Source organism: Cucumis sativus, chromosome 4 (genome assembly GCF_000004075.3).
Source record: "Cucumis sativus cultivar 9930 chromosome 4, Cucumber_9930_V3, whole genome shotgun sequence".
Classification (NCBI taxonomy): domain Eukaryota; kingdom Viridiplantae; phylum Streptophyta; class Magnoliopsida; order Cucurbitales; family Cucurbitaceae; genus Cucumis; species Cucumis sativus.
This window is the reverse complement of record NC_026658.2, coordinates 22,651,239-22,762,981: the sequence shown is the minus strand read 5'-3', so window position 1 is coordinate 22,762,981 and position 111,743 is coordinate 22,651,239. Positions and strand designations below refer to the sequence as shown.

General features: G+C 34.1%; 9 protein-coding genes across 14 annotated transcripts; 3 read left to right on the top strand and 6 right to left on the bottom strand.

The window, feature by feature from the left end:
- Positions 1 to 271: 271 nt before the first annotated feature.
- On the bottom strand, positions 272 to 6,473 carry LOC101209804 (putative leucine-rich repeat receptor-like protein kinase At2g19210). The gene is made up of 13 exons (XM_011656098.2): positions 6,392 to 6,473; positions 5,748 to 6,294; positions 5,183 to 5,658; positions 4,819 to 4,957; positions 4,669 to 4,740; positions 4,478 to 4,549; positions 4,319 to 4,399; positions 3,874 to 4,025; positions 3,573 to 3,784; positions 2,441 to 2,567; positions 2,050 to 2,112; positions 1,768 to 1,957; positions 272 to 1,061 (listed from the first exon to the last, which is right to left on the bottom strand). The coding sequence occupies exons 1-13, from the start codon at positions 6,471 to 6,473 to the stop codon at positions 641 to 643; spliced, it is 2,634 nt and encodes an 877-aa protein (XP_011654400.2). The 3' UTR covers positions 272 to 640.
- A 4,572-nt stretch (positions 6,474 to 11,045) lies between these two features.
- Positions 11,046 to 15,536, bottom strand: LOC101207366 (membrane-associated progesterone-binding protein 4). 3 transcript variants are annotated; one of them, XM_031884374.1, is made up of 9 exons: positions 15,243 to 15,507; positions 13,867 to 13,943; positions 13,368 to 13,439; positions 12,909 to 12,946; positions 12,542 to 12,585; positions 12,401 to 12,446; positions 12,185 to 12,231; positions 11,870 to 12,044; positions 11,046 to 11,654 (listed from the first exon to the last, which is right to left on the bottom strand). In XM_031884374.1, the coding sequence occupies exons 2-9, from the start codon at positions 13,907 to 13,909 to the stop codon at positions 11,487 to 11,489; spliced, it is 633 nt and encodes a 210-aa protein (XP_031740234.1). In that variant the 5' UTR covers positions 13,910 to 13,943; positions 15,243 to 15,507; the 3' UTR covers positions 11,046 to 11,486. The 3 variants fall into 3 exon arrangements, with proteins under 3 accessions (XP_031740234.1, XP_004149524.1, XP_031740233.1); XM_004149476.3 differs by lacking the exon at positions 12,401 to 12,446 and having other exon boundaries at positions 15,243 to 15,536; XM_031884373.1 differs by lacking the exon at positions 13,867 to 13,943 and having other exon boundaries at positions 15,243 to 15,522.
- Positions 15,537 to 18,948: 3,412 nt separating this feature from the next.
- Positions 18,949 to 34,956, bottom strand: LOC101209559. 2 transcript variants are annotated; one of them, XM_031884315.1, is made up of 9 exons: positions 34,663 to 34,956; positions 33,036 to 33,479; positions 32,710 to 32,866; positions 31,197 to 31,494; positions 30,220 to 30,292; positions 23,218 to 23,308; positions 21,896 to 21,975; positions 21,461 to 21,799; positions 18,949 to 19,415 (listed from the first exon to the last, which is right to left on the bottom strand). In XM_031884315.1, exons 1-9 carry the CDS (start codon positions 34,729 to 34,731, stop codon positions 19,404 to 19,406), a joined length of 1,563 nt encoding a protein of 520 aa, XP_031740175.1. In that variant the 5' UTR covers positions 34,732 to 34,956; the 3' UTR covers positions 18,949 to 19,403. The 2 variants fall into 2 exon arrangements, with proteins under 2 accessions (XP_031740175.1, XP_011653991.1); XM_011655689.2 differs by having other exon boundaries at positions 18,949 to 19,421; positions 34,663 to 34,955.
- Positions 34,957 to 36,729: 1,773 nt separating this feature from the next.
- On the top strand, positions 36,730 to 61,387 carry LOC101207124 (vacuolar protein sorting-associated protein 53 A). Of its 2 annotated transcripts, XM_004149475.3 has the most exons (25): positions 36,733 to 37,040; positions 37,122 to 37,239; positions 41,170 to 41,264; positions 42,498 to 42,554; positions 42,910 to 43,060; positions 43,444 to 43,514; positions 43,802 to 43,926; positions 44,786 to 44,946; positions 46,360 to 46,501; positions 47,354 to 47,417; positions 47,649 to 47,834; positions 47,954 to 47,995; positions 48,348 to 48,452; positions 48,563 to 48,622; positions 49,195 to 49,272; positions 49,917 to 50,024; positions 50,126 to 50,191; positions 50,880 to 50,957; positions 51,035 to 51,168; positions 57,882 to 57,975; positions 58,154 to 58,231; positions 59,259 to 59,321; positions 60,083 to 60,151; positions 60,543 to 60,638; positions 60,770 to 61,387. In XM_004149475.3, exons 2-25 carry the CDS (start codon positions 37,191 to 37,193, stop codon positions 61,067 to 61,069), a joined length of 2,472 nt encoding a protein of 823 aa, XP_004149523.1. In that variant the 5' UTR covers positions 36,733 to 37,040; positions 37,122 to 37,190; the 3' UTR covers positions 61,070 to 61,387. The 2 variants fall into 2 exon arrangements, 1 of the variants encoding a protein (XP_004149523.1); XR_004216041.1 differs by lacking the exon at positions 60,770 to 61,387 and having other exon boundaries at positions 36,730 to 37,040; positions 58,154 to 58,254; positions 60,543 to 60,616.
- Positions 61,388 to 62,844: 1,457 nt separating this feature from the next.
- LOC101209313 (DEAD-box ATP-dependent RNA helicase 53, mitochondrial) lies at positions 62,845 to 68,759 on the bottom strand. Its single transcript, XM_004149484.3, has 8 exons — positions 68,182 to 68,759; positions 67,665 to 67,792; positions 67,127 to 67,538; positions 66,638 to 66,736; positions 66,256 to 66,480; positions 65,783 to 65,944; positions 63,546 to 64,049; positions 62,845 to 63,285 (listed from the first exon to the last, which is right to left on the bottom strand). Exons 1-7 carry the CDS (start codon positions 68,581 to 68,583, stop codon positions 63,555 to 63,557), a joined length of 1,923 nt encoding a protein of 640 aa, XP_004149532.2. The 5' UTR covers positions 68,584 to 68,759; the 3' UTR covers positions 62,845 to 63,285; positions 63,546 to 63,554.
- A 7,788-nt stretch (positions 68,760 to 76,547) lies between these two features.
- Positions 76,548 to 81,970, top strand: LOC101206888 (N-acetyl-D-glucosamine kinase). The gene is given in 7 exon segments (XM_031883752.1): positions 76,548 to 76,920; positions 77,369 to 77,516; positions 78,011 to 78,202; positions 78,594 to 78,722; positions 79,459 to 79,628; positions 80,704 to 80,834; positions 81,532 to 81,970. Coding segments are annotated over 7 exon segments (1,053 nt in total). The 5' UTR covers positions 76,548 to 76,712; the 3' UTR covers positions 81,607 to 81,970.
- Positions 81,971 to 82,597: 627 nt separating this feature from the next.
- Positions 82,598 to 87,409, bottom strand: LOC101209066 (pentatricopeptide repeat-containing protein At3g59040). Of its 2 annotated transcripts, XM_004149483.3 has the most exons (7): positions 87,217 to 87,382; positions 86,326 to 86,638; positions 85,247 to 85,537; positions 84,610 to 84,858; positions 83,958 to 84,082; positions 83,511 to 83,609; positions 82,598 to 83,382 (listed from the first exon to the last, which is right to left on the bottom strand). In XM_004149483.3, the coding sequence occupies exons 1-7, from the start codon at positions 87,270 to 87,272 to the stop codon at positions 82,773 to 82,775; spliced, it is 1,743 nt and encodes a 580-aa protein (XP_004149531.1). In that variant the 5' UTR covers positions 87,273 to 87,382; the 3' UTR covers positions 82,598 to 82,772. The 2 variants fall into 2 exon arrangements, with proteins under 2 accessions (XP_004149531.1, XP_031740588.1); XM_031884728.1 differs by lacking the exon at positions 86,326 to 86,638 and having other exon boundaries at positions 87,217 to 87,409.
- Positions 87,410 to 91,587: 4,178 nt separating this feature from the next.
- On the top strand, positions 91,588 to 98,146 carry LOC101206641 (protein NPG1). Its single transcript, XM_004149473.3, has 7 exons — positions 91,588 to 91,854; positions 92,502 to 92,741; positions 93,910 to 94,162; positions 94,261 to 95,471; positions 96,070 to 96,217; positions 97,321 to 97,661; positions 97,787 to 98,146. Exons 2-6 carry the CDS (start codon positions 92,547 to 92,549, stop codon positions 97,638 to 97,640), a joined length of 2,127 nt encoding a protein of 708 aa, XP_004149521.1. The 5' UTR covers positions 91,588 to 91,854; positions 92,502 to 92,546; the 3' UTR covers positions 97,641 to 97,661; positions 97,787 to 98,146.
- A 2,809-nt stretch (positions 98,147 to 100,955) lies between these two features.
- On the bottom strand, positions 100,956 to 106,174 carry LOC101205765 (polyamine oxidase 2). Its single transcript, XM_004149471.3, has 10 exons — positions 105,576 to 106,174; positions 104,805 to 104,920; positions 104,156 to 104,244; positions 103,950 to 104,063; positions 103,702 to 103,789; positions 103,485 to 103,570; positions 103,307 to 103,409; positions 102,198 to 102,295; positions 101,671 to 102,100; positions 100,956 to 101,560 (listed from the first exon to the last, which is right to left on the bottom strand). The coding sequence occupies exons 1-10, from the start codon at positions 105,613 to 105,615 to the stop codon at positions 101,255 to 101,257; spliced, it is 1,470 nt and encodes a 489-aa protein (XP_004149519.1). The 5' UTR covers positions 105,616 to 106,174; the 3' UTR covers positions 100,956 to 101,254.
- Positions 106,175 to 111,743: the final 5,569 nt, after the last annotated feature.

The following is a 111,743-nucleotide window of genomic DNA, read 5'->3' as shown; positions in this document are numbered from 1 at the left end:
AAAAATTATAATGAAGTATATAACAACATTTTAAAAAAATTGCAAATATAACAAAGTCTATCAATAATAAATATCTATCAAATAAAACCAATATATACAACATAGTCGATTTTACTATATTTGCAATTCTTTTTAAAATGTTGTCAAGTGTGCTAATAGTTTGAATCCAATTGCTATATTTGCTATCTCTAAATAATAAATAAAAATGCACCCAGTGGAAGATCTATTGGCAGTGGACGAGAACTAAAATCCAAAATATGAAGAGAAGAAAAATCAAAAGGAAGTTTCTTTGTTGAATGAATGTAAAGATTAGAAAGTCCAAACGTTCATATTTTGAAGATTTTTCCTTTGTTTGAGTACAATAAGAGATGGAAGATTCGAAATACAGACTTGTTGGTCGTTAGCACACAGTTTAGGTAAGTCGAGCCGAGCGCATTCAGCTATTTACAAATGCAGAGGCTCTTAGTTTGATGCAGAAATTACAATCATTGCTTCATTTCTTAAACCACTTAGGCTATTTCTTAGTTCATAATATGAACAAACATTGACAATGCCAAAGACATTAAATTGTTGTTCATACTCTTCTTACATATCGACTTTTTGCAATAGAATTGTTTAGAATCACACACATATAGAACCTCTATCTAGCAAAAGGTGTTACTTCACTCTCTCTGAAATTCCTACTAACTGGATTTGATTTTCTCATGTCAGTGTCAGCGTTTTTTCTTTTCCGAGCTTTCTCTAACGCCAAACACTCGCTCAACTCCGAAACTACCTCTTTCATGTTTGGCCTATCAATGGAATTCAATGACAAACATTTCATTGCAATCTCCACTGCCTTCCAAGCAGAACTCAAGTCAAAGTTTTCCCTCACCTTTTGATCAACAATGCTCCTTATATCACCTATTTTCATCAATTGCATAACCCATTGGCTTATATGATATTTCTGTGAAGAAGCTCTGTCGATCATCAGGACTGGACGAGAAGTAACGATTTCCAATACAAGAACTCCAAAACTATAAACATCACTTTTCTCAGTCAACCAGCCAGTTGCATAATACCTGCACCCAAGATCCATGAATTGGTTTTGAAAAGTATAAGAAGTTTCATATATTGATTTATTGAGCTTATAGGGATATATGCAAGAACAGTGAACTCATTCAACTATTTGTGTGTTTTATTATAATGGTGATTTCACATAAACCTGCTTTTTATGTTAGACTCTCTATTGCTATATTATATATTCCAATTATTTAGTCTATTCAAAGATTATAAATTAATAAAAGATGAAAACCTACTCCAGATCAAGCAGCCCCATTGAGAAAATAAATTCGACGGGGTTGCTTCATTGAGGGTGGTTGGATTCTTGTTTGCGGTTTTTGGAAGTATAAAGTGGTGGTTGTTTAATATCACTTTCGTTGGGCTCTATTTCGTCCTTTTGTTGGAAGGTTTTAGAGCGTTAGGAGAAAGTTTCTTTTCAAGAATCCTTGTGTTGGTTCGTCAATTCGTGCATTGTTGAAAATTTTTCAATTTGTTCTTTGTTGGTTGGTGCTCATTTTTTTGGTTTCTTCGGTAGCTAGTTTTGTAATGCCTTTGTTTTTCCATATTTGAAGTAAACATGCCGATCGAAGTTGTTTGGAAGGAGATCTCTGTTTGATTGTATTATTTGTTCATATATTTTCTCTATTTGAGAGTTCGTATCTCTTAAATTTTTCTTTCCTTTCACTATATCAATATGTAGTTGATCAACAACCAAAACAAACTTACTCGGGATCGAGATAACCATCGGTCCCCGCAACAACGGTTGTCATATGAGTACGGCTTTCGGTTGGAAAACTCTTGGATAGACCAAAATCAGCTATTTTAGCTTGGAATCTTTCATTCAAAAGGATGTTTGCAGATTTCACATCTCTATGAACAATCGGTGGCCTACAACCATGATGCAGATACTCCAACCCTAGATTTCAAAGACCTCATTCAATCCCAAGAGGAATCATCAACAATACCAAAACATTGTTATAAACAAGATTAGCTAGAATTGCATCCAACCTTGAGCTGAATTGACTGCTACTTGCATCCTTTCCTCCCAACTGAGAACACTGCCTTTGCTACCTACATATCATTTTAATCTTCAGTTACTACTCACCAGTCAATATTGATGATAACAAAACAAACCTATAGAAAATGTAAGGATGCCTTGAATTTGTTATCTAGAATTTGTATTCAACACATTTAATATGTATGGTTATTTATGATTATGACTTGTGCAGTATATAAATGCTCTAACTCTTACTAACACACCGTTAGTAAATCATGTAAATTTGTGTGTTGACTCTCTTTTTTTACATTTGTCTGTTTAGGCGAATTCGCAGCAAAAAAAAAAAAGATATTAAAAGGGTGTTTTTCTCTCTAAAATAGAAATTCAAACAGTAACAGAAACCTGATAGATGCTCTTTTAAGTTGCCATTGTTTATGTACTCATAAATTAGAACCAGGTTGGTTTTTTGGCAGCAGTATCCAACAAGGCTGGTCAAGTTTCGATGATGAATTCTCAACAAAAGTTTAACCTGTAATGTAAACAAAGGGATATTTTCATGATACAGAACAGAAATGTAGAAAGAGAAATCAAGATTTGTTCAAGCAATTGAAAACAATAACACAAGCATCCAAGAAAATTAATGAAGAACAATAATCAAGCAAAGGAGAATCAAAGACAACGTGGAGCCTAGAGTGGTATCTATTTTTTACTTCAAAGACAACGTGGTCCTTTATTTTGGAGAAAATCTTTTGTATCTCTTTTGGTTTTGGTTCCGCCCTTCTTTCGAATCCATTTATATTTCTCTTAAAGTAACTTTGGTTTTTTCCTTTTTACTTAGGTCTCTTCCACTTGTTTACTAACGCTAGGCCCTTTTTTTTCCTCGAAAAATGGATGGAAAAATATCTTCTTCAACTTAGTTCTTGCAATTTTATTATATCCTTAAGATCAGGAAACGAGTGCCATCATAGATTCATAGGAATGTTTTGACACTATTTATTGCCAGCACACACTGCCATATACCAAAAAACTGACAGCTTAACAGTAAATTCTTGTTTACTTAGTGACATACATAATCAACGAAACACAAAGTATTGAAATGTCTTGAATCTGTTATCTGATGCAAGAACAATCAAATATGTGGCCTTGCTAGTGGGGTTTGGGAGCAACGCTCCAAAACCTATTTAGAATTAGTATTCAACAGATTTTAATTATTTGTAGTTATTTATGATTATGACCCTAGGGTTCAGAGAAGTGCATTAGATAAATTCTAATGTTACCGGCGCCGTTATTCTATACTCTATAACATTCACCTTGATAATGTTTTCTCTTTACCCTGGAGCTGTAACACATTTACTCATATAAATTTGTGTGTCAATCCTTTCTTCTTTTACATTTTTCAAATTATTTGTTTGGTGATTTCGTAACAACAAGAATGTTCTTCTGTCAACCATCTCGAACAAGATACTCCAGAAGATCTAAGAACTAGACTAGACACTGAAAAATCAATTCAAGGACGCTGATGATGATGACTTACCTCTGCTTCAAATTCTTTATAACCTTGAACCGAAGACTTAAGGACCTTCACGGCGACTTGACTATCATCCAAATTACCAAGGAATACTTTTGCAAAACCTCCTTCTCCAATTTGTCTCTCAAAGTTGTTTGTTATACGTCGTATTTCAGAGTAAGATAGTTGCTGTTTTTTTTCCTCTAGTGTTCCGAGTCTTATGACGGGCTGTTTCCGAGCTGTCAATAGGTGATGGTTTAAAAAGCATGATCATGGAAGTATGTCTTAAAGCTCTCACAAATCCTGCACAATAAAACTGTACTCTAACCTCTTTTTCTCCACAATATTATCAAGACTGATGTTGCAGCTAAGAGGACAAGAAACGATGAAACTATCGCTACAATCATAATAACATAACTCTTTTTCTTCTTTGGACAAGAAGATGAAGCACAAAGATCCGTGTTTCCTCCGGCTCCAACCCTTCCATAAAGCAAATGACAACACAATCAAGATTTTAAATTATAGTAGTAATCACTAACATTAATTTCCTTAAACACCACAGTTCCTGATCTTTGGAGATGTTTATTGATAGGTAAAACATATTGCATTTGTCAAAGAAATCTTTTTGTCTTCGTAAGCACGAACGAATACATACAGAAACATCCATAAAAAATTGACAAAAACAAGAAAAATAGCATGAAGACAAACCAACACTATTGAAACTCTATCGGAACAACTCATTTTTTTAAGAACTTGCAACAAAGATGGCATACCTTATTGAAAGGGATCCGTTCTTCGATCTTTCCACGAGTTCGCTTGGTATAGAACCAAGGAGTGGATTGTCTCTCAAATCTCTGCAAATATATTGCCAGTCAGTAATTAGTTTTCTAACAAAATACATTGATCATTCATTTTTGTGAAAAGTTACTCACAGAACTTTCAAGGACTGCAATTTGGATAGAGAATCGGGCACTGGTCCACTCAAGTTATTGTTTGACAAATCCCTGGCATAAGCAGTTCACTTAGACTACTGATTGTTGGTACAAAGAATGGAAAACCCCTTATAGTTTACATTATCAGAAAACCATCAAACAAGGAGGTTGTATAATTATTCTTGACTTACAAATATTGTAATGTTGTCAATTCAGATACATACGTAGTTATTTCCCCCACCAATCCACTTGAAGATAAGTTCCTGTTGTCGAGTTTATAGAAGTCCATGAAAGAAAATAGATAAGAATATAGCCAAATGATAGTATTTTTGAAAACTCACAAAGTGGTGATTCTATTAGGAATCTGGTCATCGTAGCTACAAATAAGACCATCCCACAAAAAAGATTTTGGCTGGCATGGATCACCCTGCCAGTTCTTTCTCACTCCATAAAATGATTTGATGTTCATCAAAGCAGTAACTGCAATATCCAAATGCAAAACCGAAAGAGCATGAGAGTATGATTACATTATATCTTATATTGAACAATGAAAATTATTTTAAATAGTGAAACTATTAAAAATATTTACAAACACGTCAAAATTTTACTTTTTGCTATATTTGTAAATAAGTTGGTTCATTTTGCTATATTTGAAAACAGCCCAATGACAGAGAAATATACTGCAAATGAAAACTCAGCACGTACTGTCCTGCTCATCGGTGCGTGATTGCAACGTGTCAAGCACCAAGTAGATTTCAAGAGCATTGAGAATGGGAGGAAGATTTGATGCATTAGTTTTTAATAATGAAAATGCAATATTTTCTCCACTCATTGGGGATGTGCTAGACAATGTAGTTGACTGCAAGTAATCAGGAGAGAAAGGTCCATGAAAATAATTTCCATTTTGATAGATGTTAAATTCCCTTAATTGGTTGGCTTGAAGCTTTTCCAAATCAGCAAAGTGCAGGAATATATGATATCTTGCACTGGGATCTTCAGGAACCCAGTGAAATTCCAGAGGATCACTAGCATTATAGGTTGTGATGGCAGTGCTCATTACAATTCCTGGTAAATTATAAGAATTGCTGCCTCCCGAATCAACTGTAGATGAAGTGTTCATAATTTTATAATTAAGAAAGTTATAAGGCACCCAGATCCTATCAGAAATGTCATCATTGTACCTGAAAAGAGACATAAGGACATTCAAGCATCAGCTTCAGTAAAAGTAAAACAAGTTTCGTTAACCATTTTTTCCCCATAAACGTCTTACCTGACGGTTCTGTTGATTGTTGAACCAACGTCCAACCGTCTGTGGAGAGCTAGCAAATCAAAATCAGTGACATAACTTGCATTTTTCAAAAGCCTAAGCTCCAATGCTGATATAAAAGGTGATCCAAAGCCAGTATTGACCAAACAAATGCATATGGAAGATGTAGGAAGTACATGTACAACTTCTTTGATTATGATGTTGGATTCATTCCCCATTACTACTGTACCCCATTTATTAACTCCCATGTATAGATCGAAAACTGGAGCAGTACCTTGACCGTCATAGCTTCCATACATAAAACTTGCCCTGATCAAATACTTGAAACCTTTGCCTTGAGCAAGCTTTATGGTGTAACAGTTTCTTTCTCCTTCGGGAAAGCTTCTAACATACCAAAACTGTTGTGGAAGAGTGGTAGTGTTGAAATCTGATGATATGCTCTTACTTATTCCAGTTTCTGTGAAGTTTACATCAGAAATGTACTTTATGTTTGTTACACTGTCTTTGTAGCTTGAATTCCCTGAAATTCCACAATCAATGCTGATGAATCCTGAACAACAAAATACACAAACAGATAGACAGTTATTTTTCTTATAGAAAGATAAAACCAATTTGAATATGCAACTCATTGAAACACAAGAACAAACCTGATTGATCCTGTGCAGAAACAAGAAATGAAATGGCTAAAACTACAAAGATCTGAAGGAGGAAGTATTTTATCTGCTCCATAATCATCAGTCTTAATTGGAAAGAGAGCAGCTAGAAATCATATGTGGGTGTTTAATTGGCTCTTTTTGTGTGTGTATTTTTACGAAACCATGTAGAAAACAGCATGATAGACCAAATCAAACAGCTTTTAGAAGCAACGTATGACCCACTTACGCTAGCCATTCTTTTTAGTATATCATTATGAAAATCCAGTTAAAGCCAAGTTGAATTATTTTAGGGACATCTTATTAAAAAAGAATGTGGAGGGGAGGAAGACTTTACTCTCCATAGCTGTCATAGTTGACAGAAAAATCTTTAATCTCTCTTTATATGGTAAATGATTCTAAGTCAAATCAAAATCATTGACATTGTTGTTTATTCTATTATACAACATAACATTCAGGTTAAACTACTAAAAATGCTCTGATAGTTTTGTTTGTTTCGATGCCAATAATCCCATAAACCATTCATTCCTTTCTCCTTTCATTACCAAATAATTTTGCGATAGAATCTCATATTACCAACAAAGCTAAAATGGCATAATTCATCTACAACTCCTCCGTCCATGTCAACTTTGATTCCGTGTTTTAACAATAAGATATTGTTTGGAGCATATTGAATTGATTCGCAAAGTCAAAGTATAAGTGAAACTTTTTAAACAAAAGTAAAACTAACTTCAAAGTGCATGTGGATCATAAAATAAGAATATGAAATAAATTTATTTCGATCAAAACATTAAAAAACCGGCGCAAGAAAGAAAGAGATTAGAGTAATATAATAACCTGCATCGACAAAGTCAGCAAGAATCTTGAAGAACCAGAGAGAGAGAGAGAGAGTTGGGGAAAACACGAACTGGGAACGCGGAAAGATATATAATAAAGAAATGCAAAGTCAGAGAGAGCGAAGGAGAGCAGAAATTGATGGGGAAGTGGAGAGGAATAATTGGTAATGAATTCTGAAAGCATATCGCTAAACTCTGAAGCAGTGACACTAACGACTAACGAGGATTGTTGGCGCCAAGTGATGAAAAATGAGAAGACGTTTGTTTGTCGGTTTTTTTTATTTTTTCTTTAGAAAAATTAGTTTGTTTGTCTCCAAACACTCTCCTTTGCGTCACCAAATTAAAAGTTGTATTTGACGTGAGTGGTAAGAAAATTGAATCCTCAAAACTTTATAACAAAAATTTATTCTAAATGATAAATTTATAAAAATATTTACAATTATATTAAAATATCATATATTTTTTTAATGGAAAACTAAATATTTTTATTTTATTTTATTATATTTAAAAATAACACCTTCCATAATTCGTATAATTTTTTACCATTACGTTTGAAGGTGCAATATTTTAATTTTGATAAGTTTAAAGATTTGTTTTTTTATTTTTATTTTCTATAGTTAACATTATAATTGCGTCTGTCATTGTACTTTAGAATGATATGATTAGCTCTTCTTTTTACGAGAATCATGTAACATCTAAAATAGGTAAAAAAGAGAGAAAAAAAATACTATATTTTTAGTTTATCCATGGATAATTGATGTCTTAACCATCCGATTATGCTTTTAGAAAATAAATTGCGACATCTAATTCTCATCACTGCTCAAGTCTACATTGAGAGTCACCATTTTTTCAAATTGTGCAAGTTGTTGTTCACACAAGATTTCAACGGAACTGTATTTCGTGGAATTGAACTTTGTATATTGGTTTGTATAGTGAATACAGTCTCTAATATTTACTCATTTGATGTTTTCTCTTCAATACAAATTAAAACTTTGAAGATCTTGATCTTCGGTCTTCAGGATGTTGTAGTTGCAGTCAATTTGAGCTTCGATCTTCTAAAATTTAAGAAAAGTTAAATTTTCATAATTTTCAATCTTTCAAAAGACATTGATCTCAAAGTTGATAAGAATTTACAGGCCTAAAACCCTAAAATGAAGAAAGATCTAGACAAAAAATCTAAATTGAATATGAATTTTCACAAATATCCCAAACTGTAAATTATTTTCTTTATCAAGAATTCGTATAATTTTTGGACAATATAATGACCTTATAATCATTATTAATTATATATTATATTCGTAATAATATTTCAATTATTTTGTTATTCAAAATACTTTCAATTTATTATAATTTTCATAACATCCTTAAATAAATGTGTATCTCTACTATGGTAATAATTTGAGAATTTTTTATAATAAAGTATAAAACAAAATTTATTCTAATATGGAAAATTATGCAAATTAATTGTAACCGTGAACAATCTTTCATCTCCATCACAAATTTATACTCAGTTTTCATTAGTTGTCGGCAACCATTTATCTCCGTCATGTTAACCTTCTAACCTTTCATTCATAAATTTAACCCTCTAATCTTTCGTTAATAAATTTCTAATTTTCAACACTGTGTACTTCATCTTTCAACATCCTTCACATTAATCTTCCTTTTTTTTTCATAGATTTCACAGCCTTCAATATCATTGTTCATCTTTTCATATTTGGTCGGATATTTATTTTCTCATTTCATTCTCATTAAACTTTCGGTTAGTATTCTTTTTCAATTATTTTCATTATTCTACATTCCATTAATTACAAGAACACATATATAATACACATATTATATAATAAGTCATCCGAAAATTTCACACTAGTAAATTTTCATTATTATACTGTATACCCATATGATATAATCATTTTCTGATTTGATTTATTATATATATACCATATATTATTTACAATTATACTAGTTTTTTAATATTCTCCCAAAATATAATAGGTTGTATATGTAATTTATTAATTATATATCACATCTTATTTACAATTATAATAGTTTTAATTTATCCGTAAGATATAATAGTTTTATTTGATGATTTATTATATATATATCACATCTTATTTACAATTATACTCAACAACAAAGCAACGAAGCTATATGAAGAAAAAAGTAAGGAAGATTTAGAAGGAGCAATGCTCAGGGGGTTTACTAGTGTTAAAGGAAAGTCCTCTCGTGGAATGTTAGAGGGTTAGGTTCTCATGCAAAAAGAACCCTAATAAAAAGTGTCATTTTGTCGTACTCTCCTGATTTTGTCATATCATGTGAATCTAAGCTTAAAAGAGTTAATAAGAAGATTATTAAATCCTTGTGGCCTACTAACAACATCAATTGGGTAGCTAAAAGTTCTAACGACAACTCGAGTGGAATTTTGATTCTTTGAGACGACTTGAGACATGCACTAAGCTCTCACTTGGAAGGAGCTTATTCGATCTCAGCTAACTTTATCTCAAAAGGCATCAGCCCACTTAAAGCCCATGAAAATTGAGACATTCCCATTCATTTTAGGGTATTTAACTCATATAGTCTAAATTGCTATATGATAATACATGAAAGACCTAAATTACTAATAATTGTCACAAAAGTCCTAAATGAGCTATATTACACAAATGTAGGGCCCAAATTACATGTTTGTCCATTTTATATTATTTAATTGATTTATAATTTATAACAAAAAAAATAAAAGGAATAAATCGTGGGTTTTACGGTTTTGGAAAGTAGTTGAAACATTTATTACATTCCATATACGAAAAACCGCTCCATCCTACCTCTATTATACTCGCAAAAGACAACGTTGGTATTGAGAAATTTCAAAGCTTTCGACAGTGAAGAAGAAGACATTCAACGGTCGACAACTTTATTACTTTTTCGACAGAAACTAGGAAGAAATTACGCTCACAAGGGAACTGACCTCAGACAAATCCAACGACTCATATGCAAGATCAAGTTAATGAGCTCAATAAAATCGGATTCCCCCACAAAAACAAGGGAAAAGAGCCCTCCACCAAAAGAAAGCAACAACATTGTTAAGGCCTGTCAACAAAGCCAAACCTTCGAGATACTTGATGCGCTACTTCACCAACACCTTCTCGCAACTGGTGTCATTGACTTTAGTTTATAATTTATTAATTGTGAGGTACAATTGACAAATTATCTTCTAACAGAATAATACTAATCATCATAAGATATTCGATTTTACCAGGGCCAAGACAAAATCCATTCAATTCAGTTCAACCATTTTGGGATCAATACAAACCGGACAAATTAAACGATGGATTTCTTCTAGTCCAACCTTGAGTGGAAAATAATCGATTCAATTAGGCGTAAATAGAATTGAACTATAACCAACCTAACATACCTGTATTTAAAATATTACTTGATGAACCGATCAATAAGTTTATGAAAAATAATAGGGACAGTCGGTTTGAATTAACTTTTTAAGTTTTACTACGTTCTAAAAAAAATGATTTCAAGTGCAGGGAAAATATTTTTTTAGAAAGTTAAGTTTAAACAAGCCTTAGGAATAAAAGCTAAACTAAAGATAGCTATATACCTTTTTCGTGCTATAATCTGCAGAACATTATAAGACCAACATAAGCTTAAGTCTAATTCATATGAATCTTTTTTAAAAGTCTAATTCATATGGTTTAAAGTATTGAACCATGTTTCGTCAAAAAGCAGACAAATCAACCTTGTGTCAATGCTGCGATTGTACCAGTAGTTAGAAGTGTAGCAACATCAGAATTCAACAAGGAGAGACAAGGTGTGTTTAATCATGTCTTGCAAGCTGTGAATATAAAAGAGGGCAATAAATAAAACTAACATCCAAATACATCAGTATATTTCAAGTTCATATCATTGGCTCTGAAAAAGCAAACGAAGATATAGACAGCAGGCAGCCAGACAGGGGACTGAAAATGAAGATGATCAATGAACAGCGTTGTGCTACAAAAATATATCACATACTTGTACAGTGTACACGGTCAATGCCTGGCCCCCACATCTTTCCAACAGGAGAAGAAAAAAAAACAAAAGATTTGGCATGTCGTATTGCCAAATCTATTGGCCGTTTCAGTCAATCTTCATCAGGTTTCATTGCCTCTTTAGTATCAGGATGATAACTAAAAATAAACTTCCTTCCAATGCATGTGAGAGGTTATATGTTGACTGACAACTGACAAGCTAAAGGTCGTTTTAATGGCTCTTTAAACACGACAAGTCTTGGCTTGGTAGTCACAACCATCATAAACTTCTAATCCTGGTTCACCCAGTTGATCTTCCCTAAAGCAAGCACACCGTTTGCTCATTTTCCCGGTCAATGCAATTTCTAAAGGCCTCTGTACCAACCTTGGGAAGCCATTATCACACCAAACCTAAGGGTGAGTTAAAAAGAAAGTCAAATTGTCACAATCTAAAAAACAAGCTTTCGCTGAGAGAAATGAGAGAACACAATGCTTTATATTCATTTCTCAGACTTATCATCAAATATATCTCTTAGGTAGACTGCATAAATTCTAGATAATGTTATAAGAAGTAAACATAGAGAAGCTGATGGGAAAATCCCAAGACTAGATTGAGGAATATATACCTCACCACCTTCTCCCTGACTCCATCTCGAATTACAACTCGGCAGTTTATCTTCCTCTTTTTTTTGTTTCTTCAAAAGCTGTGCACCTCTGGCAGCCTTTGCCTCAGCTCCCTTTAAATGCTTAGTGGGGTTTCCTTGATCATCATAGTAAAGACCCACCAACTTACCTACAAGTCTGTAATGAAGGCCAAGAGCATTATTCTCAATTTATTACCATAATAACATATATTATTCCCAAATCAGTCGTCTTTTAATATATGCATAATTGTCATCCCATGTCATATAAAATAATAGACACTACAACAGCCAGCTTACGTGTAAGTTTTTTGGTAAAAACTCCGCCATTCAACAACACTCTTGATCTACAAGATTAGTTAGTGCAACAGTCAGATGTATAAAGCAAGGATATGAATAATATACACTGCGGTATTTGTCGCTGGACACACTAATGCAATAAGAAAAAATGATCAAGTATTCTCTATGGTAAGAAATGCTTCATTGTAAACTCAATGGAAAACTGTAGCATCATACCAAAGAGTGGAATAATGGGTTTGGATGGGGCAGAAGTTCTACAAAGCTAAAGAATGAGAGCACAAACAATAAGAAACAGTACCACATATTTAAGGGCAATTCCTTGCCCTTATTGAAAATTTATATAAGCAATTAGAGTACCTCAGCATTTGACAAACCCCGCAAAGAATCAGTGAGTCCTTCCCCTATGACAATAACAAGTGATAGAGTTCAAATGACACTTAAATGGTGTTTAGATAATGACACGTTTGAAACACTATTCTTCTATGGATAATTTTTTCTTAGTTTTTATTCCCAACCACTCTCTCCCTCTCCTCACCCTTGCCCCATAGACAACAAGTGATTTAGTACATATTTCTTGTTGACATCCCAAAAAGAATAAAGGTATCACCATATCTCTATGCCACTCAGATGGTCTGTTATATTACGTTAGTAGTATACAAATTTGTAAGTTTATTACTAGGAATTGACAAAACATTTATCCTTAAGGAAAAGAAACCATAAATACCTGCGAAGTTTCCTGATACAAATGCACGAGAAGCGTCTCTGTTCTTAGAAACAACCACAATGAAAAGAAATATCAATGCATTACCATATGTACATTGGAAGACTAAAACAAAGTGGCAATTAATTATCAAGGTCTTGTTAAAAGAAATCAAACATATTTGGATCAGTAAGAAACTAGTAAAATTTACATTGGAAATTTATGCTTTATAAAAGTCTTCCATACTGTCCTTGGTGGAAAATATAGCAGAAGGAAAATGAGTGGCAAGTAGAGCAGAGATAAAATGGCACAGTAAGATATTAATATTGAAATTAATAGCCACAAAAGAAACACAAATGCACAAAGAAAAAAAAACATGACAACTGAACCATTGACAGAACAGATGATTCAAAAGCTTTGTCATGCAGTATAAGACAAAACGGAAGATGCAGGAGATCAATGAGAAAATAAGAGATCACAAACCTTCCAGCAAAATGATTATAGCCTCCTCCCACACCATAGTGAGATTTTCCTTTTGTGACATCAAATACAGATCTGAAAAATCCAATTATTAGAGGTTAAATAGCAAGGGATTGATTCTCATGAAATAACCCTTTTGCTTAACCATGTCGCAATTGGCATGCTTTCCGATACGCTGTCGGGTTAAGGATGTTTTAACCCAAGACCTTTCGTATTTCTTATGTTCAGACTAATGATATAACTTCAAAAGAACCACCACAAAAAAGAATTGAGGCTTAGAGGTTCAACAGCCAACGCTATAAATTATCAGAATTTATTTTCTCTGTTTTCTACAGTCTCATAAATCATAAATTAAGAAACATGAACATTTTGGTTTGATTATTGTGTCTTTGTATGAGACTTGTTGGACATGTATCAGACACTAGAAGAAGAAGAGAGGGGGGAAGGGAAAATAACATAGACAGAGTTTTGGAGGGTGAGTTGGAAGGAAGGTGGAGAGTACCCAAGAATTCCAAGAAGGATAGGCAATCCCTTGTCTGTTCCATTATACAAAGCTAGCTCATCAACTTTGAAGAGTTTCTACAAAACCAAACAAGAACTTAAAATAGAAGTATAAGACTCTACCAACTTAAATTGTTTAGAAATTGAAGCCTTCATCTCTCCATCAACACGTTCAACAGATTTAAATTACAAAATTTAAAGGAAATCTAGTCATGTCTTTATTTCATCTACGCTTTGCATGGCACAAAATGTGCAAAGAAACCTACAGATTTCTTTATTTCATCTATGAATGGGCCTCGCTAATCTTACATGTGAACAAACCACCTTCAAAAGCAACAACAGAAACCATTGATGAAATAAAGAATAGCAAGGAGAAAAGTGGTTGTTCAACATATGTATAGAAGATCCTGTATTCTTGTTCGCTGTTACGAGAAGCTCTGTGCCTAAATGGGCAAGCTGGATGCAAAGGAGTATCCCATACATCAAATTCTTCATATTCTCCAATGGAAGGCTTAGGAAGAGGGTATATTGGGAATTAAGGAATGAGACCCAATTTCTTCTTTCCTCTTTCTGATTTTCAGAGATGTTCTGAGCGCTCAACAATTTATTTGATAACGAACTGCTACACGCTACACGTTTGAGCAAGTAACCAAACAAAAGTTGATCCACGGACCCTTCAAAAGGTCAATTTCTAACTAATGCCCTCTTCATAAGATAGGGGAACCTTCATCAAATACTTTAAAAATCCAGATTATGTTCGACTAGAGCATTTGCATTAACAATAAACCTCCCTCTCTTGCCTAGCTATAATTGACTGCTATAAAGAGCCTTTTTCATGCCACAAGCACAACTGTTTTAAACCCGAAGCTTTGAGTGAAAATTTTAAATTAAATTCAATTTCTCCTATTTATCAAATTCTAATCACCGGGTCCCAATAAAATAATGACAATCAACCATTTATGCTATAGCAGCAAAAAACAACGCCAGGAACCCCATCTCACAGCATTTAACCAAAGGCCATCTTTCCCTCAACTTGAAATGGTAAGCAAACTGTGGGTAAACTTCTCGCCATCAAATTAATAACCTATTTTCCATAGCATTAAGTAGCACACCCAAAAAAGCTCGCCCACATGTAGAACGAACAAAAGATGTTAAACAGTTTAACAATCATAAATAGAGCTCTACCAAATCCCAAACAACGCTTTCTGATAAATATACACGAAAATTCATAAAGTACCAACATACTCTTAATAACAGAAAAAGAGAGACATGCCTTCAAACAAAAGATAGAAATACTAGTTGTCTTTCGAAACCAAATACAAGTACAATTAACAAGCCCGTGATCTGCATCAAACTTCAACAAGAAAAAGCTCGTACCTGTTGAGAGGAGGGAGAGATGGAGGAGATCTGGTATCGGGATTTGAAGGAAAACCCGATGAAGAGCGCAAAGATAGCAACTATAGAAGCTAAAACCCATCCCATGATCTTTCCCCTCATTTCCTTGCCCTTCACCGAGCTCGATTTCTCATGCGCATGCGCATCTTCACTGGCTTTTTGCTGAGAGAGATCACCGGCCATTGCTATGAACCGATTGTCAGAGCTCGGGAGTGTCTTCTTCGCGCGGCTTTATTTTTCGTTTATTTTTGGGCTCACTTACAAAATTGCAAATTACTACAAATTAATTAAACATATATAAAAGAATAGCAAATATGACAAATTTTAATTAAATTCCAAAGTAAAAAAATGAAAATGTCCCTCAAATACACTCTACGTATTCTTTCCATTTTCCACTTTCATCTCTGTTCTTCCTACTCTATTTTTCTTTTGTGATTAAGGTGCTTTCGTATTTGGCTTCGCATCACATTTTTCACTTCATCGTCTTCCACTTTTTTCGCTTCACGCTTTTGGTTTCGCTTCAAGATTTCTGCTTCATTCATGTTCTTCTGGTATTTTTGTTTTCTGTTTGGTCGTAATATATTTGAAATATATTTTCTTCTTTTTCTATTTGTTTGAAATCAAATGATTGATAGCTTTGGTCAGTAGAAGATTAGTGATATGTTAAGTTAGTAGAATATCTAAGTGAAACCGCATTTTTTGTGTGATGTTGCTTAAAGTCTATCAGTGATATGTTTTTATCAATGATTGATAGATTTGGAGGATGTTGAACTTGTTTGTGTTGGGATATTGAACTTTTTTTTTTTTATGTTAATCTATTTGTTTGCAGTAAGGCATATTGGTGGATGTTTTAGTTTAAGTGTTGTTTCTTAATCTATCAATGATACGTTCTATCATTGATAGACCTAGAATATATTTAGTAAATACTTTAGTTTAATGTGCATGCTTTGTATGGGATGCTGCTTATGGTCTATTAGTGATATGTTCATTGATAGATTTGGAGGATGTTGAACTTGTTTCTTTGGCATGCTAAACTATTTTCATTTTATGTTTTGTTGCTTAGAGATATGGTCTATCAGTGATATGTTCGTATGAGTGATAGACTTGAGAGATGTTTAGTTTGTTTTTGTATGAGACATTAGTAGATGCTTTAGTTCAATGTGCATCTTTCTATATGTTGTTACTTATGGTCTATCAGTAATATGTTTCTATTATTGATAGACTTGATAAACCTTGAGGATGTTTGGTTTGTTTGGGGTAAGGTGTATTGGTGGATGTTTTAGTTTAAGTATTGTTTCTTAATCTATCAATGATACATTCTATCATTGATAGACCTATAATATATTTAGTAAATACTTTAGTTTAATGTGCATGTTTTGTGTGGGATGTTGCTTATGGTCTATCAGTGATATGTTCTTGTTAGTAGTGATTGATAGATTTGGAGGATGTTGAACTTGTTTCTTTGGCATGCTAAACTGTTTTCATTTTATGTTTTGTTGCTTAGAGATATGATCTATCAGTGATATGTTCGTATCACTGATAGACTTGAGGGATGTTTAGTTTGTTTTTGCATTGAGACGTTAGTAGATGCTTTAGTTCAATGTGCATCTTTCTATATGTTATTACTTATGGTCTATCAGTAATATGTTTTTATTATTGATAGACTTGATAGAACTTGAGGATATTTTGTTTGTTTGCAGGAAGGTGTATTGGTGAATGTTTTAGTTTGAGTGTTGTTTCTTAATCTATCAATGATAGACCTGTAATATATTTAGTAAATACTCTAGTTTAATGTGAAAGCATATTTTATGTGTTATTGTTTAGGGTCTATTAGTGATATGTTTCTGTCACTAATAGAATTGAAAGATATTTAGATTGTTTTTATTATAATATATATTTATAAACTTCATATTTTAGCCGAGAGACAACTTAACCAATCAAAGAAAATGTTGGAAAATGCAAAAGACTAGAATATTGCAAAAGATTGATTGATAGAAAAGATAATGATAAACTTCATATTTTATTTGATTTTGTTCAATTGATATAGAAAAGTGTTGGACCACAGGTTAAATATTGCAAATTGACTAATCTTCAATGGATGTTGAAGTTTATTAATGATAGACCATAATGATAGAAAAGACTTCACAGTGAAGTTACTTCTTCATATTTAGTTAATTTTATCATATTAATATAGAAAAGTGTTCAATCACAAGTTGAATAATCATTGCAAGTTATATGTTTTTGTGTTCCCATTAAGATATTAGTATTATACATGTTGAATAATTACAAATTAATATTAATTGGTGCATTTTATTGAGAATTTTTTTTGTTAATATACATGTTGAAGTCTATCATTGATAGAAGCTATCAACGATAAACTTCATAGTAAAGTTTATAACTGATAGAAACTATCAATAACTATAAATTAAACTTCATTATGACATTACTTCATATTACTACTTTACAGTAAAGTAACTACTGCTAACAAAAAAAAATGTTTATCTTCAAGAAAGAAAGTTGTTCTCAAATATATAAAAATAAATCAAAATGTTTACTAGATATAACAAAAAAATATCACAACTTATTTGCAATAAATTATTATACGTGTCAAACACCAATAACTATAGCCGTCCTATCATGAATAAACCGTAAAATTTGTCAACAGTTTTGTTATTAAAATAATTTACCTAAAATAATTTATTTAAACCTCTAAATCTTCAGACTAATAATTATATCATTTTAAAACTAAACTTTTGCATGTGTATTAGTTTATGCACTTTTCATTCTTTTTGGTAAACATCAAGCAAAACTTTTAATTTTATCACTTAAACCTTTAAACTTTTATAAGCTAGATACTCAATTAAGTTTTATTTTTAAATTGTTCATGCATCAATTCTAATCATCTATTTTATTAACATGCATCAATTCTAATCATCTATTTTATTAACTCAGGATGTTGGTTGATACATTTATGAAAGTTTAGAATATACGCTGAATCAACTATATACTTTCACACGGTTATTAGTGGAGAGTGAAATGGAGCAAACCTAAACCATGAAAGTGAGAGTCGTAGAAGAGGAATGCAAGTGGAGTACTAAGAGAGGCAAAGTCGTGGAATCTTTCACCCTAGATAGCAAAAGTACAGTGGTCGAAAGCATCACTAGCTTACACTCTAATTTGAGTAAAATGCGACACGTAGAATTCCAATATGAATCAATACGACTACCATGCAAGGCTAACTACTTATGGGTCTGATAGTAAAGAATTGTCATGAAGGAAGGGTGAAAGGAACCTCGTCAAATAGATTTGTTATTTATGAAAAAATGTTAAATATGACCAGAATTTGTCGTGCACATAATTGCTTAATGATTATTACAAAGTTTAAGAACGATAACACTTTTAGACTTAAACTTATAATTAATAATGACATATTGATTAAAAAATGATACCATGTGACATGTAAATTCATGGAAGATGTGATAATAAATCTTTTATCTTTTTAAAGAAGAAAGTGTAATAGTCACTTGCAAATTGTTATAGCTAAATTGATAAAATATCTATTATCTTCATGGACGTTGGACGTTTCAATCATCCATCCATACATTTGTAGAATGAAATTTAAATCTATGATCTTTAAATACAAGTCAAGGTATTTTAACTCAAACTAAAATATGTGTGAATGTGAAGATAAAAATAAAATGTAAATATTTATTTACATAAATATACACAAATTACATATAGTTTCAATAAAAACGCACAAAATTTTGTGATAATTCATAGAAAACCTTCTTAACAAAACTTATATGCCACCACCCAATGCTAGCACAGACATATGATATACATAATACACAACCAAAATTCTTACCTAATCAAACTTTTCGTATGGAAGTTTATAATATAAATTTATGTCAGATGAGCTATGCCATCATTATTGCTAATGACACAACTTTGTTATGTCAAGAGGGAACAACTCACCAAAATAATTGTTTGAACTTCCAAAACTTTGACTCTAGCTTTCTAATGAAAGCATTTAGATTTCGCTGCTATCTTCCATCTGATCGCTCAGGCTTTTGGACAGTAATTATGAGCTCCATCCCACAAATTGTCGAATCAATTGGTCTAGTGGGATAGAACAAAAATGGATCATAGGTTGAGCTGCGGCTGGACAAAGTAATAAAAATGAATAATAAAATAAGGTTAAGATTGTAAGTCTAGAGTCTTATTTCAATGGGCCATTGTCTTTTCATCTGTTCCAACGGGTTCTTAGAATGGAATTCATATAAACCCATGAAGCTAATAAACACAGACAATCATAATTTCATTGATTATGTGAAATTACAAAAGGACACAAAACCAATGAGATTACATGAAGCTATTCATTTGTGCAATAAGAGAAGTAAGGTTGTAATCACAAAATAAACTTCGTGAATTTATACCAAGACAGAGAAGTGTACATAAGATGGTCAAAGAATTGAATGAATTCAGTTTCTTTATCTTCAAAAGTACGAAGATTCAGCTCATTCCAAATAAGCCATAAGAATCCTTCGACGATGAATTCCCATAATATCTCTTGAAAGGATGACCAATGAAAATCATACTCAACAAGGTTAGAGGTTCATTTGGAAAAGCCATATGGTAATCGAAGGATTTTAACATTTGGAAAAGTTTGAGCATATTCCCAAAAGACCAAGATGTAATAATTGTTTCGGAATTAGCATGGCAAAGTACGCACCAATTTGGAGCAGAGACCATCTAAGGAGCATTTTCATGAAATTTCTCAAGAAACTTTATCTTTATTTGAACGGTAAAATGACGGCAATAAGAACGGAGGTGGATACAAATAAAAGTTATAGAACCATCCTTTTTCATGTGACTGTTTTTAATATGAGACAACTTGCATGCACCTCGATCGGTTATTCTCATGAACGATTGTCTGACTCTGCAAAGAAAGCTAGAGGCTTTTGTATGGATGATCTAAAAAACCGTGCTCGATTGAAACTTGAACGAAGAGTTTTTTTAACTTTCTTTTTGTCAGCATCACCAGGTTTTGTTCAATTTTTGTCTCTTTTCCCCCTCTCACCTTCTTGCTCACAATTTTTCCTTATCAGTCCCTCATGCTCTTGTTCTTGCTCAATTTTTTACATACTCTTAATCTACCACGCCATTTCCTTCAAATATGAAATGTCAGATCTAAGAGTACCCTCGTTGGTGGCGGAAGGGTTGCAAATGGTAGGGTGGAGGATGAGAAGAAGAAAAGTGGTGAAGCAAGAGGAAGAGGGAAAATGTAATGTTTGGAGAGAGTAATAGAACAAGATTCGGAAAGAGGAAGAAGAAGAATTGAAATAAAATGAAGTGTTTTTTCTATAAGAAATAAATAGAGAAGGGTGGGAAACCATATTTTGAAAGCCTAGGTCAAATCTCATTTGAGCCCTTTTTTTATGTCATACTATCAATATATATATTAAAAAGAAACAAGGTTTTCCAATGATGAAATGGAAGATTTTTAGGTTGGAAGGATCTTTTGTCTCAAGAGTTACGAATGTTTCAGTCTCTGTTGGTTTTTGAAGTTTTGGTCTTTCTTCAGTACTTTGAATGGTCCTTACTACACATGGTTGTTCAAATAACTTTGGATTCAGTGGTTTTCGTTCAAGTGCCAATTTGTTCCACTATGGGTTGTATTTGATTGTAATTGCTTTATCTTGTTTTTTTTTTTGCTTTGTCTACATAAGGGTTTCTTCTAGTTGTATTTTTGTCCTTTTGTTTATTTCATTTCTTTCTTTTTATGAGTGAATTATGGTAAATGACGAAACTGTCTTAAATATTTACAAAATAGAACAAAATTTCAAATTCTAACAATGACTTTTGTTAGTGTCTATCAGTTATAGATCTGAAATTTTACTATATTTTATAAATATTTTGATTCATTTTTCTATACATGTAAATGCCCATTTTTTCTTTTGGCGGGGGAGCTTCTTTTATTTCTTTATATTATGAACATTAGGTCACACGATCAAATAATTCAAAAAAACTACCACTATAGCTCAAATTCATTCCCTCTAAACTCTTATCATAATCGTGATTTTCAAAGCCAACTCATGTTCTGGACTAAGAGGGCTAAACCCCATCCTTGGGAGATAATTGATCTCACATAAAAAGAGAGAGGAAACCAACTATTTTCTTAGTCCCGAATAGGTACTAACCTTTGGCACCTCAGTGAGCTGTTGTCTCAGAATAGTTGTTCCTTCCTGATCGGCACTCTCTAATGACTCCATATTTTGATTTTCAATAGCTTGCTGCTGAGAATGTGGTTGATGGCGTTCTTGCTCCAACCGCTGCTCATGCTGTTGATGGTAATTACTGTCATATAGCTGCTGTTGTAATTGCGGCCAACTCCTTGTTCCCGTCTGTTGATTGGCAGGTCTCAATTGCCTTCTTCTTCTCCACTTAAGATACTCCATCAGAAGTGAGTTTATGCTGATAACAAGCCCCAATCCGGTGAGTGCAGAAAGGAAAACAGAGAGAACGGCATTCACATTAAGCTGCATGTCGAAATGAGAATAGTAGCCGATGATCAAGAACACTCAAAATAATGAGACAAAATAGGCAGATAGTTATAGGAAACTGCTTGTACTTACTATTGCATAATATACGTGAGCAAACAGGATGATTATAGCAAACTGGAAACAAGCATGAGCCCAAATGTATGCTCTGCTCGCTGCCACCATTTAAATATACAATGGTTATTGGGCAATGAAAGTACATCAAAGGCATACCTTTTATAATCTAAGCAAGAATGAGAGACCATATTAAAAAGCTATCACACATGGCATGCGATGCTAATTAGAGAAAAATTGACACAATAACCTTGGCAGTTACCCTATCGCCCAACTGTTTAACATTGTTTTCCCTTTTTTGTGTCAAGACACAATCGAAAGTATTTTACTATTATTTCTATTATTTTATAACTAGTGCATGTTCCCATCAAGTAGTCATTTGATATGTATCAACACCAGCCTAACATTGTTGAAACTAGTAAGATTGATGAAACTATTATTTTATAACTAGTACATATTCCTATCAAGTAGTCATTTGATATGTATCAACACCAGCCTAACATTATAACTAGTAAGAGGTCAACAATGCAACCATAAACCATAAAATGTGCTAGTTGTTAGTGATTTACTGATGTCTTTCCCCAATAATGCTCATGTTTTGATAGTTGCGGCAGTTGAGTACTCATATTCCTATGTGAGTGTATTTAGTACCTGTTTTGCTACTCTTAAGCTTATTTTCTGCAATAGGAAATTGATGGAGCATTTCGCCAGCAGAGTTTTCGAGGGAGCATTGTTTTAGCATTCAAGAATTTTTTTAAAAAGGGGGGGAAAAAACCCATGTAAAGGTAAGACACGAGAGAGCTCAACTCATTAATTGAGTTGGCATCTGTCAGTAACCCGTAGGTTGAGTGAAGCAATGGGAAGGCTGCAATGGGTCCTGCAATGTCCACTCAGCCTTAAACTTCCTCATTGGAGACCTAATAGGAAGGCATGCCGTTTTTGAGGGAGAAACATATGCAAGGCTACAATATTCCTCCTACTTATGGTGGGGCTGGTGCCTACCCTAATGAACTTTGAGGTCTCATTTTCTTTCTACGCTCTTCTCACAATGCCTCAATTGGAGCCTAATACAATAACCCAAATTTCTATTAATAAAATCTTAAACAAAAGAAAATTACAAGAATCCCAAATTGTTTTTGTACAACTGTTTTCTTTTCAAACAATTAATTTTTCTGGAGCTCACAATGAAGATGTTTACATATTCTCATAAAATAGACCCCATACAGCTCCATAGATTCTTTCACCATTTAATTAATAGAAGAATACAGAGGCAGCGGGACTAAATTATATCCAACAATGAATGTTGATACGATTTAATATATTTATCCATAGCAGTAACTGACCCATTGTGGAAGCAGTCATGGATGAGAGGAGACCCAAAGCACAAGAAAATGGCAAGGAAATGGCAAGTGCACGAGGGCCCATGTCACGTACCTGTTAAACAGAATTCAATTGTGGAAATTAATTTGATTTGAGAAATAAGGGACTGCGAATAAGGATAAAAAGAAAGGAAGCACCAGCACCATGAGGATTTAACCATTAGATGGACAGAAGTGAACCAAAGTTGTGAGAAAAAATTGTAGCAAATCCAAAAGCTAATTGCTAAGAAATAGGGATTCTTTCAATATTTATACAATAGTTATCATTTTCAAAGGAAGGCAATGCATTCAAAAACTGATTCCGCTATTATGTGCAGTGACTTCATAAAGTAGACTTCCAAACACTAAAAATTGTGATCAAGATTCCTTAGTTCTTTTATGTGAGAGGTCTGCCAACTTTAATGGAGATTTGATGGGCTCTACCTTTGGTAGATTTCATTTATCAATAAAATTATTTTCTATAAAAAAAATAGGAGAATATTTATGGAAAAAAGTAGCAGGGAAGTTGGAAAGAAAAAAATTAGAAAATGTTAATACACTAAATCACTTCAAAGATCTACGCATAAATTAACTATAAATTAACTCTGATATCAACCATTAAAATTTGAAGTACAGAGACTAAATAATTATTCATTAGAGTTCAATTTGATAGTATAAGGACTAATGGTTGCCAGCTAAGTTCAAGTACTCCATTGTTACTTCCATAAAAGTTTTGGAAACCAAGCCTATATTTTGGTGTATTAAAAAATAGGTGTAAAATTCATGGTACTCTTATCTTTCAAATTTTCTTACGGGGTTGTAATTTGGGGTGGTCTTAGCAGGAATATCCATCAGCCTTAAGAGAAGTATCTTTTGTGAGGAAGCTAATGCGAATAGTGGCCGCCACTTCTAAAGTGAACTGGAATCTTATGTGTCAAGAATTCAAGCTGGTTTTGGATTTGGCTAGACTAGAGAAAGGTATTCCCCCATTCTAACTTAGTGGCTTTTGAAATGCTAACTGAGGCAATTCCTTTCGAAATGATGCTAAAAAAGAAATATGGTATTTGATGGAATACCAGATATTCCAACACTAGGTAGCAAACTGGAATAGAAATATATTGATAAAAACAGGAAAATTACAATATAAACACAAATCGATTTGGTTTGAACAACCAAATCGATAGAACTCTTCCTCCTCCCTCTGTTACTCTTGCTCTCAAGAATACACAGAAACTGATCACCAAAAAGATACCCTTCCCTCTCATCCCTTCTCTATTTATTCCTCACCTCCCACTCACTGTGGTCCCTCCAACTAAACGTCACACAAAGGGTGGTGGTTCCCCCTTGTGCCGTTTACATTCTCAACTAACTCTTTTCCCTCCCTCTTTCCTGTCCTGTTCTTTCTTTTACTATACTGGTGTAGTATAGGTGGTCTAACATTGCATTCCCGTTCCAGTTTCACCTTGTCCTCAAGGTGGAAATCAGGAAAAGACTGATGGAAATCATCATAGTTTTCCCAAGTTGCTTCATGCCTCGGCAGCCCTTTCCAGCTTATTAATACCTCCCAAGTTCCCTTCCCATTTTTTTGATATCCGTAAACCTCGTCTGGTACAGCAACCCACTAGTGATTCTCGGTCAAAAAAGGCACTAATTCCTCCTTTCTAGCACATTCCCCGAAGGCTCTCTTCAATTGTGAAATGTGTGAAATGTGGAACACAGGGTGAATAGTTGCTGCAGCCAGTAATTCCAACTTGTATGCCACAGGGCTGATTTTCTCTAGTACTTGATAGGGGCCAAAATATTTAGGAGATAGTTTTTCATATCTCCTCTGTCGCATAGAAACCTGCCTGTAGGGTCGGATTTTTAAGAATATCATGTCTCCTTTCTCAAATTCCACGTGTCATCTTTTCATATCCGCATAACTCTTCATCTTGTCTTGTGCTATGCGTAAATGCTCTCTCAAAGCATCCAATACCATATCTCTTTCCTTGAGCTGCTCATCCAGTGTGGAAATGGAAGTCTCCCGGTCTGCAATAAGATATCAAAGCTGGTGGGGTCCGTCCATATACTGCCTGAAAAGGGGATACCCCTAAGGAGCGTTGTTAGGTAGTATTATACCAGTATTCTGTCCAAGGAAGCCATTTTATCCATTCTCTTGGTCTTTCCCCACAGAAGCAACGTAGATAAATCTTGACTGGCCTGTTTACTACCTTTGTCTGCCCATCCGTTTAAGGAGATAAGCAGTGCTTCTGTTCAGTTTTGTCCCTGCCAGACGAAACAACTCCTTCCAAAAATTACTCAAAAAAATCTTATCTCAGTCCGAGACTATTGATTGGGGAAAACCATGCAATCTTACCACTTCCTTCACAAACAAATCCGCCACCATCTTAGTATCAAAGGGGTGCTTAAGGCCTAGGAAGTGGGCATACTTACTGAAACGATCTACCACCACAAAAATTATCTCCTGACCACAGGACTTGGGTAATCCCTCAATGAAGTCCATAGAAATGTCTTCCCAAATTCTGTTTGGTATTTCCAATGGGGTTAACAATCCTGCTGGTGACAATGCTAATGTTTTGTTTCGCTGGCATGTGGCACACTCCTCACAATACTTTTGTACTTCAGACTTCATGCCAACCCAAAATAGTTCGCCTGTCAGCCGCTTATACGTTCTTAAGAACCCCGAATGCCCTCCCATCACAGAATCATGGTACACGTGCATAATAGTAGGGATCAAGGAGGAGCTTTTTGCAATCACGATTCTTCCCTTATATCGAAGCATCTCATGCTGCCAAGTATAATTTCCCACTTCTTCCCCTTTCTGCAACTTGAGAATAATCTCCTTTAGGAACTCATCCTTCATCATTTCCTCCCTTATGACTTTCAGATCAATCAACGTAGGGGCTGTTAATTGGCTGAGATGTACTGCAGGGGGTACTCGGGATAACGCATCAGCTGCCTTGTTTTCCAAGTCGGGCTTATACACCACCTCAAATGAATAGCCAAGTAACTTTGCAATCCATTTTTGGTACTGTGGCTGGATTACCCTTTGTTCTAGAAGGAACTTGAGTGAGCGTTGATCCGTTTTGAGTATGAATGTCTGACCTAACAAATAAGGCTGCCAACGTTGAACTGCTAACACAACCGTCATTAACTCCCTCTCATAGACTGGTTTGGCATGGTCTCTCATAGCTAGTGTGTGACTGTAGAACGCAATAGGTCTCTTATTCTACATTAAGACAGCTCCCACCCCATACCCGGAAGCATCGGTTTCCACTTCAAATGGTACATTGAAGTCTGGAAGTGCCAGGATAGGTAGTGTCATCATTGCCTTTTGCAGCCTCTCAAATGCTCCCTGAGCCTCCTAATTCCATTTAAAAGCTCCCAACTTTAATAATTGAGTCAAAGGAGCTGCAATGGATCCGTAATGCTGTACAAATCGACGGTAGTATCCGGTCAACTCCAGAAATCCCCTCACTTCCCGAACGTTTGTTGGAACCGGCCACTGTTTGATTGATCTGATCTTTTCGGGATCCACCTCCACCCCTTTTCCAGATAAAACATGCCCCAAATACTCTAGTTTAGGGTAGGCGAAGCTGCACTTTTTCTTGTTGACATACAGCCTATTGTTTCTCAGTACTTCCAAAACCAACTCAATGTGTTGGCAGTGCTCTTTCAAGCCTCTACTATAGACTAGGATATCATCGAAAAAGACCAGAACAAACTTTCGCAAGTATGCTCTAAATATGTTATTCATCAGAGATTGAAATGTTGCAGGGGCGTTTGTGAGTCCAAATGGCATTACTAGAAACTCATAGTGTCCTTCATGAGTTCTAAAAGCTGTTTTTTCCATGTCTTGATGGCACATTCGAATTTGGTGATATCCAACCTTTAAATCAATCTTAGAGAATAGGTTTGCCACATTTAATTCATCAAAGAGTTCTTCCACAACCGGAATAGGGAACTTATCTGGGATGGTGACATTGTTCAGGGCTCGGTAGTCCACGCAAAACCGCCAACTCCCATCTTTTCTTTTCACCAAGAGGATTGGACTCAAATACGGGCTGGTGTTGGGCCGGATGATTCCAGATGAGAGCATCTCATCCACTAACTTCTCCATCTCCTCCTTCTGTTGAAAAGCATACCTATAGGGTCTGAGCCTGACGTTGACTGGATCTGTACCCCCTTTGATGTGTATGTGATGTTCGATGGCTCTCTCCGAAGATAGTTCTTCAGGCCATTCGAACACATCCTCATACTGCTCGAATTCTCTCTGGTATGGTAATAATTCCTTCCTCTGTTTGTGGTCCCGGTTCGATGATTCTTGCCTCCAAAGCTCTGCACTCAACTAAATACCCCATGTCTGAGTCAGTCCATGATTTAGTTAAACTTTTCAAGCTGACTTGAGTCTTAGTTAAACTGGGATCCCCTGTTATTATCATCTTTTTTTGTTATGAACAAAAGACATAACCAGATTCTTCCAATCCATCTCAGTTACTCCTAATGAATATAACCACTACATTCCTAGTATTATATCTACTCCACCCAACTTTAAGCTTCACTTGTTCACAAACTCCCTTACCCTTGATTGCCTTTCCAGACCCTAGAATTACCCCATAATTGGAGGTATCCTTGGTGGCTATTTGCAAAGTTAACACTAGTTTATCTGATATGAAATTGTGCGTAGCACCACAGTCGACTAGCACAGTCACCTCCTTCCCTTCAATTATTCCTCTTATCTTCATCGTACCAGGATTTGTTAACCCCACTGAATTAATACATAGTTCTACTACTCCCCCGATCTCACCCTGCAACTCCATGGTCTTCAGCTCACCCTATTCATACTCGTCCTCCTCGAAGATTTCCTCCTCTACGTCACCGGCCCTTACTACAAACATTCGCAATTCATGTAATTCCTTAGCCTTGCACTTATGCCCTGAATAATATTTCTCATCACACTTGAAAAGAGTCTCTTTTCTCTTTTTGCCTGAAACTCCACGTCGGATAACCTTTTTGATGGCCCTTCTTTCTTAATCTCTGCCGCCAGAGCTCCTCTGAGTGTGACCGTCCTCATCGAAAAGACAGTGTTTCCCTTACTCGCTTGGTCGTTGTTAACCGTATTCGTTTTGGCATTAGTGTGGGGGTAGTTTGTGATTTTGGCTATAGAGTACCCCGGAAGGTTTGCCTCTCTCCTCAAGATTTCCCGATTTTCCACCATCAATGCATATTTCATCATTTCGGCCAACCCCACCGAACGACAGAATTCTACTTCTATCTTAATCCACGGTAACAGTCCCCCCATGAATGTTTCTTCCACTATTTTCTCCCGAATATCCGCCAATGGCGCCACCCATTTATCAAAGAGGTTCTGATATTCCTCCACACTCGAATCCTGCTGTATGCGTAAAAATCGGCCATACAGAGAGCCTTCGCGTATTCATCGGAAACGGATCAACAATCGCTCCTTCAAGTTCAACCAATCTGTAAACTTATCCCTCTCCTCTTGAGATCGGTACCAATTGAGAGCAAGGCCTTCAAAACTAATCGTCGCTACCGTGAGTTTTTTCGAGTCAGTTAACTTATGAATTTGAAAATATCTGTCTGCACGGAACAGCCATGAATCGGGGTCGTCTCCGTTAAATACCAGCATTTCGACCTTTTTGAACTTGCTTCGATTGTTGTTCTCCCCTTCATTATCATCTTTCTTTTCTGGCGTGCCGTTTTTTATTTCCTTGCCAGCCGAACTCTCTCCTTCAGCCGATTTCGTCGTTGGTGTGGCTTGCACGATTGACTCCGTCACCTTACCACTTGCTATCGCTCGTTCTCTTGCCATTGTTTCCATAAATATCTTCACCATCTGATGAGTTTTCTCTACTTGAGCCTGCAAGCCTTCCATATTTTGCGATATCGACGTGAGTTTTTCTTCTATCACTAGTATCTTGCGGAGTTCTTGATCATGTGTTTCCAACCTCTCCTCGATTCTTGTCTGAACCATGTTTAATCTTCTCCCAGGATCGTCGTGCTCTGATACCAAAATGATGGAATACCATATATTCCAACACTAGGTAGCAAACTGGAATAGAAATATATTGATAAAAACAGGAAAATTACAATATAAACGCAAATCAATTTGGTTTGAACAACCAAATCGATAGAACTCCCCCTCCTCCCTCTGTTACTCTTGCTCTCAAGAATACACAGAAACTGATCACCAAAAAGATACCCTTCCCTCTCATCCCTTCTCTATTTATTCCTCACCTCCCACTCACTGTGGTCCCTCCAACTAAATGTCCCACTAAGGGTCGTGATCCCCCCTTGTGCCGTTTACATTCTCAACTAACTCTTTTCCCTCCCTCTTTCCTGTCCTATTCTTTCTTCTACTATACTGGTGTAGTATAGGTGGTCTAACAGTATTGCTTGAACATAGTTTACGGTCTCCAAAATGTTCTTAATATGAATCTGGCTCCCTCTACAGTTGCTATCTATCTACTTCAATTATGAAGGGCTCCCTTTCAATGATGACAAAGCACCATCTGGCGCTGGTAAAACGACATCATTGATGGAGATGGTGGTTGGGTTAAGTTGTAGCTGTAGGTGAAGAGGAGACATAAGAGCGCTACTAGTTGATAATGAAGTGTAAGTTAGCAGAATGAAAAGCCCACCCCACACAATTACTAACCGAGAACAAAGGTTGGTTGCAATTTGGGTCTAATTTGAATGTATGTTAGCCAAGAATCCAAGATTAAGAGTGTAGAATTCACGAAATAGAGCCACAGTAGCGTAAAGTGGCACATCCTAACTCCACATACTGGAGATGAGCTATCCCAGATAGCCAGCAAGAAGAGTGAAGGAGTAGATGGCATTCCACATGGCTTAATATAACAAATGTAAAATATAATGTATCTAATTGACATTTGCACAACTAATTTGAATTACAGCCAGTCTGATCATCTATAAGTATCACAAATAAGCAGAATACATCCGTACCAAAAGTTGCTCCAAAAAGCAGAAATATGCAAGCATGCTAACCAACACAAGCACCGATATATGCTGCCAAACCCTATGAGAATGAAAGAAAGTGAGACAACGATTCCATTTAATTTCTTTGTATTGGCGCTAAAAATGCCTTCAAGAAGAATAAATATTGTTAGATGAAAGAAAATTAAACACCACTTATTGAAAAGAAATATAAACGTGGAGAAATTTGGGACTCCAACCAAAATAAAATAAAATAAAACCACATTAACGATTACTCTACACACTACACAGCATGCGTTCAAATTTCCAATGTCCCTGAGTTGATGCATTAGGTGAATAAAATATATTATCGATATTTTCCAAAAAACCAAACCAACTTGATGATTATGGTATCACAATCATCTCTTAGGAGCTTGTTTTCCCCTTCATACAGGGCATGATATTTGTTTGAGGAGTAATCAAACTTTGAGAAACATCCTCCACAACATATTAGACAAGTATCAATGTCAACTTCAACCAAAATGTTGGAGGTTCAAACCTCCACCTCACAAATTATTAAACTCAAAAAGAAACAAAAAACATAAGTGGATTGCTTCACGTTATTGTTCAAATAATCTTCTCTCTTCACTAAAGTTCATATTCTACAAAATATCCACAGTCAATGTTCCCCCATCATCTGTCTCGGTCTTTGTTCCCATTTCCCTCCCAAAACTTCTTTTTACAGCCCTACATACATTTTCTTTTCCCCTCTAAGTTCGTACCAAAAACTGTTTTTTTCTTATATAAATCAAATTCTTATGTAAATTGGGCATAACCACTCTAACACTAACTGTCTTAGTTCTTCCTTTCCTTAACAAACGAGCTAAAACATAAATGAATTTTAAATGATGATTTCTCACCCAAAAGAAAAAACGATGATCAATACATTATCTTCATATCCAAATAAAAGAGGAGAAGGTCCATGACAGTATTAGAAGCCAACTAACCTATAATGATTGACTTCCGTCCGCTGCAATGTTATTGTGGGTCGTCTAATACCAGGGCGTATGCTATGTAATTTTAATAAAGTCACTGGCAAGTTTTCAACATCCTGCTTGCAAATATCACAGATCTTGTTACCTTTAATGCTGAACCACTTAATTGCACACTCTTTGTGAGCGAGAGCTAGGTCTCCTTTGCAACTGCACTCCATTTTAAGAGTATCCCCGCCTTCTACCAACTCTAAAAAACAGATCCTACAAACCGCCTCATCCTCAGGAATATCATCACCGGCAGGTTCACTTTCTAAGGCAAATATCCAACTTCAGTATGTCAGTTTTAAAACTATAATCATCCAACTGCAAACATAGTTGTCAATAGGTGAAAAGGAATCCCACAGAGCATTACGTCAGATGTTTTGCTTATTGTAAACATTTGTAGCGAAGCAAAATAATAATAATAACTTACATGGAGAGAATGATATTGAACATAAGGCATTTAGCAGCAAAAGGGGCATAAATACAGTCAGCAAACTGTTCCAATTTTTAGATTGGTTTCAAGCAATTTTAAGGCAGTATAATTCAGTGTTGACATTGGCATCATTAACGGATGATGAACATTGAGTTGGACACACAAACACACACACATGTGTATGTATATGCGTGTGTGTGTGTGTCCTCTTTCCCCAAACAAAGATAAAAGTTTTCTAAGTGTTGAACTCTTCCAAAGTCATATCAAAAAGGTGTTTTGGCAATTATCGTACTAGTCCCTCTCCAAAAAGACAGTCAAAAGAGGAACCTGACTTCCACAAAATACAAAGTTGACTAGTTGTTCCTGATTAAAGCCCAGAAAACAAAAAATTAGTTTTTAAATATGATGCTTCTAAGAGGAAGAAATAAAAATAGCTCAGCTTTGCTTATGTATAACATATTGTGATTTAATATTATCTAGATTTTAAAAGGCTTGTAGCATAAAAGCAATCACCCTCCTCTAGTTGAGAATTTGAAGATAAAAAATCTCCCATACAAAATGGAGTGGGCTGGTCAAGGGTTTTACCATCTCGTTTTCAGTTTTCATCTCGTAACATTAGTGTCTTATGTAGGAAAACATAGTAATATAACTATATAAGTCAAACCAATACAGTTATAATTAAATATTTATATTGTATATTGAAAATAGTTGAGAAGTATGCTGCTTAAAGAATCAACAAAAATCATAAAAAGAAATTGAGCATCTAGGATATAAAACCTCTATGATATTTCTTGGAACCAGTCAGATGTTTGTATGTTTTCTTTTTTCAATCAGAACGAGAAAAGCTTTTATTTTTATTAAACTTTCTTGGTCTTATTGCTAAGCTCTATACTTCCCAGTGATTTTGAAGTGAAATTGTTCCTTCCCATACATTTAGTGAGGTCATCACCTCAGAGTAGCCATGTAAGTAGAAGACAAAGCTTATCATCTGAGAAGGGGTAGTTCACAAAAAACACCAAGATTTACTATAAATTTAATTATACAACTTACCAATTTCCTTTCTTTGAGAAAGAGAAGCACCTGCATACCGTGGATCTGCAGACACTATCCGAATTAAACCTACTGAATCTAATCGCCTTAAAGCTATAGGCTTAACATTCAGAGGAGCTGATAATGAACGAGCAATTTGTGGCTTGGCTTTAATTTTCTGTAAGAATAACAAAATCCACTTTCAGAAGGAAAAGAATAATGCAATATTCACAAGTCGTAGGTATCAGGAGCACCCATCTGTGTGCATTCTATTAGCAAAAACATATATGGATATTTACAGCTGTTATAAAAAAAAAAATTAGAAATTTGAACACTTAGATACTTACAGAGAAATCCGGATGGCACTCTATATTATTTGCTTTCAATATATCAATATCTGAATTTGAAATTGGTGTGGTTGGTAAAGAATGCGCAGCTTTTGTAGATGAGGCCAGAAGAAGTTTGCTAAGAGAAAAAGATCTTGGGGGAGTTCGGTTGTCTGGACATCTATTAGTTGGTTGGATCTCTGGTAAAATGGGAGTGATGATGTCTCCACCTGGGAAAGATCGTTTTGCTCCAAAGCTTCTCACCGAAGATTTGGTTTTTACTGAATTTGGTCTAGGAGGCAATCCTCCCCTAGAGCTAGAACTTGAGGTTAATGGACTATCTGAACTCAAAAGATATGAAGAACTCTCCAGAGCCCTTGCTGGAATTTGCAGAGAGGATAAGTTTGCCCGTTTAAACTTTGGCAATAAGGATGTTTCTATACCTTTTTCCTCTTCATCGTGTTTCTAAGGAAAAACCAAGACCCTTCTCAGTAAATATAATAATTTAGCAACCTAAGAATAAAAAAGTATGGACATGTTAAAAGCATAAACTAATTGAACTAACTAAGGCACTAAACTATTCAAAAATCAATCAACCATAGACTGTAATAAAAAATAAAGATGAGCCTGGAGCAAGTTAACTATTTCCTACAGTTAGTTTGTTTCTTGTTTGTCTTTTAAAAAAAATTATAGCTTACAGTTACTCAAAAAGAAAAGTTCCAACAAAAGGGAGCAGCTAGTGTGAAGCGCGTTATCAAATATCAACTTATGCTTGAGTAAGCTCGTCAATAACTTTCTCGTTCCTTGATAAACTTGCAATCAGAGCATGAAATCCATCGTTTAGATCAAGTAATAATATCGATAGTATATGTATTAATTAGTTAGTTGTAACAGATTGCTTGTTACTGTAAATCTGCTATTTTCTTTGTCTGTATATATTTAAGAATTTGAGAGGCATGGTTGTAATTACTGAGTTAACAAATAATATACATTAATACTTCATACATTTCCCTGCGTAAACTTAACATTGTATCAAAACACAGGAGGTTCTAAAAGTTTTGCATTCAAACTCCGTTATTTCCTCCCCAATTAATATTGGTTTTCACTAGTTGGGGTCTTCTACAAATTTCCAAGCTCGTGAGTGGGTGAGGGTGTTAATATGTTCAAATAATACTAAATTTTCTTCTGTTTGTTGGCTTGAGTTTTTGGATTAATCAGTGTTCACTGTTATATCAGGTAACTCCGAACCTAGACAACCTCTCTTTGAGTTCCAAGTCAATATCAGGTAAAGTCGTAAAGGAGCCACGCAATATGATTGATGGTAACCATGGAAGGAAACCAACATCCAATCAAATTTACACTACGATGCTAAAACTTCCATTCCTAACTGTCTAAGGAGAGAGAAGCCATTTGGCAGTTCAATCGGAAGAAAATCAAATTGCAGTATTTCCACCCTTTCCACTCGCACTGTACCTAACTACTCTCTTTACCGTACAACCAGATCGAAAAGGACAAGAACGCATAGAAAAGCATTATCATATAAATCAAACTAGTGAGTAAAGAATGTCGATGATAGTTCCCACAAACAGATAGGAGAAATGTAAGAATATAGCTGAAGTAAATCGTTTAAGGAATGAACAAAAAGCACCTCGGGATGATCCGAAGAAACTGAGGTGGATTCTTCGGTTCTTTGAAATCGAGCTACAGCATCCTCCATCAAAAACTGCACGAACTCGATGAAACGGATAGAGAAACCCTTCGAAAACGATTGAATCTCTACGGGAAACAGGGCACGGCAACGCTGAGATTAAACGAAAAATAGATACTCTCCGAAATGCGAAACTGAATGGTGATTATGGGCCCAACCGAAGAGCGTGAGTTTGCAATGGGTTTTTTCTCAAGTGGCCGTAAGAAACAAATTTGCCCGCCAACCGTATTGTTTCCGTCGGAAATGCATTATTACTTCTTTTTTTTATACGTTAAATTATTATACTTTTTTCAATAACAACTTGGGTGGGAATTTCACTCTTTTAATTCTTAACCATTTCGAGTAATATGTTATAAGAAAATTTTAAAAGTTTATCTAAATCTCCATATTACACGTGTCAGTTGCAAATATGACAAATTCATTATAAAAAATTAGGCTCATACCACACAATTTATACATTTGCAAATAGAGCAAAATGGAAGTCAAGCCCACATTTTAAATATATGAAATTACAAAGCTACCATTTCTTCCCTCATGCCCAGCCCACATCTCTTGCATTGTTTCATCTTCCCAAAAATCAGGGCACACCGAAGACCATTTTGGACGAAAAACTTACAGAGATCATTTTCTTAATACACCAAATGGCAAGGTATTCCAAAGACTTCTATACACTTCTATACAACTATTATTTGATTTCTTTTTATAACTCATACACTTCTTTACAGTTTATACACTTCTATATACTTTTATTCACTTAACTCAAAGCATTATTTAATTTATTTTTCTAGTATTTTATATTGTTGTTGAATACAAACAATTTTTTGAAATTGATATTTTATTTTTTATTTTTGAATACAAACAAAAAAGGGGAAAGATTGAAAAAGATAAAACGACGAAAAGAAAAATGAAGTTTGAAAAGGGTGAAAGTTCAAAAAGTAGAAAAAGACAAAAAAAAAAAGAAAAAAAAAAAGAAGAAAGGATCATCGTCCAAGAAAGAGGTAATTGTCGATATATCATTATATACAATTGATACACTCTATTTGTTTCATTGATAAACTGCTCATACACATACTTTTAGTTTGAAACACTTGACATGATGTTGATACACTTGTTAAACTGTTGATACACTTGATGCACTAAGCATAATACACTCTATGTATTGAAACACTCGATATGATATTGATACACTTGTTAAACTGTTGATACACTCAATCAATTAAATACACTTGATGCACTAAGAACATGATACACTTTATGTATTGAAACACTTAGTATGATGTTGATACACTTGTTAAACTGTTGATACATTCAATTAGTTAAATACACTTGATGCACTAAGCATGATACACCTTATGTGCTCTTGACACACTACTTGTTATAGTTTGATGATACACTTAATTGAATGAATCATTTTCAATTTACTTAAATAGGTTAATGTTGAAGAGAACCTTGCAAACAAAGTTCATTACTATTCAAAGTTGACAATAATAGATTCTATTGTCGAAAAGTTGTCTGAAAAGCAAATGAAAATGTTTAGGAAGGGTCCATTTGGACACCTTCTTGATATTCAAATAAAAAAGTGTCACAGACAATTGTTAGTTCATTTGATTAGAAGAATGTCTAAACAATCAACGGATGACACTTTGATTTTCAATCTTTTGAAGGTTGTATTGGGTGGCACAATACAATTAAGATTTAGCAATATTAGCTTTGATCTATTAAAATGTGGGCTGGGTTTCCATTTTGCTATATTTGCAAATGTATAAATTGTGTGCTATGAGCCTAATTTTTTATAATGAATTTACCATATCTGCAACTGCTCCTAAAATATAAAATATATGAAGCCATTTTCGAAATGGTGGACTTAGACTTTGACTTGTGTGGTAAATATTTGAACGGCTTATTATATTTTAAAAAAAGTTTTATATTTACAATTCATATAATATTGAATAATTTTATTTTGTTTTGTTATATTTATAAATAAGAGGGACAAGCCAAGATTTTGATACGGTAAGGGCAGTTCCACGTTAAAACTCTAAAATCAGCCAATACGATTCTCGTCTTCTCTTTAGTGCCTGTCAAGAATCGTCTTCCTTCACAGTTCCAATTCCAACTCCCAGATCCCGTTGATCCCAATCTCCTACTTCTGTTTTCTCACTCCAATCCATCTATTCAGTTCTCTCTCCACTCCATCACTCACAGCTATGGACAAATCAGCTGCGGGAAATAACTGTTGACCCTTCTGCTAACGTTCTGTGATGCGCGCTGCACAAATAAATGTGATCCGACGCAGTCTTTGATCAATTAAGCTCCATCAGGTAGTCATGTTAACACTAGTGTAATTTGTTTGAATTGAATGATATGAAAGCTTACCATATTGTGGTTCTCATTTCTCGTAGATCACCGTCGGCTCTGAAGTTTGTGGAATTTTGGTGTTTGGGCTGAGTATTTCAATTTATTGCCAAACGATGGATAAGTCAAGCGCTTTGGAATACATTAATCAGATGTTCCCCACAGGTTACTTACTCTGTCACTCCCATCTTGGCTCCTCAATTGTAGGAAACAGCACTGTGTGTGTACGCGCACGCGTGGGTGTGGGTGGGGGTTAACTGTTATATAATTCATTGTTAGTGGGATCCCTTATGCCTATGTATTTTATCCGAGAGCTTCCAAAGTATGTGTGTGTATATATACCGAAATGGAAACGTCACTTTTTATTGATGAATTGAAACAGACTAATGCTCGAATTAAAATGATATATAACTATATGGAAATAATAATAAAAAACTATGGGATCAACAAGTGCACTCGGATATCTCGGCTAGGTCAACACACCAATAGCACCTTCATCACATCCCAATACAAAAAAAACTACTAATAAAGTTGGTTCCTCTTATGGATGAAGGAAATTGTTTTTGGGAAAATGTTCCTTGCAGGTAGTGATTTTTTAGGCCTTTTTTGATTGTCAGTCAGGTGTTATTTTTATGAACTGGAATCACCTTTTGTAGGTTGAGGCTCCTCTTATGTTTGCACTATTTGTAATGTTCCAAGAGTTTTACGAAAGGGGGATTTTGAACAGCTCTTTGATGAAAACTTTTGTCTGTTTGATCTCGAAGGAGACTGTTACTAAAGTTAAGGAGTTTTGCCCAATTAGTCTTGTTACAAGTGTGTAAAATTATGGGGAAGGTGTTAACTAATCATTTGAAGAGGGTTCTGCTGTCAACGATCTTGGCTGAGCAAGGGGCCTTTGTGGCTGGGAGGCGAATCCTTGATCAAGCGCTTGTTGTCAATGAGGCGGTTAAGGACTATAGAGTTAAAAAGAAAGAATGGTTGTTGTTAAAGATAAAATTTGAAAAAGCCTACGACCACGTGGACTGGAACTTTTTGTATAAGGTATTAGAAAGGAAAGGTTTCAGCTATAAGTGGCGCATGTGGATGTGGGGTTGCATTAGGATTATTTTTTTCTTATCAATGGGAGCCCTAGAGGTAAGGTGCAAGTGTCGAGAGGTATGAGGCAGAGTGACCTACTTTCTCCTTTCCTTTTTTCTCATAGTTGTTGATGTTCTTAGCAGACTCGTCAGCAAGTGTGTCATTTGTAACTTGATTGAGCCCTTCGAGGTTGGTGAGGACAAAATTCCCCTCTCCCATATTCAATTTGCGGATGCCACTCTTTTCTTACGTTCGAGAAGTGAGAGCTCCTTCTTGATGTTGAACCACATTCTTGTTTTCTTTGAGGAGATGTTGGAGCTTAAGATCAAAAGTGAGGAAGATAAAATTCAAAGATGGGTTGTGGGTTGAGAAGTTTTCCCTTTTCTTATCCTGGCCTCCCTCTTGGGACTAGTCCAAAGTGTATTTCTTTGTCGGACTTGATGATTGACAAAGTTAGGAGTAGGTTGGCTTCTTGGAAAAGTAATTTTTTTTCTAAAGTGGGTAGTCTGGTTCTTATTAAATCGATCCTAAGTGGCATTCCGATCTATTTCTTCTCTATTTCTAGATCCCCGGGGGAGGTGTGCAACTGTTTGGAGAGGTTGATGTGTGATTTCCTCTGGGAAGGTGTTGATGAGGGGAAAGGAAAAGAGGCTCATTTGGTCAGATAGGAGGTTATTGAGAAGCTGGTGACTTTAGGGGGTCTTGACAATCCTAGGGCCTCAAACAAAGCCCTCTTAAGCAAATGGCTCAAGCGTTTCTCCTCGAAGCCCAATTCTTTGTGGCGTAGGATTATAACTAGTAAACACGATCCCTATCCTTTCGAGTGGTTGGGTAAAGGGATTATCGACACTAACCTGAATCTTTAGAAAGATATTTCGAAAGAGCTTCTTGCTTTTATTCCTTGGGTTCATTATGTGGTGGGGGATGGAAGAAAAACATATTTTTGGAAAGACCACTAGGTGGGGGAAAGATCTCTTTGTGGTTCTTTCCTCCGACTGTATCATTATTGTCGCTTAAAAATCACTTTGTGTTTGATGTTCTTATGTGGACAAGGTGCTCTTGTTCTTTTTCCTTTTGGCTTTAGGTTCAGTCGTGCCTTTTCCTAAGGGTAACAGTTGATGTGGTTGCCTTTCTTTCTCTTCTTGAGACCCACCCTTTTCGTCTTGGGAGGAGAAATGTGAGAGTTTGGAGCCCCAATCTCTTTGGATGGCTTTTCATGTAAGTCCTACTTCCAGTGTTTGGTGAACTCTTCTCTTAAGGGTGAGTGTGAGGCCTTGTTTGGAATAGAAGGGTCAAATGGAAATAAGAGTTTAGTTAGAACTTTTGAATTAGGCGTTTTGGGAAGAATATTTTGAAGTAGGCGTTTTGAGTGTTAACTGGCATTGAAGCACGACAACACGAGGTGAAGAAGTTTGCAAACAAGACTAGGAAGGTGGTATGAGGTTCAACGCAAGCTGAAGTCAGGCTTTGAGGGATAGGAATTTTCTGGGAAATTTCCTAACTATACTTAATGGGCCACGTGTAAGAGTTTAAGCTAAGCATGGTTTGAAAGGTTATTAAGCTTACACGTGTAGTACTTTAAGCAGGAGTTGGCGAGTTAATAAGAGCTTAAGGGTGACTAATCTAATTGGGGATTAGTATATATAAGTGAAAAGGTCAGTAGAAAGGAGGATTAAGTTGACAAGCGTGTCTGTGTCCTGTGCTTGTGTCCGTGATTCTTAGCCAACAAGCGGTTCGGTCGATCGGTTCAAGCTTCTAACAGTTAGTGGTCGGTTTCACCCATTTGGTCGGTTTTTCGGTGGCGGTTATTGTACAAAACCGCCCCCACCGACCGATGATCACCCCCTTGTGCACTTTTTTAAACAAAGAGTTCAGTGCATATAAAATTCAAGATTTGTGTTTGCATTGGCCAGCTTTCACCTATTATGTTTTTTTTGCTTTTTATGTATCAATCTCATGTGTTTTCCTGATGTTTTTCTTTGTTTCATGCTTTTTATGAATTTTTATTATATAACAGTTTTCTGTTTGGACATGATGTGGTCGCTAGAGGGATGTCAACCTAGTTGAGATGTACGAGTGCATCCCCTGATCCCTAGGTCTCTCTATTTGTGCTCTTAGTATATATGTCTTGTACTTCGAGTCTTTATTCAATCTTAATAAAGAGACTGTCTCCTTTTCAAAAAAAGAATAAAATCCAAGGAATAACTTGTATGCATATGCTTCATATCCACGTGCAATTTGCTCCAAGAAATATAGTCGTCCCTACCCCCTCACGTCAATCCCACAAGCCTCTATCCATTCTCATTTGATCATGAAGGGGGAGCAAGTAAAGATAGAAAACTTACATTGGGTTTACGGATAATCAAGCTCAAACTTATGGTGTCCACCAGTACTCTTTAAGGCAAAGGGTTGAGAACCCTACACCATTATTCTTGAACAACTTGGAATTGAACCTTTCTTCTTTTTTTCTGTACTATTACGAATATGAAAATGAAGATAATGGGCAAAATTGGATTCATTTGTCAACAACTCCTGTCTCATTCTTTTGGATTGGAGCCCTTTTGTGCAGTTAATTTTGAGACTCTTTCTGCAGGCTTTATTTTTGCAATGTTCTTGTACTTTCTTTCATTCTTCTCAATGAAGACTTGATTTCTTGAAGAGGGAAAAAGAAGAAGAAGAAGAAGAAGATGATGATGAAGAAGGGGAATTTAGAAACTATTCAACCATCGGCACTAATTTTTTTGGAAGATTGTTTTGAGTTTATGATATATTGTCTTAAAAAGTTTCTCGTAACACCATAAGGTGGGATCATATTTTGAATTATAATTAAGAGTAGTTTTGAAAATTAAAATAGGTCAAAATTTCCCCAAACAACCATTTTTCAAGTTTTCCCTCTTTGTTCTAACTTGTTTGGAATTCTTGAAGTTGCTTCTTGTAGGTCCTAGAAGCTCACTGTTTTTCTTTATTCCCTAAATCCTTAGTGATATATTAACTTTGTGAAGTTCGGCTGATATTTAGAGGCATCTTTATCTGGTGTTGAGCCACTTATGCAAAAGATACACAATGAGATACGTCGTGTAGATGCTGGAATTTTAGCAGCTGTTCGCCAACAGGTGATTTTTGTCTTGTTTTTCCCTGATAGAAAATAAAAGCTTTCATTGCTCATTTGTTCTCACTTTTTGTCGTATTTAATTTGGGTACCCTACGTTATGCTCATTCAACAATTAGGTTCACAATTTAGCTTGATGAGTTTTTGATTTATATGTACACTAGATGATGCTGAAGTCATATCTGTTTGCATTATTTGATGGAATATCTTTTATATTTTGATTCATTTTTATTCTATTGATGAGAATTGTTTATTGTTCACAAAAAAGATGCTGGAATTTTAGCAGCCGTTCGCCAACCGGTGATTTTGTCTTGTTTTTCCCTGATAGAAAACAAAAGCTTTCATTGCTCATTTGTTCTCATTTTTTTGTCGTATTTAATTTGGGTACCCTACGTTATGCTCATTCAACAATTAGGTTCACAATTTAGCTTGACGAGTTTTTGATTTATATGTACACTAGATGATGCTGAAGTCATATCTGTTTGCATTATTTGATGGAATATCTTTTATATTTTCATTCATTTTCATTCTATTGATAAGAATTGTTTATTGTTAACAAAAAAGAAAAAAAAAAAGAGTTTGGATATTTTGGTTGGCATGGGAAAATGTATACCTCAGCAGGGATTTTAGATCCTTGGCCAATCTTGAGAATTTTTTGTAGTGATAGTCAAGCTAGTGAAACTTGGTTATTTGTTGGAATACTAAATTCTATCCTTTTCTTTGTATTTTTCTCTATTTTGTCTTATTTCATTATCCTAATGATGGGGCTTGTGTTTCCTTTTTCAAAAAAGAAAGAAAGAAAGAAAAAAGTTAAATTTGATCCTAACTTCGATGAAGCAGAACTTGTAGGTGATATGAGGTTCATTATAATTGAGTGCACGGTTCTATTTTTCATCTGCTCTTTCACAATCACTGTCATTTCATACAAACTTTAAACAAACAGGCCCTTAGGTCGGGAGGATTGCCAGTTCTATTTTTCCTTTTGTTTTTATTATGATCTCTCTTTCGGGCATAAGTTTCTGATGGAACTGAGTTTTCTGTAAACATGATTTACAACTTCCCTTTTTGATCTTATTCGCTTGATTGGGAATGCTGACGTTAACTTTGCCGCTATTATATGTATCTTAAGAGAGTAGTAGTGAAGCATATAATATGTCATATTGTAATGTCCTTGAGAACAATGGTGCTTTTTCAGCAAATCTAATTATTATTTTTAATGCTATTATGACTTTCACAGAGTAATTCAGGGACCAAAGCAAAAGAAGATCTTGCTGCTGCTACATCAGCTGTAGAGGTTTGTCTATCAGCTTGGAATTTTTCAGGTTTTTCTACTTTAGCATTTAGAAATATTTGAGGTTCTATATTCATTGACTTTTACCTACAATACAAATTTTATGTCGTATAAAGAAAAAAGTTTTGTCTTCATGCGAGTATCGGTCTGTTCTAAGAATGGTTCAAATCCAAAACAGTTTGTTGTTATTACTGTTTTGGGATTTATTCACTGAATGACATACCAAAAACTTTATGTTTCTCCTGGTGGTTGTGCCATTTGGCCAGTGCTTTGCCTGTATAAGGTTGAGTCCATGTAAGATACGGAATATTTTATTTAATTGTGCACATATAGATCCTCTGTTCTTTTTCTGAAGCAGGAACTCATGTCCAAAATTCGAGAAATAAAAACTAAAGCTGAACAGAGTGAGACAATGGTACAAGAGATTTGTCGTGATATCAAGAAGCTGGACTTTGCAAAGAAACATATTACTACAACAATAACTGCTCTTCATCGTCTGACCATGTTGGGTAAAGCCACAAACTTTTTATATTTGCCTCGGGGTTGTACAACTACACTTGTTTTTTCTTTTGGGACAAGGGACAATGTCTTTGATGGTAATAAAATACAAAGGAGGGTCCAAAGGTCGAAATTGACTAGGGTCCAGAAGTTGAAAAGTTCTCTCTCAACCCCACTAACGATTCTACTATTTTTCTCCCCCCAAATACCCCATAACAAAGCACACACTCTCTCCCTCCAAGTGACAGATGATGGAGAAACTCCTCAGTCATATCATTGAAAGCTCTTTATGGTGCCCCACACATTCTCCTTATCATTTGTTGTTGTTTTTGTACAAGTTCTCTTGCCTAACTCTCGCTTTCAATAATTTTCTTTTCTTTCTATGTGATTATAGTCTCAGCTGTTGAGCAGCTCCAAGTAATGGCTTCAAAACGACAGTACAAAGAAGCAGCTGCACAATTGGAGGTATTCATTTGTGAATATAAACATTTTCCCTTTTCATCTAAATTGTTTCTTGTGTGGTTGTGCTGTAGCCAAAAGGCTTAGCTTGATACCTAAAAGAAATTTATAGGTTATATGAGGCCATTTTGGCACGATATATTTAATTGTATGTTTAGATGCTATTTTCTTGGTCTATCTCTTTTTTCTAAGTTTTTGCCTTTTCCCTCAACTTAAATATCTTTCTGAAGAAAAAAGAGGGGTTTTATTCTTTCACATTTTTGTTAAGAAACATGTATTCTGATTCATTCCAGGCAGTAAACCAATTATGCAGTCATTTTGAAGCCTATAGGGATAACCCGAAGATCACAGAGCTTAGGGAGAAGTTCAAGAATATTAAACAAATTCTGAAATCGCATGTATTCTCTGACTTCTCAAGGTATGATGTACTTCAAATTACAAGACCATTATATACAGTTTATCTGGCATGGGAAAAGAATTAGATTGGAAGGTTGATGATCCACTATGTTTCACTTCTTCAATGTCAATTGATGATCAATTCAAAAAAATTACTTTCTTTGAATAGTTAAAAAACATGGTTATTTAACCATAAAATACAGCTTTGTATTTCTTAAGCCAAGGACCACAAAGATTATTTTTCAGGCAGTCCTTCAAGATATTGGAAAACAGGACATTAAACAAGCTCTTCGGAAAGACTATACCAATAATCCACTGGATTATGGCTTTAGAAGAGTCTTCACAAGCTCTTCACAAGCTTTATAAAAAGTTGGTTGTGGGAGGGGATGGGTGGGTTGTGTTTGGGGCGTTTAGATTATGCAGACTTCCGTTGGAGAGTAATTGATTGCAGGGAGAAAGGCTTTTCTCACCATATATGCATATATCAGAGCATCGTAGCTCCCATTCATTAATATACTAAAAGAGGATTAGAGATTTCTTATTTGACTGCCTTATCTTCTAAATTTACTTCATTTTTCTTATTTTAAGTTGCTGCTCATGAGTCCTTGGAAGTCGATTTATTTGTAAAAGGTTTAAAGGATGTTCCTCTTTTTCTTTTACCAATAATCTGAACCTTAGGAAAGTAGTTATATGTATTTGATATACTAGAAGTCAGGGATGTATACCTTGAGCTCATTTTTTGTAGCAAGGTTGTACGGTACACAGAAGCCAAAACTAAAATTCAGGCTGTTTTCCTCTGGATGGATTTTCATGGGTTTATCTATTTGTTATTATGAAGTAATAATGAGAACTATGTTGCCACTTCTTTCCCCATGCATCAGCTTAGGTACTGGGAAAGAGAAAGAAGAAACTAATTTACTGCAGCAACTGTCTGATGCTTGCTTTGTTGTTGATGCTCTGGAGCCATCTGTGAGGGAAGAGTTGGTGAATAATTTTTGCAGCCGGGAGCTGACTTCTTATGAACAAATATTTGAAGGAGCAGGTGTGCTTGTCAAGTTATCATTACCATATTTCTCCATCCTGTGGGTAGATTGGGGCAAGGGGTTTGTAATTATGTGGGTAGATTGGGGCAAGGGGTTTGTAATTATCATTTTGTTGTAGAACCTTCGTAGAGGAGAGTCTCTTTCTGTTTTAGCCTTAATCTGAACGTTATAGGGGGAGAAAAGAAAAAAAGATTAATTTTACTAGATAATCTGTGCTCTTAAACCTTCTTTGCCCTTTGTACACACCATTTAAATCTTCTTAAAGTTGATTTAAAAAAGAGCGTCTTAATCCATGGTGGTCACCTATCTAGAAATTAATTTCTTATGGGTTTCCTTGACATCCAAATGTTGTAGGGTTAGACGAGTTGTCTCGTGAGATTAGTCAAGGTACACGTTAGCTGGTCCGGAAACTCACGGATATCAAAAAAGAAACAAAAAGTGCCTTTATGGAAAGTTTTGTTTCCTTTTTAATAAAGAACAAGAGTGCCTCTTTTAACCCCGACCCTTAGATCTTTGAGCGCTGCATTAGCTAATGAACCAAACAGCAACACGGAGGAACCAAAAGAAGTAAGAGAACTGCAGAAAGAGACCCCAGTTTTGGCAATAAAAAAAGAAGTAAAATTTGAATCAAAATACAGCAAAAAACCTACAAGAGACACTGAAGGCGGCATCATATCGAACATTCTCTTGTCTAAAAAAAAAGCTAGAATGAAGCTTTCTGTTTATTGATTGAGCAAAAATGAAACCTTGTGAGATATGCCATTTTTTTATTCCTCTGAAAAATGAAACTTTTTATTGAAGAAATGAAAAGAGAATGTGAGAAATATAAAACAGAACTCCAAATTACGAACTACAAAGTATTCCAATTCATGCATACCATAAAAAAGTTTTGGCACAAGGTGATTCAAAATGATCGAGCCAAGAAAAGTGCTTTCCTTAAAAAAAATCCTATGATTTTTCTTTCTAACTATGGTTGTGAAATTTAGGCTCTGTCAGCATTGATGCATAAAAAAGTGATCTCAACAGGTCAAGTAATAAGAACACTCAGAAAATGAATGGTTAAGCGACACCCACATGCTTGGCAGAGATAACATATTGAAAACACAAAGAATGAAGTTTCCTTTGGAGCAAATAGGTTGTTTTAAAGACTATTGTTACCAAACAAGAATGTTAATCCGTCTTGCACTTCTTGACTTTTACTATGCTGAAAAAATTCTGCCTGTATTTTCTTTTTCTTTTGTTTGTTTTTACTACAAGAAACAAGCAAAAGTTGTGATACTTCTTTTTCTTTTATAGAATATCTTTCCCTTTTGTCCTCTTTCAACTCTCCTTTTTAGATAAGTTTATGCCAAATAATTAATTGCATATTTCTCTAAGGATATCCTGACAATGTATGTTTGTTATATTTCTAGAATTGGCAAAGTTAGATAAAACTGAAAGAAGATATGCATGGATAAAGCGCCGCATAAGAACAAATGAAGAGATATGGAAAATTTTTCCTCCTTCATGGCATGTTCCATATCGTCTTTGTATCCAGTTCTGTAAGAAAACAAGGTATGGAACTTATTTTTGATTTTGAATTCTGCACATGTTCTTGTGATTGATCTATTATCAGACGACTGGTTTGCTTTCATCTTTTGGATGGATGCACGGATGTGGAGAATTCAACTTATCTAGGGAACTATTAATGGGGAAAATTTAATTAAACAAGCTCTCATGAAAAAAGAATCACGGGAACTGAAAAAATGCATAAATCTGTTGATAAAATTGACAAGGATATTACATCAAGCTTTTGAAATGGATAGATTAGGGAAAGTTCATGGAAAAAGGGAAATATAAAGACATAAATTGGATGGATCTTTTTGTATCGAAACCATAGATTCAACTCCATACATTCAAATTAAGGGTTATTCTTCTTCTTCTTTATCCTCAATTTTTTTTCTTTTATCAATTAAAATTTTTAAATAAAAAACAAGACTTTCATTGAATTTTTTAATGAGGAGAAGATGAGATACCCCACACACCAACGGGTTACATTCAAATAAAGGATCAAGGTAAAAAATTCTTCCACTTGAAAAAACCAACATGTACAAATAATCATTAATTTGTGTTTTCATAGGAAACAAGTACCATAGGAGATAAATCATGTACTATGAATTTACTGCAGTGTCGATTAGGAAAAGATTCTCAGTTCTTCCTCCAGTTATAAGTTGAATTACACCAAATTCTTTTGTAATTATGGTCTTTCCATGATTTTTAACAACTGGAATTCACTTCGCCATTAGGTTGTTCTCTCTTTTGTTTTGCTTGAAATATACATATATGTTTCCTATAAAAAAAATCTTTGACCTTTCATCTTTATGTCTGGGAGTGCTGTTTTTTGTTGAATGGTCTTAATGATTGCAGAAAACAACTTGAGGACATCCTGGATAATTTGAAAGAAAAGCCAGATGTTGCAACACTATTGCTGGTATCTCTTTCGTTCTCCCTCAAAACAAAGAAAAGAAAAAGACTAATTGTTCCATGAAGTTATATTGATGGCGATAATTCTACTTTTAGATGAAATCTATGATAGTTGTTGAATAATCACATAACTCTTTTGAGAAGCCTGCATTCTAGATCCTGTCTTCTGACCTCTTCTATTTTTAATAAGTTGTCTTCTCTTTTGGTTTCGACTCATATTTATCAAATTTTTTTTTAGGCACTACAACGAACTCTAGAATTTGAAGATGAACTGGCAGAAAAGTTTGGAGGAGGTGCTCGAGGGAAGGAGAGCGGAAATGGAATTGAGGAATTTGGCAGAGAGGACAGTAATAGTCAAAATGTTTCTGACATAAGAAAAAAGTATGAGAAGAAGCTGGCTGTACATCAAGGACCAGAGAATGATGTATGTAATTTAATTTTTAAATGTGAGAATACCAGATTCATTGACTATATCCTTTCATTTCTTCTCTATTTATAAAAACTATACTGTCTAATTGCTATTTAAATTTTGGTGATTGACAGGAAAAGAATGGAATCAAAGATATGTCTGTTCCTGGAGCTGGGGTAATTTACCACTTAACTGTTATATGAAATTTAATAATGGAACGTTAGTTGTTACACAATGTAGTTGTAAGTGTAAGAAAAAAATTCTGTAAACCAAACTTCGGTCATTAAGATTTCATTGTTGTACTTTGCAAGAAGCTGTTCTGTTAGCCTATATAAGATAGTTCATAGGTGTCTGTTTGTTTATTTAAATACTATAATTTACCCTAGTTGAGATGCTTGGGTGTACCTACTAATTCATGTTATCTTGCTTGAATTGTACTTTGTACCATCTTTTTATTATATCAATGAGAATTTCCTGTACCTGTTTAAAAAAAGTAGCTCTTTGATATTTTCCAATATTTGTTGGCAGTTCAACTTCCGTGGAATTGTCTCTTCTTGCTTTGAACCTCACTTGACAGTGTACATAGAACTAGAAGAGAAGACATTAATGGAGAATCTGGAAAAACTTGTTCAGGTAATATCATTGTTTTGTTCTGTATCTAGCTATCCCTCTGACGGATAAACATCTAACAATTCTTATTTGATTATGCTGATCCTCCACAAATCAAATTTGCTTTATGACAGGAAGAAACATGGGACATTGATGAAGGAAGTCAGAGTAATGTTTTATCAAGTAGCATGCAGGTAATTTGCGAAATATTATAATGCTTTCTATCATTCAGATATTTGATACGAGCTCCTGCTTGTTGGTCCTCCAAGGATCAAATGTAGAAGTAATATCTTTAACATGGTAGGAGATCCGTTTTGGCTCTGTGAGTCTAGTGGTGTGTGATCGACAACTTTAGCATCATTCACTTCAAGGTGAAAAGACTTCTCAGGGGCAGGTCACTGGTTGGTGAGAAATTTTAATGATTTTATTGAGGGGGAGTTTGTTTGATCCCCTTTTGTTGAATGACAAGTTTTCTTAGGCTAATAGTAGAGCGAGAAGCAGGGTTGGTTATGGGGGTTAAAATATGTCTTGGCTGGCTGTATCAAAACAGTGGTAGGAATACCACTGTCATGATTCATTTTAGAAGCTACAAGAATTGAAGTATTATTTCCTTATCTTCTGATCTTCACCAAAAACAGATCATCATCCTGTAACTGGGAAAGAATTTCCCTAAGAGTATCTGTCCTTGAATTTTGGCTGGGAATCCTTGTCCTACTCACTCCTCTCATATTCTAATTACTTCGCCGTTGGCTATTCTTTTTTGCAGTTGTTTCTAATAATCAAAAGGAGCTTAAAGAGGTGTAGTGCCTTGACCAAGAACCAGACATTATTAAATTTGTTCAAGGTGCATTCTATATCCACATTTACAATTGTGATAGATGTTATGTTTCCCAGAAGCATGATTGTTTATAACAGTGCACACTTTGATATATAATACTTGAGTTGCTTTTTTAATCTTGTCCACCTCTTCTATTCAAAGAGACAGGACACTGCGTTTACTTTAGGGATGACTGTAATGTCATTACATATTCAGTATTATGCTTATAGATTCACATTTATTTGTAGATTGGCCACCATAATTTGGATGTTGTATGCCACTCTCTTATTATGAGTGCTTATTAAGCAGCATAAATTTGTATACCAAGATCAAAACGATTTCCTAAAGATAATTTGGAAATTTCCAAAGAGGACGTTTTGTTCATATTGATGTTTTTCACAATAGTAGGGTATCAATTTAAGTTGTTTGAATGTGGGATAAAACTGCACTCTGTTTGGTAGTTATCTATTTCTACCATCACGTTGTCACAAGAAGGAATATGCTCTTTAAATAATGCGTGCAAATGAAATAGTCCTTGTGTGGTTAAGACTTTTGTCTTTCAGTTATGTACTGGAACTGCTAAATAATATGGTCCTGGTCCAAAATATGAAAAGTGGACAACACGGATGGTTCTTCTAGAATAATCTTTGTTGGGCTTTTCACATCGCCAGGTATTCCAGAGAGTGCTAAAAGCTTATGCTACCAAGCTTTTTGCAAGACTTCCCAAGGGTGGCACGGGGTTTGTTGCAGCTGCCACTGGCATGGACGGACAAATAAAGGTGCTCAAAGGGCAATCAAATATAGAGTTTCTTTTTCCTTATTTGAGAATTATGTTTATACTTTTTGTTATATTCTAAATGCGTGTGAAAGTTTTGGACAGACTTCTGACAAGGATGAAAAAGTTATCTGTTACATAGTCAATTCAGCTGAATATTGCCACAAGACAGTAAGTTGCCTTTTGGATAATTTCTTTGGTTGTTAGATTATTCTTTTTAGTATTTACTTGAATGGTGGACACTAACTACAATATCTTTTCCCTTTTCAGAAAAGGATTTTAAGAAAGTAATTTTCAATAATGAAAATATGGTACAGTATAGGTTAAGAATTGATATTGCATCGCTCAAACTTGAAGAGCAACTGTTAAACAAAAATTTCTCCTAATTAGTCTACAAACAAGTTAGGGAAATACCTAGGTAGGGATTTTTTTATTTAAATCATATATCCATACATATATGTATATATATAGAAAGATATTTGAAACTTCATTTCTAAAAGCTGACAATTGGCTAACAAAACAGATATACTACCTACTTGATAGTTGTCAAACCTTTTACGTAGGAAGCATTTACTGGAAAATGAAATTATACCTTTCCTGAATGGGATGGACACAGATATTTTTAACGGTCATGATCATGCTTGTACTTTGTGGTTGTCATTTGAATCAACATATTTATAGTGGTTGAAAAATAAATATTTTTCTGTTTTTATTTTCTTGAGGGATATGTTGCTTGAATAGCTGACTAATTAAAATGAAAAACTGTATATCTGCCTAAGAATTCATTCTAAACTCCGTGTCTTTTTGTAACTTCAGTTATTCATTCATTATTTTTATGTTTTTGTGGAGGGGGTTTCAGTCTGGTGAATTGGCTGAAAGTGTGCAAAAGATAATTGATTCTCAACTCGTGGACGGCGTAGATATGTCAGAGGTGCAGGTATGATATTCATTACTTAACTGCAATGGATGGTAACTTTTTTTCGATTGAGTTCCACAGCATGTCGTGTTGTGCAGGATGAATTCTCGGCAGTAATAACAAAAGCGTTGGTCACCTTGGTGCATGGTCTGGAAACTAAATTTGATTCAGAAATGGCAGCAATGACTCGCGTTCCATGGGGTACTCTTGAAAGTGTGGGTGACCAGTCAGAGTATGTCCCTTCCCCCTTCTTTATCACTCAATTCAAGATTTGCTTAGTTTTAAAAAAAAAAAAAAATTGTAGAACTTTTCAATTGTTGCCAAACAAGATGGGGTCCCTAAAAAATTACACTTAATTTAAGATGAAGCTTCTCTAAGAGACAAATTGTAGAGAATATCTGGAAGTAATTCCTGAATAACTTTCTTCCCTGTTAGGAAGCTTTGCAATGATTATATTATTATTATTATTATTATCATTTATTATTTTCGATAGGAACAATTTTAAAGGTTAAATAGGCAGACCTGAAAACCTCTTTTTCCTGTCAGTGTGAACCTTCGTTATAATTTTCTTAATGCATGCAGAAAACCAATGGGGGAGTCTATTGTCTATAAAAATTGAAGATTTTAACAGCATTGGATATTTTTAGAATAAAAGTAATATGTTTACTTCGAAACAGTGTTGAAATTAAAATACATGAAAGATTACAAAAAGGCATATAAAAATACTGCCCAAACAAGGAGCCAGAGCCACACTAGCTAACTTTAGAAAAATGACTCTAATCTAGAAGAATAAGATCTAGCGAATAGTTATAAGAGCGCATTTGATGTAAATCAAAGTTGATAGTTTTTTTAAAATGAATTCTCTGCCAATAATGGCTAAGAGATGGGGTATTTATTAAGGTTTTTGTGAGCAGTTACATGGAACTGTTTATGAAACAGTTAAGTTTTTAACTGTCTTAACTAACTACAGCTGTCTTCTATTTTAACTAACGATAGCCTTATTCTTATTACATCATTCTACCCCCCTAGGATAGAACTCGTCCCGAGTGACTTTAGGCGGCTAGGTTGAAATCATCTGGAGCATAGGACTGTTTTAGGTCTGCTACATTAAAAACAGGATGAATGTGTAAGTCCGGTGGTAGTTCTATTCTGTAAGCGTTATCTCCAACTTTCTTTAAGATACGAAATGACCCTAATTGTCTGTCCTTCAGTTTGCTGTACGTTTCGGTTGGAAATCAATTTTTTCTGAGATGAATCATCACTAAATCTCCCTCAGTAAAGGTAGCTTATCTTCTCTTTCTGTCTGCTGCCTCTTTGTAGGATTGAGTTGTTTCTTTTAGGTGATTGTGGACCTCTTCATGTAAGCTTTGAATTTTTTCTATAATTTTTTCTGCTTTTGTGTCCACAGTCGTAGGGAGTGATGCTAGGTCAAAGGTTAGCCTTGGTTGTTCCGTATATACAACGTCAAATGGGCATTACCAGTCGATCTGCTCTTCATATTGTTGAAGGCAAATTCTGCCTGAGCAAGAGCTAAGTCCCATTGTTTTGGTTTGTTTCCACTAAGCAACGTATCAAGTTGCCTAGAGTTCTGTTTGTGAGTTCTGTTTGGCCATCTGTCTTGGGATGTGCTGTTGTGCTATACTTCAAGGTTGTATCAAGTTTGTTCCATAGTGTCTTCCAAAAATGGCTTAAAATTTGACATCCCGATCAGAAACAATGGTCTTTCGTACTCTGTGTAGTCGGACAATCTATCGGAAGAAGAGATTAGCTATGTAGGTGACATCATTTGTCTTTTTGCAGGCTACAAAGTGTGTCATTTTGCTAAATCTGTCAATTACAACCATTACTGAGTCATACTGTCTTTGGGTTTTGGGAAGTCCGAGCACGAAATCAATTGACAAATCTTCCCAAATGGAAATTGGGGTAGATAGTGGTGAATATAGGCCTGCATTTGTACTTGAGTCTTTAGCTCTTTGACAAATAGGGCATTTTTTAACAAAGTTGTTGCAGTCTCTTCTTAGTTGAGGCCAATAATATCTCTTAGAAATTATTTCAAAGGTTTTGTCTTGCCCAAAGTGTCCAACCATCCTCCTGAATGGGCTTCTTTTAGTAGGGCTTCTCGAAGTGATGTGTGTGGGATACATAGCTGATCTCCTTTGAATAGATAACCTTCCATTATACGAAAGTCTTTGGCCTGATGTAGTTGTTGCATTTAACCCATATCTCGGAAAAATCAACATCTTCTTTATATAGGTTAGATAGGTGCTTGAATGCCTCGATTTCCATGGATAAGAGAGTGAGTGAGGAACTTTTTCTGGATAGGGCATCTGCCACTTTGTTCTCTTTACCACTTTGGTGCTTGATGACAAAGTCAAATCTTTATAGGAAGGAGACCTATCTTGCATGCATCTAGCTGATGCTCTTTTGTGATTGGAGGTACTTTAGGAAAAAATGATCCGTTAGGAGTACAAATTCCTTACATGAGATAATGTTCCCACTGTTTGAGTGCTCGGACAAGGGCATAAAGCTCTTGTTCGTACGTGCTCCAAGGCTGCCTTGATGCACTCAGTTTCTCACTGAAATACTCAATTGGGTGGCCATGTTGGGATAATACGGCTCCTATTCCAGTTCCACAAGCATCAACAACTACTTCATATAGTGATGCAAAATCTGGTAATTGTAAGACAAGACTAGAAGTCAGTCTTCTTTTAATCTCTTCAAAACTCTGCTGTTGTACCTTTTTCTCACTTGAAGTTTCCTTTCTTTAGACAGTCAATTAAAGGGGCCACTATTGAGCTAAAATTTCCGATGAATCTTTTGTAAAAAGATCTCAAGCCAAGGAAAGCTTGCATTTCTTTGATGGAGGTTGGTGCTGGCCAAGATTGTATGGCTTCTATCTTTTTAGGTTCCATGTCTATCTTCCCTTCTTTGATTAGAAAACCAAGAAAGACAATTTCCCTGGTTAGGAATGTACACTTCTTTGGATTAATTTATAACTCTGTTTCAGTCAAGGCTTGAAACAATTTTCTCAAGTGCTGAATATGGTCTTCACTGCTATTGTTGTATACGAGGATATCATCAAAATAAACCACTATGAACTGGTTTAAGAACGGGTGTAACATCTAATTCATCAATCTCATAAAGGTGTTGGGTGCATTGAATAAGCCAAAAGGCATAACCAACCATTCAAACAACCCTTCATTTGTTTTGAAGGCTGTCTTCCATTTGTGCCCTGGCCTGATTCTTATTTGGTGATAACCGCTTTTCAAGTCAATTTTCGAGAAGATAGTAGCCTTGCCTAGTTGATCCAATAGGTCTCCAATTTGAGGAATAGGAAACCGATATTTCACAGTAATTTGGTTGATAACCTTGCTGTCTACACACATCCTCCAACTTCCATCTTTCTTTGGTGTGAGTAGTGCTGGCATAGCATATGGGCTTAGACTTGGCTTGATATGGCCCTTTCTCAACAAGTCTTCAATATGATCATGTAGGATTTTGTACTCTTCTGGACTCATTCTGTAGTGGGCTAGATTAGGTAGCGATGCTCCTAGGATAAGAGCAATTTGGTGCTGAATGTCACGAATTGGTGACAGTCCCTGCGGCTCTCTCTTTAGGTGAGGGAATTCTGCGAATAAGTTCTTTAAGCTTAGATCAGTGATCTCGCCTCCTTCCTCCTAGGATTTGTTAGCAACTACAAGTCCCAACAGGTCTTGTTCTCTTTCTCTCAATATTTTCTTCCCACTTACTGTAACGAAGAGCTACCCCTTTTTTTTTCTGCCTTATACCTTCTATACTTTTTTTGTTAATGGGAGTAGAACTACTTTCCTTTCCATCCATTGGAACTCATAGGTATTTTCTCTCCCCCTATGTAGGGTTCGAGTGTCATGTTGCCAAGACCTGCCTAATAGTAAGTGGCACACATCCATTTCAATCACATCACCCACAATCTGATCTTGATAGCTATTTCCAATGGAAAAGGGCACTGTGCAGATTTCATTAATTAGAGCTTCTCCTCCCTTTTTCACCCATCCTATCTTATATGGATCAGGATGCGGATCTGTCTTCCAGTTTAGGACATCTATAAGTTTCCTTGGCACCAAGTTTTCACTACTCCCACTATCAATTATAACATCACACACCTTGCCATTGGTAGTGCATCTCGTCTTGAATAAGTAGTGGCATGGGGGATTTGTTTCCTCTTTAGGAGCAATGAGGACTCTTTGAATAACACAAGAGACCCGATCCCCATCATCGGCTTCAATGAACTCTATTTCTTCTTCTTCTTCTTCTTTATCTTCTTCGCTTATATAATAGCTAGAGCTATAATTTTCCTTTTAGGACAGTTGTTGGATAAGTGGTCGGGCTCACCACATCGAAAACACTTTCCCAGAGACGAGCAAGTGTAATTATTTTGGCTCTTCCCCTTATCTACATTTTCTTTTCTCTTGTTTGCCTCTTGGGTATCAATATCCTTACCCTTATCTGCCACCGATGTTGATGGTTGCTCGTCTGTCTTCTTGCCATAAAACTGTTTCTTGGAGGAGTTCGTCTCCCATGTGGTCCTTCTGTTGGAGTTCTTCAAGTGTGTGGTCATCATTTCTTCTACTGTTTCTGCAAGAGAAATGGCTTCAGACAAAAAACGAAAAGGCTGCAACTTCACCTTCTCCTTAATATCGAACCTTAGCCCTCTAATGAACCTTGCAATCTGATGTTGGTCATTCTCACTCAGATTGGTTCTTGCGCTCAATCTATGGACTTCGATGTACTCTGCTACCGTTCGGCTCCCTTGGCGGCAGTTTTGATACTGGTTATATAATGTTTGTTCGCAATTCGGAGGTAGGAAACATGCCTTTAGAAGCTTCTTCATTTTCTCCCATGAGTGGATAAGTGGTTTGCCATACTTCTGCCTATTCATCTCCAGCTGATCCCACCATGCCGAAGCTCCTCCTCTCAGTTTTAGAGCCACCAGATGTACTTTCTTTCTGTCAGGGGTGTCCATATAATTGAAGAAGTTTTCAGTATTTTTTATCCAATCTAAGAAAGACTCAATGTCACGTTTACCGTTATAGGTTGGTAGGTCGATTTTCATCTTGTAGTCGTGATGAGTTTCCCTTCGTGCCTCTTGCCCCCTGTAGCCTTAAGCTATTCAAAATTCTCCGTTGTCATTCCAGATGTTTCCTTGTTCGTCACCACTAGAAAATCACGATCTTGCACATTCGGTCAATTTTCATACCCTTCTTTACTGTCATCGTCAGCGTATCGTAGTGGGATGTCCATCGGTCTCCTCCTTTGTTCGTTTCTTTGGTTAGGCAAGTTTTTAAAGTTCCTTCGAGCTCGCCGGCCTCCTCTGTCTCCATCGTTTCGGTCATATCCTTCAATCCTCGCCGGTACCGGCAGTCCAGCCATCCTTCAAGTCAGGGTGTCCAGCCTGTCCATTACTCTATCGATCTTCTCGTGCAGATCTCCCAAGGAGTCTTCGATGGCCAGCAAGCGTACCGTGGATGTCCTTGGAAAGAGGGCGGCGATCTCCTCCACCCCTTCTTGCTCGCGGTTAACCCTCACAGCAGGGATTCCTCCTCTCCAGCCAGCCATCCGTCCGAGGATCGGTGGCTCTGATACCACTTGATGTAAATCAAAGTTGATAGTTTTTTCAAAATGAATTCTCTGCCAATAATGGATGGGGTATTTATTAAGGGTTTTGTGAGTAGTTACAAGGAACTATTTATGAAACAGTTAAGTTTTTAACTGTCTTAACTAACTACAGCTTAACTGTTTTACTAACTACAGCTGTCTTCTATTTTAACTAACTATAGCCTTATTCTTATTACATCAGCATTGGTAACCAAAGCCTAAAGAAAAACGTTAAACCTAGTTAAAGACCTAACCCAAACTTAACTATCTAACTCATCTTAAAATCAGAATGTTTCAATCTGCCCCATTTTGACACAAATGAAAACTAAATTTCCCTTTAAATGGGGATTTATCCATTAAATTAAAAAATTTCTACAAAAATTTGTTTAATTGAGATTTTTGATGTAATTAAATAACACCAAACAGGAAACAATCCTTCACTCTCTGCCCTGATCCTCACAAACATCCTACTCCAAATGAATTGTCCCATATTCCCAAAATGTGGCTACAAAAAACCTCGTGAATCATAGAATGACAACCTTCATTGTGGGCTTAAAACTCCTGCACAGCTTCGAAAAGCAATGCCAAATCAAAGAAGCAAGCTGACGTCTCCAAAGGACATTGTCAAAATTCCCGGCTCCACATAAGAAACATGTGTCTTATTAACAATTAACAATGTTGTCGACAATTCAACTCTTTTAGGTCTTAAGTTTCCCTGAACATGAACAATGAAAGCAAATTGGAAAAGAATTTAATCATATTTGCAATAAAATATATAAAAACTCCCTTCATGTGGAACCCCCGTATTCCACATTGTTGTGTTTAAAACTTAATTTATTTCTAAAATATTTGTATGATTTTTAGTGAGCCCATATCATACTTTATTTGTCTCATGTGCCTATATTCGTATTCATACTTCTCGTCAGTTCATATTTCTGGAAGAATGTCATATCTTCTTCCTTTCTAATCTTTTTTTAGTGGTCAATACACTTGTTGTCGTCTAAACAAAAAATGTAAATTGCCTTGGAAATTTGTTTTTTTTAAGGAAACAAAATGAAAAGAGTCCACTGCTCAATATACAAGAAACGAACACAATCAAATTACAAAATGATGTAATCAAAATCAAAACTGTAGCCAGCAAACATAAGGCTTAAACATGAAAAATAAAGGCATTCAAATGGTTTAGAAATACAGCACCAGGAAGAAGCCAAAAATCGAAGAGCTGTCACCCATGAAAAATTACGTTACTTTCAAGTGTTTTGGTAGTCCTAAAATTGATTGTTAATCTTATTTGCACCCATCCTATTTCAGGTATGTCAATGGCATCAATATGATTCTCACAACCAGTATTCCCGTACTTGGCAGACTTCTCTCACCTCTTTACTTCCAGTTCTTCTTGGATAAGGTGATCATTGAGAGGATTGTTCCTTTTATTTCGCAGTTTGCTCTCATGCTATAGTCAATCTTAATATGTAGTTTTCAGCCTCATCCTGTTCAATTACCTTTATTATGTCCGTTTTCCATGTGTTTTACTCCTCTCTATATTATTGCCTGATTGCCAATACCTTTGCTCATTCTTCCAGCTTGCATCATCTCTTGGTCCGCGTTTCTATGCCAACATCTTCAAGTGCAAGCAAATATCAGAAACTGGAGCCCAACAAGTATTACAAGCTCAATCCTTTGTGTACTGTTTTTCCCTCTGGGAAATAAGTTTTTATTGTCAACCTAAATCTTATAATGTCGATAACAACCAAGATATGCCTGCGCCTGATGAATAATTTCTTAGTGCACATTTGTCTTTTTTCTCATGCATTCTAAGAATAACTTAGTAAACTTAAAACTTCCGTATGTGTCATAACAACCTTACTTGATATGACTTATGTGTCATAACAACCTTACTCTACGGACAATTGTATTCTTGAGTTCTGGGGACAAGAACCTAGGTCTGGTGGATGAACCACTGCCTTGTGGCTAGAGCCTGATTCCAAGGTCGTCTGACAGACTTATGTCTCATAGAAACATACTTAAAAATTTGATAACTTAGGATTTCTCGTGTCTTGATGATTAAATGTATCGTAAAGTTGTTCATCCTATGAAAATAGTTGAGGTATTTGGAGGTGACCTGGACACTTACGGATATAAAATGAAAATAAATAAATAAAATTTCTTTTCAGTATCGCTTAGGCTCCATTTGATAACCATTTCTCATACGTTCCTATATTCTGTTATTCACTTTCTACTCATATTATCAAAAGCTAAAGAATTAGTTTTTAGAAGTTTGTTTTTCTTTTTTAGAATTTAATTAGGAATTCAAGCTTCTTTAAGATAGGCGAAAACTACAATAGTGAAATTGGGGGAGGAGGCAAAGGTAAATTTTAGAAAACCAGACTAAAAATGAAATCATTATCAAATGAGGTCCTAGTTTCTAGTAAATGAAATATTACTACTGCAGAAAGAATCTTTACAACTGTACATTTTTGTTCATGCCTATGAAGTTATGTGCATTAGAAAAATGGAAACAAACCTGCACTGGCCATAGATGATTAAAGACGGAAAACTAAATGTCATAGACTATTTCATTTGGTCACTTCTCCAAAAATTCACCATTTAGTGATTCATATAGGATTTGGGTTTGATTTTGATTTTGATTTATCATACCTAGTGGTAACATTTGAAATGCTTGTACAGATGCTGTTGGACACTCAAGCTGTGAAAACGATTCTTCTTGACATTCCTTCCCTTGGTCGACAGGTACGTTCACATTCACAATAACTAATCTGGCACTAGTCTCAAGTCATCTTTTATTCTCTAGATTGTTCCCCGGTCTGGATTTTTCTTTTTATCAGAAAGAAACGAAATTTGGACGGCTGTGGACTTTCTTAAGAAACTCCAATTAAGATTGTTTCCAACAAAACAGAAATTTTAACTATGAGTTACAAAGTACAAACGAAACAACAAAAAAGGAAACCTCAAACCCGTTTAAAACATGAATTGTACAAGATCACAGAAGATATAAAAAGAATTTGACTTATCTGAAAAAGTTCTTTTTTTTTTTTTTTTTGTATAGAAAACACATTCAAGAGAACAAAAAAGAACAGCCTAAGGGCAAGGAGCGAGAGGGTCCTCCCCAAGAACTAACATATAAAGGCCTTCCAATTGTTGAAAACCATGAACCTTTTCCAGATTTCTTTCTTTATTTTTATGGTTTCAGATTACTTGGGCATGCAATATTATAAGTAACTTGTTAGTTTCTCAAACTTTCAAGGTTTTGCATTTTATGCGGTTAAAGTAGCAGGCTTTTAAATGTTTTTTATGCCATTGATTCGATTTTGTTGAAATGACTTTCCAACCATGATTAGTGTAGTTTAACTGGACTTACAAGTTGCTGACAAGTATTCTTTTTCACTATTATTATTATTATATTATTAAATACATCTTAAAATAGACTTCTTTCACTTAAAAATTCAATGAATTTTCTTACCGACCACTTCATTCTTTTGGTTATTTTTCAGACTTCAGGTGCCGCTAGCTATTCAAAATTTGTAAGCCGTGAGATGAGCAAAGCTGAAGCTCTTTTGAAGGTTTGTAATCAAGGTCTCAACGTACCTGTTGGTACTTTCTTTCAAATTTTATCCCAAGTTGGGGGCCAGGAAGATTTTGAAAACACTATCCAATTGGGATCAACTTAAAACAGGGGGGAAACTTTAGTAATGGAAGCCGATAGGTGGATCATCAAGAGATAACTCTTGACTTTATCCTTAAAATTCTTCTACTTTCATCAGTCAAAATTTCGTAAATAACTGCTATTATTAAAGCTGTTAAAATGATAGTCCTGGAATCTTCTATGAAATCTGACTGCAAACTAGTTGATACAAATAATTCTCTAATTGCGTTGGCACAGTTAACCAAAGGTCTCAAGTCAACTAAAGTTTCCCCTAAATATCCTGACAGTTATCTTTATTTGCTGCACAGGTCATACTTTCTCCGGTCGATTCTGTGGCAGATACATATCGTGCACTATTGCCGGAAGGAACCCCGATGGAATTTCAGCGAATTTTAGAACTTAAGGTCACATTTTTGCTTGTCTTTTATTCTTATTTCATAAAGTTTTACCTAAGATTCGTACAGTTCACAATTATGTACTTTGTACAACAACACAACTCAGGTCTTGTTTCTTAATCATGTTTTGGCATGTATAGGGATTTAAGAAAGCTGATCAGCAAAGTATACTGGACGATTTCAACAAACACGGACCAGGGATCACGCAGCCTTCGGTTTCATCACCATCAGCTCCACCAGTTGTCTCCAGCACACCTCCAGCTCCTACAATTACCAGTCCTTCCACGGTTGGGCTTATGGCATCCAGGGAGGATGTCCTTACTCGAGCAGCTGCGCTAGGACGAGGAGCTGCCACCACTGGATTCAAAAGATTCTTGGCTCTTACTGAAGCTGCAAAAGACAGGAAAGATGGACCTTTCAGAAAACTTTTCAACCCTTGAAAGGTAAGGAGCGCCCAATACTATGCTACTCCTCATCGTATTGAACTGTACCGATATTTTACATGTATTATTTCTAGTCATCTCTCTATAGTATATAGTCTGCAATTCTACCCCGTTTCTTACATAGAAAATTACTACAGTCCCACTCAATTTTGAAGCTTTTGGGTTTCCTTTTTCAGTCTTCTTTTTTTAATTCTTTTAGTGGCAATTCTTCAAGTGACATGGAGGAGAAATTTTCGTGATTAATATTGATATTTTGAGAATGCAGAAATTGAAGCTGAGATTCCTTCTTAATTCCAATAGATTTGATCCACAAAACTCTCAATCCTACGATTGAAAACTCTGTATATAATCTCTCTTTTTTCCTTTCTTTTGCGCAGCGGATTTCAAGTTCTATAAATTTGAGATCCAAAAATGAATGCCAGAGAATATCTAGTAATATTATCTTCACGTGTCAAGAAGTGGAAGATGAGCAGATTTGAATTAGAACTTCTTCCATATTATCTCTTATTTTTAAGAAGTGTTTTTGGTAAAGTAAATTTTGTACATATTTAAAATTAAAAGACTAGACTTTCCTTTCTTCAAAGAACAATTTAACCTTAAGATAAATTTCAATTAAATACATTCATATATATATATATATTCTTTTCAAAATAATATAATTAATCATTACACAACTTTTTTGCAGAGAACGAAATTTGAAAATAATGTTTTAAAATAATTGAAATAGAATCAGTTTTATTGTTTTTGCAATTAATTCAAGAGTTACCAAAAGAATAAGTTGGTACAAATGGATATATAGGTTGACCTAGAAACCAAATGACCTCAAGTCATGGAAGTGACTTATTTTAAAGTTTTAGCTTACATCCATACGCTATGATTGGAAGAAAATTACTATAAACTTCCAGCCTATAATGATATCAAGTTATGGTAACAATTTTACTTGGTCATTACACATTTGACTCTCTTTCCAACTTCTTGAACTGTTTGGGACTATTATTGCACTGAGATTCTAGTAATCCTTTCAAATATAGTCACAAATTTTATACAAACTTCATACCTTAGTAATCTTTTAAATATTCAAATGAATTTTTTAAATGGATAATAACCAACCTTGAAAATTTTTAATAATACAAGAGGTTTGACATAAGAGCTGAAATTCTTTTTAAAACCTAAATGTTAGAGAATCTGAAACAATCACTAGTTGGAAATTTTTTAATTTTTTAACATTAAGATCAATCTTGCCAAGTCGCAGACAATTTCATAGAGTTGGTGTAGATTTAAATTCAATAATCAAATAATGAAGTTCTTCGTTATTAAACAGTAAACCTGCTAAAAAATATTCATATAAATAGAGCAAATAGAACAAAATGTCATTCTCTCTTATAATTGTTCAAAATAGTAAAACAATTCGAAAATATTTACATGTCATTAACTATCGGTATCCATTAATCATTAATAGTAACTTGTCGGAATCTAAAACATTTAATTCATTAAGCGATATTGACCCAATAATAATATCATTCAAAACATATAAAGTATATTAATAAAATCTCATCGTTTACCGTTTTTATGTTTGGAGTAATAGGGGAGCAAAATCTGAAATTACATTTGTCATTTCAATGCCAATTATTTAAAATATATGAACTATATTTCTAGGTAGACAACTGAAGGGAAGGTTACTCCATTTCTGTATATACAACTCTACATCCGCACATTTAACTCTAAACCTTAATGTTTCTGTCACAATCTTCTTTTTTTCTTGTTCTCCACAATGAAAATAATTCACCTTACAAATTTTACCCATTCATCAAAGGTCCATTCATCTTATTGCTGTCTTTTACAAACCTTACTTTACTACCCCAATACTAAAATAATAATACATATCAGAATCTCAAGTGCATTAAAAATAATAGAAAGTATAACACTATGATAGATATATCTAAAACGATTTATATACGAGACCATATAACAAAGACTAAGATGATCCCTAACATATCAGAGGTTAATTTTCCATCAAAGTGAAATTGGACATTGGTATGAAACAAAAACATTTTAAAAAGCTAAAAAGAAAATATAAGAAATGTGGCATTTGTTGCGCATGTTCATGGCCCTACCTCTCAAAATCCCTGATCTTGCTTAAGGGGTAAAAAAATTTGTCTGTGAATCCAGGGCAATTATTTCCCCGTGGTGCTGTTGCGTGCACAAAAGCAGATCTGCATATCAAAACAGATTCCATTACAATCCTAAGATTCTATTATTGATAGACAATGATAGATTGATAGAATTTGAAGTTTATCCGTATTTATAATATTTAGCCCCTATAAGTTGCCAAGTCTACAAGAAAATCTAAACTCAACTTTTGAAACAGAACCCTTGTCTCCTTAACAACATGCTCATCGCCCTTTTTGAGTTCTATAAAAACTGGAAACTAGCGGCTACAAATTTCAAATTTCTAGTAAAGAATGTTGCTCACCATTTTAGCTTAAAATTTCCTTCTTCCAGTGCCTTGTTTGGCATCCAAATTGTCACCAAAACCCCCAAAACCACCTGATCTATTTGAACTGCCAAAATCACCAAACCCACCAGAACGTCCAGAACCACTCGAACCAAAATCTCCAAACCCACCAGAACGTCCAGAACCACTCGAACCAAAATTCCCAAAACCACCTGATCGATTTGAACTACCAGAATCACCAAACCGACCAGCAGACTGTCCAAAATCAGGACGACCAAAACCTCCCGAACTGTTTGAGTTGCGACTACCAAATGAACCGAAGCTCCCAGAGCTAGGTCCACTATTTCTACCTATTGAACGACCAAAACTGGAACTTTCATAACCTCCTGAACGACCGAAAGATCCTCCTCGGTTGCCAAAACGACCTGAATTATTCATTTGACGATCTCCAAACCCTCCTCCAAAAGAGCCTCCACTGAACATATCCACATGTGCACCAGCTTCAACAGTAATTCTTGGAAGCTGATAATCAACAAAGCGAACAGAGTCAACTTTATATAGTAATAATATATTCAAACATGGAGTAATATTTTGTTCCCAACTCCTGAGATGGGTGGCTACTAGAGTACTCAACTATGCAGATTATAGGACCGATATTCTATCCTACCTCCCCTGTTGTGCATCTTTCATTTTCAGGACAAATGCCTCTAAACCTTCAGAAGTTGTTTAAAAAAAGAAAACAAACTTGTCCATTCTCACTGGATTCATATGCATGAGCTGATGATTTAGATTTTTCAGCAAACCCAAATGCGCATGGAAATCTATCATTCAGTAAAGCATTATAGTTGTGTTACAGTGTTGCTTATTAACATGTAAGATTTCTTTAGTACAATAAATGAGATGAGAATTTGAACTACCGACCTCAAAAAGAGTACATATCAGCTCAACATACACTTATCATGTGAGATCAAATCATCTCAATTCTGTTCGTTCTTTTGTCTTTTTAAACCTGTTCGCTCTTAGTCTCTTGTACTTTGAGAAGTCTTGTTATTAACATTAACAAAGAGGCTTGTTTACTTTTAAAAAAATTAAAACAAATCATCTTAATTTTAATGTTTTTTTACTTGTGAGTGTTCAGACCAGCTTATGTGCAGCTTGGACTAATCTCACCGGACATCTCGAGTGACCCTACAATATTTTAGTGTTGAGAAAACTTCTAGAAGATCTATTCCTAGGTAGATGGCCACCATAGATTGAACCCATGACATCTCACTTTTAGTGTTAAAATTCAGGGATAAGACTTAGCAAATATATGACAGGCTTGGTTCTTTTACATATGAAATAATCTTGAAACATCAATTCTTGACTTCTAAAAAATGCACGAACCAATCTCCAGGGCTCGGAAAGCATGGGCACATAAATTTTGGTGGAGTGTCAGTGTCTAACACGTGTCTCACATGGACACACTAAAAAATCTGTTTCTTTTTTATAATTATTTATTTAATATGGGACACGTGATGACACTCATAAGACACGCCAGGGAAGGGACACCCAGAAAAAATCAAAACCTTTTAAATGAACCAAGGGTGTTGAAGATGGTGGTTGGCAAAAGAATGAAGACAGCGGTGGAGAGAGCGTTGACATCGACGGCAAAGGTAAAGCAGAGGGAGAAGGGCAGAATCGCGGAGGAAGAAGTTGGGTGTGAGTGTACAAGGTGGGTATGCATGAAGAGGGTGGCTGAGAAGAGAATAGTACGTAGGGTTAGGGTTTTTATTTCTAATTGGGCTTTTGGGCCTTATTTCATATGGCCATGAGTTTCATTCCCAATGATTTTTTTTATTTTGATTTCTTTTAAATGCTCTTCACTCTTTATTAAGTTTTTTAAGAAAAACAAACATAATTTTAAACAATTAATTATTAAAACAAACTAGTAATTTAAATATATATAAACGTAATTTTTTTAAAAAAAATAATGAATCCCCAACGTGCCATGTCCTACATTTTTCAGAAATTGGCATATCCTGTCATGTCTCGCTTGCTTCCCAAGTCCTGGGAATCCAGGCATCTATGTGGAGGCTGTAACTGGAGCCAGAAATTTACTGGGAGTAAAAGCAGAATAGATATGTTTTTAACCTTTCTACTTACCCTCAAATCAGATATTAATATTTCTTTTCTCATGAGTAAAAAATAAGTTCCAGTTATGTATTTAGCAGAACCCTAAGTTGCAAAATATTGACGCAAAGAAAGACTCTAACCTCATTGAATCTGCATCCCACTTCACGCTCAATCATTCTTATAGCCCTTGTCTGGTCCTGTGAATAAATAAGAATAACACTACCCTTCTTACCAGCACGACCGGTACGGCCCGATCTATGGACAAATATTTCTGTGTTGTTCGGTAGCTCAAAATGTATTACCTAAAGAAAAAAATTGAAGTCAGAAAGAATCCTTACAACCATAATGCAAACAAAACATGACAGGATATGCAGACAAAACATGCCCTCAACCTAGAAACCACTTCCTCCCAAACTCCTAACAGCAGAAGATGAAGAGATATGACAGGTTATGATCCTACGATTACACTGCTCTAGTCTATTTGCAAAGTTGAAGTAGGGTCCATGAGATTGAGAGGGAAGTATTAAATAATCACCATGCACCGGGAAACTAACTACATAATAGAAAACAAGGTAATGCTAAGGAAGAAATATTGATAAAGATAATCACTTACAAGATCAACATTAGGTATATCAAGACCCCTTGCTGCAACATCCGTTGCAACTAGAACGTTGAAGCGTCCATCTCTAAAACCAGAAAGAGTTCTTTCCCTCTGACTCTGTGAAATATCTCCATGTAAAGCTTCGCATCTAAGGTTCCTTCCCATGGCGTAGGCTAATCTATCAGCATCACGTTTAGTTTGAGTGAAAATAATGCACTTCCCTCCTTTCCCATGTTCCTAAAAAGCAGATAATAAATGGCAACAACATAATGAAAGAAATAGTCAACAACATGAAATAACAGGCCCGGATAATCGAGGAATATATATAAATAAATTTTAAAAAAACGAAGACTAAAAAAAAAGTATCAAACAAATAGAAGTTCTGGGTCCATACTGTTATCAGAGGTCCAATTATTGATGCTTTTCCATATGTTTCTGAAACAACTGAAAATAAGCTAATTCCATCTGCCAATTTCTGATCAGAATCTCCAACCTGAAATATTGTAAGTTTTGTCAAATTACCATCCATCAATTAAACAGTGATGGCCTTTTCCATATTTTTTCTGTTTTTGCATTTCCTTTAGTTAAAGTTATCCGCTCAAAACCATGTGTATAAATGAAACAAATGCCTTCGGAGATAAATCATGACATCCATAATGCAATAAATAAATTATTGGCATTGACATCGACCCATACAACAGGAACAAAGAACATTGTAGTTTTCCTTTTTCTAAAGAGAAGTTTTTCTCTTTTTTTTTTTTTGCTTCCTCAGGTCTTGCTCCTAGCGTGAGAGCAAAGCGAAATTTTTTTGATAAGAAAAGCAAAAAATGAAATAATTAAATTTCAAAAAGCAGAAAATATATTAAATAGCCAACATACTCACAAGATCAATGGTTAATGGATTGTTTAGATAATTTCGGGATAGCTTTAAGATCCAAGACGGCATTGTTGCAGAGAACATCATACTCTGACGTTTCTGAGGCAACCTCTCCAAGATCTTCTCTACATCCTCTTGAAAGCCTACTTGAAGCATCTGGTCGGCTTCATCAAGAACAACAAACTGGACTTCCGATAAATTTAGAGAACCTCTATTGAGAAGATCAATCAAACGACCAGGTGTGCCCACAGCAATATCAACACCATAGTCAAGCTGCCTCATTTGTTGTGAAATCGGTGCACCCCCATAAACACAGATCGTGTCCAGGCTAGGAGCAGCCTCTTGAAATTCCTTTTCAACCTGCCGAGCAAGTTCCCTTGTTGGAGCTAGAACCAGGGCTAGCGGGTTCCTTCCTCTTCTGCATAATTACTAACGAATTACGGTTTTAAAAATTAACAAAAAACAATTCCAGCCCTTTCCAGATGAAAAATTCAGTAGAAACTAGAACGAGCTGGAAGAAAATAAAAAAGATTAAAACACAAACCCATTCTTCGCATTGAACTGAATGAGTTTGTCCAAGATAGGAATTCCAAAAGCAAGAGTTTTTCCTGTTCCAGTTCTAGCACGACCAATCATATCGCGCCCTTGCATTGCTGGTTCTAGCACGGCCCTCTGAAAAAGATTGAGAAAACAGCACAATTTCAGCACAAATGTAAATGAAAAACGAGCTACCAAACGTAATCTAGGTCAAAGTATGTCAAGTGCATTGTTCGACTGAGGAATACGAGCGATATGCATATCCCAATATACAGGTATAACGTACACAGCCAAAATGTGTCGAAGTAAGGAACGTGGCCTCTAGCTATCATAACAAGTGAACTTATCGCAATAACTCAACATCCAATCTAAGGTTAGTAAAAATGGACTAAAAGGAAAAAAGTAGTTGTCCGAAGAAGTGATCAAACTCGTTAAAATTTCTTCTCCACTACACTGTCATTGTGTTTGATCCCACCAGCAGCAGAAACTATAAAAACATATGTAAGAAATGAGAAACACAGTACCTGAATCGGGAAAAGCTTCGTTATACCCTTTCTCGCCAAAGCAGAGACAATCTCTGGCGCAATCCCAAGCTTTCCAATCTCGAGTCCCTCATCACCACTTTTACTACTGCTAGCGCAATCATAATCCTCCACCGCAAACTCCGCTTTAGAAACCAACGACGCCTTGAAATTCAACGGCCCAGAAGCCGCATGAAATCCCTTCGATTGAAAACCAAAACCCAAAGACTTCTCCGTCACCCCAATGGTGGAGAAATGTTGAAAATCAGCAGCAGGTACAACGCCGCCATTAACAACCACAGGAGACGATAAGAAGTTCGCGATTGGGGCAAACAAAGTGGAATTGATTCTACCTCCGGAAGCCGCTAAAGCAGAAGATCTCCGTAGAAGAATTGCACTCATCATCTTCCTTGTGAAGGAATCAAGTAACAGAACTGCTCGAAGAGAATTTGTGAAAGAAATGGAGAAGTTTTTTATGGCCGATGGGCTTTGGCTAGGGTTTAAGAGAATCCGAAGAGCGAAGGGGTTTTGGGACGTTCGGACTCTCAAGGAGGTGGAGGCTTCACGAATTAGGGCAACAACCGACCTCTATATATTTTGCTGTCACAACTCGTTTATAAAATACAAAATCAAAATAAATCAATTTACTAATAACATATATTTAGGGTATTAAATTTCAGACTAAAGGGTCATATTGCAATACTTATATGTTTTTTATGTTTTTATGCTCTTAATATGAATATGAATAGGTTATTATATATATTATTAATAATACATGTTTACCGTTGTGTTTAGTGATCATGATCACATGTCAACTTATTAATCATTCAACACTCATGTCATATGTCATTTAAATATAGACTTTTAGTAGCCATACTTGCCACTTTTTTTATAAATGGAGGGATTTGGTAAATTTGCAAAAACAGGTCAACAATAGATGATTTTTCGTGATTTTCTTAATTCTTTAGTTTATTTATTTATTATATTTTACATTACTTGTGCTCATTTTTGCAACATTGATGAATATTTTCATTGTATCGTAATTAAAAGTTCGTGAATAATAAAATAAATTGTAATGAAATTGTCCATTACAATAAAATCAAAGTTGTAATAAATAAATTTAAAAAAAAAAGACGAAATTGAAAGGAAAAAGTTTGTCACTTTTATATATAAATATAGTATAGATATAAATACTTTAAATATAAATAACTTGAAAAAAATCTAAAAATTATTAGCAAAACTAATTTATTAACTAATTTTATAAGCTAATAATTACGTTACTCGATAAACCTACAAAAAAAATTCAAAAGTAAAAAAAATTTATTGCGTAATGGATTTTGTCTTTTAGTGATTTTGTTATCTGATGTGTAAATAGATTTTTAATTTTTTCTATTTTAGAAAAAACTCGAAAAACACACACATGATTAGCTTATCAAATCTACTCATTTATTATATTGTACTGGTTTTGTCGATATAAAAGCAATTAGCTCGTGGACAAAATTTATTTCCTTATCTATCGTGGAAACTCTTCACTAAATTAGTTTATCCTTTTGTAAAAGCTATCTAGTTAAAAATTAGTTATAACAAGTTATTTTAGCTCCTTCTTGAACTAGAGTTTTAGGAAATATAAAATACCTTGTATCATTTGAAACTAGACACATAATTAAATAATATCTTGCTCCCAAAAGTACAATAAATATAGGTATATTTGCTTAACAACTTAAACATCCCGTGTGTTCTTCTTCTCCTTCTTCCTCTCTTCATCTTCATCATCTCACCATCTTCTACAAATAAAACCATTAAAAGAAACATAGAAAAGAAAGTAAAGAAGAAGATGCTTTGGAGGTTTCTTAATTCTTCTCTAATCAACACAATCACACGTAAAGTGAAAAGAAATGGAAATGAAAAGGTAGTAGAGAGAGAACCTAGCAGTTTCAAAAGTGGGTATGTAACATTAAAAATAAACATTTCAATAACTTGTATGTGTAATATATGATCTTGATTTTTTTTTCTAATATAAATAATGTATGATTATATCACCACCCTTTTAATAAATAATACCAAAAAAAAGGATAATATATGACACGTCACCTAAGTTAAATAATAAATAAGATTACATTTAATTATATAAATTTAGTCCTTTATTTATGGTGACTAAACATATATTTGAATATTATCTCAGGTTCGATTCTCGCTCCCATGTATTGTTTAAAAAAGTTTTAAGTATACAAATGAAGATGCACTGTGATTGAATTTATTTTAATTTTGTAATTTTAAAATTGCATGATTGTAAACTTGTTGAAATTTATGTCCTAATACTTGTAATTTGTAATCATATTCTATTCAATAAAGTCGTTATCGATACTATAATCTTAAAACCAATAAACTAAGGTCTCAAGACTATTTGAGTACACTTGAATTTTATGTAGAGACATAAATGTGGATCAAGTTCAAGTGTATAGCCTAAATAGTCTATAATATACGAATACGGTTGGACACCTTATTCTGGGGACAATATGGATATAGTCCGCTTTATAGTTAGTACAAACAGTGTGGTCCTGAATTGTTCACGTACAGACATGGAAGTGGGGGTGTCATATGTAAAGAGTTTACATAAGACTAGAACGGTGAAATAGTCGCTTTTAGGCTATAACACCGTTGACTTTAATAAAATCGACTATTTCGTTTATAGATATTCAGTGCAACTTAATCTTAATCTTAAGCTAACTATGAACTTTTGTTCACATGGTATTATCCTTAGATTTGCATAGATGAGAGCAGCTCAATGATGCTGGCCCAATAATCATCTCATTTCAGGGGTAAGATCGGGTGGATAGCTAGGGACATAAGGTCCAAGAAGGAATTCATTCCTACTCGTGTAAGGGATAATAGATAAGTTTTTCCTTTAAGGACTGAATCCAAGTCTTGAACAAGGGGTCCCATCATCTCATTGGCTCGAGAAGAATTTAGTTTATAGGTTGGACCTTAAACCAATTGTTCAATAGTGGATCAGGGACTTAAGGAGCAAGATGTAGTCTTGGGGGTAAAACGGTACTTTGATCCAACCGAGGTTACGAACAACCTGTGAAATATTAACTTACTTATCATGGTTATATCACATGGACACAAATATATCTATAATGAGAATAGTGCAACTACAGAACTTTAGTGGAACGACTTGTTAGTTAACGAAGATTGATTAACTTTATCTAAAAGAGTTTAACCAGTTAATCTCGGATCATTGGAGCCCATGATCTATAGGTCCATTAAGTTCCCCCGCTAACTTACAAGGAAACAACTTAGAACATTACGATGGAATAATTCGAATTGTTCGAATTAGGTAAAAAGAGAGAAACTGACAAATATATTTGATATAGTCGTCGATTATAAGCTTAAGATAGAGCTTCATGTTTAAATGTGATTTAAATATTAAAAATATGAATATGGATTCATATTCAGAAGCTAGGAATTGATGGAAATTGTCAAAGTTTTGAAAATTCAAACTTTGACCGATTTTTTATTCAAATGTGATTTGAATTTCGGAGAAATGAATGCGGAGTCATGCTCGAGAGATCAAAATTAGTCAAGATGAATAAAATGGTAAAAAAATCAAAATATTAACTTTGGACTTGAAAAAATTAAACTTTGAATTTGATTTAAATATTAAATTACCATATTATCCTTAGACTAATTTAAATAATAACACTTGTTAAGATTTGACAAGTTTATCGTTTGCATGTGATATATGTAAGTGGCTTATTGCTTGCAAGACACCTACTCCACTAAGAATGTCAAGTGAAGAGATAGGGAAGCTCTTGTTTGTAGTTTTCTTGTAAAGAGTTTTTTGAAAATGTGAAAGGACTCTTGAATTTTAAAAATGAAGAGAATTATTTTTGTAAGCGAGAAATTACAAAATAAACCCATAACTCATTTTTTTTACTCTCAACAAAAAGATCTACAAGTTAGATTCCACCTAAAAAGTACGATATCTCTCTATTTCCTCCACCATTTTGAGTTCCACAACACGGTTCCAAGTCCGGAGAATAGCGAGTTAACACTACTGATAGTCCCGACTTCGAGTTCATGAGGAGATTGCGAAGAGTTCGTGAGAAGATTACAAAAAAAGAAAAGCATCAAATGTGAGTTTTTCTTTTAACCTTATCTTTGTTTCAATTATGGTTATCACTTTAGTTGCAATTAGAGTAAATTATGATTCTTATTAAGTTGTGTATGTCTACTGTTTCCATCAAAACTCACTTTATAGAAAAAGTCAATATAAACATAACTCAGTTGATGTAAATAATGTAGTATTGATTGATTAGGTCATAAGTCCAAATATGTGAATATTGTCGAGCTAAAAAATGATGTTAAAAATAACACAGAGAAACAACGGAGAATATTTGAATTTTGACCTCAACAAATGCATAAACAAAAATCTAAAAATACGACTATTTAAAAACACGTCATTGTTATAATTATATTAGTTTGTAAAACTAACACATTTTATTTAGGTCAATCATTTGATTTTTATAATTTAACCCCACACGTAAGCACAAAGTAAAATATTTGAATTTTGACCTTCTAATTAAAAAAATGGCTTAATCAATTAGAATTGTACTTAACACCCTTTAACCTTTCAATCATTTTTTAAAAACATATAATTAAAAAGAGAAGCTAATAATATACTTGAATATTAGATAAATAATATATTTATATCTCTCTATACGCCGCACACACAACACTTGCAAAACAAATTATTATTCAGACGTGAACATCTTGTTCATATTACTAACAACATGTTTGGTTCACAATTCGAGTTCAGTCAAATTCATTAAATTTAGTGAGTATATGTTTGACAAAAAAATTGAACTAAAGTGTTTAAAAAGTTGTTTTTAGATACTAATTATAGATACAAACATTTTTTATATAGAATTTGACGTTCGAAATTTATATTACAAAATTATATCCAACTAACGATAAAAACATTTAGAACCATGTTATAAAAATATAATTTACTTTTTTTAAAAAATATAAACGTATTAGGTAATCTATTATATGAGTTTATTTCCTATCATTTAAATAAAGTCAAAACTTAAAAGTTAATTTCATTTGTTGTTCTATCACATAAACCATTTTCTATAGAACTTTTATCAAACCATTGGAGTAAATTCCAATTAGAGATTATAAGACTAAGAAATTTAACTTATTCAAAATGATAGGAACCAAAATTCCATTAAATAATATTACAAAACCTAAATTATACAATTTTCTTAACAATAGTTTTGTTATCCCCCGATATTAACTTAAACTAATTTACCACCCTTTATTAGAATTCAATTTAGAGTATTGTGTCACTAAATACATATTTCAAAACATCAAATACAACTTTATTTTTATTTAATCTCTTATTTTATGATCTGTTTTATACCAAACAGATCCTAAAATATGTTTCTATTCTTATATTAGTTTGCTTTTGAAGGAAAATCTTATTTTTGTATGTTTTTTATTTAATTAAATCAATTAGATGAATTTAATCTTACGCATTTAATTCAATAGGATCACACTTTTACTATAAATGTGAATATGTATATTTTTTCAAAAAGATTATTATAAATGATAAAGTTGTTAAAAATATTTATAAAATTTCAGATTCTATCTATAATAGACACTAATAAACACGAATAGACTTCTATTCGTAGAAGTCTACCAATTATAGATTTCTAATTTCGCTATATTTGGTAAATATTTTAGTTTATTTATACGTTCTTCTACAACATTTTGATTTTTAAAAATATAATTTATGTGTGTCATACGATTTAATTTCATTAGTTGAATAGTTTAAATTTTGAACAAAAACTGAATTGTCAACGTTTGAAATTATGATGATGATACATTCTTGGATTGAGTTATATTTGAATTATGTATTATATTGTTGAGTTTGAGTGCCTATCCTACTACTCTATATGTTTTATACTTTATTCTTCAAACGAGAAATTTTAATTTAAGATTATTAAAATTTATCGCTTAATATTTATTTGCGTGAACTCAAACATTCAAATCTCTGACACCATATATAGATATATATAGTTGAACTAAAAAATTGCTTACTTTTAAACAATATTGCAGTGAGTTTGTATAATATACTAAATTGATTAAGTTATCGTCTTTATATGTATTTTCCTGAATGACATATGTTAACATGCGATCAACATAGCTAGTCAAAATTTAAAGAGATGTGTGTAATCTTATTTACAATGCAAAAGTGCGATCGTGTTACCAATTATCAACTAGATAATGATTGCACTAACTATTATTCCAAAATATATTACATGAAAAATCAACCTCTACAAATTACAAATTAATTGTCCCTCTAATTTACATAAATTGTGTATCACATCGATAATCAATTTCTACGACTCAAATAAATGATTGATGATTTAAGGCTATTTGGATTGTATTTTCAAGTGATTAAATTAACAAAATAAGTTGTTTTAGAAAAAAAAGATAATATGTTTGGCAATCGCCTGTAATAAATTTTTTAAAAATGAATTTATAAAATAATGTGGTTTAGGATAAACACCTAAACCAATTTTTAGAAAAATAAATTTTGTGTTTAATGGCTAATCTCTCTAATTTGTATGTGAAACAATAATCATCACCTTCAACTATCTTCACCAACCATCATTTGACAACCATCTCTGTCAATTGTTGTCGGCTAAATTTCTTTCACCGTTTTTTCATGTTTGTTGCCTATCAACTTTTGTTGATCATTTTTATATGACGTTGTTGGCTTACTTTTGTCAATTGATCATTACCGATCAGTCAATTGTCAAAAACTAATTTTTTGTGGATTGTCCTCGTTTGATTTCGAACGATCACAATCACCAACCTTTGATTATTATTTTATAGTGACTGTCCCCAACCACCAACCACCATTTTCATCTCTCTCTCTTTTGCTCAATTACAAATCAAATAAATTTTTACTCAAGAACTTTTTTGAAAAAAAGTTGCCAAACACACGTGTTTTTCTTTCAAAGAGTTTTTAGAAAAAATGTTTAAATGAAAGTGTATTTTTTAGATAAACATTTTTTTTCTAGGTCATTTCAAACATACTCGTGGTAAATGAATGAAACCACAGTTTAATCATCTCTCACATCAATCTCTATCTTAGTTGAATGAAAAATAACCCTCAAATTGCATTTTTTTAAACGTAATGTAAAAACATAGAAAATGTGAAAAAATCAAACATCAAATCTCAATGTCAATTATACAAACGTCAATGATATAAAATATTTAAACATTATGTGAATGAAGCCAATTTTGTTGGGAAAAAGCATAATGAATAACTAATAAAATAAAGAGTTTAAAAAAGAAAAACGGAACAAAAGACGAAAATAATTACATTGTATAGAACAATTAAAAAAAGATACCCACAAGTTCGCAACGTGAAATAAAAAAAATACCCTACAATTAATTGGTTATAAAAGTGTGTGAAAAACTTCTAATTTAAACGATGGTATAATATAGTTTTTTTTAGATGATGTACATGATCGTTCAGATATTGATAAACAATCTTGATACACAGTATTTTGTACCAAGATCGTTTAAATGTTGATACACGATTGTTCAGATCTTGGTAAACGATCGTTTAGATCTATCACTTATCTATTTGAGATAGATAGAGATAGATAGAGATAGATAGAGATAGATCTATCTTTGTTTATCTGGAATAGATGACCGGTCGTTGAAATTTTGGTACATGATGGTGTGGTAAAAAAAAAAAGAGAGACAAGAGATGATGAAAAATGAAAAATTATGGAAGAGAAAATGAAAATGAAGAAATCGCAAACAAAAAAGAGTGAGAATATGAAAAAGTGTATGGGAACGTTAATACTCGTGGCACCCAATTTAAAACCAAGAAAGACAAATATGGAATTGAAAAAAAAAACATTGGTGTTATTTTTTTTTGTTAAATTAAATATTGTGGGTTTTGTTCTCTAGATGTAAATTAATGTAAAATAAATTAAATAACAATGAATATTTTAACTCTTTAAAAAGAAAACATTAAAGATAAAAAAAATTGCAAAAAAGGACCAAGTTTAATGCAAAATTGGGAAAATGCCAACACGAATATTACAAAAATTCCCCTCAAAATCGGTTTATTATTTATTACTACTCGAACCAAATGTCTGTCCTAAAAAAACTTTAGTCGATGGCTCATTTGCCGCCCGAATCACAGTCTAACAAAATTTTGTCTTCAATCATAAACCGATTTCTTTGGCAAACAAATTCAAGAAGAAAATGAATTATGAACAGTTTCAATTCTACTTCGAATTTCTGTCTTCTTCTCTTTGTCGCTTCGTGTTCGTCCCCATCCCTTGCTCTCGCTATCTCTTTACTCTAAATTATTGTAAATTTTCTGTATATATGATCATGAAGTTTTGGTGTTTTGATTGCGAGAGCCAATTTTTCTTGTATTTTTTTAAAATTTTAATTCAATTCGTTACTGTTTTGCTCTTGATCGAGGCGCAGAGATGAAGAGGTGCAGAAATGACGAGCTGTGGGATTTTGAGCATGAGATTCTTGGTGGAGATGATATTATACTTGGAATCGATGGCGGTACTACTTCAACTGTTTGTGTTTGTATCGGTCTCTCTGATCCTAGAGTTGTTTCTCCTTCAATGTCTTGTCCTATGCTCGCTCGTGTTGTTGGTGGCTGCTCAAATCATAATAGTGTTGGCGGTATGTTACTATCTTTGTGATTTCTCTCGGTTCTAGCTATGTTTTCCGCTTTTGTAGCGTCGATTTGGTGCATGATTTGACTTTACTGCTTTAAAACAAGTAAAAGTTTAAGATGTTTGAAGAGTTCATTTGAAATCCCGATCCGGTTTTGTTAGTTAACTGGGCATTTCTTTTTCGCCAATTTTTTGCCCTGAGGGCGTCTGCTAAAATATTGACTGTTTTCTGCAAGATTTTGTAATTTTTTTCCCATCAAATTCCAGATTTTATTACCTTCTTTCGTTGTTTGTTGGCACCTTCATTGTATTGTATTTCCTCGTTCTTTTGTTGCATGGAAGTATCAAATTTAAGTGTTTGGTGTTCGTGTTGGACTCTACTGTAAGCATGCCTGATTGCATCCTTGATCATGAATTTGAATGGTAAAAGTATGATAACTCGCTGTCATCTCTAGAAACTGCTGCGAGGGAAACACTGGAGCAAGTTATGGCGGAGGCACTTTCAAAGTCTGGTTCAATTCGATCTTCAGTTCGAGCTGTCTGCCTAGCTGTTTCTGGGGTCAACCACCCAACGGATCAACAAAGAATTTTGGATTGGCTTAGGTAAAACTTCTAGTAAATCCGTGGAGTTTTAAAATTAATTTTTCGGTTGGTTTGTTTCTTTGTAATTATACTTCAACAATTGAAGAGTGAGTGAGTATTTCTCTAAGTAGCTTCTTCAATGGGATTTAATAACACGTTGGAATGGACTAAAAATGCACATAAGCTCTACAAGACTTATCATGAACCGCAATTGACATCTTGCTTACTAACGAAGCTAATTGACCTCCTGCCATCATAATGCTTCCTTGATGTTGATGATGGTATCATGACTTGGACGCATTCATGCCTGGAAAATGACATTAGATACTTGCTTGAAATTTTCTTGGGCCGCTGAAGATTTTCTTTTACTAATTAGTGAAACCTTTGTTCAGAATAAATAGTCTGCTTGTGACTTGTTTTAGTAAAGAGGGTTTTGAGGTGCACAAGACTATGACTTGCAAATTCCTCTGTTTACCAAGATTGATAATCTGTTTGTTCTGATTTATGATGAACAGGGATATTTTTCCCTGCCACGTAAACCTATATGTTCAAAATGATGCTGTGGCGGCTCTTGCAAGTGGCACTATGGGAAAGCTTCATGGATGCGTTTTAATTGCTGGAACTGGAACAATTGCTTATGGATTCACTGAGGATGGCCGTGAAGCTAGAGCTGCTGGTGCAGGACCAATCTTAGGTGATTGGGGAAGGTGGATTTTTCATTTTGTTCTCTAATATTGTCTTTCACACACACAAATCGTTGGAAGTCTGGGTTAGGTTGATGTAAACAACACTTAGGCATAATTGTTGAGTGTGATATAGGAGACCCTGGTGTATTTTTTAGATTTTCTGATGAGCCTTTGATACTATGAGTATGAGGAGTTTAAACACACCCCATTGCCTCTTACCCCTTACTCTAACATCTTGGCTGAAGGTTGATACTGGGAACAATTTGTTTCTGGCGCTTAATTTTATTATTATTATTTTTTTCTTTTTCATATAAAGAGGGATGAACAGACCCAATATATTTGAACTTTTAATTCTTGAACTTTTGCACCTCTGTTTGATTGTTATTTTAATCTACTGTTTATGTTATTCCAGTGGATATGGGATAGCTGCACAGGCGTTAACTGCAATAATTAGGGCTCATGATGGATGAGGTCCTCATACAAAGCTTACTTATAGCATTTTGAAGACACTCGACCTTTCTTCCCCAGATGAACTAATAGGGTATGTATTTTAAATACTAAGATTGCAGTTTGTAGTATAAGTCTAATGCTTATCTGTTCATTGTTTTGCACGGTCAAAAAATAAATGGACTCTGTTACAATTCCCCTTCATGTGCAAATAAGTACGTTTTGTTTCCATACCCATTAGAGGTGGGGACTTTGAATGAGATTCATTCAATAATGATGTTGTATATGCGATCCCCGGCCCCCGGGAGGATTTTAATTCAGGAGGGAAACAAGTGTACAATTTTAAATGTGTAACCTTTTGCATACGGTTCTTCCCTCATTTGCACCCATTTAGCTAGGCATGCAAATGAAAAGGAAGTCTTGCTTCGAGAAAGTGAATTTTTCCTAATATCACGTTTTTCTTAATAAAATAGAAAACAAATATATTTTAGGCTGTTAGCTGTGATGCTTTCTTCCACTCAACTATAGAGCTTTCTTGTTATAAAATAAGTATTCGAGGATTGGTCAGTTCTTATTTCACGAGTCATATCATTGTAATATGACATTTTACAGAGGCAAGTATTTACGAGATACTAAAAAAATTCATTAATTTCTATTATGAAATGTTCATTTGGTAAGAGTTGATCAACAGAATATTCCACTTTCTTAGTTAGAATCCTGTCTAGGGAAGTAACTGCGTTTTAGATGTATACATAGGTAAAGCCGTGTGCAATGAAAAATGCAAGCACGGTTTGGGGAGGGATTTTTTTTACTAACAATATTAATATCAGGTGGACATATGCGGATCCATCATGGGCGCGAATTGCTGCTCTTGTTCCAGTTGTTGTAGCATGTGCTGAGGCAGGTGATGAGGTTGCTAACAACATCCTCCTCGATTCAGTTGAAGAGCTGGCTTTGAGTGTGAGAGCTGTAATTCAAAGACTCGGCCTAGCTGGTGAAGGTATGGAATCAAACAGTCATTCATTATTTATTAAGATCCATTTCCTTTTCATGCACTGCATTTATATCAGAATTAACCATTTATTACGCTTTACTTTTGTGTCCATTTGATCCACTTATTATAATTGATGTGCATTATAATGTGACTGCATGTATGAGAGGAAGTTACATTTCGATTCACTTATGATGGGGTTGTAGTATTTTGTAATCAACAGACAATAAACCCTGTACTTTTCTACAAGTACTCCAAGCTTCTTCTGGCGAAATGTCATAAAGTCTAAAATGCCCCTAACCTGAATTTTCGTCCCATGACCACTTGCAACTAGCGACTAATATTTTCTCCATTGTGAGATTCAAAATTTGATAAAGCCCAACGTGTGACCTTTGTTGATGAACACGTCTTGCTCTAGATCAATTTTCGTGTTCTACCAAAATTGTGAAATTCATCCCTCTACTTTTGAAAAGTGAGCTCCCAGAAAAGCCCCACTAGGCCTCTCTCTTCTAATGAAGCACCTAGGGCTAGTGGTGTGTCTTGTTTCCTAAGCCACTTGTAATTTAGAACTTTTTTAGTCTATTTAGTTTTGTTATTTTTTTTAGGGAATATCACTATCTTATTATTCTGCACATGCATTTATTTTTCATATGTAAAAAATCTAGTACACCTTACCCAAGAAAAAGAAAAAAAAAAAAAAAGAAGCCGTTGGCCTTTCTTTTCCACTCACACTTAAAAGCTCCAGAAGACTACGCTTTGGTGCATCTTACACGTTTAAAAACACCGTTGATGCTTATTATTTTTGAGCTAGGACAAGCCGTCATAGTATATTGTTGATAGGGCCTTGTTATTTTGGATCATTTGCCCGATGCTTAATAAATCCTCAGTCTTTACTGGTCGAGAGTCAAGTTTGTTTCTCATTCAGCATCTTGAATATGGTGAATCAAAATTCTGTGTTGCAGCCATACTATTCCGTACTAACTTTTCCCCTTAAGATCTCTGCCTATTCTTGCTTTCAATAATAATTTAATTACACTTGATTTGCGATCTTCTTCATCTGTTTGAGTTACAATCCCTTGTACAGATGGACAAGAGGCATTTCCTCTCGTTATGGTTGGTGGTGTCCTCGAAGCAAAAAGGAGGTGGGATATAGCAAAAAAAGTCATAAATTCCATATCCAAAGAATATCCAGGGATTCTTCCTGTTTGGCCTAAGGTAAGCCTATTTTACACTCTTTACTGCATGTTCTTGCAATTATGGTTTCTGTTTTATTTTACTTTTTAAAGTTATGTGAATTCATTTACTAATTAATAGTGGACTACTAATAATAACAAATTAAGAAAATGATAACTCTTTTCTAGATACCCTAGTTTTCTTTAACTCACAATTGAAGAGAAGCAACTGGTGCCTAAGAGCCTGTTTATTTTAACTCTTTTATTAAAAACTGAAAAAAATAAACTTTGAGAGGGTAGTGGGGGCGAGGAGTGGAGTTGCGAACTCCATGGAGTTATGAAGTCTAGAAAATTGTAAACTTCTGAGGTATCATAGTGTATGAAGTTAATAAGATTTAAAATTGATGTTTTTATTAGTGGGACTCACAAACTTCTCGGACCAAACAAGGATTGGAGTTCATTACTCCATTTTCCGCAACCTCCTACTTCCAAAATCCTTGGGTCAAACATCCTCGGAAAGTGTTTCAAAAACTATTTTGAGTAGTTGCAAAACACTTCAATTCTTTTCAAAATTAAACATTCGAAAAGTTAAATTAAACACACCCTAAATTCAAGTTAAATTATGAATTATGGCAACAAATTGTACTCTTATCCCTCATCGGTTGTCTAGCATGAGAATCAGAAAGCGAAAGCAATCCCTGCGTTTCTTACTGTTTCAAAATTTTCATTTTTCTTAACAGGTGGAGCCTGCACTTGGCGCAGCGTTGCTGGCCTGGAACTTTTTAAGCAAGGATTATCAACAGGAAGGAATATAGAAGGTGTTCATTAGCTCGATGAGAAAGAACTGATGAACATGAACTGTACAGTTTCATTGTCAGACCAAACTTAATTAGGAATGTTGGAAAGATAAGGTAGAAACTTGAAGCAGTCTTAGCTATGTATTAATGTCTTGAGGTCTTCATTGTTTTAGTTTAGCGCCTTCATGTTAAGGTAATATATTTTTTTGGTTTAAAGTATGAAGGTAAGCACACATTGTGCATTTATAGTGCCATGTAGTTCTATTTTAGTTATGGCTATCTCTGTGGATCATTGCGATCCAATTACATGCTTGTGTTGTGAACTTTACATGGTGGGAAAATCTAATTGAATGCAAGCATTTTTGTTCCTTGAAAGTCAAAACATTGGGATAAAGTTTGGATGGTTTCTATATAAATTGTACGTAAACTAACCATCATGAATTGATCTAATAGTAAAAAAGTAGAGATAGTTTCAATAAATAACTTATAGACCATGGATTCAATCCATAATGACGATTTACCTGTAAATTAATTTACTACGAGTTGTTTTCTTGAGATTAAAATATTGTAGAGTTAGGTGGTTTGTTTCGTGAGATTAGTTAATATGTGTGTGTGAATTGTACATTGTTAATTGAAAGTATCCATCAAACACGTTAAGTCATGAATTGATGAATGTAAATTTAATATTATATTAACACTATAACAAAACTTTATTTATTTAAAAAAATGAACGGCTAGAAGGATTGAATCAAAGTTGATAGCATATTGATACTTGTTGAATTATATTCATTTTTAGTTTAGAAAATATACCTTCTACGTGCACACATGGATACCATTGAATGTAACAGTTGATCAAAGTAGTATTTTCTATCCTATATTATAGGAAAATTTTCTAGTGCAACCACATTGGAATTTTTTTTTCTTTAATATTATAGAGTCAAATAATAACAGTTCTAATAAAATGAGATTTAGACTAACCAAACAAGAATCTACTAGAGAGACTAAAGAATATGAGAAAAATGAATATATTACAACAAAAATGCCCATCAAAGTTCCACAGTTGTGTACCAAAAAAGAGGGTAAGTGCTTTTCTGCAGCTCAAATTTCTCCACCTAAGTAATTTTTGCATTACAATATACCAAACTAGAGAGTAAACAAACTGAAGACTGAAGTAATATATAACATTAGCAAATCTTAGCGCATAAACCCTCCAAATTTTGCTCCAAGTTTTGTTGATGAATGCCATTTAAAATAATTTTCTCATCTCTTTGGTTAGTGTGAGGAATTACGTCATCTGCATAATCTAATTCATCTTCTTCTTCTTCCTCATCATCAGCAATAGACCTGGAAAACTTACCACCTCTTTGAGGACTGCTACTCTGACTCGAATACCCGACTAGTTGATTCGCTTCATCAAGCTCTTCCGCTGTTTTTGCCAAAGATAACAGGATATTTTTTGCTTTTTGATCAGGCCGAAGGCCACAAGATTCAATTTCATTGAACCAAATAACAGCACTACCAAAATCTTTGTTCTTTCCATATGCATCCATGATTGTCGTCAAAATCGTCTGATTCACACGTATACCATTGACCTTCATTTCTTCATATCTTTTAATCATCTTTTCGAGATTATTTATTTTAGCATATCCTTTGATCAATGTACCATAAGTAACAACATTGGGTCTAAAACCGTCTTGTTTCAGTCGTCTAAAAAAATTTTCAGCTCCCTCCATGTCAGATGCATTAACATAAGCTGATAACATGGTTGTATAAGAGCAAATGTCTGGACTGCATCTGCAACAAACAAACGATGAAGGAAATCCGTTACCGGAAATACAAGCAAAAAGAACGAAATGTGCAGCCAAAAAGGAATGGTAAAATAACATTTTTTGTGCAGGAACCATTAAAGCAGTTTATAATACCTGTCTCTTTTCATACTCTTGAATACGATCTTAGCTTGCTCGACCATTCCAGAGATTGCAAATGCATCGAGCAAAATATTATAAGCTTTGTGTGTTGGTCTGAAAAATAGCAGGCGTAAAAGTTATCAATGCATGAGTATTTTGGCTTACTTTTCATCACTTCGTTCAGCCACGCTCGGTGTTGTGTAAAGTGAATATGGACCAAAATAGCAACATGAAACTAATATATGTACACTCTAACGACAGATACCAACACAAATACTCATAGGTTGGAGTACACTAAACTTGAATAAAACTTTATACTTTGCTAAATATGATAAAACCATCAAGTAGCCACAACATCTACTCGGGAATATCTTTCTCAGCGATTTTTATTTTTATATATTTATATATATTTCCAATCAGATACTGTATGTGCTAAAAGAAAGAAGTGTCGAGGGGAAGTACCTGATACCAGCATCAAGCATTTCCTCAAAAACTGCTAGTGCTTCTTCCTCTCTTCTAGCTTTACCATAAGCACTTATGAGTAAAGCATAGCTGACAACATCTGGCTGAAGTCCAGCTCTTTGCATCTACAGTTTGGGAATTTGAATTAAAAAATCTGAGCGTCTCGTTGACAAGGAATAGGAAACAAACATAAATATTAGTTGGCATTGAAAACATTGCGGAAGCAAAAACAGTCTCACAAAATTCAAACTATAACACAGCTGCTAATATCCTTGTGATGCAACGAAAGCAAGCAAATATTTGATATCAGATCCTTATAATCTGGACTTTACCAATATTTATTACATCATTCGATCAATTATCAATTCAAACAATCCAGAAAATGTCTCAGTTACACACATGCCTACTGAACCACTTGGCTATTGCCTCAAAAGAATAAAATTAAAAAGAAACTACAGGACAACTTTCACAAAATTCTCATAAATTAGCGAAATGCAGCGCATACTCCTAAAATCAGTGGCTCAGAAAGAATACTGCTCAAACCTACAGGACAACTTTCTCATACAATTTATTGCACCAGAAACTCTTCGAACTTACATTCACATAAAAATAATATCGGCAAGTAGCACAACGTCCAACCATACTGGCTTACCTGATCATATATCTTTGAGACCTCTTTGTAGTTAGTTTCAAAAGACATCAAACTATTATAAGTAACTGTAGTCTGGGGAACTCCACGTGCTGCCATTTCCGCAAATACTTTACGAGCCTTTTCATAATTCCCAGCCTTCTTGAACATGTAAATTATCATGTGGAACATCTTTTGGTCTGGTTTCAACACTGGCTTTTCCTTGTTCAAGAGGGAGTCAAAGAGTTCCTCAGCTTCCTTGAATTTAGATCCCTACAGTACTGCCTCATCATTTTGTGAACCACAACAAACAAACCAAGAACAGCATACATTTGAAGATAACGTAGGCTTGGAAGAAGGAAACCAGTTAGAAAACAACATAATAAAATCTCCAGATTGGGATCGGTTTTGTTTTGGGTCAATATCTTTATATGGAGAGTTTCTATTTCAAGTACCATTCCACTATAATTACTCCGCATTGGAACATAAGATCCAAAAGCACATACAGTTACAAAAGCCAAAAATTTGGCATCAAAATTTCACAGTGGTTAAGAACATAATTGATTTTCTAGAGGGTAATCAAACTGAAGGATTGGCCTGATAAAAAAAAAAAGGAATATCTCGGAAAGGCATTAAATAAGTATATGTTTGAGATTAGTACCTCAACAAAAGTTTTTAGCATTATTTGATAGGTCAGTGCAGAGGGTTCAGGACCACCAGATTGCATCCTTCTAAAGATTGCTTCGGCATTATTATACCTGCGACCTCTTCCATATGCTTCCATGAGAGCAGTATGAGAAACAACATTTGGGGCATAACCCTTCTTATTCATCAAGTTTAGAACTTTTTCTGCACGATTGAAGTCCCCTAGCTTGCCATAAGCTGTAATAAGCATCACGAAATCCATTTCACTAAAGTTCCACCAGCTTTGGGTCCGGAGCCATTCAAGAATCTATAAGACAGTTGAAAAACATGAATTTGAATAATCAGCACATCTGCAGATTGGAAATTGCAAGGCAAAGGACTTAAGAATAGGAAGAGAATTAGGTCATTTACTCACAAATAGTAATTCAATTGACCAAATTGAGTGGCTAGATAATTCTTACTAACACACCTAGAGTTCAAATTCATACAGACAACTACAGATTACCAATGCATCGACCTTATGTAGAAGATACTTTTTTGACGTTATGACGGCCATGCAAGAAAGAGAAACACATCCTGTAACTGAAAATATTTGGTATTCATGTCGGAGTTGTTCAAATGCACATTGCGATGAACAATTTTTAGATGAAAGTACGTGAAGAATTCGGCATCATATATCTGATCCAAGATATATATAATATCATGAAAAATGGATACAAATTTTTGGCTGCTACTTAGTATTGGCAATAGGTTTGAAAAAGTATCTAAAAATAGCAAATTTAGATATATGTACCCTGTCGAAGGAAGGAACCATGGCATATATGTTTGGAATACATTCCATTTTCAGAGAGTTAAAAAAGCACTATCTTGTTGAAAGGTTTGGGAATAGCATTTGAATTGTTTCACAAACATTAGTGCAGAAAATAGATTAAATGGTGCCTTGCATTTTTTTAAACTGGACTGCATTTTTGTACCCCTTCAAGTCTACTTTCAGGCAACCGGCCATAATAAATTCTTTTATTTTCTCCCTATAAAGAACAAAAATTGCCAGAACACAAGAAAATATCAAATCATGCAAATGTCTATGCTCTGTACCTCACTGACTAGGTTCCATTTTTTTAGTTGTTTAAACCTAACCAAGGTGCCCAGCACCAAGTCCTTTGGAATAGCCTCATTTTTAATCCTTTCGCTTCGAAGTACAGAAACAGCAGACCCTGTCTCCTCTATTTCATTCATCAATCTCCTCCAATTCTTCTGCTCTGCCTCGTCGGCTTCATCCTTAAATACTTCCAATTTCTTCCTTTTCTGTAAGAACTTTCTTGGTGTCAACATACCCATACAGGTAACCACCAATTTTCGACGTACATTAACGTTGGAACTAATAGAATGTGTTTGTGCTTGCAATTTACTGAAATAAGAACAACAGAGCACACCCAATAATCATTATAGTAGATCAAAATTAGTCTAGACATCTGCCCAAATGCAACAACAGCAAAGAAAAAAAGAACAGTGCATAGTTGTCCTTTTCCCCCTATTTTCGTATTTAGGTGATGAACTAGAACTTTGCACATATACCCAATGGAAATTACTATCTCTAGCCCTGATTGAACCCTAAAGAACCTTGAAAACCAACGTTTCCCCAGAAGTACTAAAACCCCATCAGAAATCATGCAGAACTTGAACATTCCATAAATAAACTACTTTCGACTTCCGTAAGTGAAACAATCTGATAACAACAAAAAGTTCTCCAACGAGATAGTACGAGACAACAAATCATTAAGTACAGCACAGACCATTATGATAGAAACCCATTAAACATAGAGTATAAATGCAGTACAGCACAAAATGAAAATATAAAAAACTCGACATCCAAGCGTTCGAACTCCATGGAATTGCAAGTAATTTCAGACAAAAACAAATGGGAAAAAATGCGAAAAATGAACGGGGATTGAGGGGTTTAAGGGAATAAGAAAAATTAAGCAAAACCTCCAATTGGGTAAAGGAGCTGAAACAACAGGCTTCAGAATTAGAGTTTGAGGCATCTGAGAAAGCTCTAGTTTGAACAAAAATGGCTGTCTTCGTCCTTTCGGCGCTTGATGATATTTTTGAGTTCATGCAGATAATCGGTTTTGAATCTTATCCATTTATATTATTACTGTTTTTCTGTCCTTCATTTCAACGAATGACGAACGGTCGGTTAAATTAGAGGAAAAAAAAACTTCAAACTATGGTGACATTTGAAGTTGGTAGTTTATTTCACAATCCTTAGGTAGGCTTTTTTTAATTACAAATTCACAATTTTTTTTCCAATGTGCACAAATTCTAAACAAGCATATGGATGAAAATAAAGGGAGGTGATCTCTGTGAATCATGCACGTTGGTATCTCTTTATTGATGTGGTGTTGAACCAAGTCTATTATTCGATGTCTATGTTAGTGTAAAAAAAGTGGAGCTATTTATATCGTTTGTTCTCTTACTCTCACTTGGGATATGTATAATATTAATATTAAGCGATGTTAGAGTTAGTGTAACTTTCGAGATGAATTCAATTATTTCTCTTTTAGTGAAATGAGATGAGCATGACTAGAGGCTTATAAGTCATTGGACTTTCCCTTTCATGACATTCGAACTATACACAAGCTTCAAGATGCTTTTGGATGTGAGTTTTACCACATGAAACCCTCAATAATACACATTATCTTTTTTTTTCTTCTTTCAATCTCGCATCACTTGTTATTGGTGATTTTGGGCCTAGGAAGAAAACCAAAAAATAACATAAATGCTTAACACTAAAATCATAATAAATATAATCATAATTTTTCAAAGCTCGAGACACAAGATATGACTCGAAGAGGCTAAAGTAAGGCCAAGGAAGTTTGAGAGGCAATTCAATTGACCTAAATGTCCTCCTTGACCAAGGTGGTCTTATGTGTCCGTCTTCGAGATCGACTTCTTGCATGCCTTTGCTTTTCTCCTCTTATTTAGTTAGACTTTGTCTTTACTAGCCCAATACCAAAATGCATTAGGAAAAGTCATGGGTTCATATCATATGAATGCATCATCATTGCTTAGCACAACTTCCTATCCCAAAAGTTTACTTTGATTCTTTGTCAAAATTTGATTTAAGCATCAAAACTTCCGTGAAATGTATCTACTTCTTACAAATAAATTAGGAATTTAAAAAAAATTAGGAAAATCCCAAATTTCTCCACTTTCTTTGGATTTCTCTCAAATGTATCTACTTTTTACCACTACACCAAATGCCACTATTTATAGGCAACTTGGTGGTAAAGAGGAGGTGACATTACTTACCACTAAGATTAACATAGTATTGGATGTTTAAAGAGATGGCACATATTGGACATTAAGGGTGCGTTTGGGGGAGTAAATGAGTTATGAGAGAAAAGGATTATAATAATATAGTGTTATGATAATATGTGTTTGAGGTTAAGGTTATTATTGGTAGTGTTATGGTAATATGTGTTTGGGGAATGAATATGAATGGTAATGTTATGATAATCCGTGTTTGAGAAAAATATTATGATAATATACGTTTGGGGGAAGGGTTATAATGATGATGTTATTATAACATATGTTTGGGGGAAGAGTTATGAGTATAGTATTAAAATAAGATGAAGTAGGAAAATTTGTAGGGTCATGAAAATATGAAGTAGGATAGTTTATAGGGTTATTTAACCCTAATCCTATAAAAAATGGAAACCCTTTGCCCAAACCCTTTGCCCAAACAAGGTTTAGGCTATAATCCTTTTCCTAATCTCATGAATCCTCACTCCAAACACACGTAAGTGTTTAAATATTAAGACACATAGCATGATCGACGTCTATATATTATCTAATATTTATAATATAGAGATAACGGTGAGAATAACAAAATTTAGTGTAACAAACTTAAAAATAGCAAGAATTTTGGTAAAATTGGTTGTTACATAATTTTTTGGATTTTTTTTACCCGTTTAGGATAATAGGTGTTTTCAGTTACAATGTATTTGTCAAATAACACACTATCACAAACACTGTATTTGCAAACTACAATTAGTTTTGAAAAATATTAACTAATTTAGATTAACAAGATTTATCCTATGTCCCCTAAATATATGTCTATAATTCTAACAATTTTTTGATTTTTTAGTATTTAAATCAAATTAATTAACATTTATTTATTTAATTTATGTTTAATAAAGATTTCCCCTACAAAATTGTTAAAAGAGTTTCAACGGTTCCTCGTTCGTTAGATTTCATAATATTTTGAATTCAATTATTATGAAATCTAATCCCTAAAACACAATAATAAAAAAATGGTTATGAAATTTCAACAATTCACAAATCATTATATTTCATAATATTTTGATTTCAAATATTACATCATATCCTTAGTGAAAAACATAAATTAAGCATTTCGTATTATTTATGTTTCAAGTTATTTAAAGAAAATTATCAGATAATACATAGTATGTATGATTAATAATAATTTAAAAATAAAGTTTTATCATCACTACAATCGTGCTAATTATGATTATACACTTATTTTGTTTGATTTTTATTAAAAAAATAATTTATTGTGTCTCTTGTATCGGATAATTATTTTTCACATCGTGTTTTTTAGTTACGTTAATATTCATCTTTATTTTAATTAGACGTTTTATTTTGTATGTGACGTTTTATTTCCAATCATCATTGTTGTGCATATGTAATCAAGAAGTATAATACGTGTTTTATATCTCTTTATGTAGGATAATACAAGTAAACCAAATATCATACCATATAGTGTATTTGCAAACTTTTGAAAAATATTAACTAATTTAATATATTTTCGAGATTGACAAGATTTTCTCAATATCTTCTAAATATATGCCTATAATTCATAACATTTTTTTGAATTTTTAATATTCAAATAAAATTAATTAACATTTATTTATTTGATTCATAAAACTTATGTTTAATAAATATTTCTCCTAAAAAATTGTTAAAAGATTTTCAACCGTTTATCTTTTCTTAGATTTTATAGTATTTTGAATTCAAATACTGTGAAATTTAGCATTACTGTTCCACTATTTTTCAAAGGATTTATTTTTCAAATTATTTTAAAAAAATTAATTAGATAATTCATAGTTATTTTAATTTATATTTCAAATTGTACACTTATTTTGATTGATTTTTATTAAAAAAATTAATTTATTGTGTCTCTTTTGTTAAACAACATTCAAATTTGCTATTTTGTTGCTAGATTTATGCTAATGGCTATTTTTAAATTTGTTATATTTTAAAAAATTTATTAAAGAACACATAATATATAGCTTTTAATAAAAATTTGAATTTGAATTTTAATATATACTTTTAATAACAATTTAAATTTAAATTTTATGATTTAATGATGCTTCAATTACATTTTTGAAATTATTTGAATCTTCTTCTTTTAGGTTTTATTAGAGAAAATAAAAGAAAAAGATTGAGAGAGGCAGCCGACAAGAGATAAACACAATGTGAAGAAGAATTTTTTTATTGCAAACAAGAAAGAATAAACTCAAATGAATCTCGAATGTATGAAGAACTCACCGATTTGAGTGGATGAACTCACCGATGCATATCTTGCATATAAGTTTTCAATTATATGGTATAATTTCATGATCTCATATTTATTGTAATATCAACAATGCTTCCCTTTTCAACTTGAAGCTTTCGGCTATGACGGTTCGACAGGTGGAGAGTCAAACCCTTTTATTAAATGTGTCTCAATTTTGCAATTACTCATTTCAAATGAATTGCATCTTTTGGACATTGAATTAGATTTTAAATTTTGCACGAATGAGGTGGAGCTTTCTATTAATGAAAAAATTTATAATCTTTATGTTTTTGTGAGAATTTTTTTTTATGTTGCATGTGTTATTTCAATTACAGTATATTTTAGGTTTAGGTAAATAAGTGTACTTTTAATATTGGACAGGGGCATTTGAGGGATTGTTTTATTTATTTATTTTTCTAATTTTTATGTTTTTCTTTTATTACAATTTAAAATTATTTTTGCTATTTTCCGAAACTATGTAACCATATAAGTGTGCTAAAATTCTGCTGGCCCAGTTCCCCAATAGAATTTGGGCCATAATTACATAGGCCCATTAAGTGGCCCAGTTATCGAACTAACTTAACAATTGGCCTAATACGTAGGCCCAGTAGATTCCCCAGTTCTTTAACAAAACTGTTATTTGGAACTTAGTTGGGCCTAATTTCGAAGGCCGATTCACGTACATGGGCCTTGGAATAGGAAGAGACGATACACGTGTTTTCAACGTTAGATTTAAAATTAAATGCTATTTTTTCTTTTTTCCTTTTTCGAAAAAAAAGAAAAGAAAAAATTGTTTCGACGCCAAAAATTAAAATACAAAACAAAATATAGATCTCGTTTGCTCGCTTCGCTCCGTTTCTGAGAGAAATGTTGCGAGCCTCAATTTTTCTCCAAGCTGTTGTAAATTGTAATTGATCTGCCACCCTACTCGTCGGTTTCCGGCCGAATTGTCGGCCTCAAATGCCTAGTTTTCACCTTCTTGTTTGTCGTCAATGATCCCTTTCAAGCAAGCATCCATTGTTGTCACCTCCTCAATTTCTCCGGTAAGATTCGATTATTGTTTGTGTTCGGCTGCTCTTGGAAATTCAATGCAGAAAATGGAAGCTTTGACCTGGAAATTTACCACAAAATAGTAGATGAATGTTTTGTTTTATCCTGCTGCTGTGATCGATCCTGCTGTTGAATTTTTTCCCTTAATTTTCTTGGCATCCAAACGATTGAAGGAACGTGCATTTCCACATATTCTATTTCTTAGTAGTTTTAGATCCGAGTATTTCTATTTCTGTGCCAATGGTATGATGCTAATTTGCATTTGAATGCACTGTTTCATTGCTGAAAATATACCGAAAACGGAAAGAATCAGAAGTCCCGCTATATCCTTTGTTGATTGGTGTTATTAGGGAATGACTACTTTATTTAGAACCGTATTTTTGTTTATTTTTCTAGTACAGAAACTGGGAATCTAAGGTTTAATGGTTTTTATCTCCGGATATGAATTTCTCTTTCCCAGTCAAGCGTGTGCAATAAAGAAAAAAGGTCACGAGTCAACGCTGTTCCAGCGTAAAAGATGATAAATTCAGATTTATTTTTCTTTTAAGATTTTTTTTTTTTATTTTCATCTTTTCAAGATTGATTCCAATGCCAAGGTTTATATGGTTTTTGAGATCTTTATCTCTAATTTTTATGGCAGTTGGAAGAAGTAAATTCATGAGGGGAATTGAAGAAAGTAAAACTTATGGCATCAACTGTTGATGAAGATGATAGGGAGCCAGCCATGGAGTCTGGCGAAGCTGATGATGGAATAGTTGTCCGAGAAGTCTGTGCAAATGGGATCAGCATAAAAACAACAGAAGTAGAAGCAAAGCTCGATGAGGGAAATATTCAAGAGGCCGAATCTTCATTACGGGAAGGGTTATCTCTCAATTTTGAGGTCTGTTTATTTACCAGACATTACTTTGAAATGAACTCGGGATTCTTTTCTCACGCTTCAGGATGTTATAAACATACAATGAAATTGAAGGAAAAATGAAAAAAGAATTGGAGATTTGAATTTTCTTTGAATATCACCACATGTTTGAACATTAACTGAATTGATCTGACTCTGAACAATAATTGAGCACTTATGGCCTCCATTTTAAAATTTTATATAAAAATGTAAGTTCCCAAGTATAGTGTTCAGTCAGAAATGCAATGATCCTCTTTATGCTGCCTTTGATGTAAGGAAGTCTTTGCTGCTCTCTTCTTTTAGTTCTGCCAACGATCAAACTAGTATCCTCTGGTTTGTGTATACTCTCCTTATATTAATATCTTCCACCCACAAATTGTTGGAGCTGTTTTTGTTATGTAATTAAAGACCGAAATCTTACATACAATTCTATGATTGTAAAATTCCATTCTATATGACCCAATTAGAATAAGATTAATAAAAATACAAAGAAGGCCACACAGTAAAAAAAAGGGGGCCTACTAACATCCAAAAGGAAACAATGAAGAGAAGAAAAGCTTTCAAAGAGGGACACAGATGAAGTAGAAGTTCTTGTGATATACAATCTTTTATTTCTTAGATGGTAACTGTAGGAATCTCAAATTTCATTTAAGCTAATCAATGTGAATTATTTTACTAGAAGTCTGCATGCATTTTATTTATGTCTATAATTATAGAGGCAAAGTGTAAAGCAACTATCATGATGCCACCCAGTATTATTGTCCACTGTGTCTGTTGCTATTGTATTGTTAATTTTCCAACAGTATACTATTCACTTGAATAAGTAGTTGGTAGAAACAGTGTCTTCAATTCCTAAGATGGCCTTTCTGTTTTCCTCAGAATCTTGAGGCAAATACTTCAGAATGTTTGAATAAAAGTCCAAAACTACAACTTAAAATACCTTGATTATATGATTGATTACACTAGAGTGTTCTAATTTTTAACCCCTTTGAATATGGAAAGTCCACCAATTAATTGACAAAGAAGAGACTGAAGTAGTCGTTGTAATGCATCCTACTTCTGTCATATTATTTTTTGGGGGAGTCATTCTATTCAAGATTGCAGCTTATAAACAGTGAATTTGATGTTTTCCTCCTATTAAAAATGATTGCAGGAAGCCAGAGCCCTTCTTGGGAAGTTGGAATATCAGAGAGGTAATGTCGAAGGTGCTCTACGTGTGTTTGATGGTATTGATCTCCAAGCAGCTATTCAACGATTACAGCCTTGCATTGCTGATAAGACACCTCCAAAAAAAGGACGTTCGCGCTCTGAATCTCAACATGCAGTTTCACAGCATGCTGCAAACCTGGTTCTTGAAGCCATATATTTGAAAGTGAAGTCTCTTCAGAAGCTAGGGAGAGTAACTGGTAACTCCAGGGACAGATTTGGGGATATCGTTTATTATTTTTCTTAATCTCTTTAAATGTTCCTCTCAAACTCTAACCAATCATATGGGACTTTTCAGAGGCTGCTGATGAGTGTACTAGTGTACTTGATGCTGTAGAGAAGATATTCCACCAAGGAATTCCTGATGGGCAAGTGGACAGTAGATTGCAAGATACTGTCAGTCAGGCTGTAGAACTCCTCCCTGAGCTATGGAAGCAGGCTGGCTGTTTTCAGGAAGCAATATCTGCCTATAGACGTGCCCTCCTAAGCCAATGGAACCTCAACAATGAAAGCTGTGCTAGGATCCAAAAAGGATTTGCTGTGTTCTTGCTTTACAGTGGAGTAGAGGCTGGTCCTCCTAGTTTAGCTGTTCAACTTGAAGGTTCATATGTACCAAAAAATAATTTGGAAGAAGCCATTCTACTTTTGATGGTTCTTGTGAAGAAATGTTACCTTGGTAAGATAAAATGGGATCCATCAGTGATGGAGCACCTAATATATGCTCTATCCTTATGCAGTCAGACTTCTGTTTTAGCAAAACAACTTGAAGAGGTTATGCCTGGAGTATATCACCGTGTAGATCGTTGGAAGTCTTTAGCTCTTTGTTATTGTGCAGCAGGACAGAATAAAATCGCCTTAAATCTTCTGAGAAAATCTCTACACAAACACGAGCAACCAGATGATGTGGCAGCCTTATTATTGGCTGCCAAGATCTGTAGTGAGGATCCTTATCTCGCTGCTGAAGGTGTTGGTTATGCCCAGCGGGCATTGAGCAATTGTATAGAAAACGAAGAGCATTTAAAGGGTGTAGGTCTTCGCTTGTTAGGTCTTTGTTTGGGAAAACAAGCCAAAATGTCTTCCTCAGACTTTGAGAGGTCCCGTCTTCAGTCAGAGGCGTTGAAATCTCTTGAGGCAGCAAGTGGACTGGAGAGCAACAACTTAGATTTGATGCTTGAGTTAGGAGTACAATATTCAGAGTATCGGAATTTGAATGCTGCTCTGCAATATGCAAAGAAGTTTATTGATGAAACCGGTGGCTCTGTCTTAAAAGGCTGGCAGTTGCTTGCTCTTGTTTTGTCTGCCCAGAAGAGATTTTCTGAGGCTGAAGTGGTCACCGATGCTGCAATGGATGAAACCACAAAATGGGAACAAGGACCACTTCTCAGACTTAAGGCAAAGCTGAAGGTCTCCCAATCATTACATATGGATGCTATTGAAACTTACCGCTATCTCCTTGCATTAGTTCAAGCACAAAAGAAATCATTTGGGCCTCTTCGGATTGTCCCTCAGGTTAGAACTTGCATAGTCTTTGGAAGTAGCACCTTTTATGTATGCACACACAGATAAAGCTCTCTAATTCCTTTTTTTTTTCCAGCAGAAGAAATTTTTTAGCTCAATTATGCTTCAATTCTAGAATAGAAAATTTCAGACACTTGTTTTTAACTGTCGACTATGAGTCTATGAGTTGCTAGCTTATTAACTTCTGGAATTTCTAAATTGTTCTGATTGAACTTAAAAAGTTGTCCTACCTTACCATTCACATGGAAGACTTGTTTTTGGGCTCCATGATTTGGACATGTAGCTGGAGCCTCTATGACTCTATACATCTTAACGATGGAAATTAGAAATTATGACTGGCACGAATCTTACTTATAGAAGTTGTATATATAATATATTCATTAAAAAGAAAAAAAATGATACAATTTGCATAATAGAATTAAACTATCTGTAACATTAAAGTTGCCATTGGGACTCCTAATCACCAAATTTTATCTTTTTGGTACCTCTTTCTCGATCTTTCCCTTTTTCTCAGTCTAACTAGAATATACCTTACTGACGCAATATATTTTGTATGCATGTGTGATCCACTTTCTGCCTTGATAAATAGGTTGAAGATGATAAAGTGAATGAGTTTGAAGTGTGGAATGGTCTAGCCAATTTGTACTCCAGCCTTTCACATTGGAAAGATGCGGAGATATGCCTAGGAAAAGCAAGAGAGCTGAAAGAGTTCTCCCCAGAAGTACTACATACTGAAGGCAAGATCTCAATTTTTTATTTTCTACGTGAATAATGGCATGTATTTATATTCTTAACTGTTCTAAATCGTATTGGTACACCTTACACTGCTTGCCTGCTACTGAAAGACCAGTTCTGACTTAGTGTTATGTTCTAACATATATGAGTAATTTACATACAAGAATGATCACGATTTAAAAAAAAGTTGTAACGTGTCTCTAATGTGTCGTGTCTTACTTTTCTAGAAATTTGGTGTATCACCATGTCGTATTGCATGTCAGTGTGCACGCTTCCTAGCACTTGCGTCTTAATTTATTATAAAAAATGAAAATTCATAAGGGAGGGATCTCTTTCACCGACTGTCTTTATCCTTCAAGTTTATCCATAAACCATTCCTTTTGGATCTTGATATGGAAAATAGTTAATTGCTTCACGTTCTCTGAAATAGTTGCTGGACTATGTTCTTTTCAAACCTGGTTTAACTTCATGTTACCAATGTGTGTCCAACTGCTACTCATAGCCTCCGTTTATTGGTTAGTAGGAAGTAGGATCTTTTTTCATCGACTGTCTGTCTCGATAATTTGTTGTTGCTCTGCACCATTCATTTTCTTCTTTGGTCTTCTTTGCCAATTCAAAGTAATGAGTCATGACTTTGTGCATAGTACCTTGTAATACACGCTAGGATTTACATATATGGTAGATTTAGGTGGCTTCCAATCACAAGGAAGTAGGGAATTCTTCAATTTGCTGATATACTTTGTCATTGATAACTAAATTGTTTTATTTGTATTTTCACCATTGTTGAGGATTTCAAGGAGACAAAAGAACTCATGGTATAGAAAATGTTGGTGACAGAAAAACAAAGTGAGGGAAGAATGGTTTACAAACAAAGACTTAGAGCTCCCAATTGAGCAAAGAATAATTAATTTCTGATAGTTGATACGAGATTCGGATGCAAGTATTTATGTCCAGGATTAGATGCTTCCATCTGTTTACCCTTTATCCATTAAAATATCGGTATTTGATGTGGTGTACGGATACGTCGATGTCCTATCTCTTTGCATGTTTCAACATAAATGACCTTCTCGCTGCTGAATGTTCATCATATCTGTTATTTCATCAGGTCTGATGTGTGAAGGACGTGTCAAAATACAAGAAGCTCTAGCTGCTTATATCAACGCTCTCCTACTCGAACCAACTTATGTTCCTTGCAAGGTTTTGATTGGTGCTCTTTGGTCGAAGGCTGGCCCAGATGCATTGCCTATAGCAAGAAGCTTACTTTCAGACGCATTGAGATTGGATCCTACCAACCGTAAGGCTTGGTTTTACTTGGGGGTCATTCATCGGGACGAAGGACGAATGGCTGATGCTATAGACTGTTTCCAGGCAGCCGCCATGCTTGAAGAATCAGATCCCATTGAAAGCTTCAGCAGTGTTCTCTAGTCAGTCATTAATTTATTAAAGGTCTCAGTTTTCGTTATTTTTTTTCTTCTTAGATTAAGTCATTTTAGATTAGATCAATCAAGTTCTATACCTTACTACTCATCGTGAAACGTTCTTTTTTCACTTTTCATTTTTTGTCGATACAGGTCGATCACTTCAAACTGGCTACGCATATATTTCACTTTTTACGGGGCCGAAAAGATGGCGACTGGTGAAATGTGAAGAAGTATGCTGTAAGTTGTAACTGGAAAAACTTAATCTATAAGTTTAATAAGATAAAGAATCTGTTTCAAAACTATATAAATTTGAATGAAGTTAGAAAGGATGAATTGTAGAGAGATGAGTGAGTTGGTGGATATTTTTCAAAAGTTAATTGTTTGTTCTTACCATTTTTGCTCAGCAATGTATATTTATTCTTGTAACTGAGCAATATTAGAGGAATTATACCTTTTTTTTTAAAAAAAATGTTTATTTGTTGTGTTGTATGGAATTTTCTTCCAATCCAACCTCTCCAACACTCTCTGGCTTATTCTATGCTTTTCTTAACCCTGCAATGACTAATGGAAGTTTGTCTTTTACTTTTTTTCTTTCCTTTTAATATTAACTCTAATGCCTATATATTTCCTTCCTTTTTAGTACAATAAATAAAGTAATTACATCATTCCCTAAACTTTTAAAAATGTTAAACTTGAACACTAGTAAACATTACTAAACTTACCAATGATAAAAATTGAATCCTAAAACTTATAATTGTATAAATTTGATGGTTCAATTTTAAATTTTGAATAAGTTTGAAGGTATAACTTTTACTTTTGAAAGTACAACGACATAATCATATAATTACGCTCAATATTTTTGCAATTTGATCTAACAGCTTAGTTGACTTGAAGGGTAATTTTCTCCGACCCTTCAAAGTACTTAATAGTAAATATAATGATCATTACTTTGAAATTTGATCTAACAACTTAGTCAAATTATGGTCATACTTTTGCAATTTGATCTAAGTTTACAACAGTAGTAAACATTAAATTTACAAATGATAAAAATTGAATCCTCAAACTTATATCTATTAATTTGAATCCTCAAACTTATCTATTAAATTGAATCCTCAAACTTATACAATAGATATAATTTATATAATTGTACAAATTTGATTAATACATATAATTTATATAATTGTACAAATTTGATGATTCAATTTTAAATTTTGAATAAGTTTGAAGGTATAATTTTTACTTTTGAAAGTACAAAATTACGGTCATATTTTTGCAATTTGATCTAACAACTGAAATTAAATTTGATCTAACGGCTAAGTTGACTTGAACGGTAATTTTCTCCAACCCTTTACTTAATAGTGAATATAGATAAAATTATTGCAATACAAAATAATATATGTATTCAAACAATTGTAAATAACTATAAATGTCAATCATGCAAGTAGAATTAAATCGTTAAACTCTTTAGGGTCAAAACATGTTCTCTAAAACAAGAAGTTTACAATCAAATCTCGTATATATATTTGTTGTTGAACTAAAACAACAATAACACAACAATAACAAGTTACGAATTACTTAAAATAGTATTCGTAAAGCTCGAGATCTAATAACAATTTGAGGTTAATAATGTTGGAGCATTGAATAGATTCAATTGAATCCATTTTGGATTTTGATGAATGTATTGTTTGTGAAAAATATGTTGTTTATATCTTATGGATCTCCCTATTGCTAGTTGGAATTGAAATCAAGTATCCAACAGGAATTATTACTTAATAATAGTATTGTCCCTTTTTTTTACAAGAACAAAAGCATTGCCTTGCCCTTGTGGTAAATGAGTTGAGCAGCACAGAACTGCAAAAGTGTAAATGCAAAAGTGCAAAGTAGAAATAACTTACACAAAACAATTTTATGGAAGACGACCACCTTCGTAATCTTAGAAACTATCTACTTGAACGTAAATGCAACCTTCAACAACTATGATGTCTCCCAACTTACTAAAACTAGTTGTTACCGAAATATCAATCGATTTGACAATAACAAGGAAGCTGATTATTAATTCACGTTCCTCTCACTAAAAAGTACATGTCTTCATGCATACCAATCTTACCTTATTACTGAATTCCAAGTTATGACAATTCTTTTCTTTTAAAAAACAGATTAACAACGTATATAGTTAACCTGTTTAGAAAACATTCTTATCTACATCTATTGACGTTATGGAAACTTACTATTACTATTGCATCAAGAAAGCGAAGAACTTGGTAGTGAGATATTCATAGCAGTTTCATAAGAAAAGAAGTCGAAAAGTTTGAATAATGATCTCTATTAAAGTAATAATCAACTTTCATGCATCCTCTTTGATCACAAAAATAAATAAATAAATAAAATATTTTTCAAATGTGATTAGACACTTAGTGGAATATGCAAAAAAGGATGCAAAATTCACCCAATGAATATTCTTGAAGTGATACATTACAAATAAACAAATAAATATAGATTCATCATATCTTTGGTACACCTTTCTTTCTCTGCAAGTTCCTTATAAAAATGGGATATTATTTAATTTTGTAAACAAATTTAATGATAAACAAAAAATTTTATATCATATAACCAGCTTATTTTTCTGTTTGCCTCGTAGCTTCCACTTGCAATAAGTCACAAATGATGATGCAACTTTGAAACTTTATTAGTTAAGATAATAAAGGTGTTTATAACATCCAATAGAAAGACAAAGCTCAAGTGGTAAACACATATCATAGATGAAAAGGTCAAAATTCAAAATTTCAAAATAGATACTGAAGAAAGAAACATATACTCACTAGTCGATCGGAAAAAAGGGATAATTAATATCCATTAGGGAAAAAAGAGAAGAAAAAGCAGAAAAAGTATTCAACATTGAACATATTTCATCACCCATATTTTTATTATCAAACAATAATGTAAACTAAAAGATCTACATCTTTTGTACTAGAAAGACGGCAAAAAAATCTGACCTTTCAACAACACATAGGGCCAAAGAACGGTGTTTAATCAAGAAGGCTATATTGGCAACATCCAACATGGGAAGCAAATAATAGTGACGGCTTCCACATGATAAATCACTATTTTCACAAGTTGTGGAGGAATCAAGAGAATCTTGATCCACAGCCTTCCAACTTTTACTTTCACATGTTGGAGGAAGCAACATTGCAAAGATATTCCATATTACATGCTGATGCTTCTAAAAAGATTCTTTTTTGCTCCCAATCCCATATTGGACTTTTCATCAATAATTTAATTACCTCATAAAACCATAGAAAATAAAGAATAAGAAAGTAGATGTCCAACAAAGGCTAATGACAAACTTTATTGAGTAAAAATATTAGCACAGTTGAAATGTTTTCATTTTTCATTTTCTTTTTCTTTTTCCACATCAAGGAGACAAGGCTAAACTAAAAGCACATCCATATCCCTAACCACCACTACCTATTAGGCAGTTGACGTGAACTTCTAAGAAAACCACAACAATATTTGACCAAAATACTGATTGATTGATTGATCCATGCAAAAAGCAGTGATTTTCTATACCAATGGCACAGCCAAACCCATCAATATTGATTATTGAAGGAATGATTCAACTTACAGACGGGAGATCAGTAGCGGTACCGATACTGGCTCCTCAGCTAGGACTGGCTGGAATATATTTAATTCCCCGTAACGCTCGAGGACACGCATTCTGCAGTCCTCGGCAGCCATTACACCAGTTGCAAATGCACCGTGCACAGACCCTGGGAAACTTGTGCTTGTTGCCTCACCTGCAAAGAATATGTTATCAATGGGGATTCTCAACTTCTCATACAAATCATGGGGCTTCCCAACTATGTCATAACTGTAGGATCCAAGTGTGTCAACATCTGTACCCCATCGGGAAACAAGGAAATTGATCTGCAAATTTGAAAATTGTGATGAGTTTTTCCAGTTTCAATTAGTTTTTTTGTGCGCCCAATTTAATTCTGATTGCGATTCATGTAAACATTTTAAAGAAAAAATCTAACCGGGTCAGATGCATCTGGAAGAATTTTCTTGAGTTGTGTAAAAGCAAAATTAGCAGCTGCTTCATCGGACAATTTCTCTATGTCTTCGGCCAGCTGCCCGGCAGGCATGTAAACGAGAACAGAATGACCAGTGGCCTTGTGCAGATTGAGAAAGTAGCTGCATTCATATGTTGTTTCCGCAACCACTCCTAGAAACTCCACATTAGGCCAAAATACTTGTTCGAAATGCAGTATTATTTTATTCTCAACCCCCACTCCAAGGTCAGATATGGCGGATTCCTTCCAGTCTGGGAGCTTAGGTTCAAACTCTATGGTATTAGCTTTAAGCACCCCAAGAGGGACAGCAACAATAGCAGCATCAGCAACAAATGTTGTCCCATTTTCAACCGTGACCTTGATTTCATTGTATCTTCTAACTACTTTGGAAACCCTGAGAACCAAGGAAGGAATATTCTAAATCATAAGCTGAGGTCGTGGTGGAAAAAACAAAAATCAAAAGAGAAAAAATAGTTGAGGAGAAACTTTACCTGTGACCCAAACGGATATCTAGACCCTTTGCAAGAGTGTTGATAACAGGAAGGTATCCCCTTACCATTAGCCCATGACCTCCAGGCAACAGTTCTTCCTGGAATAATCAGAATTACATGTTTAAAAAACCAGGAAAGGATTAAAGAAAATGGTGTATGAAAAGAAAAAACATTCTAAAGAGAACTAACCCCCAAGTGTTTAGGTTGGAATTAATATTATCTTTTTACATTGTCCTCTAGCACCCCTCTAAAGTTTGAGCTTCTTACCCATATTCACAAGTCATTTTTATTGATAGAAAGGTGCATGTGCAACATAAAAGATACAGTTGTATACTTGATCCATATAAATTTTAAGATACTAAAATTGTATTAAATCAGTTAAATTGTCCACAAGTAAACATCAAGTCCCCAGTTGCCAAGCTGATAATAGAATATTGCAAAACAAATAGAAACAGCAACAGAGTGAACAAAAGGATGAAACAGCTTATGAAATTACATTGATTTTTCCTCTCTCCTCTGATTTGTTTCCACACTAAATCAGGTCCAGAAGTCAAGGGGGGAAAACATAATGATTATGCCAAAGTAGCAAGTAGTTGACAAGAAAAGAACAAAAGAGACTAATGTTCAAGTAGTCAAAAGCTAATAAAACTGGCATGTGCTAGAATGGGACCTGTCATTGTCAATCTAGTATACCATTTAATGATTTTTCAACTGCCTAACTCTCTAAACAAATAAGGAATTCCAAGTAATGATTGCACCTCTACGTCCATCTGTCCATAGCAAGGAGAATAACGACAACATAATTGGAACATCTAACGTAATAGACACAAAAACTAGAAAGATCATCAACTTTGTTCACAACATTTTTATTAATTGTTATCGTTTTACTAAGAAACTAGAGATCGATTGACATTGCAACAACACTGCTATAGTCAATACAATATCATTCAAGTATGCAAGCATCACAAAGTAAACTTTCAGCTTCAATAAGTTAATGACAATAGATTGCAAAAGCAAATATTCATTGTTATTAAGTGCCCATTATATGGTCCTCCAACATAGAAATATAGAGAAATCATTGGATTATCAATACTATAATCATGGAGTACCTGATCCCAACATTTTAAAGAGATAGTATTGGCATCTGCAGCAAACCATCCTTCCATCCTACAGAGATACCATTGAAGAACCTTGTGGGCAAGCCCATCCATCCTGTGTTCAAGGATAATTATCAGTTAATGTTGAAAATGAAAGAAGATAAAGACATTAAAATAACCGTATTCTTACTTCAGTTCTGGTCTTCTTTCAAAAATAATTGAGAATGCACGAGTGATAGTCATGTCCTCAGTATATTCATCTCTTATTTTATCAGCCTGTACAAAGCATAGGAGATCAACTCCGAGAAGTAGCCACACAACCAAAAGGAACAAGTAATAAAACTTAAATAAAATCAAGTAAATCAAGTACTTTCAAACTTCAAAGTTGATTTCTAAGGACAACCTACCTCTTCTAGGACTGCCTCAAATACTTGCCCAACTTTTGTCACTAGCTCTTGAGGAACTTGTTTCCCTTCCATATCAAAGAGTGCATAACTGAAAAACACATAAGATTTATAATGATTTACACATACAAGAAAAACAGTAATAAATTCTAATAACGTAACATATTCGCTCCATATCTGCTAAGGGCACAAAGACGAAAACAAGCAAGACCCAGCAGAACTATATATTCATGACCAGATAGCACAGTTACCTTTCTAAGTCATGGTCATATAATACAGAGTTGTCCTCACTGGTACGGTACAGAGGTAATCCCAATTTGCCAATTAAGGGGGCCAATGGATTTTCTTTGCATACTCCATGTAGCCTGAAAATCAACAGAAAAGTAATATTATAATATAAATGTGGGTGATAAATGTTAGTTTCTCTAGAAAAAGGCCATCAAAATAACAAGCTTACCATGAAGCACCAAGGTCAACAGGAAAGCCAAATGAATAATTTGTGTATATGCGACCACCAAGTCTCTCCCGTGCTTCTAACAATATAACCTGTTCAATGGAAGTTAAAATTGTATCTCCTTGAACGTAAAAACTTGAAAGAAAACACCAAGACACAGACAAGTAATCAAATTTCCCCAGTTTTCTTAAACCAGTCAAGGAAACTGGTGTAAAGATTCTGCCACCAGTTAACTATTTATAGTTTCCAAATATTTTGATGCAAAAAAATAAAATATCTGCAAACTCCTTTTTCCTGATTAGAGGGAGATACATTTAGAAGAGAGAAGAGAGAAGAGAGCAGGTCTCCCAAATGACATCATGATTAGCTATGTCACTTCACTGACATAATATTCCAGCAAACATACCTTCCACGGAATCAAAGAGTGACAAACAACTGAAAAGTTTCCTAGGATAATCATAAGAAACGGTAAAAGGGTATAGGGGCTTTAGTTTTAGTTTCTTTGGGTCCCTATGTGATGTCATAAATGTATTTCACAAGACAGCATACAGTAGAAACAAAAAATATAATTTGAAAACGCATCATTAGGCTGTCTGAATTTTACCATATCTTGACTGACTATTGTTTTTCTTTTGTTCTTTATAGTACATACCTGAAAGGATGCATCATGAAGAGCACGAGCAGCAGCTACTCCAGCAATGCCACCACCGATGACAATCACGGAAGGTGATCTCACCTGTCCTTTCTCGGGACCTGAATGGCAGACAGCTGCATCAACCAAATTCTAACATGAGCATATACCCTTAAGGTTATTATATAACTTATTTGCAGACAACTTAACAGGATTACAAGCAAAGATCCTCATTCTGTAATTACGCACAAAAATATAATATTGGTAAAAACAAACATATTAACAAGTCAAATTAAAATCACAAGTTGTTCCAACAGGTAAGGACAGTCTATAACAGAAAGCAACTTAATATTTTGCACCCCATTTCACCTTATTTTGATAAAATCTAGTTTACATATCCTGAAGTTTTGTGTCGAAGCTAGTGCAACATTATTTTCCCTTCATTGAGAAACATAAAGTTCTGAGATCCCAAGAATTGTACAGACATCAATAATGTACGCGTAAAATCACTAATATTTACTAAATCGAAAACAACAAACATAACAAGCAAACAATTCTGATATAACCCTAAAAAACGATCAATCCTGAACATAATTTCCCTATTTTTCAAGTCGATCTATTTATTTCATTCTGGTACCCCAGAAACTAAATTAATCCGCATTTGGCGTTTTCAGCTAATCATGCATTCTCGGAAGTTGTGCGAAAAGAACTACTCAAGCAAACATAAACAATAGTTTAAAAAAAAAACGTTAACAGAAACAGGAAGAGGGGAGAAAGGGAGGTAAACCAAACCTTTACGAAGTTGGGAATTACTCCTGGAACCAGACTCCATTGTTGAAGGATGATCAGCAACCAACTTAAGTCGTCGGTTTATTATTAAGAAAACGATTGGAATCAAGATTCAAAAGCAGTAATAACAAGGGATCAATGGATTTATTGTCAAAATTAAACAAAGAAGGAGTCAATTGAGGTGAATAATGGAGGAGAAAAAGCAAAAGACAGGTAATGAAGTGATTAGAATTAGAACTAAAGTTTAAACCCAGCTTTCCCAACCAGTTCATGCGCCTCGGTTTTCAAAATTCTCAAACAACCAAACTCTTCCTCGTTCTTCAACCCACTCAAATCGATCAAACCCGAAGAAATCCACGATTACAAATTTTTTATTAGAAAAAAAAAAACTTCAACTCAATTTTTTTGCAGAAAAGCGATCGCGATCTTTAACCTCCGACTCCCAAAAGAATCAAACAAAATATCTCCGATCCGTCGAAGCAAAACAGAGAAAACGCTTCGGATCGAAACAAAAATCAGAGAGAGAAATGAAAACGCAATCGAATTCTCGTGAAAGCAAAAACACTTTCCGTGCCACTGACAGGATGCTACGTACCCAAAATATTATGAGCCCTCGAATGAATTTATAGAGAAAATTTTGGTTTTCTGTTTCGAAAAAAAGAAAAACTATAAATCATACGCGCGTAATCTCATCAATACCACGTGTCATCTACTGAATGGTATGATTAGGTCGGCGGACGAACGTATTGTAAACCGTAAACTTATGGCGCGTGAGAAATAGGAATAGAGAGAAGAAAAGGCATTGGCTTGTTTCTAGGAAGGCGGAGCTGTAAATTGGTGTAATTATGGAATTCCATTTTTTAAATATATATATTATTTTTTAAAAGCTGTAATTGTGGAATATTGTAAGAACAAATATATGTTGTTCTAAAAATAAAGAAAAAATAAACAAATATATGCTATTTTTTAATTTTAAATAATGAAAATTTTATGTATTTAGTTAAATTATACCAAATTCATTCTTAGAACTTTAGATGGAGTATCATACTACAACAAGTTGATGAGATTCAAAGATTTGAATTTTGGAATCTACACAAAACCACGTGTGTAAATTATGATTTAGTTAAATTCAATTTAACGATAACAATACACTTCAACAATGTTGATAGATTTTAAGAAGTCATGTTTTTATCTTTTTTAATAATATCGTGGAGTCAAAAATCAACCTCTAATAGGAGGAGGTCGGTAGTAAAAAGTTATTTAGTAATTGACCTTTATAGTTACGACGCTACGTTTTTTATGAATGATTTCAATTATGCTCTTCTACTAATTTTTTTTTTTAACTTTAAAAAAAATATATGTATGTATTTTTCTTTAGAACAAAAAATTAATTACCTAAAACCTTACAAACAACGTAAAAGTAAAAAAAAGCGTAGGAACTATACAAAAAAAAAATTATAGAGTTCTTTTTACCATTTTTAATAATTTTTCTTGTTATTAATTATTTTATTTTAACCCACCATCAATAAAAAAAACCCATAAAACTAAGGTAAATATGAGTTATTTTTTCAATAATAGAGTTTTAACATTAAAAATATAATTTATGATACTTTAATATAAAAAAATTATGTTAAATGACAAAACTATTGATTTTTTTTATGAAATATAATAAAATTTAAAATTATTTCAATGATAGACAAATTTTTATTATTCTACCAATGTCATTAATACATTTTGATAGAAAAATTGTTAGAACTTTGTAAATATTTTGATTTATTGGAATACATCTAAAAATGATAAATGATAACTAGATTGATATAAATTGATGCATCTTAACAAAAAAGAAAGTGTATTTTTTTTTTCAAAAATAGAAGAAATGGATTCAAATTTTATAGAAAAAAAACACTAAAAACACAAATTTTATTTTACATGAAAAATATTTTTTAATTAGAATTTTAAAACCTGATGTGATGGGTAGAGTCTATTAGATATGACGTATGCAAAGGAAAAAGAAAAGAGAACAAAATTTGACTCGCAAACACTAATTTAATTCATGAATCTTCTCTTCAGCCTTTGAAGTTTGAATTCACGAATGTTTGTTTGTTGTATTTCAATTAAAATATTAATACTTTTTCATATTCTTTTAGATAGCTTCAAGTTTTCATATTACTCTAATATTTTTTTAACCCTTTAAGATTAGATGATTCACTTTTGTTTTTATGTTTTTAAAAACAGAAAATTTAAGAAAAACAAGTGTTTCACCTACTTATTTTTTAAAACGGTTTCAGAATTCTTCGCACCCAATCAGTGCTAAAAAAGAACAAATCCTTGAAATAGTTTTTAAAAAAATAATGAAGACACTAATGTAATAAGTTTCTGTGGTTTTTTTCCTTATAAAAGTAAATAATTTGTATTTGTTATTATTCTCGAAAGAAAAACTTTCTTTCTTTCTAAATTTTGTTTTAAAAAATTATAAACATGACACGATAACATTTTTAAACTTAAAATCAAAAATAAATTTTGAATTTTGAATTCGAATTTCACAATTTTAAATTAAAATTAAAAGTGTTTTAGAATACATAGAAAAATAAGAATTTGTTTTTGTTTTCAAAATGTTTATTTTAATGTCGAGTAACTTGTAAACTTATTCAATTTTGGTCTTCCACATCCACCTATCACCCTATCTGTTCTTGTCTGTAACATATTTTTATATGACTATCTTATAATTTACTTTTATTTCAAATAAGAAAGTATTAAGATAAAAGAATTAGAGTGTGTTCATACTAGAATTTTAAGCGTTCGATTTAAAAGATAAACCATTTTAGAAAAATAAAAATCAAAAGTGTTTAACAACTATTCCCAATAAAACAAAAGTTGATAGCAAGACTCTAATTATTTAATAAAAAAAAATGATTAGCTAAGAGCTAAAAAGGGCACTATCTTCCCAAACTATGATTTGAAGCAACTCTAAGATTTGGGGATTGAAGAACCTTCTTTTTGTTTGTTAAGCATTGTCCAATTGTGTTTAAAAGTTGGTTCCAATATTAAAAAGAGAGTATAGCAATTATTGATATTTTTGAAAGATAAAACATGTCTGTATTAATCATGAGATGGATAATCCAAACTATCAATTTCTATTCTATAAAAAGATTTTTTTCATAAAAAAACTTTGAAAGAAGAAAAAATGAGAAAGAATTAAGTAATACCATCTCCCACCTTTGGAATAATTGAACTAAAGAGTGTAAAATACGTCAAATATTACTTTTATACACTTTCATATGCACGACACAACCTGAGTAGACATCACATTCATCAAGAAAAATCTTGTTATGAGTGATTTTGGACCAAAGAGTTTAACTGACATTTGAAAATGACAAGGTTAAGAAGAAGCCCCAAAGTAGACACCTACAGATCGAAGTGGACCTTCAGATTGTCAGTGACGGAGGTCGAGACTGACCCTTGCCAAATGCCCAACGCATGCCTAGACTCCAAAGTGATCACACTTGAAAGCCTAAGTTATAGCCCAAAGAAGACACTTGACCAAGGTTAACCTTAGACAAATACGAAACTGAGCACACTACTTATCCTGCTAGTTTATCTTCTTTTCAGGGAACAATTTCAACCACTCTATAAAAGCATCGTTACGACTTTTGAGATATCTAAGAACTTTTTACTTATCTTTTTTATTCTCTAATTCACTTACTAACTTAGACATCATAGTCTTTTTTTTAGGTCATTTCTTTCTCAATTACAAATTAATTGTTGTTGTATGGAAGTCAAATGTGTTTTTTCTTGGCCAAAATTTTGAAAAGAAGAAACGGGAGACAAAAAGTCATACTCTCCCATGCACCCTTAGAATAATTGAACTAAAATGAGTAAACCGATCGAATATAACTTTTTAAAAGGCATATTCATTAAGAAAAATCATAACATTGGTAATAGGAATAATATCATGTGTATTAGCTCAAATTTATTCACATTTTTTTTAAGAAAAGAAAAGTTAGAAGAATACATTCTTTATCCAATTTTTCTTTTACCAAAAACATGGTAATTTTAATAGTTCAATGTGTTGCGAGTCATTTTAGACCCTAGATGTAATATAATTGGTATATTTTAGAAATAGAAGCAACAAGGTCAAGAAAGTAATAAAATTTAGATTGAAGATAATTTTATTTTTCAAAATTTTGGAAAGAGAGAAGCTTACTTTGTGTCAAAATCCTAAATATTATTGTGCTTTGCATCAATTCCCACACATTCCTTGGCTCGGAACATCACTCTAGAACCAAAATGGGATAGGAGAAAATACTCGTTGATCTTTGTAAAACGTGAAATGACACCTCCTTCACTTGCTAGATGTATGCTTATCTCAAAGATACTCCAAAACTCTACGTAAATAACATAGTGGCTGTTTGGGCCCTATGTTATCACCGTGGGCTTAGGCAATTTCTTCTTCAATCCTTCATAGTCCTCCTCATTCTCCTTCCCGTAATCCCCTCTCTTCTTCCCTCCCTCTTCGTTTTTGTTTCCCTCTTCTTCCTTCTCTCATGGCTAACCCTCTTCTTCCCTCCCCGTTCGTTTTTGTTTCTCTCTTATTCCTTCTCTCATGGCTAACCCACTTCGCCAAAGTAACACGATACCAAGATTTGTGCAAGCACAACCCTACAAAATGGGCTTGAGCAGGGGTGTCGGAATAGAGGCAAAAAAAATCGCAGGATTCCTGGGGAGGTTGATGAACAAAAAGTGGATGAAGGAGAGAAATAGGGTCGTCTAAGCTGTGTGGAGGTGTTTGAAGCCGCCATTGATGAGCTTCACATGTCGTTTGGGGTTCTTAGAAGATTGAGTAGGAGGAATTTTGACACACAAATGGGGTATCTAACGACGTGGGTCAGCATTGCGCTAACGAATGAAGATATTTGCGTTAAAGGATTTGAAGGTGGAAGGGAAAAAATAGTGAATTTGCTAAGAAATGGAATGGTGAAAGTTGGTTATATTATGAGTAATGCACTTGCTTTGGTTAATAAATTGGTTGTCTCTATTTTTGAAATTGGACGGAGATTTGGAATTTCTCTTGAATTTGATGTGGAGATTGGATGTACATGTTATAAGATTATATAACTTGTAATTGTACTAATTGAAAGAATTAAAACTACATACTATTTTTTAAATGAAAATTACGTTTGGGGTTCTTTTTTTTTGTTGTGTGTGTTGAAATGAAATTATGACTGTTAATTGGGCTAGCTCCTAAAGGAGTCCCTCTAAATTTCATGTGTATCTTCCGTGGAATTCAGATTATAATGATGATGTTTTGGACAAGATAGGTTTCTTCTTTGTTGCATATGGAGATTGATCCTCTTTTATTTGTTTATGGAGATGTTCCACTGTTGTTTCATGTGCTCCATAAACTGTATCATTAAGTATTAATGCACTAATGGTCATGCCAAATATGTCAAATGTTTCATATTTCTTTTTATGATGCTTTACCCTAGTGGATTTGGGATGATCTCGATGTTGAATAGATTTCAAATCACTTTTGTTTGTTTGCTTACAAAAATTTGAAAATTTGAATTTTAGTTTAAGATTTCAAATCTTGATTTTTAACCGAGCAAGATGCATGTACGTTTTATTTGTCGTAACTAATGAGTACATGTTTTGATTTTTTATTATTATTATTATTATTATTATTTTGCTTTTGAGTTTTTATTCTTAATTTTTCATTTAACAATAATAATGACTTTAGTTAGTTTTTTAAAACTAAATAATATGCTTTTATTATTATATATAATTTAATTTGGTATTAAAATAACAAATAACGATTAAAATAAACTATTACAACATAAAAGTAATGGAATGGAATATGCGATTGACTAGTCGAAGACGTCTACAAAGTGGCTGAATCTACAACATCGTAATTAAGAAAATTAAGGCCAAATGATTTTAAGAAAAGTAAGATTATTTAATAAAGTAAATTTATGAAATTTGTGTATTGGATCTACGTTATATATTTTAGAAAGAAAAAAAATATTATAACACTACCATCATAATCCTTTCCCCAAACACATCTATAATCTATATCATAACATTATCCACATAATCGTTCGCCCAAACACATCTTATCATAACACAACCCACATAACGCTTTGCCCGAACACCTCTTATCATAAAACTAGTTTT

Excerpts from the sequence above, each read along its gene's own strand:
- LOC101209804 (XM_011656098.2), bottom strand. The coding sequence starts at position 6,473 with ATGGAGCAGATAAAATACTTCCTCCTTCAGATCTTTGTAGTTTTAGCC. Across the intron at positions 4,741-4,818 it reads CCTAATAGAATCACCACTTT|GAACTTATCTTCAAGTGGAT; the intron begins GTGAGTTTTCAA and ends ACTCGACAACAG. Across the intron at positions 4,550-4,668 it reads TTGACAACATTACAATATTT|GGATTTGTCAAACAATAACT; the intron begins GTAAGTCAAGAA and ends TGCTTATGCCAG.
- LOC101207366 (XM_004149476.3), bottom strand. The coding sequence starts at position 15,443 with ATGGCCGGTGATCTCTCTCAGCAAAAAGCCAGTGAAGATGCGCATGCG. Across the intron at positions 13,944-15,242 it reads TCTCTCCCTCCTCTCAACAG|AAACTCTTCAAAGTTGATGA; the intron begins GTACGAGCTTTT and ends TTGGTTTTGTAG. Across the intron at positions 13,440-13,866 it reads ATCCTTCTTGGAATTCTTGG|ATCTGTATTTGATGTCACAA; the intron begins GTACTCTCCACC and ends TGGATTTTTCAG.
- LOC101209559 (XM_011655689.2), bottom strand. The coding sequence starts at position 34,731 with ATGGAGGATGCTGTAGCTCGATTTCAAAGAACCGAAGAATCCACCTCA. Across the intron at positions 33,480-34,662 it reads TTTCTTCGGATCATCCCGAG|AAACACGATGAAGAGGAAAA; the intron begins GTGCTTTTTGTT and ends GTTTTTCCTTAG. Across the intron at positions 23,309-30,219 it reads GCTTTTTGGAGCAACTTTTG|GTACGTGACATGGGCCCTCG; the intron begins GTACGGATGTAT and ends TCTGTTTAACAG.
- LOC101207124 (XM_004149475.3), top strand. The coding sequence starts at position 37,191 with ATGGATAAGTCAAGCGCTTTGGAATACATTAATCAGATGTTCCCCACA. Across the intron at positions 37,240-41,169 it reads TAATCAGATGTTCCCCACAG|AGGCATCTTTATCTGGTGTT; the intron begins GTTACTTACTCT and ends GCTGATATTTAG. Across the intron at positions 50,025-50,125 it reads GCATGGACGGACAAATAAAG|ACTTCTGACAAGGATGAAAA; the intron begins GTGCTCAAAGGG and ends AGTTTTGGACAG.
- LOC101209313 (XM_004149484.3), bottom strand. The coding sequence starts at position 68,583 with ATGATGAGTGCAATTCTTCTACGGAGATCTTCTGCTTTAGCGGCTTCC. Across the intron at positions 67,793-68,181 it reads CGAAGCTTTTCCCGATTCAG|AGGGCCGTGCTAGAACCAGC; the intron begins GTACTGTGTTTC and ends AATCTTTTTCAG. Across the intron at positions 64,050-65,782 it reads TGGGATGCAGATTCAATGAG|CTTCCAAGAATTACTGTTGA; the intron begins GTTAGAGTCTTT and ends GTTGATTATCAG.
- LOC101209066 (XM_004149483.3), bottom strand. The coding sequence starts at position 87,272 with ATGCCTCAAACTCTAATTCTGAAGCCTGTTGTTTCAGCTCCTTTACCC. Across the intron at positions 86,639-87,216 it reads GCTCCTTTACCCAATTGGAG|TAAATTGCAAGCACAAACAC; the intron begins GTTTTGCTTAAT and ends TTCTTATTTCAG. Across the intron at positions 85,538-86,325 it reads AATGGAACCTAGTCAGTGAG|ATTCTTGAATGGCTCCGGAC; the intron begins GTACAGAGCATA and ends ACTGTCTTATAG.
- LOC101206641 (XM_004149473.3), top strand. The coding sequence starts at position 92,547 with ATGGCATCAACTGTTGATGAAGATGATAGGGAGCCAGCCATGGAGTCT. Across the intron at positions 92,742-93,909 it reads GGTTATCTCTCAATTTTGAG|GAAGCCAGAGCCCTTCTTGG; the intron begins GTCTGTTTATTT and ends AAATGATTGCAG. Across the intron at positions 94,163-94,260 it reads GAAGCTAGGGAGAGTAACTG|AGGCTGCTGATGAGTGTACT; the intron begins GTAACTCCAGGG and ends GGGACTTTTCAG.
- LOC101205765 (XM_004149471.3), bottom strand. The coding sequence starts at position 105,615 with ATGGAGTCTGGTTCCAGGAGTAATTCCCAACTTCGTAAAG. Across the intron at positions 102,296-103,306 it reads CTTTAAAATGTTGGGATCAG|GAAGAACTGTTGCCTGGAGG; the intron begins GTACTCCATGAT and ends TGATTATTCCAG. Across the intron at positions 101,561-101,670 it reads TTCCAGATGCATCTGACCCG|ATCAATTTCCTTGTTTCCCG; the intron begins GTTAGATTTTTT and ends TCAAATTTGCAG.